Genomic DNA, 135,339 nt, shown 5'->3' with positions numbered 1-135,339 from the left:
TTTTTTCACCGGACCCCCAATTGAAGACTAACGCTTGCCTCCGCAATAAAAGAATACAAAAATACTCAAGTCAGCGAGTTTTCGTTTTCTTAGTCGTAAGAAACCTCCAACTAGAGAAATCGCAATACTGGTGGCCGCTACAACTCCTGCCCACGTATTCACATACACGCAGCGTGCTAGCTGGCGCTGACGTCAGCTAATTCCGGGCATGACCTTGAGTTCTGGCAAGACCGTTCTCCTTTCACCTACCTCGTGCCTGCCAAAGCTGTAGCTGCTGCCGATCAGATTATGACCGGTTTTCGTTCACACCTGGATGTAAACCGGCTCCGGCTACGACTTTAGAGTTCGGAATCATCCAGCAGCAGAAGAGATGTGCTGGATCAGGATCGGGAGCGTCTGGCGAAGGAGTAAGGACATCGTAGCCATGGAGAAGAACGAACCCTAGCTAGCGCCTCGATATCGGCGACGTGTCCCCGCCCGCCATTGACGACGAACCGGAGCACTGGGGGATGCAGACTTTTTGTAAATCCGCTGAAGAATAAATCTGATCCGCTGAAGAATAAATCTGGAGCGAAATCACGGTCCAAACATGCTCCGAGACTGATGAAGACTTGTGCGTAGTCTTCATGAGTGGCGCCGCCAACAAGGCGACACGCGGCCCACAGCCCGGCGTAACGGCCGCCCGGCCGGCCGGAGGAGCAAGTGCAAGTGCCCGCGTTGAACTCATGACGACGGGCGCTGGCAGGAAGCCGGAGCAGGCCACCATTTTCTTTTTCTCACTGGGGGATCATCAGACCGTGCCGGCCACCCCCCACGCCTCGTCGACCACGGCCGGCCGGCCGGCCGATGCCGTTCGGTTACGACGCGCAGCATGCGCGCGGCGCGCACGCCGCCGTCACACCAACCACGCGCGCGGCGCGTCCCCTGCCGCGTGATCTCCCGTGTCGCCGCGGCGGCACCGGCCGTTGCGTTGCGCGGCCGCATCTCTCGTGAGGGGATCCAGCGGCCCCCCCATGCCATCCTCCATCCCCTCCTCCTCGGCTCCTTTGCCGTGTCTCACGTCGCGACAAAAGCAAAAACAGAGGCCTATCGAGGCCAAAAAAAATGATTTGAGGGAAAAAAGAACTTCAACTTTTTATTTTTGAAATTAAAAGAAATCAATGAAAACCATAGATAGTACAGTACTGTACCTCAGGATTTCTGCAGTTAAGCTGAAATAGTCCGTCACGCAGGACCGGGTCGTCCGAACCTGATGGCCACAGGCCAAACCGATTTGATCCACCCATCTCAAGGACAAGGAGTCAAGGAAGTTCTTCTCTCTAGTGCCATATTCCTCTGCAAGTGCAGTATATGATCACAGCCACTAACCCAGCCGGCAGCCAGTGAGTGAAGCCCATGGCCATGGTTCTTCCAAAGGCTCTTCAGTGGTCCTGGACAAGTCAAGCCCCAAAAGGCGGTGAAAATCCTTCTCAGCACATATTTCCTGTCGAAAGGGAAAAAAAGTCGCGATAAGATCGCGGTGCGGCACACAAATGGAGAGATGCCATCCCACAGATCTATCCAGTCTAAGAAGTAAACAGGAACTCTCCTTGCAAGACCTCATAATGATGAATGACAATAATAATGGGGGAATTTATGCCCCGCTGCTCTAGCTCTACCACTACCCGAGCTGAAAGTGACCTGGAAATGGGCGTGACAGCAACATCAGAAAGCTCATCCCCATACCTCCCCCCTCCCATCTGCACTGCCTAACACCCCAATTCCAGTCACTTTTAACCTAAACCAATCAATCAGCTCGCGCCAGGCGGGCGCCCGGAGAACGATCTTTCATCGCATATTCCGGGTTAAAACGATGCTCAAGATCTCACCATAGGATATTGGCTGGCTACCATCAGCCCATCGCACCATAAGGGTGGAGCTTCCAGGTCAAGAGCTGCGTGCCATTACCTCTCCCCCATGCTGCTGGCTGCATCGGTGAAAAGCAGCTCGAATTGACTGGTGACCTCGTCGCCCACCTCCAAGTGTGCAAATCTGGATAAGGGCTCGAGGATGGAAGGAAGGGCCGCGACGGCTCTGATGAGTGTCCACCTTGACACTGATCCATCATCGGAAGTACAGGCACTGTCACCCTCATGACAATGGCTGGACAAATTCTGCAAAAAAAAAAAAAGAGGACAAAAGAAGAGGGCACATTACATAGCTCTCTCACCTTCAAGATCACGTACAATCCAGGTAAGGAAAGTTTCGTTTGACACATGGAAGTAAAATCAGCCAATTATTGTGTGGTCATACAGCCAAAAAGGATGAACATACCAGGATTCTGACAGCAGGCCAATGCAAGGATACAGCTTGAGTTGGTCAAACTGCATTGTAAAACCACATCCGCCAAATGACATGGCAGCTTTGTTGCTCTTGAGCTACCATGATGAGAGAAGCTTCAGTACAGATCTTATACATCTACCAGTGGCCCAGGGATTATTTTGCCTTTACACCAAGAACCTCTGCTGGTTGCATCAATTTCCTATGACCATCAAACAACAAGTGGTGAATAAAACTGAATAAATGACTGGTCAACATGGAAGTGTTTTTTTGGGGTAGCAATTAACCAAGCCCTTTTTTTAAGTTGTCAAGCCTGCAGCAGAAGAGTAGAAAAAAAAACTAAAGATTGCAGGGTGGGGTACAAACAATTCAAGGAGTTAACCGAAAACACATTAAATAAATGCTTATATATGATAAGAACAGTAGGTCAAATCACCAAAGGACTAAAAAATCTATACACGCCAGACACATCACACATGCACACATGGATAAGCAACGACAAACCTGAAACCACAAACATACTGATGGAACCATGTGGGTAGCACATGTTCAATAAAACGCAAGTCAACCTCTTCTGCTAGTCGTCTTTCAGCCTACCCATGTTGGTGGCATCACATCAGAGATCCTACAGGATTTGATTTTTTATGACAAGCCACAGTAGATTGCAGATAAATAGTCAATGTGGTTAGGCAACTTACTTGAATAAATGATAGTTTGCCCCTCTATCTCGACCCTGTTGAACTGACTCCAAATCATTGGTTCTCATGATCAGACATAACATTACCAATTGCATCAGGATACGCAGGCAGGCAAAATCCTAGAAATATCTGAAGAAAAATCCTATCTGTGTTTCTGTTGTCCGAATGCCATTTTCTTTCAGACGGATATAACAACAATGAGTGATGACATGTACACAAGTTCTTGCATAGAACACATAAACACATATTGAAGGAAGGATAATGTTCCATAGCAACTTGTTTCTTGATCACTTTAGAAAAACGAGCAAGCGAGCAAGCACTCTGGCCATGGAATCGATGTAGATGTTGACCTAGAATTTATTTAATGGATAAAGGCACACTCTTCGAGGGCAGTATCTTGCACATTCCTGCAACTAGATTTGCAAGATATTGCCTGATGGAGTTTTTCTTTCTTACCTGCCAGAAATACTGAGGGCTAGATGGCCTGCCACATTCTCGCAAAATCTGAACACAAGCAGCAAGATACACTCTGGGAGAAGCTAGGATGCAACAAAGAAGCAACTCGAGTATATATAGACAGTCTCATAATCCATTGCTATCATAATTTCAAAGCTAAGACTATCTTCAGTGTTTGTTTTATACGCCAAGACAACAAATACAATATTGTATCTAAATATATAATGAACGAACAAGTTCTGCCACAAGAATCTGTCTGTTATACTTTTGTACCAACACAACATCTCATCAACCTACATATTCCGGCATCAGAAGATTTACCATCTCATGCTTCTGAAGAATTTGCAGATAACTTCCAAGCAATTATGGCCATGTTCCTTGGAGACATAGTAGGATCAAATAGAGGAAACAACAATGCTTCGACTAGGTTGCTTTGCTCTTGAAGAAATAATAACCGATCAAGTAAAATATATGTTTCAACCAGTGGACCTAAAGCAGCCCGAAGGCACCAAAAGGGACCTATATATTCCTGCAAGAATAAAAAAAAAACCAGATTAGAAGTTTGTGATGCAGAGTGTTTCTTTTGGTGCTCAAAAAAATCAGGGGGGAAACCACAATCATATCCCAACTACTATGCTTTTATGAATATGAAGCAGTTGGAAAGGCATCTAGACCGACATACTGTTGAGCAGATTAATATAGTTTTTTATGATATAAGCAACAAACACTGTCAGTCTGCCTTATAGTGTCTTCACTCAGCATAAACACATACTAATTTACTATGCTTTGCATAACTCTTTTGATACATGTTCCACCAACCCACCTACCAGAAACACAGTGATTTAATCCCAATTTAAAGAACTGTTGAAGAAATTAATAGCCATGATAGGCCTTTGCGAGGATTTCCACACATGCGTTAGAAATGCAATGACCTCAGCAAGCATACTTATCAATGTTTACCAAGGACTTGCTTACCTAATGCATGTCTAAGACAGTGACAGAATAAAATTATTTTCACTTCTATTGAGGATGAACAAATAAGTGAAAATAATCAGTGCATTTAACTTCTTGGAATTAATACCGTATAAGACGGCATAATTAAAAAGGGTGTTTTGACAAAACCTACAGAGAAGGGTTGCACATCCTTCCATATTTCAAGCAGACTCGTGTCTTCCACTGAACCACAGCCAAGGCGACCTAATCCTGATAGTGTAAAATCTTTGAAAAGGGAAAACTTTCGACATTCATCATGATGGATGTCATCTGGTCCTGTGTCAACTCCATATATGACTGAATCAACATCATCTGTGTTTGTGTTTTGTTCCTTTAAAGTTGAACAGGAGAAATCATCAATTTTCTCTGTAGCCATTTGTGATTCCACAACTTTCCGAAGCCTCTGACGCCGAAGAGCTTTTCCTTGCCTTCCAATTGATGGACTCAACCTTGACACTTCTGGAAAATATTTCTCAAGTACCTAAAGCAAGAACATATTAGTTGAGAGAATCCAAAAGTTTGAATTATCAAATTACTAACTAGTTAAACAGAGAAGCTCCTAGATTATAGCGTTGTAGAATCTAAATCAATCCATATCTTCTTTCATGAACAATAATCATCGCAGGGAAGTTCCAATAAAAATTATAATCGAAATACTCACAAACATTGATCCACTTCCATATTCACAGGGAAAGGCATGAATATATGTAATCTAAACATGAAACAGAAAGCAATGTACTTAATTGTTTGGCACTGACATCATACAAGAAACAACAATTGAGATGCAGAGTGGCTAGCATATCATCATGTGTATAGGCAGTTGGTCTTTCCTAGGAAGCCACTGCAACAGATTTCTAGCAAAATACCCAAGGTAAATTGGGAATGTCACAAAAGCTGCCGCCGGTGACCACCCTATAATCCAGCTTACAACATCATGCGCATCAAGCTAGCTGAATATTATATTGAAACTGTTGCTTAAGCACAGAAAAAGAAGGCATAGCATAAAATCTGAATTTATATGAGTGAATTACTGACGCAATGCAACTAGGTAAACAAGAACACATACTCATCAGAAAGTACATGTTCAAGACCTTTCTTTAGAATCATATTGACCATGAGGATGAATGAAGAGTGACCAAACATAAAGCATAGAGTGAAATATCCAGAGTATAAATGAAACGATTGAAAAGACAATAAATTTGTTTTAAAATAACGGAACGTTTACCATTTGAAATGCAGCTCGGAAGGCATGTACATCAAAATTTTGCAGCGCAATGTCCATGGTGAGACTTCTCCATCTCTCTGCACTCTAAAAGGAATAAAAATATCAATACATAAAGAGTTGCAGCCAAAATATCAATAAATCATTTTGATAATTCCAAAGTGTGCATCCTCAATAATGTGCAGACTAAAAATTTATATGACTATCATGCTTGCAATCAGTTTAACTAGAGATATAGTGACGGGTCTAGGGACCCGGGGTCCCCAGCAGGCCCACTTCCATCGACTGGTCCAAGGCCTCACCTGGGACAGAAGCCCATCCGTACGAAGCAAATAAATTCATTTGGGCTAATCTCAGCCCAAAACCCCGACTGGCTGCCCAGTCAAGGTGGCGAAGGCCTCTGTCCCTGACCGGCTACTCAGTCGGGGAGACCAGGGCTCGTGTCCCCGACTGGTTGCTCAGTCGGGGTGACCAAGGCTCGTCTCCCCGACTGTAAAGCAGTCTAACGGGTCCAGGGACCCGGGGGTCCCAGTGGGACCACTTCTCGCTGGACAGCCCAAGGCCGCGCGTAGAATGAGCGCCAGACTACATCTACGACTACTTCGACCACATCTATGACTACTTCGACTACCTCTACGACTACTTCGACTACATCTACGACTACTTCCTGGTGACTACATCGACTGCACCTTGATCGGCTACATCAAACAGGCTCGACTAGCAAAGTCGAGTAGATCCGCCTCTTGCGACAACTTCATCTGGGCCGCCTCGGTCCGCAACCCCGACTACTCGGTCGGGGTGACCAAGGCCCGTGTTCTCGACTGCAAAGCAGCCAAAGGCCGGATCCGTACCTAGGCTCCGACTGGGGGTTCCGATTGAGTTCCGCCCAACACATGCCCGCCTCCTCGACTGGTAGGGCAGTCGAAAGGCCGGACTCAGCTTGCCAGCAGGCCCCAGGAGTAAATGCGAAAGATAAGGATGGGCTTTGGGGTCAACTTATCGTACACGGCCAACCACCCCCTCCACGGGGGTTACAGTCCTCTCTGCTGTGGCAACAGGACGCCACTATTTTACCTACCCGTACTTGCAAAGGGATGGGCAGAGCGTCATCGTGATGCGGCCGGAACACCCCCGTCACGACGAAGTGACCGGGAGAGGCGCCAAGGACGGGGCGTGATAGCCGTACCGTACCTATCAACGCCCACACGACCTCCGATCGATGAAGCATAACGCACAGGGACAAGACGAGACGGCCGTCCCACGACGCATAAATTGGACGATGGTCGTCGCAGGGCTCCGAAATTGACAGGGTTGGCGGCCGCGACTGGTGAAGCGAGGAACTCTCTCTCTCTACCTCATTTCTTCTACCTTAGCACCCCTGTACAGGAGACCTCCCTTGGACTACAAAAGGGGAGGGTCACCCGCCTAGGAAGGGGATTGAAAAATCCAATCTCCCAGTCTCACGACTTCCACTCTAAAGCTTGTAACTCCCCAACTCTCACGAGCACCTGGGCTCAAGCAATACATCCGACTGACCCCCGACTGGACATAGGGCATTCTGCCCGAACTAGTATAAATATTGAGTCATTGTGTGCTAGGCCACATCCGATCACGACGCGCGATACACATCTTCGAGTAGTTTTAGCTGTCGTCCATTTCCGGAACCGACATATAGTCACAGTGCACTAATTACCTAACACACATGTTATGTCAATAAAAGCAACCAATACTGTTATTAGGTCAAGTAACAGTTAACTCTACAATGCAACAGTAATACATTCCACTAACATAGAACAGATGAACATAAAAACTTGCAGAGGCGATGATAAGTATCCTTTTAATTTGGCAAATAATGCTTTAGACCATGAAATTGCAGACCACACAAGTGTGCACAGAGGAAACACAAAGCTTCAATAAGCTTGTGAGCATTTGTTCTTAATTTCTTAGTCCACTGACCAAATAACTAACTCTTGTCAGGATATACTGTCTATGCTGAGTGCCTTCAAAAGCAAGTTGCAACAAGAGATATTTCAAAAAAAAATAGCAGGCAACACTAAGATCATGAATTACATCGTACCTGACAAGCAAGATCACGGATGCTTTTCCCAAGCACTAGTTCAGATAGTTTGGCAGCTTTGCTCATAGGAAAACCAGGACAGGTGTTCGTGCCCTCATAAGAATCCTCAGAAAGCAAGTTGTAACAGCAGCCAACGCTTACCAATGCTTTTACTTGTTCGCAGGACACAAAAACTCTGTCCAACAAAGATAGCCATACTTTAAAAGACTTCCATCAAGGTGGGAAACTTTAATTCAAGACTCAGCATTTAGCAAGTTTGGACAAAGGACCACACAATGACGGAGTTCTCATACTTTGTAAAGACCAACCTTAGCATGTTAACAGAAAGATCACCACAAGCATGAAGACCAGCAAGGATTAATGGTGGGCTGCTCTGAGTTGGTTCCTGGATTTGAGGGCTTTTCTCAGTACAGGCCTTAGTTTCTCTTAAATGTTCACCATGGTCATCCTTACATGCATCCAACGTGACAGCTGCCAATGTGTCACTAGAAAGAACATGACAGGTGACAGTCCTAGGTACTTTGAGAAATTGCTTCTCCACACTGCAAAAAAATAATAGGCAGCAATTTATAGCAGCAGGTACCAACCCAAAGGTAGTAGAACTGAAATTGAACTTGGCGAAGGTTGCACCATTTAGCAGCATAGTGCTTCTTTATTCTCTCTGCACGAGCAACTGTAACTGATGCATGATGTGACGAAGCATCTATTGCTACAACAGGGAGTTGGTACTCAAAAGATAAAGCTTGTGCAAGATAGCCCTGATAATATCAAATAAGATGAGCAAAAAATAAATACATGACATAACATGCTGCTGATGGATTATGTTAAAGTAAAGCATTTCTTTCACTCCCAGAAAATAGCAACACAAAACCAAGGCCATGCAAAGTCTACAGGAAAAAACATCCGATTTCAGGTGCTAAAAAACGACTGACTTCAAATTTGCAAACAAGTCTAACAAATTAAAGAGCAGCTTAAATTTAAGATGTTCATGTAGGACTGATTCTTTCAGTTTTGCTATTGGGAAAGAAAGACAGATAGAATTTTAAGCTCTTCATGTAAGATTGAGCAATTGCATCCTGACTTCCAAAAGTATCAAGCAATCAAGTCATAGCTTATCAAAGAAACGAAGATAGAAATGGGTGAAGAAAATATGGATATAGAGAAAGTGAGCATAATAACAACTGAGAGCAATGAATACATAAAGCTAATTCTTAAGATGGCATAATCACAACTGAGAGCAATGAAGAAAGATGCCAACTGTCCAAGTATTAGAAAGATAGTTGTGTCCACTTGAAACCTAGTTACAATTGCGCAGCTGCTTGCATGCAGATGACATACCTGGCCAGAACCTACATCAACCACTGTCTTCGCACCACAACTCTTAGCAATCGCATGAACCACCGCAGCTAGATTTTCAATCTGCATGAAGCAGTTTCTCCAGGCATGAGAGTGAAAATAACACCATACTCCGTACATGCAAATAAATAAGCACGCATAGCAATTTCAAGAATCAGCACAAAGCAAGATTACCTACTTCGTGCTTCTTCTTTGAGTTCATGCCTTGAGCGAGAACAGTGCCAACTGGAGCTACATGAATATCAGGTGCAAGCTGCACATATCCAAGAAAAAAATGTCAAGATTAAAGCAGATCACAGAAAATAGACAATCTCTTAACTAAATGACTAGAAATGACAGCAAGGTGAATTGAGTATGTAATGGAAACAGCTATTAAGAGAAAAGTAATCTCATGTATCGTAAACTAGTTTGTTCGTTGAAACCAAGCAACACGACTGCATGTGGAGCGTGCGCAGAAAACTTGGATATAAAGTATGCACTAACTCAAATGCTTCCGAACCATGTGTGCTTCCCTCAGAAAAAGAAATTCATGCTACTACCAACAAACTGTACCCAGCTAATCCGATAAATTCAGGAAACCCACCGACTGCGGAGCCTTCTGCTCCCGTGGAATAACAAGCGACCTAGCAGTAAGCACAAACTCTCGCAGCGTAGTGGGCCAGTGCTCCTGCAAAGCAGCAGAGACTTGGATCCATCAAACTCCATAGGGCGTGAAGTAGCAACGCTGTCGTGCACGCAGAGCGATGCATACCTGGACGCATCCAGATGGCAGCTTGAGCAAGCTCTCCACGGGCTCCCGCCGGAGGCAGTCCATCCACTCGGCGTCCACCAGCTCCCACATCCTGTCCTGCGCGAACCAAACCACAGCGGACGGAAACACTCAGCGAACGAACAGAATCCTCCAATCCGTCACGGGTCCTCCGGAATTCGCGGGGGGGAAACGAGGAGGACCTTGAAGAAGTTGACGACGTGGGCCTCAAGCAGCGGGCGGTGGCGGCCGAGGAAGGCGGCGAGGGCCTCCATCCACTCGCGGGTCCGCGCCGCCGTCTCGCAGGAGTACGCGCCGCCGCCGCCCCTCGCCGGAGTCGCCGCCATTGCGCGGGGAGGAGAGAGGAGGAACTGAGCCCGAATTCGAATGTGAGGTCCGGTCCAGTCAGCGAGTCGGGCTACTTTTGCTGGGCTGTTGGGCCGTGTTGGGCTTATGGATTACCTGAAAAGGAGTACTACGTTTCAAGGGCCGGCCCGTTCGTCGAAATCGGAACAGATTTGCTCTTCCATTTACACGCTCTTTAATTTTACTGTACGAGCCTCGCTCCTATATTTATTTCTTCTTGTACTGCCCCATTTGCTCCGTTTACTGGTTCACGGCTGGTTCTATGTGCAGTTTACTGACAGGGCCTTACTTCCATACTACGGGTCTCGCTCCCATAATTTCAGTACAACTTCATTTACTGGTTCATAACCGGTATTACGTGCAAGTTTATTGAAGGGGTCTCGCTCGTATACTTCCAATAACCCGAGTCTTACCGTCATCCGCCTTCCTCAAACCCCGGCGCCTCTTTCCAACCCTTTGAACACGTTCCTTCCTCACTCTCTTTCTCCCAAGGCAAACCCGAGTCGAAGCCGTAACCGGAGTCGCGTTTACGCGATTTTCGACGAGCCGCCGCCGCCCGCCACCGCAAGACCTCACCGCCAGCGTCCAGCGCCGCGTCCCGCAGCCGCCAGCCATTCCCCGCCGTCCGATCCAGATCCGACGGTCCAAATTAAATTGAGACCGGAGTCAAATAACCTGATACCGGTCAACCCTAGGGTATTTTGCGCTTTAGCCCCTGAGTTCTATCGAAATAAACCCGCAGTCCACGGCAGTTCAAAAGTATTTACGTATAGATCCTTTTTCTTCTGTTCAAGCCCCTGTACTTTTCTAAAATAGAACCCGCTGTCCCTAGCCCCTCTGTTTTTCAATCTAACCCCTAGATTTAAGGTTTAATTATATTTTAGCCCTTGATTTCTTTACCCAGAGCCTTTCTAATTTCAAATCTTCCATAAATAAGCCTCTGGAATCCTGTTTTAGCCATAACTTCTCCGTTTTAACTCCATTTTCATCGATTCTTGCGCTCACGCGACCCTTGCGACGTATACAGTAGCTTTATAATGATATTTTGCTCTATTTATACTATTTGGTGTATTGTTTCTTATTTGTTTTATTTATTTATTTGTATGTATTTGTGTGTTACGATAGACAGTGCGCAGTTCGAAGGTCCGCAAGAGTAAGGCTGTGAAGACGTTTCTGAGCAGCAGCAGTTCTTTGATGAAGGCAAGTGGTTCTTGATTATATTCCAGTCCTAATAACTTTCTAAATACACACTTTACTTAATATGCATGCATGAGTCTATAATATGATGGATTCCAAACTAAGGATGTGACTAGTTTCTTTTGAACTTTCTTGATTAAATCTAGATTGTTATATTTATGTTATAGCCACGCTAGTTTCTTTTACTTAGACTTTGATTGGATAACTTGAAAATCACGCTACACTTGTTTAACTTCATATTCTGGAATACTTTATTGGTAATAACTTCAAGATCATTGCATTAATTGGAATATGGAGAACCACCCAGGAAAACAGTGCAACCACAGTACTATATAGCTCTGGTCTTGCCTAATTAATTAGAAACTTTATCTTGTAGTTTTCTTACCGAAAAGGCAAGAGGGGAGTGCGTGGACGGGGTATAGCTCGGTCCTTTTGGAGGCTTTGTTTATTGTCCTTGGCTAAGGCACCGCCTCATTAGGGAGGGTTATGACCACTACGGCCTGAAACCTTAGCGGACCGTTATGAAATCTTTGTAAAGGCCTCGAAGTGAATCCCTGCCACTCACCTTGGAAGTGTTTAAAGCCCTTGCAAGATATATCAACCGTGCTCACGGTTAAGAGCGGCTTGGACCCTCACATGATAATTGAACTCAAAGAGAATCTAAATTGATGTTCTTTATTTAATGTTGTTATCTTATCTCTTTTATTTATTTAAAGATTGATATATACTTACATTTGGTTAATACTTGCTAAATAAAATTTGATCAACTAAAAATGCTTATCGCAGTCAAATCATGTCAGCTTTTCCTCAATTTTGGCCTTGCATATCATATATTTTACTCCACTTGTTGAGTACCAACCATAAGTGTACTCACGCTTGCTTTATTAAAACCAATGTTGCTCAGAACAAGATAATTGTTTGGAGTTCCCTGAAGATTTTGAAGAGTACTAGGCGTATATCTCCCAGTCATCTGCCTGTGAAGTTGAAGTCCGCTGCTAGTTATAAACATTTATCTATTCGCTTAAGATTAAGACTTTCGGTTACGTAATAAAGTACTATGATACTCTCTTTCGTTATAACATTATTTCGGATATACACTTGTATTGTTTATCATATGTGTGGAACTTGATCCTAGTGCACATATGAGATGTATTCGGTTTTCTTTCTAAAATCGGGTGTGACACAGAGTTAGATCTAGTTCATTCTATGTGTGAGAAGTAGTCGCCCGATTCATCCTCCTCCCCAAGAACCCTGCTCCGCAGCGTCTCCCATTGTAACCCCCGAACGCATGGGAGCGAAGCACCTCGTGACCATAAGGATGGCCGGCAACAAGCGAGGGGCCTCCAAGGGAAAAGAGAAAGAGTTGAAGGCCGTCACCATCGTCGGAGACGGATGGAGACCAAGTAAGTGCTCCGAAGCTGATCTCTAGGTCCTCATTGATGAGGGTCTTCTTCAGAGCAAAGAAGTTATCCAATGGCGCCCTGCCACTAGCAATAAGAGGCCATATGAGGAAGTAGATGAGGTTGTGCTCTTTCAATACTTTGTCGAGCGAGGATTAGCCCTCCCGACTTCTGATTTTTTCCGTGGTCTCCTCTTCTACTACGGAATCCAATTGCATCATCTCAATCCCAACTCCATCCTTCACATTTCCACTTTTATTTAGTTCTGTGAAGTATTCTTAGGGATAGAACCACACTTCGATCTGTTCACCTATCTCTTCCACCTTAAAGCCCAATCCAACGATAAGGATCTGTATGAGGTCAGAGGTACTGGACTGCAACTGAGGCAGGGGATGGAGAAAAATTATTTTTCCTACAAATTCCTGAGTAGTCTACCAGGGTGGAGAGAGAAATGGTTTTATATCAGAAATCATGCACCTTCCCTGCCAGAGAGGACCACAGGAGCTCTCAAGATCACAAGTGAGTGGTCCAAGCCTTGCGTTGATGAGAGCCAGATCCCCGAGTTGCTTAGTAAGATCAAAAAGCAGAGGGATGCGGGCGTTACTGGAGTAGTGGTGATGTACTCATGGGTTGGCAGGCGGATCTAGCCACTGCAGAAACGGGCGAGATTTGGCTTCGAGTACCTTGGAGTCTCTGTTAGAGAAATAGGCAATTTTTGGGTTATTTTAATTCCAAAATTACACATACAAATTATTAATAATTTCATGACTATGATGAGTGAAACAAGGCATGTGGCACGTGTTCAAAGTTAACATGAATTTAACGATGAATCCAATAAAATAGAGGAGTATCAGACTATACCCTGAGGTGGGTCCAGTGCTGGAGGCACCGGATGCACCATTACCGGCTGGAGCAGACATGCTCGACTGGCCTGCTTGAAGTAGTCGAGTGAATTCGGTGCAATGCAGATGGACTTCAGGAAGTAGTCGATCCAGGCACCGAGTAGTTGCACCTGTTGAAGAAGTAGTCGCACAGCTTCAGGAAGTAGTCGATCGAGGCACCGAGTAGTCGCACTTGTTGAGGAAGTAACCGTACAGCTTCAGGAAGTAGTCGTACGAAGGCGACGAAAAGGTACGGGTGGTGATGTCGACGGACAGAGTTGGTGCACAGGGATGGATGGTGAATAGTATGCAGGTGAAGACGTCACGGTTCTGGGCGAGCAGTCGCGTGAAGACGCTCCCCAAAAATCTGATTGCCCCACTATCCTGTGTTGGACCTTCAGCGGGCAATGGTTCTGGAGGCACCTGCTCTCACCGGAGATGTGCGTGTAGCGCCGGCGATGGGAATGCAAAAGAGCAGCAGAGGGAGGAAGAGAGGTGCTTTTGCGTACGGTACAGAGGAAGAGAAGAAGACACCTGGTGATATATATGAGAGTTTGGGGATGGGAGGATGCATTTGGATGTCATCAATGCCATCAAACAGCGTAATGGCGATTAACTCGCGCAGAATCAATATCTAGACTAGATCACCATGAATGAATCATGGTCATAATTTCCATTACTTGTGTGGCCGAATCGCCTGAATTAATCCGGCTTAAGTGCGCTAACTGTCACCATAGAGGCAATCCGGGCTAACACGCACTTAAAATGGAGTAAAACGACAGTCTGTCGGGTAACATCTCGATGCAACCACTGGAATTTTGATCGAAACAATGCATACATACAACCCACACGAAGGTGAGCCCAGAAATTACAACAATCCATAAATTTTACATCACAGAGTTCAATAGGAACTATTATTACAAACCAAGTTCGAGAATATTCATAGACAAGTACTTTCAGAGTTTAATAGTGCAGCGGAAAATAAACGATAGTTCTAACAACGATACAAGATATCATGATGAAGCCCGTACATGACATCATTCAGCGTTATCATCGTTGGTCGGGGGCGCATCCCATTCCACCGACCAACCAGGAGGAAGAGTACACGACCAAGTCAAACTAGGTCGCGCGGGGTACCAAATGTTTCCCGCCGGACCGTGAAGTGTTCATGATTCACGCCAACGAAGATGGTGAAGGCCTAGAGCGGGTCCAGCTAGACGACTACAACGACGACTACATCTCTGACCTTCTCGATCAAGGCATGGATGTGACCATGAGTTTCGATTTTCCAAACACCATGAAAATAGAAGATGCAGATGATGTCCAGAAGGAACGCTGCAAAATCATCAACGCAAAGCGCGTTGAATGCAAGCACGGCATGGTCGAGATGCACCAACCGAGGCAAAGCAACCTCTTCAACTGCTCCACGGGCGACCTCCGCGCCGTCATCAACGTTGGCCAGAACGCCCGCAACGTCATCATTGCCAGGCGGTAGGAGCACGAAAAGGTCGAAGCCTACAGCCCCACCAACTATCAAATCCCCCTCGATTACTTGGACACAACTCGGAAGCACAAGCAAGAACTCAAGGAACAACCAACTCGAAGAAAGAAAACCCTCAGCTCAAAGGAACGCTTCTAGGAATCTCTCCACAAGCGATGCCCATGGCACCCGAAGAGCAAGCATTCCACCTTCGAATGCCAAACCCTTCGGAGGCCCTGGGGGCTCCACTGCTCAACGTAGACTATGAAGAAAAGCGACGGGACTGCCTGTAACGCCCTGAAAATTCATCAAACTAAATCACGCGCTAGAATGCCTCATTTAAAAGTCATTCGTCGTCAAAACCCTAACCCTAACCCTTCCTGATCAACAGCAGACTTGACCGCCGTTCCATCCCGCACTGCTCGCGCGCGACCGCCTTTCCCGCAATCGGTGCCGGCGCGATGCTGTTCTTCTCGTGCAGCGTGCGGACGATGCACGCGCGTGGCCGACCGACCGCGGTCGCCGCCGCGATCGGCGCCGACGCGCCCCTCCCTTTTTCCCTCTCTCCCCTTTCTCTTTTCTCCTTTTCTCCCCCCTATTTCTTTTCTCTTCTTTCCCTTTTCTCTCTCTTTCTTTCTCCCTTCCTTTCTTCTTTTCCCTCCTCTCTTCTCCTCCTTCCCCTCTCCCCTGCCCCGAGCACTGCTCAGCCCGCGCCGTCCCCCCCTTGCTTGGCCCCTGAGCCACGGCCTCCTCCCACCCTCACACGCGCGCACCTGCTCCCGGCCAAACACGCCCGTGCCGCGCACGCGCACACGCCCGAGCACTCCCGCCGCTCGAGCTCTGCCCCTGCCCCGGCCGTGCCGCGACGCGTGCGCACGCGAACCGCGTGGCCGCGCGCCGCGCCGTGCCGGCCACCGCTCGCGCTCTGCCCCTGGCCCGAGCCACGCCGCACGCACATGAGCGCTTCCCCGCGCGTGCCGCGCCGCCCGTCGCCAACGCCCCGCCTCGCCGCGCGCGCCGTCGTCCCCTTGCTCCTGTACCGGCACAGCCCCACGTACGGCACCTCGGCGCCCTCGCCGCACGCCGTGTCGCGACGTAAGCAAATGGCCGAGCGCCATTAATGGCGCTCCGTGCCGCTCGCCGACCCCCCTCACCGGTCACCGCCGCCCACCACCCCGGCCGCCTATAAAAGGGGCCGAGGGGCACCCCCAGCTCCCCACGAACGCCGCTGCACGCCTGGCCCCTTCCCTCCTAGCCTTCACCGCCGCCACGCCGAGCCGCCTTGCGCCGCCGCCTCCGCTCCCGTGGGCGCGCCTCCTCGCTCCACCTCAGCCCGAGGTGAGGCCGGGGAACAGTTCCCCTTGCTCCCCTGCCCCTTTTTCCCTCCTGCCCCGGGCCACCCTTGGGCCCTGGCCGGCCGGCGCCGCCCGCCGCCGCCGCCCCTGCCCCTCCTCTGTTTCGGTCACAGGGGAGGAGAGGAGGAAGAGGGGGCAGTTTTGCCCATAACCCCCCCCTTTCCCTGTATATTTCTCAAAAGAAACCCCCCCACTTACTCCCCTTTGCAGAAAAGGCCCTGCTCTTTCCGTTATTTCAAAATAAACCCTTCATTACACGAACCTAATTATACTCGACATCCTTTAGCGTGCCCTGCGTATTTCTAGAAATTGCAAATAGGCCCTTGCCCCCTCCAGATACTTACGAATAAATCCCTGGAGCCCTGTTTAACCACCCGAACCCTCTTTAGCTCGTCATTTTATGTGCGAAACGACCTCCGATCAATCCGAAACTTTACCACGCCCTTTCTAGTATAGTTTTAGCCATGCCATTAAGAAACCACCCAAAGATATCACCCCTAACTCTGTAACTAAATTATTTCCGATTCAAGCCCAACGATAAAAGCTTTTAGTTCTATCGCTTGATTGTGTGTCTGTTTGTTTGCGTCGTAGGACACGGAGTGAACGAAGGAGTTCCCGACTGCGACCAAGCAACCGAGGACCAGTTCTGCGACCCCGAACCCGAGGGACAGTGCTTCGATCAGGACCTCCCGCAAGGGTTTGACGATGGCAAGTTCAATTCCGCCCTTTGATGCATGTTTTTGTCCTAGTTTTTATAAACACAACCCGACGGCCTGTTTTATAAAATTGCATGGTTTTGCGTGCCGTAACCATGGTAGGATAGCCACCCTTGTTGTGACAACCATACCTTAACCACCTGATTTTATAAAGAAAATGCGTGTGTGTGGGAAAGGGTAAAATGTGGATTTGAGAAACGAGTCGGACGGGATGGATGACATTTCTGTGTGAAATGCCGTTGGTGTGCTCGTACCTGTGTGGTTGAGCGTGGAGGGGAGATATCCATCTTGTCACCCCTAAGGACCGAGTTGATGTGTCGTCTCACCTAGTGAAGCGTCCCCCCATCAGGGAAGACTTAAAAGTGTCGAGTTATCAGTCCCAGGAGGCTGATAACACTTTTATTACATCAGATGGTACATCACCGTACAACTCTGCGCGGTAATGGGCAGTGAAGCGCCACTATCGCGAGGATTACAACCAAAACCCACACAACTACACTAGCTACGAACAAAGGATCATCAGAGTCTTGCGCCATGCGGAATCCAACGGTGGCCTCAACCACAGGCAAGACTGGGTGCAGGACGAAACCCTACTCGTTGTCTTCGGGGGCGTAGTCTGGGTCTTCCACTGTAAAAGTAGGAGTGGGGTGAGTACAAACGTACTCAGCAAGTCCAATCACACCCACGGAGGGGTATAACAGAAATTAATGCACCGGACAATCCAAGGATAAGGTTACGGTTCATTTGCGGAAAACTCTACTGTATGCAGGGGTTTGTTTTAAAAGCATTTTTCAAACAGTTTTTCTTGTATCAAAGAGCACACGGTGTTGATCCACACAGGATCCAAGTTTTAAACTGCTACCGGACTCCCCGTCCGCCGTAGCTCACGGCACAACTGCCGGACACTTTCCAAACAACTCACACCAGCCCATCCATTCCCAGAGAGAAACACTAGTTATGTGACCACACCGTAACTTGCCCAGTACCGTGGGCACGGCTATTCGAATAGATTTTAACTCTGCAGAGGTGTGCAACTTTACCCACAGGTGGGGTACCACAGCACGAACACCTTAGTGCCGGTGCAGATCCCAACAAAGCCATTACCCACCTTAGCTAGACCTGACCAGCCACCACGGGATCCATCAAGGGGTCATTCGACCTATCTCCGAGGTTTAACCGGGGCATAAGTCACACAGAGCTTATCCCTTCTCCTTGATCACCCGTTGCTCTCAGCTCTCCTGGTGGCTATCAGACCAACTAGTGGGATTTATGCTAAGCCGTTGCCCATACAACGGTCAAGTGGTTCGCACGACAAGAAGCTAGGTGAGATGTCACATCAACTCGGTCCTTAGGGGTGACAAGATGGATATCTCCCTTCCTCGCTCAACCACACAGGTACGAGCACACCAACGGCAATTCACACAGAAATGCCATCCATCCCGTCCGACTCGTTTCTCAAATCCACACTTTACCCTTTCCCACACACACGCATTTTTCTTTATAAAATCAGGTATTCAAGGTATGGCTATCACGGCAAGGGTGGCTATCCTACCATGTTTTCAACACGCAAAACAATGCAATTTTATAAAACAGGCCACTGGGTTGTGTTTATAAAAACTAGGACAGAAACATGCATCAAAGGGCGGAATTGAACTTGCCATCGTCAAACCCTTGCGGAAAGTCCTGATCGAAGCACTGTCCTTCGGGTTCGGGGTCGCAGAACTGATCCTCAGTTGCTCGGTCGCAGTCGGGAACCTCGTCGTTCACTCCGTGTCCTACGACGCAAACAAACAGACACACGATCAAGCGAAGGAACTAAAAGCTTTTATCGTTGAGCTTGAATCGGAAATAATTTAGTTACGGAGTTAGGGATAATATTTTTGGGTGATTTTTGTATGGCGTGCTTAGAACTATGCTAGAAAGGGCGTGGTAAAATTTTGGGTCGATCGGAGGTCGTTTCGCACATAAAATGACGAGGTAAAGGAAGGTCTATGGGCTAAACAGGGTTACCGGGGCTTATTCGTAAGTATCTGGAGGGAACAAGGGCCTATCTGCAATTTCTAAAAATACGCAGGACACGTTAAAAGATGTCGAGTGTAATTAGGTTTACGTGGTGGAGGGACTTGGTTTGGAATAATAAAAAGAGTGAGGTTTTATTAGCAAAAGGAGTAGTTAAAGGAGGGGGGGGGTCCTTTGGATAAAACAAGAAAGGGGAGGGGGCTATGGGTAAAGATCACCCCTTCTTCTCCCTCCCCTCACCCGTGAAACAGAGGAGGGAGGGGGAAGCTCGGGCCGGCCCCTAATCCCGGCGTCCGGGGCTCGGGACGGCACGGGGCTGAGGGGGAAAAGGGGAAGGGGGAGGAGGGGAGCCGATTCCCCCACGCACCTTGGGCCGGGATGGCGTGTGCGGGCGGGGCGACGGAGGCCGGTGGGCGGCGGCCGTGCGAGGCGTGGCGGCGGCGCTAGGCTCGGGGAGGCGAGGGTTGGGTGGTGGTGGAAGGTTGTGGGGGAGGTGGGCTGCGCGAAGGGCCACTTTATAGCCGGGAGGAGGCGGTGGAGGGGTGGTCGCGGCGGCGGCCGGTGCGGGGCGCCATTAATGGCGCCTCGGCCGCTTGCCGTCGTCGCGACGCGGCGGGGTGCAGGTGCCGAGGGCACGTGGGGGGGGGGGGGCGCTGTGCGAGCACAGGGCGGCGCGCGCGCGGGGTGCGGCAGAGGGCAGCGGCGGGCGGCGCGGCCGACGACGGGCGGCGCGCGCGCGTGCGCGGGCGGCGCGGCGTGGCGCGGGCCAGGGGCGAGGGCGCGGGCGACGGGCGCCGCGGCGCGCGGCGCGTGGGCACGCGGGGCACGCGGGGCGCGCGGGCGGGCGCGTGCGCGTGCACGCGGCACGGCCGGGGGTAGCGCGGGCGCGGCGCACAGGGCCGGCGCACGGCTGTGCCGTGCTCGGGAGCAGGGGGGGGAAAAGGGGAAACAGGAAGGAAGGGAGGAGAAAGAAAAGGGAGGAAAGGGAGAAAAGAAAGAAAAGAAAAGGGGAGAAAAGGAAAAAGGAAAGGGGAAAAGAGAGAAAAGAAAAAGAGGGAGGGAGAAGGGCCGGCGCCGGTCGCGGCGGTGACCGCGGCCGGTCGGCCACGCGGGGAAGCGCGCGGTGCGAGGGGAAACAGCGAGGGAAAAGAAACACGCGTCGGCGCCAATCGCGGCGGCGGCCGCGGCTGGTCGGCCACGCGTGTGCGGCATTCGTGCGCCGAATCGTGCCGACGCTAACCGAGGAAAGCGGTCGCGCACGTCGACAAGCTACCGAGCGGTGGAGGACCTGGTTAGGGTTAGGGTTTCGACGTCGGGTGGTCTCTGAACGAAGCACCCTAGCGCGTGTTTTAATTTGGTGGATTTTCAGGGCGTTACAAACCTACCCCACTTAAATGAATCTCGTCCTCGAGATTCGGCTGGTTTCTAAACAAATGGGGAAATTCCTTCTTCAGAGCCTCCTCGCGTTCCCAGGTTGCTTCCTCTTCTCCATGTCTGCTCCATTGAACCCTGCATATCCGTACTTCGGAGTTTCTTGTCCTTCTTGTGACAGTGTCTAGAATCTTGACCGGTACTTCTTGGTATCACAAATCCGGCTGCAGATCTATTGTTTCCGCCAGCACGTGTTCTCCCTCGGGTACTCTCAAACACCTTCGTAATTGCGATACATGGAATACTGGGTGTATATCTGACATTTCTCTTGGCAACTCCAGTTGGTATGCTACGGCTCCGACTTTCTTCCGAATTTGATACGGTCCAATGTATCGGGGGGCCAATTTTCCTTGTACTTGAAACCTTCGCGTTCCTCGAATGGGTGAGACTTTGAGATAAACAAAATCTCCTGGGTGGAAACTTATCTCTCGCCTTTTTCTGTCTGCGTAACTCTTTTGTCGGGACTGAGCTGCTTTCAATTTCTCGCGGATCTCCGCTACTTTTTCTTCTGCCTCTTTTATAAAGTCGGGTCCCTCTAGGGCACGTTCTCCGACTTCCGACCACATTAAGGGAGTTTTGCACTTTCTTCCGTAGAGGGCTTCGAATGGCGACATACCCAGGCTGGCTTGGTAACTATTATTGTACGAGAATTCCGCGTAGGGCAGACTCTGTTCCCAATCATTCCCATAGGTTAGTACACATGCTCTTAGCATATCTTCCATGATCTGATTTACCCTTTCGGTTTGACCATCCGTCTGTGGGTGGTATGCGGAGCTAAAATCTAACTTCGTGCCCAAGGTTTTGTGCAGGCTTTTCCAAAACCTAGATGTAAATTGGGTCCCTCTATCCGAGACAATTCTGCTGGGCACTCCATGTAACTTTACGATATTTTCCACGTAAAGTTTTGCCAGCTTTTCTCCACCATAAGTGGTTCTTACGGGTATGAAATGTGCCGATTTAGTGAGTCGATCCACTATTACCCATATGGAATCGTGTCCTTTCTGTGTTTTGGGCAGTCCCACTACAAAGTCCATGCCTATCTCATCCCATTTCCATACCGGAATAGGCAAGGGTTGCAATAATCCCGCCGGTTTCTGATGCTCGGCCTTGATCCTTTGGCAGGTATCACAATGAGCCACGAATCTCGCAATATCCGCCTTCATTCCGTTCCACCAATATTTTTGCTTTATGTCCATATACATTTTGGTGGATCCTGGGTGGATAGAGTAGGCCGAGTTATGGGCTTCGTCCATGATCAATTGCCGGAAATCTCCATTCTGGGGCACACAAATCCTATCCTCGTACCATAATGTTCCCTTATCGTCCACTCTAAAACCTGGCGCTTTGTTTTCTCCAGTTTGCTTGCAGGTCTTTACTAACTCCTGATCCGAGCTTTGAGCCTCTCTAATTCTATCCTCTAGGGTTGATTGGACGCTTAACACATGGCTGGCACCTCGAGGAACAATGTGCACATTTAATCGTGCCATTTCCTCGCGCAGGTTGTCATCCTTGGGTCCATAGGATTTCCGGCTTAAGGCGTCGGCTACCACATTTGCTTTCCCGGGGTGATAATGGATTTCCAGATTATAGTCCTTAACTAGCTCTAACCATCTCCTTTGTCTTAAGTTTAAATCTGGCTGGGTGAAGATGTATTTCAAACTCTTATGGTCAGTGTAAATCTCACACTTATTCCCAATCAGGTAATGCCTCCAAATCTTGAGAGCATGTACTACGGCCGCTAATTCCAAGTCATGGGTCGGGTAATTCTGCTCATGAGTCCTGAGTTGGCGGGAAGCATACGCAACGACTTTCCCATCTTGCATCAGCACACACCCTAATCCTTGTCGGGATGCGTCACAATAAATGACAAAATCCCGATGAATGTCCGGTAGGGTTAACACTGGGGCGGTCGTCAACCTTCTTTTCAACTCTTGAAAGCTTCTTTCACAACTTTCCGACCAGGCGAACTTCTTCTCCTTCTTAAGAAGTTCCGTCATGGGTCGGGCTATCCTGGAGAATCCCTCGATAAATCTCCGGTAGTACCCAGCTAGTCCAAGAAAACTCCTGATTTCACTAACATTAGTCGGTTGCTGCCAATTGGATACTGCCTCGACCTTTTCTGGGTCCACTGCTACTCCTTCCGCGGTTAGAATGTGACCAAGAAAAGCTACTCTCTCCAGCCAGAATTCGCACTTGCTGAACTTGGCATATAACCTATGTGCCCTCAGCTTTTCCAATACTACCCGCAGGTGTTGCTCATGCTCCTGAATACTCTTGGAGTAGATAAGTATGTCGTCGATAAAGACTACGACAAACTTATCTAGCTCATCCATAAATACCTTGTTCATGAGGTTCATAAAATAGGCAGGGGCATTGGTTAGTCCGAAGGACATTACGGTGAACTCAAACTGTCCGTAACGGGTGACAAAAGCTGTCTTAGGGATGTCACTTTCTCTAATTTTGAGCTGGAAATATCCCGACCTTAGGTCGATCTTGGAAAAATACTTGGCTCCTTTTAGCTGATCGAACAGGTCATCAATCCTGGGAAGGGGGTACTTATTCTTAATGGTGACCTCGTTCAGTGCTCGGTAGTCTACACACAACCTCATGCTTCCATCTTTCTTCTTGACAAACAGCACTGGGGCTCCCCACGGCGACGAGCTTGGTCTAATGAAGCCAATTCGTTGCAGTTCTTCTAGTTGCTTCTTTAACTCCGTCAATTCCGAGGCTGCCATCCTATAGGGTCTCTTGGCTATAGGGGAGGTTCCGGGGATAAGGTCGATGACGAATTCTATATCCCTGTCTGGTGGCATACCGGGGAGTTCCTCGGGAAAAACATCTGGGTATTCGTTCACTACCGGGACTCCTCCTAAGGGCTGGGCTTCCATGCTAAACACCATTGGGTCAAATTTACTATCCCGGGTATGGCAGATCACTTGTACTCCTTCAGGGTTTGTTAGGTGTACCACTTTGTCAGTGCAGCCTATGAGACCATGGTGTCGGCTTAACCAATTCATTCCAAGGATTACGTCTATTCCCCCAGACTTGAGTACTACCAAGTCTGCTAGAAATTCTACCCCACTTAAATTGATCCTTACCCGTAGACAGCCTAATTGACAATTTATGTCGCCCCCAGGCGTCCGGGTTAATAGGGGTGTTTTTAGTAGTACTGTGGGTATTTTGTGTTTTTCCACAAAGCTTGAGGATATGAACGAGTGCGATGCTCCAGAATCAAATAGTACTATTGCCAGAGCTGAGTTGACTAGATACTCACCGAGCACTACTCCCTGAGCTTCTTGAGCCTCCTGCGCGTCGATGTGATTGACGCGGGCTCGTCCAAATGATTGCTGGGTTTGCTTCGTCTGCTGACTGTTGTCATTGTTGCGGACGGGCACTCGGTTGGCACCGGTCAGGGCTGGTCTGGGTCCATTCACCGAGTTGGAGAAGGCTGATGTGGCCGGCTTATTCTTGGTATAAGGGCAATTGGCAATGTAATGCCCTATTTCGTGGCAGTTGAGGCAGGCCCTAACATTGTTGTTGTCGGGGGTGACTTGGCTTGTATTGCTCTGCGGGGTCCTCGTGGTATTCTGGCTCCTGGGCAGGGCCTGTGGTCCTGTCACCTGCGACTGAGTTCTATACTGCATCGGAGCCTGAGATCTTGGTGCAGTGTAGTTGGAGTTCCTCGGCTTTTGGAAGCGGTCCTGCTGGCGGGCCTTGCTTTCCAGGAATTTGCGTTTGTTGTCCTTTCTTTCTTCAGCCTTGGCCCTTTCCGTAAGGATGGCCTTGTTCATCAGAGTGTTGAAGTCAGGGTAGATCTGAGGGGTTACGTTTATGTGATGTTTAAGTTGTTTAATTCGTATATATATAAGGCAGAATCTACCTCCTGCCGGTACTCATATAAATAATCGGCACACAACAAACCAGCACACAACATCACAAACAACAAGCACAAACCATTTTATTACTGCAAGGGGGTGCAACTTAGGCTAAGGCTAGGTCTCGTACTACTCGTCTGGGATCAGGTACCACAACAAAAGTGGCTAGGGACACATTACTAGGGTGGCGCCGGTCATTTTACTCGCGGGGCAGGCCTTCTTCTGGGGCAGAGAGCGCGAGTGATCCTTTCTCGCCGTCCTCTGGGTCTCCATTGGTCGAGGGTTGCGCTGCAGCATCCCTTTCGACGGTGGCAGCAGAGCTTTCAGGGTTCCCGGGTGGGGCTTGTGTGTTTCCAAAAAGGGGTCCCCACCCTATGACGGGTGTCCCGAGTAAAACATGGTCTTCCCCTATCGCCGGGACTGGTGTCCCGCTTTGGGTCCAATCTTGCATACGTCGGTCTCGGGCCTGCCTGAGGCTCTCTTGGGCGACTGCTTCGCTACTGACTGCGGCTGCGGCTCTCGCCTCGGCATGGGCGGCTCGGATCTGCTGTATCCTCACCGCGAGCTCTGCTTGCTCGGCTCGACGGGTCTGCTCCCTCAGAAGGTTGGCTTGCTCATCAAAGAGTTGGTCCAGGGCGGCTAGGTAAGTAGCCACTTGGTACAGGGGTCCTTCTTCGTGGCGGCGTCGTTCCAGGTTTCTCATGCGTGCTTCCCAGACTGGGGTCCTGATGGCCGGCGGGAAGAACTTCGCTGGCGTGGGGGCGAGGTGTTCTTCAAAAATCCGGCACAAATAACGGAGTGCTTTTCTGATGGCCAGGGGGTAGGTATCTTGGTGTCTAAATCCTGTGGCGGTCGCTCGCCAAGGCTGAATGTCGGGGTAGCGGTTGCTCCTGGCGATGACCAGGATCACCCTGCAGCGGAGGGTACCATGGTGCTCGTACTCTCGGCTGTAGTACCTTGGGTGCTCCGCAACGCCAAGGTCTTCCAGGGTGTTGATCAAAAGGCTGGGGAATCCAGGTGCAGCTTGGCAGTCGCCCTGGGTCCATCCTTCCTCAGCCATCTGAAACAGAAACAGGGTAAACAATCTGGTACAGGTGTAAAAGGGAGTAGATGATCTTTATTATTACAACAAGGGTGGTACAGTTTTCATGGATACGTGGTCATTAGGGTAGGGTTCTAGCTCGGGGTGCTAATCCTATCATGGGGATTCTTCCTCGGTCCTGATAGAGCGCTTCTTTATTGGAAGGAACCGATCCATCTCGTTTTCGGTCTGCGTACCCTTATCCCAATGGGTCTCCATGGGCTCTTCTTCTTCTTGTCCAAGCCCCCTCATTCGGGCAATCCAGGTGCGTCCTCGTCCCTCAGCGGGTGGGAAAAATCCCATAGGAGTCCGCTGAAGGTGGTGCCTGTAGAGCACACGCAGTCGTCGCAGGGTTTTACGAGCGGCCTTTCGATAGGTGTCGGGGAAGCGGAAACCAGTGGTGGAGATGAACCAAGGGTCCACATCAGGGTAGCGGGTGCTTTTCTCCACAAAAACCATCATGTCGCACCGAAGGGTGCTTCTGGCGATGTACTCGCGGTAGGCATACTCCGGTGGTTCCATAACCCCGACGCGTTCCAGGCTGAGCAATAGCAACTTAGGGAGGCCGGGCTCTGCGTGGCAGATTCCGCTAACCCATCCATTGCCAGCCATCTGGAACAAGGCAAAAGACCAGTGGTGAGTGTTTGTGCAGAAAGTTTCCAAATCGGGACAAATTCTAGGGCCTGAAAAGGGGTCTCGCTCCTAGGGTCACGTCCTACGGCCAGCCTACGGCTCTGATACCACCTGAAGCGTCCCCCCATCAGGGAAGACTTAAAAGTGTCGAGTTATCAGTCCCAGGAGGCTGATAACACTTTTATTACATCAGATGGTACATCACCGTACAACTCTGCGCGGTAATGGGCAGTGAAGCGCCACTATCGCGAGGATTACAACCAAAACCCACACAACTACACTAGCTACGAACAAAGGATCATCAGAGTCTTGCGCCATGCGGAATCCAACGGTGGCCTCAACCACAGGCAAGACTGGGTGCAGGACGAAACCCTACTCGTTGTCTTCGGGGGCGTAGTCTGGGTCTTCCACTGTAAAAGTAGGAGTGGGGTGAGTACAAACGTACTCAGCAAGTCCAATCACACCCACGGAGGGGTATAACAGAAATTAATGCACCGGACAATCCAAGGATAAGGTTACGGTTCATTTGCGGAAAACTCTACTGTATGCAGGGGTTTGTTTTAAAAGCATTTTTCAAACAGTTTTTCTTGTATCAAAGAGCACACGGTGTTGATCCACACAGGATCCAAGTTTTAAACTGCTACCGGACTCCCCGTCCGCCGTAGCTCACGGCACAACTGCCGGACACTTTCCAAACAACTCACACCAGCCCATCCATTCCCAGAGAGAAACACTAGTTATGTGACCACACCGTAACTTGCCCAGTACCGTGGGCACGGCTATTCGAATAGATTTTAACTCTGCAGAGGTGTGCAACTTTACCCACAGGTGGGGTACCACAGCACGAACACCTTAGTGCCGGTGCAGATCCCAACAAAGCCATTACCCACCTTAGCTAGACCTGACCAGCCACCACGGGATCCATCAAGGGGTCATTCGACCTATCTCCGAGGTTTAACCGGGGCATAAGTCACACAGAGCTTATCCCTTCTCCTTGATCACCCGTTGCTCTCAGCTCTCCTGGTGGCTATCAGACCAACTAGTGGGATTTATGCTAAGCCGTTGCCCATACAACGGTCAAGTGGTTCGCACGACAAGAAGCTAGGTGAGATGTCACATCAACTCGGTCCTTAGGGGTGACAAGATGGATATCTCCCTTCCTCGCTCAACCACACAGGTACGAGCACACCAACGGCAATTCACACAGAAATGCCATCCATCCCGTCCGACTCGTTTCTCAAATCCACACTTTACCCTTTCCCACACACACGCATTTTTCTTTATAAAATCAGGTATTCAAGGTATGGCTATCACGGCAAGGGTGGCTATCCTACCATGTTTTCAACACGCAAAACAATGCAATTTTATAAAACAGGCCACTGGGTTGTGTTTATAAAAACTAGGACAGAAACATGCATCAAAGGGCGGAATTGAACTTGCCATCGTCAAACCCTTGCGGAAAGTCCTGATCGAAGCACTGTCCTTCGGGTTCGGGGTCGCAGAACTGATCCTCAGTTGCTCGGTCGCAGTCGGGAACCTCGTCGTTCACTCCGTGTCCTACGACGCAAACAAACAGACACACGATCAAGCGAAGGAACTAAAAGCTTTTATCGTTGAGCTTGAATCGGAAATAATTTAGTTACGGAGTTAGGGATAATATTTTTGGGTGATTTTTGTATGGCGTGCTTAGAACTATGCTAGAAAGGGCGTGGTAAAATTTTGGGTCGATCGGAGGTCGTTTCGCACATAAAATGACGAGGTAAAGGAAGGTCTATGGGCTAAACAGGGTTACCGGGGCTTATTCGTAAGTATCTGGAGGGAACAAGGGCCTATCTGCAATTTCTAAAAATACGCAGGACACGTTAAAAGATGTCGAGTGTAATTAGGTTTACGTGGTGGAGGGACTTGGTTTGGAATAATAAAAAGAGTGAGGTTTTATTAGCAAAAGGAGTAGTTAAAGGAGGGGGGGGGTCCTTTGGATAAAACAAGAAAGGGGAGGGGGCTATGGGTAAAGATCACCCCTTCTTCTCCCTCCCCTCACCCGTGAAACAGAGGAGGGAGGGGGAAGCTCGGGCCGGCCCCTAATCCCGGCGTCCGGGGCTCGGGACGGCACGGGGCTGAGGGGGAAAAGGGGAAGGGGGAGGAGGGGAGCCGATTCCCCCACGCACCTTGGGCCGGGATGGCGTGTGCGGGCGGGGCGACGGAGGCCGGTGGGCGGCGGCCGTGCGAGGCGTGGCGGCGGCGCTAGGCTCGGGGAGGCGAGGGTTGGGTGGTGGTGGAAGGTTGTGGGGGAGGTGGGCTGCGCGAAGGGCCACTTTATAGCCGGGAGGAGGCGGTGGAGGGGTGGTCGCGGCGGCGGCCGGTGCGGGGCGCCATTAATGGCGCCTCGGCCGCTTGCCGTCGTCGCGACGCGGCGGGGTGCAGGTGCCGAGGGCACGTGGGGGGGGGGGCGCTGTGCGAGCACAGGGCGGCGCGCGCGCGGGGTGCGGCAGAGGGCAGCGGCGGGCGGCGCGGCCGACGACGGGCGGCGCGCGCGCGTGCGCGGGCGGCGCGGCGTGGCGCGGGCCAGGGGCGAGGGCGCGGGCGACGGGCGCCGCGGCGCGCGGCGCGTGGGCACGCGGGGCACGCGGGGCGCGCGGGCGGGCGCGTGCGCGTGCACGCGGCACGGCCGGGGGTAGCGCGGGCGCGGCGCACAGGGCCGGCGCACGGCTGTGCCGTGCTCGGGAGCAGGGGGGGGAAAAGGGGAAACAGGAAGGAAGGGAGGAGAAAGAAAAGGGAGGAAAGGGAGAAAAGAAAGAAAAGAAAAGGGGAGAAAAGGAAAAAGGAAAGGGGAAAAGAGAGAAAAGAAAAAGAGGGAGGGAGAAGGGCCGGCGCCGGTCGCGGCGGTGACCGCGGCCGGTCGGCCACGCGGGGAAGCGCGCGGTGCGAGGGGAAACAGCGAGGGAAAAGAAACACGCGTCGGCGCCAATCGCGGCGGCGGCCGCGGCTGGTCGGCCACGCGTGTGCGGCATTCGTGCGCCGAATCGTGCCGACGCTAACCGAGGAAAGCGGTCGCGCACGTCGACAAGCTACCGAGCGGTGGAGGACCTGGTTAGGGTTAGGGTTTCGACGTCGGGTGGTCTCTGAACGAAGCACCCTAGCGCGTGTTTTAATTTGGTGGATTTTCAGGGCGTTACACCTAGCTTCCTGTCGTGCAAACCACTTGACCGTTGTATGGGCAACGGCTTGGCCTAACCCCACTAGTTATTCTGATAGCCATCAGGAGGGCTGAGAGCAACGGGTGATCAAGGAGAAGGGATAAGCTCTGTGTGACTTATGCCCCGGTTAAACCTCGAAGATAGGTCGAATGACCCCTTGATGGATCCCGTGGTGGCTAGTCAGGCCTAGCTAGGTGGGTAATGGCTTTGATGGGATCTGCACCGGCACTAAGGTGCTCGCGCTGTGGTACCCCACCTGTGGGTAAAGTTGCACACCTCTGCAGAGTTAAAATCTATTCGAATAGCCGTGCCCACGGTATTGGGCAAGTTATGGTGTGGTCACATAACTAGTGTTTCTCTCTGGGAATGGTTGAGCTGGTGTGAGTCGTTTGGAAAGTGTCCGGCAGTTGTGCCGTGTGCTATGGCGGACGGGGAGTCCGGTAGCAGTTTAAAACTTGGATCCATGTGGATCAACATCGTGTGCCCCTTGGTACTGGAAAACTTGTTTTGAAAAGTGCTTTTAAAACGAACCCCTGCATGTAACTATATTTTCCGCAAATGAACCGTAACCCTATCCTTGGATTATCCTGTGCATTAAATTCTATTATACCCCCCCTCCGTGGGTGTGATTGGACTTGCTGAGTACGTTTGTGCTCACCCCTTTCTTACTTTTACAGTGGAAGACCCAGACTACGTCCCCGAAGACAACGAGTAGGGTTTCGTCCTGCACCCAGTCTTGCCTGTGGTTGAGGCCACCGTTGGATTCCGCATGGCGCAAGACTCTGATGATTCCCTTTTCGTAACTAGCGTAGTGGTGTGGGTTTTAGTTGTAATCCTCGCGATAGTGGCGCTTCACTGCCCATTACCGCGAAGAGTTGTACGGTGATGTACCATCTGTTGTAATAAAAATGTTATCAGCCTCCTGGGACTGATTAATTAACACTTTTAAGTCTCCCCTGATAGGGGGGACGCTTCAGGTGGTATCAGAGCCATCCGATAAAATAGGAACGAGACCCCTTTTCAGACCCTAGAACTTGTCCCGGATTAGAAACTTTCTGCACAAACACTCACCACTGGTCTTTGCCTTGTTCCAGATGGCTGGCAATGGATGGGTTAACGGAATCTGCCACGCAGAGCCCGGCCTCCCCAAGTTACTATTGCTCAGCCTGGAACGCGTTGGGATTATGGAACCACCGGAGTATGCCTACCGTGAGTACATCGCCGGAGGCACCCTTCGGTGCGACATGATGGTTTTTGTGGAGAGAAGCACCCGCTACCCTGAGGTGGACCCTTGGTTCATCTCCACCGCCGGCTTCCGTTTCCCCGACACTTATCGAAAGGCCGCCCGTAAAGCCCTGCGACGGCTGCGTGTGCTCTACAGGCGCCACCTTCAGCAGACTCCTATGGGATTTTTCCCACCCGCTGAGGGAAGAGGACGCACTTGTATTGCCCGGATGAGAGGACTTGGACGAGAAGAATAAGACCTAGAAGATACGGTCTCCCACCTGTCCATCTACCTCACTGGCTTGGATGCACTCTACCGCGAACAGGCGGCGCAACTGAAGCAGCTGATCCATGGGATTGAAAGGATAACCCAGGAGCTGGAGGAACAACGAACAAGAGCCGCAAGCGCCGAGTATTCCTTAGCCGCCCTCCAAGCCCAGATGCAAGAATACGAGAACCACAACGGAATAGGTGGATGGATAGAGGAAGAAGAAGAAGAAGAACCCATGGAAACCCATTGGGATAAGGGTACTCAGACCGAAAATGAGATGGATCGGTTCCTTCCAATAAAGAAGCGCCCAATCAGGACCGAGGAGGAATCCCCGTGATAGGATTAGCACTCTGAACTAGAACTCTACCCTAATAAGCCACGTAGCCCCAGAAACTGTACCCCCCATGTTGCAATAATAAATATTATCTACTCCCTCGTTGTACCTGTGCAAAATTGTTTACCCTGTTCATGTTTCAGATGGCTGAGGAAGGATGGACCCAGGGCGATTGCCAAGCAGCACCTGGCTTTCCCGGCCTTTTAATCAACACCCTGGAGGACCTTGGCCTTACGGAACGCCCAAGGTACTACAGCCGAGAGTACGAGCACCATGGTACCCTCCGCTGCAGGGTGATCCTGGTCATCGCCAGGAGCAACCGCTACCCCGACATTCAGCCTTGGCGAGCGACCGCCACAGGATTTAGACACCAAGATACCTACCCCTTGGCCATCAGGAAAGCACTCCGTTATTTGTGCCGGATTTTCGAAGAACACCTCGCCCCCACACCAGCGAAGTTCTTTCCGCCGGCCATCAGAACCCCAGTCTGGGAAGCACGCATGAGAAACCTGGAGCGACGTCGCCATGAGGAAGGCCCCCTGTACCAAGTGGCTACTTACCTAGCCGCCCTGGACCAACTCTTTGATGAGCAAGCCAACCTTCTAAGGGAGCAGACCCATCGAGCCGAGCAAGCAGAGCTCGCAGTGAGGATACAGCAGATCCGAGCCGCCCATGCCGAGGCAAGAGCCGCAGCCGCGGTCAGTAGCGAAGCTGTCGCCCAAGAGAGCCTTAGGCAAGCACGAGACCGGCGTATGCAAGATTGGACCCGAAGCGGAACACCAGTCCCGGCAATTGGAGAAGACCATGTTTTACTCGGGACACCCATCATAGGGTGGGGGACACTCTTAAGAAACACACAAGCCCCACCCGAGAACCCTGGAAGTTCCGCTGCCGCCGCCGAAGGAGATGCTGCAGCGCAACCCTCGACCAATGGAAATCCAGAGGACGGCGAGCAAGGATCACTCGCGCTTCCCGCCCCAGAAGGAGGCCTGCCCCGCGAGTAAAATGACCGACGCCATCCTAGTGATGTGTCCCCAGCCGCTTTTGTTTAAATTGTACCTGATCCCGGACGAGTAGTACGAGACCTAGCCTTACCCCAAGCTGTACCCCCCTTGCAATAATAAAAAGGGTTGTGTTTGTTGTTTGTGATTGTGTGCTAACTTGTTGTGTGCTGCTTGCTTATATGAATACAGGCAGAAGGTAGATTCTGCCCTATATACGAATTAAACAACTTAAACATCACATAGTCGTAACCCTAATTTACCCAATCAATAGGTGACCCCCCGGAACGTTGCGAGGGCCTCCCGTGGCCGGAACCCAGTAGTCGCTAGTGCCGGAGCACAGCCCGTTGAACAAGATCTTCCCCAAGGAGAACAAGAAGTAAGCCAGAACCGAGGAGGAAGTCAAGAAGGAGAGCAACTACCACCACCCCTGCCCCTCGGAGACTTGGCGCAGATAATCCATAACCAGACCCTCATTCTGGAGACACTGGCGAATGCCCTCATTAACCGGCAGCCACGAGGGCAGAATATGAACGACAAGCTGACGGCCTTTCTAAGGACCAAGCCACCTACCTTCGCCGGATCCTGCAACCCGTTGGATGCTGACGACTGGTTGCGAGTAATTCAGAGGAAGCTCGAACCATTCGAATGCCAGGACCGGAATAAAGTCCTTCTGGCAGCCCACCAGCTCACCGGAACAGCATTATCCTGGTGGGAAAACTATTGTGCCGCAGCCGAAGATGCCTCTACCATCACCTGGGGAGAATTCGTAAGGGAGTTCCGCCGCTACCACATCCCTTCGGCCACTATGAAGCGCAAGGCGGATGAATTCCGCGCACTACAACAAGGAAGCATGTCGGTGGAAGAGTACACCCACCGGTTCATAGAATTGGCCCGGTACGCGCCGGAAGAAGTGAACGACGATGATAAGAAGCAAGACATGTTCAAGAAGGGATTAAGCCCAGAACTCCGGACCTTGCTTACTCCCCAGATCTATCCGGACTTCAACACCCTGATGAACAAGGCTATCCTCACAGAAAGGGCCAAAGCTGAAGAGAGAAAGGATAATAAACGCAAATTCCTGGAAAGTAAGGCCCGCCAACAGGACCGCTTCCAAAAGCCGAGGAACTCCAACTACACTGCACCAAGATCCCAGGCCCCAATGCAGTATAGGACTCAATCCCAAGTGACAGGATCACGAGCCCCTGAAGCACAGCTTAAGAGTCAGAATACCATGAGGGCCCCGCAGGGCAACACAAGCCTGGTCGCCTCCGACAACAACAATGTTAGGGCCTGTTTCAACTGCCGTGAGACAGGGCACTTCATCGCCAATTGCCCTTATGCCAAGAGCAAGCCGGCTACATCGGCCTTCTCCAACACGGTGAATGGGCCCAGACCAGCCCTCACCGGTGCTAACCGAGTGCCCGTCCGCAACAACGACAACAGCCAGCAGGTGAAGCAGCAATCATTTGGACGGGCCCGCGTCAATCACATCGACGCGCAGGAGGCTCAAGAGGCCCAAGGCGTAGTGCTCGGTGAGTACCTAGTCAACTCGGCTCTGGCGATAGTATTATTTGATTCTGGAGCATCACACTCGTTTATATCCTCGAGCTATGTGGAGAAACACAAAATACCTACAGTACTACTAAAAACACCCTTATTAACCCGGACGCCTGGAGGCGACATCAATTGTCAATTGGGTTGTCCACGGGTAAGGATCAATTTAAGTGGGGTAGACTTTCTAACAGATTTGGTAGTACTTAAGTCTGGGAGAATAGACGTGATCCTTGGGATGGACTGGTTAAGTCGGCACAATGGTCTCATAGGCTGTACCGACAAAGTGGTACACCTAACAAACCACGAAGGAGTACAAGTGATCTGCCGTACCCGGGATAGTAAGTTTGACCCAATGGTATTTAGCATGGAAGCCAGGCCCTTAGAAGGAGTCCCGGTAGTAAATAAATACCCAGATGTTTTTCCCGAAGAACTTCCCGGTATGCCACCAGACAGGGATATAGAATTCGTCATAGACCTTATCCCCGGAACCTCTCCGATAGCCAAGAGACCCTATAGGATGGCGGCTTCTGAGTTAACAGAATTAAAGAAACAACTAGAAGAACTGCAGCGAATTGGCTTCATTAGACCAAGCTCGTCGCCATGGGGAGCCCCAGTGCTGTTTGTCAAGAAGAAAGATGGGAGTATGAGGTTGTGTGTAGATTACCGGGCATTGAATGAAGTTACCATTAAGAATAAGTACCCCCTCCCCAGGATTGATGACCTGTTCGATCAGCTAAAAGGAGCCAAGTACTTTTCCAAGATCGACCTAAGGTCGGGATACTTTCAGCTCAAAATTAGAGAAAGTGACATCCCTAAGACAGCTTTTGTCACCCGCTACGGGCAGTTTGAGTTCACCGTAATGTCCTTCGGACTAACCAATGCCCCCGCCTATTTTATGAACCTCATGAATAAGGTATTCATGGACGAGCTAGATAAGTTTGTCGTAGTCTTTATTGATGACATACTTATCTACTCCAAGAGTGTTCAGGAACATGAGCAACATCTGCGGGTAGTGTTGGAAAAGCTAAGGAAGCATAAACTATATGCTAAATTTAGCAAATGTGAATTCTGGCTGGAGAAAGTAGCTTTCCTTGGTCACATTCTGACCGCGGAAGGCGTAGCAGTGGACCCAGAGAAGGTCGAAGCCGTGTCCAATTGGCAGCAACCGACCAACGTTAGTGAAATCAGGAGTTTCCTTGGATTAGCCGGATACTATCGGAGATTTATTGAGGGATTCTCTAAGATAGCCCGACCCATGATGGAACTTCTTAAGAAGGAGAAGAAGTTCGTCTGGACGGAAAATTGTGAAAGAAGTTTTCAAGAATTGAAGCAAAGATTGACAACCGCCCCAGTGCTGACCCTACCGGACATTCATCGGGACTTTGTCATTTATTGTGACGCATCCCGACAAGGATTAGGGTGTGTACTGATGCAAGACGGAAAAGTCGTTGCATATGCTTCCCGCCAACTCAGGACTCATGAGCAGAATTATCCGACCCATGATTTGGAATTAGCAGCCGTAGTGCATGCCCTTAAGATTTGGAGACATTATTTGATTGGAAATAAGTGTGAGATTTACACCGACCATAAGAGTTTGAAATATATCTTCACCCAACCGGATTTGAACCTATGGCAGAGGAGATGGTTGGAGTTGGTTAAGGACTACAATTTAGAGATCCATTACCACCCTGGAAAGGCAAATGTGGTGGCCGACGCCTTAAACCGGAAATCCTATGGACCTAAGGATGACAATCTGCGCGAGGAAATGGCACGATTAAATGTGCACATTGTTCCTCGAGGATCCAGCCAGGTGCTAAGCGTCCAATCAACGCTAGAGGATAGAATTAGAGAGGCTCAAAGCTCGGATCAGGAGTTAATGAAGATCTGCGAACAAACTGGAGAAAACAAAGCGCCGGGTTTCCGAGTGGATGATAAAGGAACGTTATGGTATGAGAATAGAATTTGTGTACCCCAAGATGGAGACTTCCGGCAAATAATCATGGACGAAGCCCATAACTCAGCCTACTCCATCCACCCAGGATCCACCAAAATGTATATGGACATAAGGCAGAAATATTGGTGGAATGGAATGAAGGCGGATATTGCAAGATTTGTGGCTCATTGTGATACTTGCCAAAGGATCAAGGCCGAACATCAGAGACCGGCAGGATTATTGCAGCCCTTGCCTATTCCGGTGTGGAAACGGGATGAAATAGGAATGGATTTTGTAGTGGGACTACCCCGAACACAGAAGGGACACGATTCCATATGGGTAATAGTGGATCGACTCACTAAATCGGCTCATTTTATACCTGTACGAACCACTTATGGTGGAGAAAAGCTGGCAAAGCTTTATGTAGAAAACATAGTAAAGTTATATGGAGTACCTAGCCGAATTGTCTCAGATAGAGGAACCCAATTCACCTCTAGGTTTTGGAGGAGCTTGCATCAAGCCATGGGCACCAAGTTAGATTTTAGCTCCGCATATCACCCACAGACGGATGGTCAAACCGAAAGGGTGAATCAGATTGTGGAAGATATGTTGAGAGCATGTGTCCTGACCTACGGGAATGACTGGGAGCAGAGTCTGCCTTATGCAGAATTCTCGTACAACAATAGTTACCAAGCCAGCTTGGGCATGTCGCCATTCGAGGCCCTCTATGGGAGAAAGTGCAAAACTCCCTTGATGTGGTCGGAAGTTGGAGAACGTGCACTAGTGGGGCCCGCACTTATAAAGGAAGCAGAAGAAAAAGTAGCGGAGATCCGCGAAAAGCTGAAAGCGGCTCAATCCCGACAGAAGAGCTACGCAGACAAGAAGAGGCGGGAAATAAGTTTCAATCCGGGAGATTTTGTTTATCTCAAGGTCTCACCCATTCGAGGAACGCGAAGGTTTCAAGTGCAAGGAAAATTGGCCCCTCAATACATTGGACCGTATCGAGTTCTGAAGAGGGTCGGAGCAGTGGCATACCGACTGGAGTTACCGGAAGAAATGTCAGATATACACCCAGTATTTCATGTCTCGCAATTAAGGAGATGTTTAAGAGTACCCGAGGGAGAACATGTGCCTGCGGAAATAATAGATCTACAGCCGGATCTGCGATACCAGGAAATACCGATCAAGATTCTGGACACTGTCACTAGGAGGACAAGAAACTCCAAAGTACGGATCTGCAGAGTTCAATGGAGCAGACATGGAGTAGAAGAAGCGACATGGGAACGCGAAGAGGCCCTAAAGAAGGAATTTCCCCATCTGTTTAGTAGCCAGCCGAATCTCGAGGACGAGATTCATTTAAGTGGGGTAGGTTTGTAACGCTCTGAAAATTCATCAAACTAAATCACGCGCTAGAATGCCTCATTTAAAAGTCATTCGTCGTCAAAACCCTAACCCTAACCCTTCCTGATCAACAGCAGACTTGACCGCCGTTCCATCCCGCACTGCTCGCGCGTGACCGCCTTTCCCGCAATCGGTGCCGGCGCGATGCTGTTCTTCTCGTGCAGCGTGTGGACGATGCACGCGCGTGGCCGACCGACCGCGGTCGCCGCCGCGATCGGCGCCGACGCGCCCCTCCCTTTTTCCCTCTCTCCCCTTTCTCTTTTCTCCTTTTCTCCCCCTATTTCTTTTCTCTTCTTTCCCTTTTCTCTCACTTTCTTTCTCCCTTCCTTTCTTCTTTTCCCTCCTCTCTTCTCCTCCTTCCCCTCTCCCCTGCCCCGAGCACTGCTCAGCCCGCGCCGCCCCCCTGCTTGGCCCCTGAGCCACGGCCTCCTCCCACCCTCACACGCGCGCACCTGCTCCCGGCCAAACGCGCCCGTGCCGCGCACGCGCACACGCCCGAGCACTCCCGCCGCTCGCGCTCTGCCCCTGCCCCGGCCGTGCCGCGACACGTGCGCACGCGCACCGCGTGGCCGCGCGCCGCGCCGTGCTGGCCGCCGCTCGCGCTCTGCCCCTGGCCCGAGCCACGCCGCACGCACATGAGCGCTTCCCCGCGCGTGCCGCGCCGCCCGTCGCCAACGCCCCGCCCCGCCGCGCGCGCCGTCGTCCCCTTGCTCCTGTACCGGCACAGCCCCACGTACGGCACCTCGGCGCCCTCGCCGCACGCCGCGTCGCGACGTAAGCAAATGGCCAAGCGCCATTAATGGCGCTCCGCGCCGCTCGCCGGCCCCCCTCACCGGTCACCGCCGCCCACCACCCTGGCCGCCTATAAAAGGGGCCGAGGGGCACCCCCAGCTCCCCACGAACGCCGCTGCACGCCTGGCCCCTTCCCTCCTAGCCTTCACCGCCGCCACGCCGAGCCGCCTTGCGCCGCCGCCTCCGCTCCCGTGGGCGCGCCTCCTCGCTCCACCTCAGCCCGAGGTGAGGCCGGGGAACAGTTCCCCTTGCTCCCTTGCCCCTTTTTCCCTCCTGCCCCGGGCCACCCTTGGGCCCTGGCCGGCCGGCGCCGCCCGCCGCCGCCGCCCCTGCCCCTCCTCTGTTTCGGTCACAGGGGAGGAGAGGAGGAAGAGGGGGCAGTTTTGCCCATAACCCCCCCCCCTTTCCCTGTATATTTCTCAAAAGAAACCCCCCCACTTACTCCCCTTTGCAGAAAAGGCCCTGCTCTTTCCGTTATTTCAAAATAAACCCTTCATTACACGAACCTAATTATACTCGACATCCTTTAGCGTGCCCTGCGTATTTCTAGAAATTGCAAATAGGCCCTTGCCCCCTCCAGATACTTACGAATAAATCCCTGGAGCCCTGTTTAACCACCCGAACCCTCTTTAGCTCGTCATTTTATGTGCGAAACGACCTCCGATCAATCCAAAACTTTACCACGCCCTTTCTAGTATAGTTTTAGCCATGCCATTAAGAAACCACCCAAAGATATCACCCCTAACTCTGTAACTAAATTATTTCCGATTCAAGCCCAACGATAAAAGCTTTTAGTTCTATCGCTTGATTGTGTGTCTGTTTGTTTGCGTCGTAGGACACGGAGTGAACGAAGGAGTTCCCGACTGCGACCAAGCAACCGAGGACCAGTTCTGCGACCCCGAACCCGAGGGACAGTGCTTCGATCAGGACCTCCCGCAAGGGTTTGACGATGGCAAGTTCAATTCCGCCCTTTGATGCATGTTTTTGTCCTAGTTTTTATAAACACAACCCAACGGCCTGTTTTATAAAATTGCATGGTTTTGCGTGCCATAACCATGGTAGGATAGCCACCCTTGTTGTGACAACCATACCTTAACCACCTGATTTTATAAAGAAAATGCGTGTGTGTGGGAAAGGGTAAAATGTGGATTTGAGAAACGAGTCGGACGGGATGGATGACATTTCTGTGTGAAATGCCGTTGGTGTGCTCGTACCTGTGTGGTTGAGCGTGGAGGGGAGATATCCATCTTGTCACCCCTAAGGACCGAGTTGATGTGTCGTCTCACCTAGCTTCCTGTCGTGCAAACCACTTGACCGTTGTATGGGCAACGGCTTGGCCTAACCCCACTAGTTATTCTGATAGCCATCAGGAGGGCTGAGAGCAACGGGTGATCAAGGAGAAGGGATAAGCTCTGTGTGACTTATGCCCCGGTTAAACCTCGAAGATAGGTCGAATGACCCCTTGATGGATCCCGTGGTGGCTAGTCAGGCCTAGCTAGGTGGGTAATGGCTTTGATGGGATCTGCACCGGCACTAAGGTGCTCGCGCTGTGGTACCCCACCTGTGGGTAAAGTTGCACACCTCTGCAGAGTTAAAATCTATTCGAATAGCCGTGCCCACGGTATTGGGCAAGTTATGGTGTGGTCACATAACTAGTGTTTCTCTCTGGGAATGGTTGAGCTGGTGTGAGTCGTTTGGAAAGTGTCCGGCAGTTGTGCCGTGTGCTATGGCGGACGGGGAGTCCGGTAGCAGTTTAAAACTTGGATCCATGTGGATCAACATCGTGTGCCCCTTGCTACTGGAAAACTTGTTTTGAAAAGTGCTTTTAAAACGAACCCCTGCATGTAACTATATTTTCCGCAAATGAACCGTAACCCTATCCTTGGATTATCCTGTGCATTAAATTCTATTATACCCCCCCCTCCGTGGGTGTGATTGGACTTGCTGAGTACGTTTGTGCTCACCCCTTTCTTACTTTTACAGTGGAAGACCCAGACTACGTCCCCGAAGACAACGAGTAGGGTTTCGTCCTGCACCCAGTCTTGCCTGTGGTTGAGGCCACCGTTGGATTCCGCATGGCGCAAGACTCTGATGATTCCCTTTTCGTAACTAGCGTAGTGGTGTGGGTTTTAGTTGTAATCCTCGCGATAGTGGCGCTTCACTGCCCATTACCGCGAAGAGTTGTACGGTGATGTACCATCTGTTGTAATAAAAGTGTTATCAGCCTCCTGGGACTGATAAATTAACACTTTTAAGTCTCCCCTGATAGGGGGGACGCTTCACTGCCCAAACAATAATTTATTCATAAATTAGTACCTGATTCAAGGAGGTTTTCTGAGGGTCTTTTGGATGTTAAGTTTAACAATTGCTTTGGGATTAAATATCAAAATAAGGGGTTCTGTAAACCTAAAAGCACCCCTTTTGTATCACTTACTCAGGGTCGCCATTTATATTTTTCATTATCCATTAGGCTAATTATCACTTTCTCGCTTTATTTGCCTAATGAATTTTTGATCTACTTAATACAATCTTTTTCCAATTGATCTCTTGCCATCTATTCCTCACGCCACGAGCCTTTTTCACCAACGCTCAGGGGGTTAAGGATAGGGGCGATGGGGGTGGGCTTGGGAACGAAGATCCGATCCAACTTTTTCAAGGCTACTCTCAGGGAACCATGTCACAGTCCATGTTCATTAACGCTCAGATTACTAGTTTCCGACTTGTATTCAAGGTTACTGAAGGGGCCTCGTTCTCATATTTCCAGTAACACTCCGTTTACTAGTTCTCGACTATTACTACATGTAGTTTACTGAAGGGGCCTCGCTCCCATACTTCTAATAACACTCAGATTACTAGTTCCTGACTAGTATTCTATATTACTGAAGGGGTCTTGCTTCCATACTTCCAGTAACATTTAGATTACTTTTTCCCCGACTAGTATTCTGTATTACTGGAAGGGGCCTCGCTCCCGTACTTCCAATAATGCTTAGATTGCTAATTCTTGACTAGTATTCTAGTTTATTGAAGAGGACACATTCCCATACTTCCAGTAACACTCTGTTTACTAGTTCTCAACTAGTACTACAGGTAGTTTACTGAAGGGGTCTCGCTCCTACACTTCCAGTAACGCTCATATTGCTAGTTCCCAACTAGTATTCTAGATTACTGAAAGGGCCTCATTCCCATACTTCTAGTAACACTCTTTTTACTAGTTCTCAATTAGTACTACGTCTAGTTTATTGAAGGGGCCTCGCTCCTACACTTCCAATTCTCATATTGCTATTTCCTGACTAGTATTCTAAGTTACTGAAGTGGTCTCGTTTCCATACTTTCAGTAACACTCAGTTTACTAGTTCTCGACTAGTACTACGCGTAGTTTACTGAAGGGGCCTCGCTCCCAAACTTCCAGTAACGCTCAGATTGCTAGTTCCCGACTAGTATTCTAGGTTACTGAAGGGACCTTGTTCCCATACTTTTAGTAATACTCTGTTTACTAGTTCTCGACTAGTACTACGCGTAGTTTACTGAAGGGGCTTCACTCCCATACTTCCAATAACGCTCGGATTGCTAGTTCCCAACTAGAATTCTGGGTTACTGAAGGGACCTCGCTCTCATACTTCTCGTAACGTTCAGATTGCTAGTTCCTAACTAGTATTCTATGTTACTGAAGGAGCTTCATTCCCATACTTCCAGTAACACTCCGTTTGCTAGTTTTCGACTAGTACTACGCGTAGTTTACTGAAGGGACCTCGCTCCCATACTTCCAGTAATACCCCTTTTTCTAGTTCCCAACTAGTATTACGCGTAGTTCATACCGCACTTTAGCATTTTCTGCTGGTTGTGTTTCAATCTCTTGCTCTCTGGCCTGCAACTGCTCAAATTTGATCTCCATGGCTCACAATTTGTTTGACTTAGTGCGGGATCGATTAGCCATGGTCTGTTTGACAGTGAAAAGCAGTTTGAGAGGAAGTACCATTCGATAACAGCAAAAATGGACAGTTCTGGGCACTAACCGTGGTAAACCAGAATATATCCCAGAATGAGTCTTGAATTCCTTCACATTTTCGTCTTCAAGCTGTGGGTCATCGATGATCTCCAATTGGATGCCACTTTCCCAAAATGACGGCTGCACTGGAGCCATCCCTGAGGAACAACCCGCAGTGACTTGCTCGATAGGCTCATGCTGTTGCGGCTGTGGGCTCCCTGTTACATGGTTACTCGATAAGCAATGATACAAGCAACAAAGAACTCGGGTGAAATGCATATCAACGCAACTTACCTATGGGATTTTCATGAGTTTGCTCTATGTTCGCTGATTCTGGTTCAGCCTCTGTGGGCACGGAGACACGGACTTCTGGCGGCTGTGACAGCTCAATGACCTCCATGGACGCTGGTGTCACACCAGTCACCTTATCTGACTCGGGGGCTCGGGCATCTACGGCATCGCCAAGCTGCTCTAAGCCCAGAGCACAGAACGGTCTGCATATGGTCACAACATTATGAGTTGTTACCAGACAAATAAAGACCTACAATACACAAGGAAAAAGTACTCGGATACTTACAAAGTTACAATGCAGACTTCTTTATAGTTAATACTTTCTTCCAGAGTACTCGGGGCACTGGTTTAGTACCCAGAGTACTCGTTGTCGCAGGTTTGCCAGTCGAGGGTGGCGTTGACCTCGGGTGAGCCACTGAAACGTACTTGACCAAAAAAATGAAAGTTGAGGGTGTTGGTGTTTTACCGCCACGCCCACCGAGGGATATCCCCGAGGTGGTGAGTTTGTAGGTAGGGTATCATCGAGATCACGAACTCAAAGGTGCAAAGGAACACAAGGTTTAGACAGTTTGGGCCGCTGACAGCGTAATACCCTACGTCCTGTGTGGTTTGTATTGCCTTTGAATGTGATTGTCTCCGAGGGGGTCCCTGTCCGCCCTTATATAGTCTTGGGGATAGGTTTATATGGAAGTTCTAGTTGGGTACAAGTCCAGGAGTCCTACCCGAGTACTTCTCGGGTAGTTTCCTACCGTGTCCGACTAGTTTCACTACTGTACGAGTAATCCTACTGCACTATGAGTAGTTACAACAGATGTAGTAGGGCATGGGTCATGTCCCATCCCGTATCTTAGGAGAAATATGCCATGTGGACTGTCCCGTGTGCCCGGGTCTGACAGAGGGACTAAGATTGGTCGATAGTTTAGGGACGAACTTGACCCACGGGGTAAAGTTGACGAGGAACTAAAATACCTATTTCACCAAATCTAAACATGTAGGACATGTGGGATGGAGTGTATGTGTATGGCTATTCTGTAACTTAACTTGTTAACATGTGGACATGGAGTGTATGTGTATGGGTATTCGGTGATTTAACTTGTAGAACGTGTGGGCATGGAAGCTCTGGATCTTTGGTTGGAACCCTGGTATGTGTCTGGTGGAAATGGTGTACAAATTCGTACGCTTATATGTTTTTTTGCCATTTGGGTCCCTTGAAAAATGCAAGTCGAATAACGCGTCTGCAAAAAAGAATAGTTTAATGTATTCCTTATGTGGTAAAACATTGGGGAGATAATTTTGGGAAGCTCTGGGTACCAAAATATTGCAAAAACATGCCCCGTGGAATGATTTCGTATGACCATATGAATTCAAGAAAATTGACTAGAATCCCGGGTGTATTACACTTGACAAGTGACTCCGTAGGGTGGCATGGAACTGTTAAATTGATACTTTTCCTTGTGCTCTCTATTCACCCAGTGCTTTATTGTAGACACTAGGCAAGGTTGCCCCACAAGCTAGAATTTTTGACGGTTCCAAACGCCATGCCTAGCCTAGCAAAGGTTAGAAATTTTCTTTGCCGAGCATCCAAACGCGCACAGTTTGGCATAATTGAGGGGCCTGCCTGGGCATGCATAATGGCGCTGGGAATTAGCCAAAATTTTCGCTGCTAACGTTTAGCTAGAACTATTTTCTTTCTTCATCGCTCTGGAAGTAACTTTTGGACACAAGACATAACTACAACGTAGAGTGTATACTGGTTCTCAAAAAATTCTTACAGATCCTGACAGGGAACTACAAGAATTTTTGTTATCTTTTTTTTCTCCCTTGATGAGAATTTATAATTAAGAATTCTGGCCTAGCATGCCTTGAGCAACAAGGTGTCCGCGTATAAGCCATTCAGCACCCCTTGGGCGATGATGCTGTATGCCTTCTCCGTCATGTGGATGCCATCCTAGCTGGCGAAGTAGCCCGGGTTGCCCCCAGATCTTGGCCGCCTTGCCGTAGCCTTTGCCCGTGTGGTACTGGCCGTCACCGCCGCAGCACGAGACCAGAGGATTGTCGATGCCTGCCACGCCCCAAAAGAGCAGATTCACCTTAGTCATTAGCTCGATCTGTTCCATGACACGATGGCAGCATTAGGATCATCAACGACGACTTACCGTAGCTTCGGGGGTTCTGGACGAACTGCATGGCGGCACCAAAGTAGTCGGCGTAGATGATCTTGACGCCGGGGTTCTGCGACCGGAGCCGGGCGACCTCCTGCTGCAGCAGCTGGTTGTGCTTCTTGGAGAAATTGTTGAACCACACGAGGCAGCCATGCTCGTCGTAGTCCAAGATGCTGGTGCTCTGGAACATGCTCGGGTACTGCGGCACACAGCCGATCGGGAAGTTCCCCGGGACGAGCACCGCCTTGGCGCCGAGGCTGATCACCTCCTGCACGGCGGCGCCGATGTGGCCGACCACGATCAGCATGTACTGGTTCGGCGTCTCCCTGGGATTACCGGGCTTGAAGAACCAGAAGTTGTAGTCGTTGCTGCCGATCTCGTCCATCACCACAAGGGAGTCGCCGAGGCTCTTCGCGGCAGCTGCGGCATGAATGCCAAACGGTTGATCGCCACAACAACACTCATCAGCAGCCATGTCAATTTATATATGTAAAAACAGAGAAAAATTCTTGACCGAATAGCGCGCGAGTACACAACGCATGCTGTATGCTAGCTATAGGTAGCTTAATTATTACCGTCTCCTGGCGCGATCCTGGCGAGCACCTTCTTGAACGACTCGAGCTGCAGGTACAGGTGGGACGGTGCCGGCATGGCGAAGTTGAACTAACCAGACACTTCGATGCCACATCGTCATGTGCCCCTTCTAATTCTTGGTTGTTTGATACAGCCACGTCCACTTTGAATGCCACTGGGAATATACCACCTTCACCAACCTTAGTTAGCTCAGATTCCTCAAACTGAGAGACATCGATTCCTGTTGCACGTGGTTGCTTGAACTCCTGATTATGACCTTTGTTGAAAGCTGTTGTCACAGGTTTGAGCAAGTTTTCCTTTGTAGCCTTCAAGATAAGCTCTTCATCTTTGTGTGCAAAGAAGTAGACAGTTATGCTGTTCGCAGGATGAACAATCAAGAATCAGTCCCGTAGTTACAGATGACATGGAAGTCTTACTAATAGTAGCTGGTAACATAACCAGGCGTCTCTGAAAGGATACAAAGAAATGTAGAAATAATGCCTAACCTCAAAAAAGAAGACAGGAATCTGATAGGTAGAATAACTGTATGTTTTGACAAGGCAACTCTACCAACAAAAGCGCATGGCCAACAATCACCGAGAGTACTACAGCTTAACTGAGACTAGCACATTGTAAGCTCAACCTTGATACCTAATGCGAATCAGTAACCTTGATATATGACTTTAAAAATCCAAATTGCCCTCTTGTTACTTTGTTCAACTTTCTTTTTAATCACCCAACAGTCAACACCAAGCTGCTATTGACCCAACATTAATTAAAATATATTCAAGAAGGAACATGTGTTCAACATTAATTTGATCATTTTCGAAGTAACCACATCCTGTTGTTCAATCGAGATGCACAATTTCTTCAATTAAAAAGGAGCACATGATCGGAAGAGCCATGGTTCTAATCAATGTTCAGAATTCCGAGATAAAGAACCAAAGGACTGGCCAACGCAACGCCATTTCTATAATTTGAACTAATCAAGAAACTAAAATTCCAACAACTAGGATCGGATAGACCAAGGCGGGGAAAGGGGGAAAGAAAAGAAGTAGAGGGACCTTCCGGGGGCGTCGGCGTCGAAGGAGAAGGCGAGTAGGAGGCCACGGCCATCATCATCGGGCTCCAGTCGTAGGGAGTCCCCCTTAATGTTGACACCTGCGAGAACCGCGACGGTCTTGTGCCGCTCCACCGACGCTGGCACCCCCAAAGACGGCGGCACCAGAGCGGTGCCCGAGGGCCAATCGGGGTACCGGTGGTGGTACGGAGGGCGCACCCCCTGTAGATGGGCTTGAAGAGCGGGCGGCGGTGGCGGTGGAGGAGCAGCGCCGCCTCTGCTCCCGAAGTTGCCCATCGTCGTCTCCTTGCTGCGGGTTTCTTGATTTAGGTTTCCCCTACCGGTGTGATTGGCAAGTGTCGAATATTGAAATTTCTCGATTGGTGGCGAATCGGAGAGAGTTTATGTTGACTTTAACTTTGACCGCAGCAACCTTGCAAAAACACACACACTAACAGCTGCCCATACTTCTGTCCAGTGGCGGAGGACGCGACAAAATCAAGGTATTGCCGAGACAACGAGCTAAGAAAATATCATTTCATTGTTACTGCCTTTTTGTCAAACACCACAATTCCTTTTGCTAATATGTAGCCAAATGCACAATTGGTCCTCGAAGTTCAGATCCAATGATTCCATTTGAAATTTGGATATAACCGGAAAAATCAAACTATCGTTTCATTCTTTAAAACAATGCCTGTATAAGTCTAAGTACCTTATTTAATAAACTTTATGATGTTGGGGGGATAAAAGCTTGAGAATAAATTATATCTTCTCAAGCAAAACTTAATTTTTAACTGATCCAAGGAAAAAGACTATATTCTCAGTTTTTGGGAGCACTTACGTATTGCATAGACAGGCAGATGCACTTCATAAACAAATGTAAAGATCTTAGTTGGAAGCACAATGCGGCATCACACACACCTGCAGCCACCGCCGCCTCTGCGAGTCTGCGTGCAGCCGCTCGTCCAGCAGCCCGTCAAGCGCCTCCCCTTGGCTGACCTTCCTCGCGGGTCGCGGCCACCAGCGGGAACTGGAAGTACCCCGACAGCGACGGCTCCTGCTCGGTGTCCGGCCAGCACCGCGCGTTCCGCCGGCCGGAAACAATCTCCAGAGTCCGGGTCGGCGGGTCCTCGAGGTCCACGGGCGCGGGCGTGCCACCGGGCACCGGCGGGCGGCGGCGTCGTAGGCCCGGCCTCCGCCGGCGGCGTTGCTCCGGAGCCTCCGCGCCTCCGCCGGTCCTTGATCGCCTTGTAGACAGCGCCGGCGGCGGCGTGCGAGCCTGCGAGGTCGGGACGGGAGCACTGGAGCAGGGAGTCACGGTGGGGATTGGGGAATTGGATAGGGTTACTTTTTTTTTAGTTGGGCTGGGCCGAGCCGAGGTATTGCCCGGGCAATACCGGGCCCTCCGCCACTGCTTCTGTCCCTGCGCGCCGCCGCCCGCGCCTCCCTCCCCCGCAGCCGCCCGTGCCTCCCTCCCTCACCCGGCTACTCATTCATGGCGACCAGCGGTATCGCCGGTGAGGGGCGGCGGCGGCGGATGCACGGCGACGAGCGGTGGCGCAAGTGAGGACGGCGGCGGATGTCGAGTACCGCTGTCCAGTGCTTCTTTGCTCCCGCCAACGCCATGGCAGGCGCGACGCCGCCCGCGCTGCGCATGTCGCACACGCAATTCATTGAGCACCTCCGCCGTGCGGCCGCATCCGCCCGCTCCCCGCGCGCCGGCGAGGCCCTCCATGGCTGGGCAATCAAGTCCGGCGCTGCCTCCCACGCACCCGTCTCCAACTCCCTAATCACCTTCTACTGCTCCCTCTCGCGGCCGCTCCTCGCTGCCGCCTTCGCCGTCTTCGAGGATATCCCCGCTGCCATGCGCGACGTGGCCTCGTGGAACTCCCTCCTCAACCCGCTCTCCCGTCATCACCCCCTCGCTGCGCTCTCCCACTTCCGCTTGATGCTTTCCTCCTACGATCGCATCGTCCTCCCGTCGCCCCACTCCTTTGCTGCTGCGTTCACCGCCGCCGCCCGCGCGCCGTCCGCGTCCGCCGGCGCCGCAGCCCACGCGCTCGCGTGCAAGTTTCCCTCCTCCTCCGCCGGCTCTGACAATGTGTTCGTCTCCACTGCCCTGCTCAATATGTATTGCAAACTGGGTATTACTTCCGATGCCCGCAGGGTGTTTGACGAAATGCCCAATCGGAATGCGGTGTCTTGGACTGCTATGGTGTCTGGGTATGCTGTGGGGAAGTGCTTTGAGGAGGCGTTTGAGATCTTCCGGTTGATGCTTCAGGAGTGCCCCTCTGAGAAAAATGAATTTTTCACCACGGCAGTTCTTAGCGCAGTTAGCATGCCATCAGGTTTGCTTATGGGGGTACAGGTGCATGGGTTGGTTGTGAAGGATGGGTTGGTGGGATTTGTGTCTGTGGAGAATTCACTTGTCACGTTGTACGCAAAGGCTGAGTGTATGGAAGCAGCTCTGCAGGTGTTTGGGTCATCAAAGGAGAGGAATTCAATAACATGGTCAGCGATGATCACCGGGTATGCTCAGAATGGGGAGGCAGATAGTGCAACTAGGATGTTCTTACAGATGCATGCTGCAGGATTCTCACCAACAGAATTCACCCTTGTTGGGGTACTGAACGCATGCAGTGACATGGGAGCGTTGTCTGTTGGGAAGCAGGCTCATGGTTTGATGGTGAAGCTGGGGTTTGAGATGCAGGTTTATGTGAAGAGCGCATTGGTTGACATGTATGCCAAGTGTGGTAGTATTGGTGATGCAAAAGGTGGGTTTCAGCAGTTGTATGATGTTGATGATGTTGTCCTTTGGACAGCGATGATTGCTGGGCATGTGCAGAATGGGGAACTTGAGGAAGCCCTGGTGTTGTATGCCAAGATGAACAAAGAGGGCATCATGTCCAGTAATTTGACTATAACTAGTGTTCTTAGAGCATGTGCATGCCTCGCGGCATTGGAGCCAGGGAAGCAACTACATGCACAAATAATGAAGTGCGGGTTTGGTTTGGGTGGTTCTGTTGGAAGTGCTCTGTCTACAATGTATTCAAAGTGTGGGAACCTTGAAGATGGCTTGGCTGTCTTCAGAAGCATGCCTGATAGGGATGTTATTGCATGGAACTCAATCATTTCTGGTTTTTCACAAAACGGATGTGGCAATGGTGCACTTGACTTGTTTGAGGAGATGAAGCTAGAGGGCACTGCACCTGATCATATAACATTCATTAATGTATTTTGTGCTTGTAGCCACATGGGCTTAGTTGACAGAGGTTGGTTCTATTTTAGGGCGATGACCAAGGATTATGGTTTAATTCCTAGGCTTGATCACTATGCTTGCATGGTTGATATTCTTAGCCGAGCAGGGCAGTTAAAAGAAGCAAAGGACTTCATAGAATCAATAACTGTTGACCATGGAACATGCCTATGGCGTATAGTCCTTGGAGCATGTCGCAATTTACGGGATTTTGACGTTGGGGCATATGCAGGTGAAGAACTGATGCGGCTAGGTACTGAGGATTCCTCTGCTTATATATTGTTGTCAAACATCTATGCTTCCCAGAGGAAGTGGAATGATGTTGAGCGGGTGAGACGTTTGATGAGACTCCGAGGAGTTAGCAAGGATCTAGGGTGTAGCTGGGTTGAGCTTAATAGCCGAGTTCATGTGTTCGTTGTTGGGGAACAGCAACATCCTGAAGCGGCAAATATAAATGCGGAGTTGATAAGGCTAGCCAAACACATGAAGGATGAAGGCTATCGTCAAACTTGCAAATTCCCATTTGATGAAGAACTGGATGCACCTGGAGAATCTCATGGGGAGAATCAACTAGAATTGATGTCAGCAGCTTATAGCTGATTTCCCAAGAGATAAGGATGGTTCGTACTGTGATTATTTCAACCAGAAGCAAGGAATAAAAGGAAAACTATAAAAATGTTAGGTAGGATCATTAGGTACTTAATGTGTTCCGAGTGGTTTCTTCGAAACAAGGGAGTTGTTTCGAAGAAACAAAGATGTTATCCTGCAGAACATCTTTCAGGAGTACACCTATATGAGTCTTGCTATTGGTTATAGTCTATGAGATTAACAATATGGCAAAAGTCCATTTTTAGCCATCAAACCATCGCCTGAGTTTGGTTTTGGCCATCCAACTCCAAAATTAGAAATTTTTGACCATGCAACTATCAAAACTGTTCACATCCCTTTAGCTGTTTTGAAAGGTAGGATCCACATGTCAGCTCTTTTTTTCTCTCCTCTCTCCTTTTTGTTTCTTCCCTTCCCCGTCACCTCTCTCTCCCGTATCCCGCCATCTCTCTCTCCCGTATTCCCTCCACAAGGGTGGCGGAGCCGCGGGAGAAGAAGATTGCCGCTGTCGTCATCATCGCCGCCTGTCGGGTGGTCTGCACCACATGGGGAGGTGGGGCACCACCGCGCCATGGGCTCTCCTGCCGGCACCCTCTCCACCTAGGTCTTGTGGTCCTTATCCACCCCTGTCGCCCTCCTCAACTCTGCTTGGCCGTCTCCGTGCCCCAGCATCACAGCCCCCTGCTCAACGCGCCTCGCCTCCCAAGCTCAAGCTACATTTGCTGACAGTAGCGCCTTGCCTCCATCGGGCGAGCTCGATTCGCCGGCGGCCACACCGCGCTTGCCTCGAGGGAGGTCGATTCGCGAGCGGTCAAGCTCGATTCGCCGGCGGACGCACCTTGCCTCCCGCGGGCATGCTCGATGTGCGGGCGGGCAAGCTCGATTTGCTAGATGCTGAACTTGATTCACGGTAGCACTAGAGATCGCCGCATCCCCTTCTCCATTTTCGTCCCCACATAAGCCGGCGATGATTGGGTCCGCTAGGAGAAAGAGAAGGAGAAGAAAGAGAGAGAATAGAAAAAGTAGCTGACATGTGGCCCCACTTACATGTGTAGTCCACATCAGCAAAACCACCCTCCGACGCAGCTAAATGGTCAAATGTGAACGGTTTCGATAGTTGGATGGTCAAAGATTCTTGATTTTGGAGTTGGATAGCTAAAATTAAACATACGTGATAGTTTGACGGTCAAAATGGACTTTTTCCGCCTTCCGGATGTACCGGGATTACATTGGCAAATCTCCATAAGAAAAATATAACATCTACCTTTTCTCCATAAGAAAACAGGCAATTTAGAAGCCATGTCACGCCTCCGTAAGACCAACTCCAGCAGATCCCCCATCCACCAGTTTATCCCAAATTATAGGAGATTTCTTACTGTTCTGTCCTCCACCGGATCTCCGATCGTCTCCCCCAAAAACCGCATTCCCCCCCCCCCCCGCGGCCCCCCTTTTCTACGAGCTTTTCTCTCTGCCCCATCCTCTCCGCTCGCCAACGGTCTCGCTCGTTCTTCCCTGGTACGCTTCTCTCTCTCGTCTTCCTCGCGTCTCGCTCGAGCTCCCCCCTCGCCTGTCCCTCCTCTTCCCCCACGGCAACCTCTTCCTGCTTCCTCCGCACTCGCGCCGTCCCTATTCTACCGCGCCGCCTTCTCTGAAACAGCCGCGCGCGGGCTGGATCGGCGTGTGCGCGAGCCAGATTGGAATCCTTCTGGGTTTCGGCTCCTGATGGCGATGGATTGATCTTACCCTGGCACTTCGTTAGTTTGTTTCCGTGTTTTGGTGAGGCCGGCTTAAATCCAAACCGAACCCCACGAGCACACGCCCCCTCCCGAATCCGCACGAGTCCCGTGCTCACTGCTCAAAACCCTCCCCCTCCTCCTCCCCCTCCGGCGGCGGCGGGGCTTCTTCTCCGGCGAGGCCTCCTCCTCTACACCTCAGGGTACGCTCCCACTCCTATCTCCCCTACTCCCGCCCCCTTTTCGTCCGTACGGCGTCGCGTGCTCGCGCGGCAGCCGTAGCGAGCGCAGGCGAACAGCTTCGCGGGCGGCGGCTAGGGTTCCAGTGCGCGGGGTGCACCCTTGTGCTCATGTGCATAGGCCGCTCTGCTTCGATGGGCGCGACTGCTTCCGTGCATTGGGCTCGATTTGATGTGCCGGGTTGGGGTACTATGGCGTGAGCTCACAGCTCAGCTGTTGATTAGGGTTTACTGTCTGAGCTTTTTCCCGTATGCTACTTGCCGAATCGTTGGGGGTTTGTGGCGTTTTGAGTTTTGGATTTGGTGGATCTGCGGGGAAAATGGGTTTCGTGGTGTGCAGGCTGCAGGTGGACGGGCTCGAGTGAACTAGGATATTAATTGTGTGGTTGGTAGTTCAGCTGGTTTTGTGCAGTGTAGGCACTGCCTTACTTATTTCAGTTATATACATATGATTCGTCGACGTACCCGTTCGCGTCCTAGGTTTTGGTGGATTCATCGGCCAGGAGGTCGACGGGAGGAGGCTGGTGCCAAGCGCCGGAGGCCAACCCCTACTCTTCGTCGGGTCCGGAAGCAGCCGCACCCTGGTATGCATGCCCACTGCTCTGCCCTTTCCCCCGAAAAAATAGTGATTTTCCTCTCAGATCTAGGTGATTTCCCTGGTTGTATACATGATTATGTTGTGGTAGTGCCTTTTGTAGAATCGTCATGGATCAATTCTCGAGCCAATTTAGTTCTCAGGGCCAGTTCAATGGTGAAGTGAATTACACGCCCACCATTGACCTCACTGCTATGAATGGCACCCCTCCGGATGTGACTGTGAATGTTGAACAGCAGGATGCCCAAGTATGTATATATGTAGTTCTCATTGTTGGTTTGAAATATTCATATATGTGCATTGATCGATGGTCCTCTATTTCAGTCAGGAGAGGCCGCAAGTATGGCGGCTACTGGAGGAAAAAAGAAAGGTACTGCGTCGAGGTCCAAGAATTTTGCTCAAGATGAAGATGAGGCACTGTGCTCTGCCTACCTGAATGTGTCAAAGGATGCTGCAGTTGGGGTCAATCAGACGTACAAGTCATATTGGACTAGAATTTCTGATTATTACAATGAAGTTAGTCGGAATCCCACTGTGAGGTCTCTCAGTTCTCTGCAACATAGGTGGGGAGACATCCAGAAAGACACTGCCCGCTTTTGTGGCTTCTATAGTGAGATTGTTAGGCGCAATCAAAGTGGGCAAAGTGAAGATGACAAGGTAATTCTTTCATAGTTTCTGTAGTTCATAGTTCATAGATCATAGTTTCTGCAGTGAGATTCTTAACCTTATATTATATATGCGTAGGTGAAGGATGCTCTGCAAATGTATGCCGGTATCGCTGGAAGCCCATTCAAGCTGATCCATTGTTGGTTAATTCTTCACCATTCAGCCAAATGGAATGATTGGTTAGCGAAGGAGTGGAACAAAGGCACCAAGGACAAGGCTTCTGTCCAAGATGTGACTCAGGATTCACCAGGGGCTAGTGGCCAAGAGGGGACTGGGGGTTCCAATGTTCCTACCCGGCCCATTGGAAGAGACAAGGCAAAAAGGCTGCGCACTAGCCCTGCTGGCTCTTCTTCTAGTAGCTCAGCATACATAGACGTGCTGCAAAAGATCCATGAAGATAGGTCCAAGTATGATGCACGAGTAGAGGCTGCAACCATTGAGGAAGCCCAGGCGATTGCTACACGTGCTGAGAGGAAGCTTGCCCTGCAGGAGAAACATGTTTCGATTCAGGGAAAACAACTTGAGATAGCAACTGAGTTGTTGAACCTGCAAAAGGAAGACCGAGAAGATAAGGTCATGAGTCTTGATGTTGAGAAGATGTCACCATGGGTCAGGGATTACTACATTAGGAAGCAGAAGGAGATTGCTGCGAGGGCCGCAAGTCGCGCGGGTTCGTCTGATCTTAGTTAAGTCAGGGCTGCTTGACAGCCATGTAGTTAAGCGAGGGCTGCTTGGCAGCCTTGTATCTTTGTATCAAATCTACTGTATGTTTCTTATACATTGCTTGTTTTCCATTTGTTGATTCCTGTGAGAACAATGTTTCATCATTTCTTGTCGTAAACTTAATATAATTGAAGTGTAGTTCATTTTCCTGCTATTCTGAAAAGCAGATATGATTAACTGTATTTTTTATATCTATCTGTTGAGGCATTAAATTGTCTTCTTGAATTCCTCTTCTATCATCTATATTCACAAGTGTATTAAATTCCTTATTACTCATTTTGTACTGTTCTTGTCCAGGGCATCTCATTCTCAGATCTAATGTATGTCACCAAGCGCAACATGGCAAATGCTGTTTCAAGTATGACTAAACATTTGGAGCAAGTGCAGAGCTCCCTTGCTGTAAGTACTTTTATAGTTCTTTCCTAGTTGCTTATCACAGAAACAGTGCCTTCTCCTTCTTTCTGAAAATGAAATATTGATTCAAGCTAATATAGATGTTAGGGATGGATGAATTAATCACAATCAGGTATAGCTTTTACATCTAAACTCTAGTGAGAAGCAAACTCTATTGTAAAATGCTGTGCCATTTCTGGTACTTTCAGTTGCAACTCTTTTTGTTTCAACATCAACTTAAAGAAATGACAGCTTCCTGTTCATTTTGGTGGGCAACAATCAAATATGCCATTACGAAGCACATTGTTCCTTAGATCTTGAGCTTTGCAAAATGTAATGATGGATCAAATTGGGACTTACCAACATATTTTTAATACTATCTTTTGATTTCTGCTTATTTAATACTTGACAGGGTCTCACCCTTTGCTCAACCACAGTTGATGGAGAAAAATTTCTAATCGCCTTTGGTGGTTACAATGGGAAATATAGCAACGAGGTACTGAATTTAGGGGAATAATCCCCCCCCCCCCCAACCCCACCCACCCACCCAAAAGCTTGTCTTCATATCTGTTGGTGACTAGTGCCTAAGTTTCTTTCAGCTGTTGATTCCTGACATTCTTATCTATCTGACTAAAATGAGGATTTGCTGCAGATCTTTGTTTTGAAACTCAAAGCAAGAAATTTAGTTCAACCTCGTCTTCTCCAGTCACCAGCTGCAGCCGCTGCCGCAGCTTCTGTAACAGCTGCATATGCTGTAATTACTGCTACAGATGAGAAAACCAGAGATATTGTTGCTACAGATGATTTTGACATCAAGAAAGCTCAACCTGCAAGTTCTTCAAAAAAGTTTGTCGCTGAAATTGATTTGGTTAATGGAGAGAAAGATAAACTAGAGTCTAGATTGGCAGAAGTTCGTTATGAGAACTCAAAACTAAAGGATAAACTAGACCTGGCAAACTTGTCATACGGTGAACTAGCAAAGGTAAAGCCCTCTGTAGATTACGTTCTGCAATAGGAAATTCTTAATTCTCTTTGACAATCTCTGATTTTTCTTTCCCCTTTTAAAGGAACTTGAATCAGTTCAAAATCAACTAGCAGCAGAGGGTTCAAGATGTCAGAAACTTGAGGTTCTAAACTTACACACAAAATTGATTCTCTGAACCTGAACATACTTATTTTCAGCTTTCCTTCTTATACTCCTTATTGCTTGGCTTTTTCCTGAATCCCTCAACTTAGTCCCAAATTGCTGCTGCACGTAAGAGATTGGAATCTGCTGGTTCTTTGGAGAATGAGCTGGAAGTACTGCGGCAACAAATATCTCAGGTGGAACAAACCATGGCAAGTACTCAGAGACAAAAATCTGGGGGCGTTTGGAAGTGGGTGGCAGGAAGTGCAGAGGTCTCTGATGATGAATAGTAAGTCCTATGTGCAGCATGCTTGGATGGAATAATGTTCATGCGTTCAGCTATGGCTGTACTTTATGGCTTTCATTTTGCTCACCTTTTTTTTTGTTAGAAACTTGTTTAAATAGAGTTCTAACTCATGAATCCTTGAGGGTACACTGCATCACGGCGTTGCTAAATCGTATTATTTAACTCTGAAGAAAATTATCGATTACCTAACCTCTAGTATTTCTGGAGGTCTTTTGAATTTGGATTTTTATCTGTTCATATTTATGGAACCAAAAACTGCAAAAGTTGTCACTTGAAATTTTGGAGGTCGGCAATTGTAACTTTTTAAAGTGCATAATAAACTCTGCAACTTTTTCCCTTACATATCATAAACTTTGGACTGCTTACATACAATAGTAACAGTAGAGCCCATACAAATTGATTGGAACTTTAAATTATAGAGGTATCAACAAAGTATTGGAATTACTTTTATCTATTTAAACCAAGGAAATTTGGATAGTTGTCTGACAAGTATCCAAGCATAGGGTATCGGTGTCAGGCAAGCACTAGAGTATTGTTATTTGATACGTTAGTGTTCCGAAGTATCTAAGCATTATAACTTTCCACTTATGACCTGAGCTCATTGTAGTTCCTCTACTGCATTCCTACACTTATGACCTGAGCGGGACTCTCTCTGTTTTATATCTATGTCATTGCAAGCTTCCAGGTTGTTTCTTCATTTCATTTAACATGTTTTATTAAATTGCTACAGGAGGGCCCAAAAGTGTCTACGAAGCGTTTTGGAGGTCAAAAATTCTTACAGGTTAGCCGCTACATATTTTAAGAGGTCATAGCATTTAGTTTGGTTTGCAAATGTTTTGAGTACCAACACAGAAATTTGGTGGCGAAATATCTTTGGAATGGTTATGCAAATGCTAAAAGTTGGTTGTTATGAAAAATGATCGAGTGAAATATCTTTATCATGGTGCCCCGCTTATCTTTACACTGATGAAAGTTAACAGCAAAGAATGCGGGTAGTTTGATGGAATCTGCACAGCCAAATGTTTCTGATACTGGTGCCTATTAATTACCAGTCTGCAGCAATCAACCTGGTATAGTTCAAACTAACTATTCTGGTGTGCACTTTTGCAGGTCGGCCTCCATCAAATCTGTCAGCTAATTATTCCCCGGTTGACACCAAGGGTAAAACATCTATCAAGATTTCATGGCCCGCGGACTTATTGTAAAGGGTATTCATTACAAGTGAACATGTAAAGAGCTGCAGCCTTTTCTAAAGTTTATTTGCTTGCAGGAAGTGCTGTTTGTCTAATCTGCAAGCTTTGTGCAAATGGTAGTAGTTGCTTCTTAGGAAATTAGGCCATGCTTAAATTTTGTGGCTTTGCATTGTGATATGAGAATTTGAGGCAGCACTTTGCCGTAAATAAATGGACTACACTCTGGTTGGCTTCTGACTGGACTTGTAACTTCGAAATTTGATGTGCCCGCTAATTCTGCTGGAGTTGGTCCGCAGATGAGGGGGGCGTGGGTCTCTGGACCTCGGGCCACCTTGCGGAGGAAATTAATTTATTGGCTACTGAGAAACGTCGAAAAGCAAACACAGTTGTGAAATGCGACATGACTTCCTGTTTCATACAGGAATTGACACAAAATTTCAGAAGTTAAACTAATTGTGAAGAGAGTAGCACACATAAACCCATACAGGAATCCTTTACAAAAATAGATACATTAATCCATTTGTAAGCTAAACTAATTGTTGGCCTCATCTCCATACTTGCTCCAAATATGCTCGATCAGATCAAGCTTCAATTGTTCATTTCCTTGTCGGCTCTGGATCCTACGATGATTCTCCATCAACAATGCTAGGGCCTTGTTTAGATTCCAAGTTTTTTGCAACAGTACTACTGTAGCACTTTCGTTTGTATTTGACAAATTTTATCTAATCATGGACTAATTAGGCTCAAAAGATTCATCTCGTGATGTACAATTAAACTGTGCAATTAGTTATTTTTTTTACATACATTTACTGTTCCATGCATATGTCCCAAAATTGATGTGGTGGAGAGAGAGTGTAAAAAGTTGAAATTTGGAGGTGATCTAAACAGGGCCTAGCTCCGGCACGTTTGTATTGTCATCGCCCAATCTGGGATCCATCGCACCTTCATAGTCCGTTGCCTGCAGCTGAGGCAATCCTCTCTCGTACTCGATACCCATGTTGTGTAGTATGACGATACAATCAACAATGTACTTTAGGTCGACCTGATCCCATAGCCTCGCTGGCCCTTTGATGATTCCATATTGTTCTTGCAAAATACCGAAAGTCCGTTCCACATCTTTACGAAATTCAGCTCGCCTTTTCGCAAATTCCTTGTGCTTGTTAGTTCCAGGCTGTTGAATACCACTGATCAAAGTAGCCCATGGGGGATATATACCATCTGCCAGATAGTAGCCCATGTTATACTCCCTACCGTTCACATTGAATTGAACCTTGTCAGACCCGGGGCCACCGGGCTGGGCACGTTATATAGTCTAAGAGATTAAGCTCGTCTTATCTCTTATTCATCTGGTTTATCTCTTGTTTATCCCGTTTAAATAGGAGATAGAGCTAACCAATACGGAGGGGATCTACTCGAGATATGTTCTGGTATGATCTCTCAGCGGAGGTTGGTTAGCACCTTTGTAACTCTGGCCTCTCGGATATATAAGGGAGGTCAGGGACCCCTCTCAAAACAGAAGATCATTAGGTCATTCTACACCAAAGGGAATACAAACCACCATACAGGACGTAGGGTGTTACGCTCCGTGCGGCCCGAACCTGTCTAAAGTCTTGCGTTCCTTGCACCTTCGAGTTCCTGATCTCGGCGTCTCCTCACCCAAAACTTACCACCTTGGGTATATCCCTCGGTGGGCAGCCGGTTAAACACCAACAAACCTCTGGAGCATTACCCGCTGCAAGATTGTCAAACACTGGTGAACGATGCAGCACATTGATGTCGTTCAATGATCCCGAAAGTTCAAAGAAAGCATGCCATATCCATATATCATAGCTAGCAACTGCCTCGAGAATAAGAGTAGGTTTTTTAAAGTGACCTCTATATTGACCATGCCAAGCGGTAGGGCAATTTTCCCACTCCCAATGCATACAATCAATCGAACCCAACATCCCTGGAAATCCACGTGCTTCAGCAACTTGCAATAATATTTGTATTTCATCTCTTGTTGGCTGCCTTAAGTACCTAGGACCGTATAGATCAACAATGGTCCGTGTAAACTGGTTGACACTCTCAATTATGGTGCTTTCTCCCATCCGAAGGTGTATCTAGGCTATAAGCTGGATCCTCCGTATGCAAGCATGCGCAAAGCAGCAGTAACCTTTTGTACCGGAGCCAAGCCCCAAACTCCCGCAACATTTTGTCTCCATTTAAAGTATACGTTTGCTTGCTCACATGCGTCCTTGATATCTTCAAACATATTCTTTGTCATTCGGAACCTGTGAAGACAATGAAACCATAATAAGATAAGGATGGAGAGAAGGTAAACAAATAGTTGGACACTAACCGGCGGCGAAACAAGTTTTCACCATAGACCGAGTTGGAAACAAAATAGTCCTCCATCAAACGGCAATACCCACTGTATCTATCTCGTGCAATTGTCCGGCGTCCTACAATTGAACCCCGACGTGGGTTAGGTTTGTTTTCTTCTTCCTCTGTGCCGATACGAGCAATGGTGGTCGCCACCAATATGTCGTCGTACACACTGCAACTCCCTTGCCTGCGTTCACGCCGAAGCTTTCGAAGCCATGCCATCGTAAACCTAAATCGAAACATACACATGAGCTATCATTTCAGACTGTACTGTCAAGATTTCAGTACAAAATTATTCCTTTATGAAGTCAGTGGATGTGCATCTATACTGTCAAGATTTCAGTACACATAATGAAATGGCAACGATTGCAGAAAGTATTTAGTTAACATTGGCACTCAACCAAGCTACATTTACATCTGGCTGAACTAAAATCTGGTCGTCTTCCATCAACGAGCACACCCACTAGCTGAAGACTATGTCTCCTTGAATCATACAAAACTCACAGATAACTTAATAGCAACAAAGGTAAATTTTACCTCTAGCTGCAAAAACATTGACCTGCACAGCATTGTCACAAGCAATTTGTCATTAAAGTAACAAAAGGTATATTTCATTCCATACAGGGGCAAGTGGTTTATGGCTACTGAGAATTCCGCAGGGTACAAACACTAGATTAATAGCCTGCCTCTGCAGTTTGTTACTACTCCCTCCGTTTTTAAACATATGACACTTAGGGCAAGCTAATTGGTGTGAACCAATTATCTTGCCATATGCATCATATATTTAAAAATGGAAGTAGTAAATCAGTTTTGGCCATCTGCTTTGATTCATACTGTATAAATGTATAAATTATATCTATATCCTAACTCAATGCCCTAGTTTTTAGTGTTCAGTATGTAACATCATCAGGTTCATAATGGATTTGGGGGCAAAACCTCCTGCAATAAAAAAAAGAAAAAGAGAGAGAAAGAAAAAGAAACCCTCTGCAACCTCACAACTCCAGGGACCCTAACAGCTAACTTGAGCTGTAAGCAGCCTAAAATACAATGTTTTTGCTTTTTCAGGGAAGTACAACATTCTATTCTCTAACCTTAGAATAAGGGTTTTCAATGTTTCATTAAAAAAAATGACTTGGTAGTTCGCTATCCTTTGGTAAGGCACATTGTCTGCCGATGATATCTTTAGCTCCACCGTCACAGTTAGTAGACAACTGGACAGGTCATCCCATATATTTACCAAATAGCCTGAGTTGAATTATATTTGCAATAGTGAACACTAACAATTTCCTGGTGAGTGAAGCCACATTGTCCACTTAACCCAGTGAACAAAATTTCAGCTCGATTGGGTGACCATGGCTTGTTTCCCTCAAAAATCCCAACTTTAGCAAAATAGCACGGAAATGTTCCACTACAATTTAATAGCACCCAAAGTTTCTACTGTTCTGATTTGTAGCACTCTTTGCCCTCAAGGCTAGTCCTTGGACTATATTCCTCCCAGGTGGCAGGTAGACTAAATTGCAATTTGCATACTAATGCAAACACTATTTGACATCATCCATGCATAGCTCGTATCCATATCAAAGTTGCACATTATCATATAATTTGAGCACAATATCTATACGAAAGGAGACTAAGGGGTGAGACAACACGCAAATAAGACGGCACAGCCAAAAGAGTGGGCACGTAAAAATGGCATGCAAGTGTAGTGTTAATCAGTGAATATTATCCTACTAGCCTCCTATTGATGCTCTCTGGTGAAAGCGAGCACTAGCCATGCTCCTAGATGTAGGGCTTCTTGATTTTGCCCCCAAATTTTAGGGTTGAACATCAAATCCCACAAAATTGAGAGGTGTCAACGAAGGGGATTGCTTACCTTTTGTTGTCTGGGGTTCGCAGGCGGAGGAGAGAGGATCAGCAAGGCAGGCAGTGCGACCTGCTCCGCGGGCGGATAAGCGGGCGATGCGGCTTGTGGCCTAGCGACGCAGCCTGCGGGCGGGCAGCGCGGCCTGGCACAGGCAGATCTCTGCTTCACGCTAGTCCAGAAGAGGACAGCAGGATGAGGAACGAGTAGAGAGGACGAATTCCTCCGAAGTGGATGGAGTGCTTCGCTTCGGTGGAAGGAGGTGCGGAGGAGTGCTAGTGGACGGCGGAGAGGGGCCGCTAGTGGACGGCGTGATACTTCCTTCGATACGGTCAGGACGCGAGGGTCGGGGGGGGAGTAGGAAGACGGCGTCGGTCGGTCGGTGGCGTCGCCGCGCCGCCGCGCCGGGAGATGGGGAAGACGATGAATGTGGGTGAGAGAGACATACCTTCGGCCGTGAGCTTCGGCCGTGGGCACGTCGAGGCGTCGAGATCAGGCCGTGGCCGCGTCGAGGCGTGGCCGTGGCCGCGTCGAGGCGTGGCCGTGGCCGTGGCCGCCTCGTGAGCTTCCGCCTTCTTCCGCCCGCCTGCCCGCGCGCGGGAACCAGCCGCCGCCAGCCGGATGGGGAGGCCCGCCTTCTTCCGCCCGCCTGCCCGCGCGCGGGAACCAGCCGCCGCCAGCCGGATGGGGAGGCCCGCCTTCTTCCGCCCGCCCGCCCGCGCGCGGGAACCAGCCGCCGCGAGCGCCGCCAGCCGGATGGGGAGGCCGAAGCGAGACACTGCTGGAAACGGAGGACGGAGCGAGTTGGGATAAATGGTGGGTCCCACAGGATTTTCCCCAATATGGGTTAGGAGATGGGTAATGTTGCTGGAGATGATCTAAAATAGCTAGCCTGACGAACATCACGATTGTGAGTTGTCGGCTGGTCGCAAAACAAGCAAAGATGTCCTATCAGTAGTCATTTAGAGGAGGAAGATTGGGATGGTTTGGGAGAGGTTAATATCAGGGATTTTACCATTTTGCTCAGTAATTGAACACGGGAAAGATTTAATTTTGGCTGCTACTAGCTAGAACCTGACTTTTTGCACGATATTGTTAGGAAAAGGCAAGATAGGCGTACAATTTGATACGAGGATCAATTTCATCCCTTAATATTTAAATTGGCTAATATAGTCCTTCAACTTTCATTTTTAGTCAAACTCATCCTCATGATGATATTATACTTTATAATAATATAATTATACTCCATAATAATTTGAGATTTATGGAAAAAGTACTATTTACCCTTGGCTCCTTCCCCTTTAAATTCTGCAACAGTTTATTTTTTACTAAAAAATATTTAACCAATGCAAGTCACACAGTGTGGTGGCATATATGCATTTAGAAGCTGAACATTAAGTGTTTAATTTGGTACATAGAAATTTCCTTACCCATGCATCGCATTTTATTACGAGCGTATGGAGAGTAAAATTAGACCTACTTGTACCATCATATAAAATATTTACCCACGTATCGCATTGTATTGTGGACGCATATTGCATAACTGTACCATCATATAAAATGTTGCGGAAAGTTGAGCGAACATGATACAAATATTGGAAAGTGAGGAGGGGGGGAATGAGTCAAGGGTAAAATAGACTATTTTATTTATCTCATATTATTATGGAGTATAATATCAGTATAAGGATGAGTTTGGCCATAAAATGAAAGTTGAGGGACTATTTTGGCCACTTTAAAAGTTGAGGGACGAAGTTGACCTCAGATTAAAGTTGAGGGACCAGAGTGGCTATTTTGCTCTGGAAGGCTATGGCCAGAGACTTTTCAACTGTTATGCCCACCCTACAAAGTGCCCCCAGAGCCAGGGCTAAAATTTTTCGCAGAAGAATGAAGCGAATTGGGTATGTTGGTGAAATCACAGCAGTGTGTTGGCGGAATGGCGAGCATTTTTTTTTTCTTTGAGGGAACTTGCTCATTCTTTTATTCACTGAACACTGGATCGGCCAGGTCCCGATCCAACAAAGTGCATACAAAACTTGGGAGGGGATCACACCAAATTATCGGTTGATCCGGGTCCCGAATTAAGCTAACTCATGAGCACAACGATTACAAGAACGTGGTACATAAACAATGGTGAGCATATTCAAATTTCACCCCGGTTGCTGCAACGAGGAGTGCACGGTGAACATGACGGAGGAAGAAGAACCCTGGCAGTCTGGCACTGGCACGCAGCACAAGCACGTATCGGTCGCGGGGTCGCAGCGACACCGTCACGTCGGCGAGCCAGGTCGCGGGCCCGCGCCACCTCGTCCTGCCGGCCTGCCTCCCGGTCAACGTCAGAGGACGGGAAGCGGGGCCGCGCTGGCTTGTCCGGGCGCCGGGGGTGCTCCCGTGCAGACCGGTGGGCCCCGCGACGCGACACGGCGAGAAGCTGCCACTGCTTCCGTTACTGCTGCGCGTACCGTAATCTCTAGCGGCTGTACACGAGAGCAAAAAAAATGAAAATCCGAGAAAAGGTAGGAGCAGAAACGAATAAAAACACAGAGAGCCTTCCCATCACGCGATCGCATCACCGTCAAATCTCGCCGACGAGCTTCCTTTCACAACCGCCCGTTTGGATGCATTCTGCCACCACCATTTCTTTTCAGCTGGAGCTTTTTGTTTTGGTCCTCGAATTCGGATCATGTTTTGATTTTGTTTATGATGGGGGGTTTGGCGTGATGAACTGATGTTCCATTAATCTAATGGGCTTAGCCTATGGGTGCTGCCTGGTGACCGGCGACGGGAGCTTGGTGGGCGGCGAAAGGGGGATCGGCCAGGAGATTCGTGCCATCATCCAACCGCCAAGCAACGAGAGCAGAGAAATTGGAAGATCATGGAAAGGCCAAGGACGGCGCGTGGAGCAAAGGTCAGCTTGGCCATGCTGAAATGAAACAAAAAAAATGATGGAACATGTGCGTATCATATCGGAAGATCGGGTAAAGCAGATAGCCAAGGAAGGATAGGTGCTCGATGACGGATGGAAGAACGAGCTGCTTGGCCAAGCTAACACAAAAGCTTATTTGCGCCAAACAAACAATTAGTTCATCATATCCAGTATTATTCAGCTCGTTCCAAACATTTTTTATTTAAAATATGATGGTACTTAATCTTCGTAGGCCAACAAAAAATTAGCAGCTCAAGAAGCTGATAAAAAATTGCCCCTTTTAATACGGAATAAATAATTACCTTGCTTGGAGGACACTGAAGGCGAGGTCTTTTTTTGTTCCTAAAACAGGTGGCAGGTTCTGCTTCTACCGCGACGAGAAAACTCGAAGAACTTATCAAAGTTCTTACGACCAATATCGAAAGCAGTTAACAACTTAACAGCATAGCACCAGTCTGCTTTGAAAATATTATTCTGGTGACAAGGAAACATGATGATCCACAAATGCTGCCCAAACGGTAGAGAGAAAACCCACTCCAACGAGATGGAAGTACTCTAGCAGTACCATCAAAATAAAATCACCGACCAGCGGTGCGCAACCCAACCCAGCGCCTGTTTAGATTGCAAGCAACTTGCAATAGTGCTACTGTAGTACTTTCGTTTGTATTTGATAAATTTTATCTAATTATAGATTAACTAGGCTTAAAAGATTCGTCTCGTGATGTACAATTAAACTATGCAATTAGTTATTTTTTTACATACATTTACTGCTCCATGCATATGTTCCAAAATTAATGTGACGAAGAGATTGTGTAAAAAATTGGAATTTTGAGCGCATCTAAACAAAGCCCCAACCCGAGACGCCGTCACCGCACGCACGCCGCTATTCTCCCCCTAGTCCTAGCCCATCCGCCACCCTCCGCACCAGACCACCACCACCTTTCCAAGTTCCAACCCTTCTCCTTCCCTCGTCTGTCTTGTTCGTTTCCGCCAAGGAGGGGGAAGGAAGGAGCCGTACCGACGCGCGCGCGCGACTCTCGAGATGGCTTCAGCCGCGGCCGCGTCGCGCCCGCCCGCCCCGCCACCGCCCCCGCCTCCGCAGCCGGCTGCGGCGGTGCAGTGGCTGGGGCCGCGGGTGTCGTTCAGCCTCGAGGACGCGGGCGGAGGAGGAGGGGGGAGGGAGGCGGCGCTGGCGGTGGCGGGTGGGAAGGCCGGGCCCAGCGCCGGAGCCGACTTCGAGTTCCTCCTCGGCGGGTGCGCGGCCGCGTCCATGCTCCCCGCCGACGAGCTCTTCTCCGGGGGCAAGCTCGTGCCGCTCCGCATCCCCGCGCCGTCGGCGGAGGAGGAAGCGGTGGGGGCGACGGCGGCGCAGTCGACGCTGCCGCCGAAGCACGCACGTGCGCCGGTGGCGGCGCAGCAGCGGGAGACGCCCCGGACGGAGGAGGCGAAGGGCGTGGCGGTGGTCGGCGGCGAGGAGCCCAAGATCCCGGCGCGGAGGTGGCGGGATCTCCTCCGGCTGCGGAAGCAGCAGGCGTCGTCGGGGTCCGGCTCCGCTGCGGCGATTGGTGCGTCGTCGGAGCCGAGGCCGCTGCGCCGGCTGCTCCGCCGCGGTACGAAGCCGCCGGAGCCGGAGCCGTCCCTGAGCCTGCCGCTCCTCCGCGAGGTCGGCCCCGACGAGCAAGACAAGCCCGCCGAGAAGCCAACGCCAGCCCCCGCGCCGGCGCCGATCTCGACAACCCCAACGCCGCCGGCACCACCACCGTCCCAGCAGCACCAGAACCTGCCTCCGAAGATCCGGCTCTCCCCATCTCAGCAGGCGTCGGCCCCGCCCCCGCCGCCCCCACCGCCTCCCCCTCCGGCCGCCGTCGCGGCCGACAGCCCGCGCCTGAACGCGGCCGGCAAGGTGGTGTTCAACGGTCTGGGGCGGAGCTCCAGCAGCCCGAGCAGCCTCGCCGGCGGGCGGCGCGGCCACCGCGCGGGGGGCGCCATGGAGCGGTCCTACTCAGCGCACGTCCGCGTGGCGCCCGTGCTGAACGTGCCCGTCTGCTCCCTCCGCGGCTCCCGCAAGTCCGTCTCCGTGTTCGGCATCGACCGCCTCTTCTCCCCGTCCGCCGCGGCCGCCGCCGCCTCCTCCTCCGGCGGGGCCAAGAAGAACAAGGCCGCGAAGAAGGACGTGACCGCCACCGCCGCCGCTCCTCAGTAACTTCTTGTTACCACTTACCAGCGCCATTGACGAGCTCGCTCTTCCTTTCAAATCAAACTTGTGCTTCATTTAGCGACGCGTGATCAGGGGTTAGCGAGTGTTTCTTGCGGGCAAACCGGATGGTTAATCTGGCATGTAAATACAGGCGAGGGAGTTGAATCGGATGAATGAGTTGAGTGAATGGGCAAATGAGTTTTTGCCGGATTTTACAGTGTTATCTTTGGCTGCTTGCATTGCTGTCAGTGGTATAGCAGCAGTGCATACCAGCTACTACTAGGTCTGATGATGAACTCACTGCATCGGAATTCGTGAGCCTTTTTGTGGTGCGCTCGTGCTGAGAAAAGCCGGGGGTGGAGATGAGGAAACTCCACGTAGCGTCAGAATTGTCCGTATTATCTTGCTTTCTTGAAAAGTACGCCGTGTCAGACGGTTGGAGAATGGAGATTAGTACGTTGTACGTAGTGTGAATTTTGCAAGAACAGATGAACATTTGTATCTCACCGTACGGGTCTGGTAAGTGATGAATCTTGTTGCAGAGTTACCATGACTCCATGAGTTCCCCATGCTGTTGAGAGAGAGAGAGAGAGAGAGAGAGAGAGAGAGAGAGTAAAAAGAAAAGGGGAACTGCCGTGGATGGATCATATGGATGGCTGAGCGGAGGAAGACAGGTCGGGACGGCAGGCGCACCAGCGTGCATGCCCGGATCGGGGGCAGGCGAGGCGATGTGGCCGCCCCCCGGAGACCCCATCGCGGCGGTGGTCCACCGGGTCGGCGGCAGCCGCAACTGCGTCCGCAAAACTGCATTGACCACTCGTCGCCACCATTCATCGGCCGCGCTGGAAGCATGTGCCCCGGACTGACTGCCCGACCTCACCCGATTCGCCATGATTAAAGCTGCTCGCCGGCGAAGGACCTTCCCCGCAGGACGCCGGAACGGCATTGCCATTGCCAAAAAGGAGAAGAAGAAGAAGGAAAAAAAATGTATATACACAAAGATCATTCACTTCCGTCACATGCCTCCCTGGCTTCCGGCTTGTTTACCACACGTCCTCTGGGAAGGTGGAGCAACGTGAGCGACTACGTGAGGGCACGCCCCCCGGAGACAGCCGGCCACATGGGGTGTGACGAAGCGAGGTGCGAGTCAGACGCCCGCGGAGGAAGGGAGACGACAGGCACGCCATGTGTGCCTGCCGCTAGCGCCAGATCGATCTGGCAACAGTCCACCGCCCGTCGGCGGCCACGCGACATGGGTCGGGTGTGCCACACGCGATTCGCCGCTGCCGCGCCCCGCGGTGCGTGCGCCGTCGCCGACTCGCCGGCCGGCCGGCCTCTCCTCGTCTCCTCCCTCTGATTCCGCCGGAATCGCCATTGCTCGGGAGAAGAGATCGGTGGCTCGTGCACCGGGCGTGCGTACGTACCGTGCGAAGGTGGCCAGAAGTAGAGCGGCAAGCACTCTTGCCGTCCCGTTGAACCGTGCACAGTGGGGGGTGCCCGAGCGAAGGACACTGGCCGGGCACGACAGGTGAACCCGACCGGGCTAGCTCACGTGCGGCGCAACGCACCGCCCGTGTCTCGGGCTCTCGGCATTCCTTCCGGCTCCGGCCGTCAGCAGTTGCCTCCCTAACTCCCCTTCTTCAACCTCGAGCGAGCCATGCCCCGCCGGCGAGCTCATTCCCGGATGGGCAGTCGACGGCGATCCCAAGGACGCCGGGCGCCCACGAACTCGCCACACAAGTGGCTGCTAGCTGAATAATTGAGACCTTGAGCCTTGAGGCCCTCTCATTGCTCATGGCTGCTAGCTAGCACTGGCGATCGACAGTCAATGGCGCTACTGTTCCCCGCTGACAGCTGCGGATCTGGCCACTCATGGCGGCGGGCTCGCGGGCCCGCCTGCCAGGGGGCCCGTCAGCGTTACTGTCCAGCTATTTTGGTTGGCAGGCCCCCCCCCCCACCCCCGGGTGGCGGGCTGCACACAGCACTGTGGTCTGGTGGGCTACGGAGGGCTACTGCGTCGACAGGAGGAGCGCCCACTCGGCCACTCCCCACTCGTTGCACTTGCCTTCTCAAAAAAAAAAAAACTCGTTGCACTTGCAGAGCAGAAAAGTAAAAAAAAAAGGAAAGGAAAAAAGTTTTCAGTCTTGAGTGGTGGTCGTCTTGGTGATTATTGCTGCTATGTAGGGGGTCCAATCATTAGAGAGATGTAGAACCATATCAACTGCTCTATCCTATGATCCCATCGCCTAAAGAAAATCTGATGAATCTTTTTTTAAAAAAAATCTGATGAGCATCTCCTATCAGTGCTGCTGGTTTGGGATAAGCTGGATCATTGCATCATCGACTTCTGCAAGGGTACAGGTCTCTTTTTCATCTGTGCCTTTTATTTAAAAAAAAATGAAGCTGTTCTTCCCAGCACAAATCCATGGGTGCGGTCGTCATCAGAGTGATCCTGCAATAATTCCTTGGAGGCCCACGATTACGGCAGGGGACCCACGAGAGGCCCGAGGCCGCTCCCCCCACCAACCAGTCATCGTCGGCAAACTAGATTTCCTTTCACGTAAGCCCATGGTCTTCACAAGGCCCATAGCGCTCAATCAGCCCATTATTAAATACCTCTTTCTGTCTCCTTTCCCTTTTTTTAGCTCTTCAATAATCTTTTTTTTTCTTTCTTCCAGGAATGGTCAGATTTGAGAGACACTAGTTGTCTCTCTCAATCCATCTCAAAAAAAGAAGCTGTCTCTTTAAAAAAAAAAAGTGATATGCGATTCTAATAACCAAAAAAGAAGAAGAGAGGAGATGGTCATCCGAGCCGGCCAAAGGCGCCGTCGGCCGTTCCGATCTGCAAATTCCATGGTACAGTGAACCTGGGAGGCCAAGCTAGGCCCTCCATCTGCCTGGTCCATTGCACATCCCGTTGAAACCCTGATGCTTGGCATGGATACGGCGCTGGTCCAGACTCCTCCAGCAGCAGCCATTGATGCCTCCGTCGCTGTTGCCGCTTACCAGCCGCTGCCGATCCCCATCCGTCTCGACCCTTATCGCAACAAGCAATCGCAATTACACCCAGACACAGACAAAAAAAAAGTCAACTGATCATGCAACAAGAACAAGTCGTTAACACTCTTCAGCAGATGGGGTTGGGGTTGGGGAGAGGATGACTGCAGCCGCTTTGGGGAGATGCATGCATCCTTTGGCTTGCTGCCTTTTTTGTTTTCCTGACTGAGGGGTTGCTCGGGAGGATCAGTCTAGAGCTCGAGTTTCCCTGTCTGCGAGATGCTGACAGGTAGACTGGTAGACTCCTCGCAGCGCGGTAATGTTGTGTCGACGGGTGAGTGGGACCATGCCATCAGCAGATCCTGCTTTCTGGTCAGGTTAGGAACATGAAGCACCAACTGGTCAGTTCGTCAGGTCAGGCAACTATTTTGCTTCAGTCATGAACCATCCAATCAATGGTTTCTAGGTACAGTGTAACGAGTGCCAGCAATCAAAAGGGGGAAGAAAATGGAGGAGGAATAATCTTCAGGATAAAAAGGCTCAGGCCAGATGATCAGGGCGAGGCACGTCCATGATTTGTGCCGCAAGAATGGAATGAATACGGCGATAGAGAGATGATGAACAGTCTCCTGGATAAGGTGAAGATGGTTGAACTAAGAACAAATCTGGGAAGCTGTGTGCAAAGTTCGGAGCTTAGATTTGGCGGGGCAGGGGGGACTCTATGTGATAGTGATCCCAACCACACTTTCCTTTTTCCCCCAAAACGAAATACAAGCACACTTTACTTCTTTGTTGTTATTATTATTTGTTTTTTTGGTGAAAGGAAATACTCGTTAACTGCCTAGTTGATCTAATAGAATATGAATTTTTTTTTCAAACCTCTTGGAACTTTTAAAAGAGTAAATCACCTAAGTTATCTTTCTCAGGGATTGAAGGAGTGGTAGTTTGAGTGTTTGACAGAGCAGGATTACTGCCTGTGATCTGCAAGCTAGACACTGGTAAGAAATAGAGCCATGACTCCGGCACTGTTCACATGTGGTGATTAGGATCAGTAGAGCGCATTAGCTCAACTGTGATCACCATTCCTGTCACTCACCAGAAGGCAGGATACAGGAATGCCCCATCCATCTGATGATCTGAGTGGCCCATGATATCAGCACAAGGCTATACTAGATGTTGAGTGTCCCGTACGAGTAATATACCGGCAAATATATTTTTTCCAAAAAGAAGAAAAGGTGATACTGGAAGGATGATGATGACCTCAGAGCCATGATTGGCAAGCAAGGCTCCTCTCTTCTTGGAAACTGGAAAAGACATGGTATATCATCCATGTCCAACCACTTTTCTTGAAATAAATAAAAAAACAAACTGATTTAGGAGTGTGAGGTTCAGGTTTAGTATTGCTATAAGCATCGGTCTTAGATAAACCTGGGTTACGGTAAAAGAACTAGTTTTCAGCATAGGCATCCTGGCCAACCTTTCTACACCAGCTTCAAAATGTTTTCTTTGGCGAACTAGTTACAGTGTCTGAATCCAAACTTAATTTTCCCAAATGATCTATGAAACAGTTTGGGTAAACAATCTAATCATAGAGTAGTCATGACATGGTCAACCAGTAGTGGAACACAACACCTTTCAGTACATATCCACATTTTGCTGGAGATTCAGGTTCTCTTCAAAAGACAAAATGCATATATAGCGATAAAGAATCTCAATCACCGATCAAATTACTACACTGCCTATAAACGGAAAAAAGAGTGACTTAATCAGTCAAGGGATTGAACAAATCTCAAATTTCCCTATGATTAATTAGATATCGACCTCGGTCAAGTCTTAACCTTACAGCATCAGTACTATTACTAGCTACAGAAACATGTAGAACCCCCATCAGCTGGTGATACCCTGGATCTCAGGCATGCCACAACTTTCTGAAAAAATCAAGTAAAAAGGACAGGAAAAGTTAGTCAGTGATGAATAACTGTATTGTTTCAGATGATGAATAAGTGCATGGAAGAGGAAGAAACTCAGAGCTCTGTTACAGAGCTATCCAAGGATCTGCAAGAGATACATGGCCGGCGAGCTTTTGAGTCTGACACGGATCGATGCAATGCATGTGGTTGAGTGTGAGCAGGAAACTGTTTTCGAGCATAAAGGAGCCTCCCGACGGCGACAGATTTTCACACTAGCAAGATCACACTCTCTTGAATACCGTATTTGCTTTTTATGCAATGATGCGTACCGTATTTTTTGTGCAGGGGGCCGTCGGGAGGCGACGTCCGTGAAGTCGCCGCCGGCAGGCTGCCGGCCGGCACGGCGGGTGGTGGCGGCGCCGAGCTCTGCTGCTGCTGGTAGAAGCCCATCCCCTGCAGGTAATGCTGATGAATCTCTCAGGAAACAGCAGAGGCATACGTGTATGCATCGAGGGGAAAGTTCAGCTGCGAATGGGTGGTACCATGGGGGCCGGCGGTGGTGGCGGCGGCTGCAGGTGGTCGACGGCGAGGTAGCGCGCGTAGGGGTCGGCCCCCGGCGGGCTCTGCACGGCCGGCGGCGCCATGAACGGCATCCTGGGCATGGACGCCACGTGGGAAGGGGCCACCATCCGCTGCATGTACTGGTGCACCCCCGCCGGGAACATCACCGGCGCCGCCGCCGCTGCCATCCCGCCGCCCATCTACACCGCGACAGTGCACACGTCACACATCGAGGTCTCATCTTGGGTAATTAAGAACATCTTAAGAGGGGTACTCACCTGCAGCTGGAGCTGCAGAGACTTGAGGTACTCGATCGCCTCGTCCAGCATCGACGCCTTGTCCGTCTGAAGTGTATTCGACGCAAGAATACAAGAGGGTATGAGATGAGATCGCCAAGGAGATGAGATATACGAACAGGATTGCAAATCTTCGTGTGATTACTTTGTTGCAGTGAGGAATGAGCTCCTGCAGGGTCTTCATCTTCTCGTTGATCCTGTCCCTTCTTCTCTGCACCGGGTTCAGATCACAGTTAGCAATGGCGGGAACTGTCACAGGCGAACGAAATGGAAGTTCTTGGAAGGGACCCAGCTTACCCGCTCCGAGAGGTTGTGGACTTCGGCAGCTCGCCGCCGCTTGGCCGTCGTCAGCTTCTGCGCCGGCTCGCACGTCGCGTCGGCGGACTCGAACTCCGCGTCCTGAATTTTTGGCCGTGTCAATGTCATCGATTGATCCGGTACACAAGGTGGATTGATCGCAATCGGCGGCACGCGTACCTCGGTCTCCGTGGCATCGCTCGGCCTCCGCTTGCCGCTCCGGTGGGCGGTAGCGCTGGGCTGCCCGGCCTTGGTGGTGCAGGACCTCGGCCGCATCGACGACGAGGTCACCGTCGCCGCGTCGCGGGCGCTGCCACCGGCCTTCCCCGCGGCCCCCGGCGCCGCCGCGCCGCCGCATGTGGCGCGGGCGCGCGGCGTCTGCACGTGGTTGCTCCCGCAGAAGCTCGACCCGACCGTCAGCATGGACGACTCGCCGGCCTCCGTCGCCGTCGCCGTGCACTCGCCGCCGGCGGCCACGTCGCCGAGCTCCCCCGGGCACTCCTTCTCCCACGGCGGCGGCATCAGCCCGCTCCGGCGGGCCGCGGCCTCGCCCCCGCACTCCGCCTCCTCCTTGCACGCCCTGCCGCTGCCGGCGTCGGCCGCCTGCGCCTCCCCGAAGAGCTCCGTGAATAGGTCCCTCTCCAGCGCGTCCTCCGCAGGGTACTGGAACCACGCCGCCGCCTCGTCGTCCTGCGCCGCCGCCGCCGCCGCCGCCGCCGCAACCTTCTCGGGCCTCGTCGGCTTCCTCGGCGCCTGGCTCTGCATGACCACGTGGCCGTTGCACCAGAGCAGCTCCATGAGCCCGTCGTCGTCGCCGCCGCTGCAACCACACGTTCCACAAAAACCACCGCATCAGCCACGAACGGAGCAGCATGCGAGGAACGAAGAAGGGATGGACGATCAAAACGCACTTCAATGTCGCGAAGGCGTCCCCCATGCTGCTGCTCCAGTCAGGGACGTACTGGTTCATGGCTCAGACCACCGCCGCCGCGAGCATCCCACGGAACACGCAGCACGCCCGGCTCGATCGCTGCAAGGAGGAGAACAAGAACACTGCCTTACTTCCATCGGTCGAGTGATCGAACATGCAAACAAGGGTGATCTTCCATCTCCTTTCGACTGATCACACAGGGTGAATTGGATTTCAAATATCAAAGGAATTGGATTTTGAAAATCAAAGGCCATGACCCATAACTCCATGAGTGCAGTACTAGTATACACTAATCTACAAAGCGTATTGCTCCGCAGTACCTGAAGCTCTGACTGAATCTGCAGAGCGAGGCAGCAGGAGATGATGAGCATGGAACTAACAGAGGAGCAAGGAGAAGCCATGAGCAGCAGTAAAAATGTGTGGACGAGAGGGGGAGAGAGCTCTCCGGTACGGATAGAGTAGCATATCCGTTTTGACTCGTGCAGATAGAAGGACGTACAGGAAACCAAAAAGACAAGGGAAAAGAAAAGGAAAGGAGAACTGGAGATGGACAGAGAAAGTACAGAAGAAACAAGAACCTGACTGTTCGTTCTGCCCGCTTCTGAACTGAATTTCGCCGCGGACTGAAATAAATCTGCAGAGCCTCCTTCACCTTCTTCCCTCTCTCTCCTCTTTCCCTCTCTGTGGTGTTTGTGTGAGCTGATGATCGGTGGAAGAAGCAGGTGAGGAGGAAGGGTGAGTGGGGGAAGAAGGGAGCTGGGACTGGGAGGTTGCTGGCAAGCAGGGGAAGAACGCGCGCGGCGGCCTTTAAAACGAGGGCAAGTTGGTGCAGGAACAGTGCGTGGCGCGGCGACTGAAGGAGCGAACTGGATTCGGCCGGGGGCGCTAGGGTAGACCGGAGAGCGACCGGGAATGGTTATCGCGTAGCCATTGTACATGCACAGCCCCCAGCTTTGCCGCCACCGAAATCAGACTCCTAGCTAGAGGAAACATACCACTAGTCATCTGAATCTAGTCATCTTAACCATTTTTTTCTGGGAAAAAAACATGTACACTCGCGCGCGAAAAAGTACAAGCGCGTGCTCCCTCCGTCTCTAAAAGAATACAATTCTAGTTTTGTCCTAAGTAAAATTATTATAAGTTTGACCATATTTTTAGATAAGAGTACACCAAATAAGAATCATTAGATTCATCGTGACATATATTTTATAGTACACCTATTAGATATTACTGATGTTGATCATATTCTCTATAATTTTTAACAAACTTTCTTAAGTTCGTCCACTCTACTTTACGAATAGAATTGCTTCTTCTTTTTTTCCAGGACGGAGGGACTACCGCACAGCACACTGTTAGAATCTCACTTGGACTGAATATCGGTCAGTTTAGAATTGAGTTGACAAAGGCTATTCCTTCACCACTTCACCATCACACTGTAATGCAGAGGTTTCTGATCCACTACACTTTGTGAGTAGCCGCAGATCACACTTGCGCGTCGCGGTTGCGAAGATCTGATAGGATCCTGCCACCTCTCGGCCTCATCGCTGTCGGCCCTGTCGGCCTGACTGCGCGTGTGGCACCATATCCCTAAAAGAGATTAGCGTCACGTCCATCTCACTCCAACTCACTCACACGCACTCCTCACACACACACGCTTGAAGAACCAGTCATCAGTTGCGTCCATGCAGTTTTAACAGGTTCCACTCCTGTGGCGAGCCCAGTATTCCCACCCGGATAAGAACCACGCGTGATCTGAGCATCAGATCTCAGAGCGATCGATGTGCCCTGTTCTACTCTACTGTGCTGCAGCAGAAGCTTAACGAAGATCCGATCAAATTGCGGCCTGGACCCACGAAAGGAGGAGCACGGAATTCTGCTCCTCCTCGGTGTTTTATCCACTGCGAATTAGGAGCACTCGATTTGCAGGATGTGATATGACCTCCGTGGTGTTCAGAACTTCAGATCATGGGCGCAGGCAGGGCTTGCACTTTGCAGTCTTGTCTTGTTTTTATTTTGGATAGTCCTTTTCTTTTTATATTCTGCATGTACATAACTACATGAGTATGTGGTTTTCAGGTCTGTCAGATTCTCGAATTATGAGGTGTGATCTTCAAGCAATGCCTGTTTTCTCTTTTCCTCTTTCCTCTTTCGAGAAGAATTAATAACCGCTCTTGTTTTTGTTTTCATTGGAGCTTTTCGCAGTTCGAAAAGAAAGAAGAACTAATAACCAATCAGCCTCTTTTATTTCGAAGTTCTCAAAGTACTGCCCTGCGATGCGTGCGCGACAAAAATGTCACAATATTTGAAGTCACGGAAACTTTAAGAAACTATCTGATATCATGTATGTACCATCGATTCGTCGGCGAGACATGAACCCTAGAATTTTATTTTTCGACACAACCCAACCAGGACTCACACAAAAAGAAAAAGTCAATGAATACTCCAAGAAAGTGAAAAGGAATATTTTATTCCAAGAAAGCAAGCCCAAAAGGAAGAAGAAAAGAAAAGGCTGGCAAGGGATCTCATGCCATCTTCCATCAATTCAGAACAGCCGTGGCCTCAAAACAGATCCTCGGGATCCCTGGCCACATATTTTATTCTCCATCTGGGGCCTCTCCCTGCACCAGAGAACCGAGCGAGCTCCATTCCATGGCCTCAGAGTGTTCTCTCAGCCCATCAGATGAGAGCCAGGGAGCGCAGCAGCAGGAGCTCTCCTGAGGCTCAGGGTCGCCTTTGCTCTGAGGGCTACAGCCTTCTTGTGGCTCACATCCCTCCCCTGGCTAACCACCATTCCTGATCTCCCAGCATCATTGGCTACCTCACTTAACTCTTGTACACTGACAGAAAGGTGCCAGCGGTTTCTACATCAGAATCATGCGTGACAAGCTTGCTGGATGGATGACGCATTAATTTGATGGAAAATGATTTTCATCATGTTATGTTATTAGTTTTATTAGAGATTGGAAACTGATTGATATTATGAAGAAAATTTTGTGCCGAAGAATCTTCATACGCCTAGGATGACCATGTATGAGGTTAAAGGCTTGTGCTAGTAGAAAATGTTGATGCGCCTAATTGTGATTCAGTTAGGGCATGATCAGTGCTGGTTGCTTTTGCTAGTCTTCAAGATTCTTTGGAAAGCTTCTGGGCAGTGTCGTTTCAGAGAATAAGGTGAGCAAACAAGCTGGGGTGGTTGACAGAAACAGGTAGATGGCTTCCCTGAGAGGAAGTAATTCCCTGTTCAGTCCATCATACCTCGTCCAAGCAGAGATGGAGCAGCTGATGATGTCTAACTAGTCTTTTGCTGCTGAATTTCTTGGAAAGCACCGCCGACCAGATGTTCTTGGCAGCCATCGCATCTCGGCCATTGGAGGCAGCCTTCGCGAGCGCGGAGGTCGCCGCCGCGTGACGGCGGCGGCGGCGGCGGCGGCAGACGAAGCCGGGGACCGCCACGTGGGATGGGCCATTGACCTGGGACCTCGGTCAAACGAGCAGGGTCTTCTCTGACGGTGCGATCGGAACGTGCGGCCCAGGTTGATCCCCGCGCGGCAGCGGAGGGACGTTTTGCGGTTGGGACCCTGAATCGCGGGGAATTTCCAGTTACGAAACCCCTCAGATTGAATCGCGATCCAACCCCGGGCCTCAATTGACCGTCAGATCCCACATGGGCGGCTCAGATCGCGCTCGGCGAATGGCCGGGGGGACTTTTTCCGGAAGGGACCTCAGGCTAAGATGAATTACGTTCAAACTCCCCGGGAGATTTGGATCCGCGATCCGGCGTCCCGGCGTGGGGGCGGGCGTGAGGCGTCTCCGGCGAGCGAACGCCGACGTCGCCGTCGACGATCCCTGGACGCTACGGAGTGGTCCACTGCCTCCAAGAAAATCCAATTCCCACCGCCGGCCGATGCATGCGGAGACCGTGAGTGGCTGAGCGCCGCCCGTCGTCATGGACGTGTATGTCGTCGTCGGCCTCGTTATGTCCGGAGAGATTGACGGCCGGCCGGCTGGACGGACATGACCGGAAACCGTCGCCGTACAGAGCTTCTACCTATGGCGTAAGAAATGCCAAGTTTTTTTTTTGGGACTGCCATGGGGTATTGTTGTTGCCCTCCTTTTTTTTTGCAGGAAAAGAAATCACACTTCTGGCTGCTCCTGAAACTGTATGCACTGAAACTGAGATGGAAACACGTCGCCATAGTTCGTAGAAAAAAATCTGCATGAGACTGACACTGAATTGAATACACATATCGAGTTAAAGAACATTACGGAAACGAATAGACAACAAACTTCTCTAACTCTTGGCTGCTCCTTGATACAAACACTTTTGCTCAAACTGAAAAAAGTTTAGTATGTTACTAACATTTTCCTTGCTTTTTTTTTCAAAAGTCTACCATTTTTCATCTACTAAGCTAATCGGCTTATTTCGCCAGATGACTAGCCATGAGCTAGCTAGTTGCGACGATCGATGTTGCCCAAGAAGACGCCCCACTTGGGCTCGGCGACCTGCGCGGCGGCGGCGGCGGGCACGTCCATGGTCTCCCCCTCGGCGGCCTTCCCGCCGCTGGCGATGGCCGGGACGCCGCCGCGCTCGACGGACCCCGCCGCCGCCGTCTCGCCGCCGAGGGCGCCCGGCAGCCGCGGCCTGACCTGGAACGGGTTGAACAGCGACGCCCACAGGCTGAGCTGCTCCTGCCGCGTGGCGCCCACGTACGGCGGCACGAGCGCCGGCATCCCGGCAAACGCGGGCGGCGCGCCGGAGAGCCACGGCATGGACGCGCCGGCCAGCGGGAACGACACCGGTGGGAACCGCAGCCCGCCAGCCAGCGCGCTCGCCGCCGGCATGGACATCGGCATCGGCATGGGCAGCGGCAGCCACTTCCCCGCGCCGAGATCGTCCTGGCTCCCCTCGCTCCCGGCGGCTCTGGACCACCTCGCGGCTTCCGGCGCCTCCGCCACCGTCACGTCGAGCACCGCCTCCGACGCCGCGGACTCCGTGCTCCCCTCCACCGCATGCAGGCGCCTCAGCGGCCTCGCCGCGGCGCCGCACCTCCCGCCAAGCGCGAGGACGAGGCAGAGCGTCGCTGCGACGGTCGCGGCGGGGCGGCTGCGACGACGACGGTGGTGGTCCATTGCCAGACTGTCTCTGTGGGTTGGTTTCTTGGCACGGCGTGGTGGTCCACGGCGGCGAGGCCGTATGTATAGGACGCCGTGGCGAGGTTTTAGGTAGGGGTTTGTAGGGGACCTGTCAGGAGAAGGGCATGCTCCAGTGCGGCCTCCTACTCGCCTCCTAGCTGCTGCTCGTTGCAGGCAGCTGGTTGACAGTTGAACACGGTTGATCCATCTGGTTGATAGTTCAGTTAGGCCATGCAATGTTCGTGTCCACTTATACAACAGAAACTTTTGCAACTTTAATGTTCAAGTGGCCTTTTTTTGGACCATGAACACATTGCCAAAAATAAGCTGCTTCGTGGGCTGCGCTACGCTACCACAGTAAGAAGACATGGAACAAGCTAGCAAAGACATGGAACAAGCTGCAGACATCATATCACACCAAAATTTGCCAGTTCGGTTGTCTGGATTACATGTGGAGCTGTCAAGGAAACAAAACTGCTACGATCAGTAGGTTGCCGATCACTTGGTACCACTACAAAACGGGCTTGGCTTCAACCGATGCCCGTGCTCACGGATCAACAGCACCACCCAGAATCTCCAAATGAGTAGCTTCTGCATTCCAGCATGGACCAATCACCTTTGTTGCGTCGAGTCAGTGGAGTTCTTTCTGCATTGCCATTTTGCAATGGGTATGATGGGACAAAACTTTGGGGCGTCTCACTCATTTGCGACTGGTCTCTTCTCGAGCAATGATGACAAGAAAGCTGAACATAGTTTTGTGAGGGGCGGAAGAACATGTGATGAGCCACTGAATATGGTCTCCCAAGGCCTGTCTGAAGGGATAAATGGAACATCCGAAACCTCTTTCTTTGACTCCAGTTTTGGAAGCTCTCCGTAAATAGATGCGTATCCGACTGGTGCTGAAACAACAGACAAGAGGGTCAGTGCTTTTACACAATGTTTTGAAGTTGAAAGGAAATGGGATAAAGCATCCATTTTTTGCAAGCAAGGATTGTAGAGAAGAGGTGAATACGTAGCAGTACAGTATAAAAGAATGCGTCCAGGAACAATGTAACAACCCATGCAACACACTCACCAAGTTCCTCAGCTTGAATCTTCTTGTCTATGTTCCTGCTAACGACCAACTCCTCTCTCTTCAGGGGATCAAAGATGACATATTCATGAGAACCATTTACATATACCAGCAACATTGTCTCTTTGTCTTTCGAAGATACGTCACCCTTCACAAAAGAAATGTTGCCACCCCTTGCCTGGAAAAAATGAGATCAACCAAGTTGTGTGTTATTATGGTTCCTCAGTTCATTGTGTGCTATCTAACAATACATGCAGAAGGAAACGAAGCAACAGAAATTTTATTGGAGAACTAAAGGAATAGGCAACTAAGCACACTGCTATACAACAATACAAGTATAAACATGAGAATATTAAAAAAAGAACAAATATCAGTTCTTTAAAGTATATCCAATGGAGCGATACTCCAAAACAAAAACAATTGATACAAGAAGTCAATAAGTCAAATGGACATACCTTCTTTACCGACCAGGAGGCAACAGTGTTCGGGCTTTCTGCATTAAAAAGTAGAATCGCTCCATTTTGCTCTGTCGATGTTCCTCCATCAGGACAGCTCAGAAGAGTAAGAACCGCAAATTCATTCCCATCCGGCGAACAGCATGCAGCTGTAAAAATAAAATACCAATATGAGAACAAGATCAAATGTGCTTGCTGATTGACCAGAAATTAGTTTTCACAACCCCAACTGTCAGACAACATTTGATAATGTTAATAAAGAGGACCCACACAGAGATAAAGTACTACTGTGGTAACATCATTCAAATGTGATAGCAGTGGAAATGAGCTACTACAATGTAATATGCAGCCTTTAAGCTGGCCAGATTCACCATGATGATCATGCTGGAACTTAATTAGACAATAAAAGAGAAACAAGTAATGTAACAAGGCTGTCAGATTCATCTTATGTGCCTCTGCAATCATGACTAGGGATTTTGATCCATATCCAAGCACCAGAACTACAAATTGTATTTTCCCAATACGACAAAGCAAAATGCACAGTAAGAAGTAGAGCATGCATACCATTTATGCCTTGCTAAGTCTAAATAGCACAAATTGTGTTGCTAACGTAGTTTGTACCTTCTGCATAAATGCTGTAAGCCCACTGCATGGAAAGATTTGAAACATTCCATACAGTAACCTCTGGTTTTGAACTCTGACACAGAGACATCAAATACACCGATGTCCCAACAAAAGAAAGATTTGTAATTGGCTGCAAATACAATAAGTGACACACGTCAAACTGCTATTGTAAAGCAGAGGCAAAACATAACAATGCAAGTCAAGGTCTAATCAGATACCGATAGTGTTTCTGCAATTACACCAACAAGTGCATTGTTATCAGGATCCCACAATGTGATGACACTCTCAGCTGCAACTGCAAGAACAGATCCATCAGCTGAGAAGGCTGCTGCTGTCATAGGTTTCTTCCTGCAAAATTTCAATTGCTCAGAATATTATCTGCCTCACATACTAATAAAAAAAATGGAATGCTGGCAGACTAATTGTGTGGTTATGTAAAAGGTTTACAAATATGCTTAAGATTAATTTTTAACCATATTAATAGGTAGTGCTCAAAGGTAAACAGAGTAACTCACTTGTAAGAGCCAACTGATTGGCATCTCCAACCAGCATAATTTCTTTCATTGCTTGATTGTGAAGAAAAACTCTGGACCCAAACCTACATAACCGAACAATAAAACTTATGAAATAAGGAAACAGGGCATACTCTCAAAGATCACAGACATGCACACCTTGAAGTTACCACCAAAAGAAGAGCTCACAGCCATATTTCTTCCTGGACGGAAAACAACAGCAGAAACCCCAGCATCACTGCATGAAGATTAAATATAAAAGTTAGAGAAAATAGTTTCATACATTCATTTTGTATTTATCAGCAACCTTATAAACATGAACCAACCTGTGAGGTTCATAAATGACAGTGGACAAAAAATAATTTCCTGCACTAGACCCATTCCAGAACTTCAGTGTAACAAGACCACCTAATTCTTCTTCAGGAAGCTTGACGTCCACAGTGCACATCAAACTGCCATCTATTGACAATGAAACTAAGGAAATGTACATCTGTAGCCAAGAAAAAAAATGGAACATGTCAAAAACTAAGGTTAAATTCTGAATACCAAACAAGAACAACAAATTATTCAAGCATCAATGGTAACTAGTTTTTTTATCACGAAAATGCAAACGAAAGATATTCAGGACAGTTAAGATTGTAGAAAGTGTATCAAATACATCTAGCATAAAGCTAAGTAACAGAAAAAAATTGTAAAGCAGCATATAGTAGTGTGAAAAGTTTGGCACATAATAAACAGATAACAGAAACAAAGAAAAGAAAAAGGGGAAATAAATAGAAGGTAAAGTGAGTACATGGTACACGACTAGAAATATACAGAAAGGTACATGGCATCTTACCGTGATATCATCAACAGGCTGAAAATTCCTCTCACATACTTGCAACTGAAAAGGTTAACAATACTAGGATTAGTTTCACTATAAAATGTCCATCGTGCTAACCACCCATCAATTGATACACTGCCCAAAGGAGGACTGAGTAAACAATTGAACTTCCTCTGTTAGGTTGATTGCTTACCTCTGAAACCTCAGTGTTCTCGAACAAATTGTAGAACTGTATGCAGTAATCTTCTGTCGGTATAGCAACAAGGTTATTAGTATAGTCAAATCCATACACAACCCGATCAGATCCACCCAAGCTCGGGGAAGCAGTTGGCAGCTAGAGAGATGAATATAGAAAAGGATAATCGTGAGATCATGACCATACAATTAAATTAGCATACGTCAGAAATATGGAAAGTTGGAAACCAGAACTAGCAATGCTATTTAATTGCATAAATTCTTGAAGGAAAAAGCTGCACATTTTTCAAGTTACAAACCTTAATTCCAGCAATAGATCTCATGACCTCCATATTAGGCATTTTTAGGAGATACACTTGGTTATTTGTACATGACACCTGGAAAGCGAACCACATCAGCCATCATTCAAACAGCGGACAGGGACATCCAACAGAGCATATCAAAGATGTAGCTTGAAACATTCATGAGTGACTTAACCAGTCCTACGCCAGCCAACCTTTATGAATCCTCCTCGTGCTAGGACAATTACAAATCAAAAGCAGGACTGTAGTTTACCTCACTGTCAGCTCTAACAACATTACGTAACCAATTCTTTATACTAAGGCATACCACCTCCTTTATGTTATGTCACTGCATAGTTAGCACTAGCTTACACTGTCATACGGATACACACACAAACAACTTTCTTTGTTAGATAGGTTTCCTCATATGATGAAGCCAGCAGCAGGCAGACTTAAATCAGTCATTATGCCCATGTTTGTACAACAAAAGAAAAGTAGGGAGTATCAAATGATTATTTGAACTAGCACCATAATTGCAGAGAAAAATTCCCCAGTGATCAAAGCATAGATAAAGGTTTAACTAGAATATTGTCTTGGGGGCAAACTCAGGGACTAAAGTGGAGGGAACTTGATTTTATGTTTCTATACTATAACATGTAAAAAACAAGGAGTGATAACAGTATGAGATCCACGCATGACCATAGAACAAACTTGTTGATGTATTTCCATCTAGACTGGGAGATGTGCAGGTCTCAAAATTTGAATTATTATTTTGATTTTAATCGATTAGTGACATAATTTCTGCGCAAGAATGAAACATGATTCACTAAACTTCCGTTTGCAAACACAGTATACTGAATTGTAACATGCTGGAATACAGATCCTAAAACTTAATAAATCAACAATATAATTTGCTCCGCAGAGAAAAGGCATTGGGTACAGGAAGCAAATGGAAGGAAGGACACTTACACAGGAAATGGAAGAATCTGGAGAATCTACAAAGAACAAAAGAGGAGACCCCAGACGTGGTTTATATCTTCTCTTTCCAGTATCCAATTGCCATACAACAATAACTCCCTCCAAACCACCTACAAAACAGAAATTTTGTCTGAGAGTTATAAAGACAAAAAAAAAATTAGGCCATCATTACAGATGTTCCAGGAAAGACCGAATTAAACTGATGTAGATAGAGGGTAAATAAATCAGTAAGCCAAACCTGAGAACAAGTACGCTCCGTCAGAGGAAAATTTGAGAAACCTCACTCTGCTTGAATGCCAATGCCATGTCGTGCAAGTGTCTGCATCATCATTGCCCCTAACACCATCCCTTCCTTCATCCACTTTCGACTTCGCACTACTTTCAGAGAACTTTGCATTTCCAAAACCTCTCCAAATCAAGATCCTCCCAGTTACATCACCAGCAGCCACAATTCCCTCGCTTGGATGGAAAGCCAGAGTGGTCAGGTTTTTGGTGTGCCGGAGCTTTATCTTCCTAATCTTATCATGCTTGAAATCTTTCGTTGGTATTCTCCAGATATGGAGCTTTCTTTTATTTGTAATGCCCAAGAATTCCCCAGAACTACTTGCAACAATCTTTTCTGGTTTACTTGTCTGTTTAAATAAGAGTAAATAGTGCATAGAAGTAAGTTTGGAACACTGAAAAAAAATTCAACAGCAACACATCTTCAACAAAATTCTGTACTGATTAAAAAACAAAATTATGTACTTTCCAATTGAAAATTTTAATCATTTCCAATTTACATACCAAGATTACAGGCATATTTCATAGCCATGCCAGCGAATTACTATTCCTAGCATAACTGTCCACATAAAGTACATTAAAATTCTAATAGTTATTCATGTGGAAAGTGGTCAGAAAATTAACAATGATAAGAAAAGGTATAAAGCTGAAAAACCTCACCTCAGCCAGGAGATAACCCACTTTACGGCCCTTCGTCAGGTCATAAATTCTCAACTGCCCACGCAGAGCTTTTGCTTCATTAACTGGCTTACTCGTATCTTCAACAGAGATAAATGCAAAGGGAGTCGACACCTCAGCTCCTTTTGAGGTCCTACATATGTTAGGAATCACCTGTGCACACAGAATCAAAGCATAAGCATGCACATTGGCATATTTAATCTCAAATTCACTCAGCTCGGCATACAGACCAATAATAACCAGAGCAACGAAATTGAGGAGGCAGCAGCTTGAGCTTACCATGGAGTGGACGGGGAGTCCGACCTGGACCTTCCGCACGGCCTCCGCTGCCACGAAGTCCCAGTATATGAGCACGCCGTCGAGCCCCGCGGTCCAGCAGTTGCTCGCGAGCTTGGCCGCCGGGGTCGCAGTCGCACCAGCCGGCGGCGGCACCACCACCACGGCGGTGACGTCCCCCTCGTGCCCCTCCAGCTCCGACACCTGCGACATGGAAACCACACGGTCGTGGTGAGGCAACGGTCACAACCCCCAACCACCAACTCGTTAAGCGGATGCAGGCGGCGGCCGCGCGGGGCGGGGCTTTTACCAGCATGGCGGTGGCGGTGCTGAAGACGGAGACGGTGCGGCCGGAGCAGACGAGGAGGAGGCGGCCGTCGGCCGAGAAGGCCGGCGGCGCGGAGACGACGCTCTGGCCGCCGGTGATCATGGCGGCGGCGGCGAGGGGGTCTAGGGTTTTGGGGCTCGGAGTGGGAATGAGGAGGCGGCGCTGGCTGGACGAAGGGTTTTGGGCTTTTCCCGGCGGTTCGAACGGGTTGGCGGATCGACGGCAGCGTAACCGGGTCTAGACCCGCTTTGAATTTGGGCTTTAGGTTGATGGATTGGGCCGAGCTCTGTCTCCGTAGGTGGGTCGGGCCGGACCGGATTAGTATAACACGTATATCATCCTCTCCAAAACCGAGAGGCAAGCTGTAACAATCCTTACTCGACCACTCCCAGCTCAAAAAAAGGAAAAAAAAACAATCCTCTACTCCAACGCCATACAGTCCATGACATTCTTCTCAGAGGAAAAAAACAAAAAAATCATGACATGGCTCAGAACTCAGAAGCAAAATCGAAATAATTCAAGGAAAGGCTATACAGGCGTGTACAGAAAGTCGTGTTGGAAAAGGCGTTTACAGAAGCAAAGCACCAGGATAGTGAGCATATGCATGCCAATGTGAAATGTTCATGGCAAATAGCAGCAATACTTCTTTAGAGGGTGTGTTTTTGGGGGTGATCTTCATTCTGTTTTTGGCTGCTCTTAGCCAGGGTGCTTCATGTGTGAAGCTTCTTTTGTACTCACTGTCTGTAAGCGCTGGTAACCCCCAGCCTGAAACACTTTCTATGCTTTCAATACAAAGCAGGCCGAAAAGGTCTGTGATCTAAAAAAAAATAGCAGCAGTACTAGGCTGAATATGAAGCTGTAAGCGTTAACTCAAGCTGCTTAGCCCGCTGTTTGTGCATACTTTCTGTTTCGGAGGAGTGATCCAGTGTTTCAGGAGATATGAGAAGACTCACAATGTATGATCAGGTGCTTTTCAGGTTTCAGATTTCAGTATTGGGTTAGCCTTCGGACCTCGGCTCAGAGGACACAGAAAACACTGCTGTCATCACTCCTCACCTGTGCGACGTCCTCAATGGCATCAGAAGTCCAACCAGCAACCAGGTGTAAAAACGCAAGAGTCTGGCTCAGACAACAGCCCTAAATTTCCTATCTGTATGCTCAAGTTCAACAATGAGTGAAAGCCTACACTGAGTCACTGAAATCGCTAGCACAAAATCATTGAATGAGAAGGTCTATGTGGATCCAGCTAAACCAGGTGGCTTATGCACTCCCTTTTCTTTAATTGAAGCCCTCGCCTTTTCAGCTTCATCCCACTTGCCTGCCTCAGCACTGATGTTTGACAGCAGCACATAATTTGAGGTCTTGTGAGGTTCCAATTCGAACAACTTCTCAGCAGCCAATTGTGCAAGCTCATCGTTTTTGTACAGCCGGCATGCTCCAAGCAAGGCACCCCACATGCCAGCGTTGGGTTTGATCTGCATTCCTTGCACGAGTTCAAATGCCTCGTTCAGCCTCCCAGCTCTTCCAAGCAGGTCCGCCATGCAAGCATAGTGCTCAGCCACAGGCTTCAGTGAGTACTCCTTTTCCATTGAGTTGAAAAACTTCAATCCTTCATCAATCAATCCAGCATGACTGCAAGCCGACAATATACCAACAAACGTGACCTCATCAGGTCTGATCTTCTTGGCTTCCATTTCTCGGAATACTGAGATTGCCTCAGTCCCATGACCGTTAGAAGCATAACCATCAATTAACGCATTCCATGAAACAATATCCTTGCCTACCATCTCATCAAAGATTTGTTTTGCTTCCAAAATCCTTCCACACTTTGCATATGTGGAAATCAAGGCATTTCCAGCAAATGAATCATTGATATGCCCACTCCTAACAAGAAGACTGTGGAATTGCCTCCCAACTTGCAAAGCAGCTAGGTTTGCACATGCGCTGAGACAGCTTGCATAGGTAGACCAGTCAGCCCTCGTCGTGTTCCTTCTCATGAGCATGAAATGGTGGAGTGCATCAACAAAAAGGCCATTCTGAACAAATCCAGAGATAACTGAATTCCAAGATACGGTATTTCTCCTATTCATCCTCCTGAAAATACCGACTGCCTTGCGCATTTGACCACCCTGAGCATAGCCAGCAATCATGGTGTTCCAAGAAACTGTATCCTTATTCGGCATTTGCTGGAACAACAACATGGCCTCTTCAAGCATTCCACACTGGACATAACCAGATATCATCGTATTCCAGCACACTGCGTCGCGCACCTCAATTCCATCAAAAATCTGACGAGCATCACCAATCATCTTGCTTTGTAAATAGCCATGCATCAGTGCAGTCTTCGCTGCGACACAGTTGAAAGGCATCTTGTCGAGAAGATCCTTTGCTTCTTGGAGTTTCCCAGCACGTGTTAATCCACTTATTATAGTTGTCCATGAGATTGAGTTCTTATCTGGCATCTCCTCGAACAGCTTACAGGCCTCCTTGATCCGAGCAAGCCTCACATACCCTTCTAGCATCACGTTCCAAGCCACAATGTTTCGCTCAGGCATTCTGTCAAACAGTTCTCTCGCATCACTGATACTCCCTGCCCGGCAATACCCATTGAGTAAGGTCACCCAAGAAATGACATTAGGTGATTCAATCCTTGCAAAGAAGGTAGAGGCCCCATCTAAATCCCCAGCTCGCACAAACCCCTCCAGCATCAAGTTCCAGGACACCTTGTCCTTCTCCACCATTTCGTCAAAGAATTGCACGGCGCGGACCATTTCTCCACTCTGAGTGAGACCCGCCAGCACCGAGTTCCAAGAAACCAGGTCCGGGGCCGGCATCTCCTTCAGCAGCTTCACCGCATCGTCGAACCTGCTGTTCTTGGCGTACCCGGAGATCATGGCGTTGTAGCACGCCGTGCACTTGCCGCCAGGCATGCGGTCGAGCACGTCTCGGGCCAGATCGAGCTCCCCCGCGCGCGCGTAGCAGGAGACCATGAGCGTCCAGGAGAAGTCGTCCCGGCCGGGCATCGCGTCGAACAGGCTCCGGGCGTCCGCGACGCGGCCGTGGTCCGAGCAAGCCGCGATCATCGCGTTCCATGAGACGGCGTTCCTGCTGGGCATCCCGTCGAAGAGGGCCCGGGCCTCGTCGATCCGCCCGTGGCGCGCCAGCGCGGAGAGCATGGCGTTGTAGGTGACGGTGTTGCGGCGGGGCATGGAGTCGAACAGGCGGCGCGCCGCCGCCAGCTGCCCCGACCGCGCGAGGCGGGTGAGCTCCTGGTTGCTCCGGAACACCGCGGGGGCCGCGGCCGCCGCCGTGGCCTTGGCGGCGCCCGCGGCGGCCATGAGGCGGGAGCGAGCGCTCGTTCGCGTCAGTCGTCGTCGGCGAGCGGGGGGCACCGATCGCCAGCACGCAGCTCTTTGCTCGGTTCGGCCACGGTCACTTTGGAAAGTGGATCTCGTGTTGTGCTCGGCCCACTTGGAAATTGCAGATCGCCTGGAAAATAGAATGGACTGGGCTTAATCTTGGGAGGCATGGGCGGTCTAGGAAAAGGTGGGAGGTTTTGCATTTTGGTCACTGTGTTTGAGGCTTATGCGGGAAGCAATGAGTGTGTTCAAATTTAACTCCGTGACCGTGAACACATGAAGGGAGGATTTGATTTAAAATGCCAGGGATCATGGAATCCTATCTTTTTCATGCTGACCCCCTTTCTGTCCAAAGTGAAGTTTGAATTGTGTCATCAAAATGCAGTGTAGAAATGGATTGAAAAGAGCTAGGCCGAATATCTTCTTGTTATCCAAAAGCCTAGCTGCCTAGCCATAAATGGATAGCGAAGCATGCAAACATGATAAAGTCATAGAGAGTGTTATTTTCCATGGGCTCTACAACAAATTAGTTTACATATGAGATGAAAATACTTCATTGTTCAAGTAAGTTGTTGGATTAATGAAACCAACATGCTCGTTGAGCTACTTAATTAATCAGATTTTGCTCTACTTGCGACTAGGATTTACTTCCATTTAGATCACCGTCAACGGTAGGTAAATCGCGCTAGTATGGATTTTTCTAAACACATGTGTTATTAATTGATACCACGTGCAATCAAATCCGGTGCAGCGTGGTAATTTTCTGAAAATGTTGGTCCTCGCGGCCGCGGAAGCAGGGGCAAAGGTGCTTTGCAAATTGCACTGCGCCGAAGTAGGTGTGTTTGTCCAAAGCAGCTGCGGACGCACCTCTTTGATCAGTGTTGAGCTTTTTTAACAGCAAAAGCCAGTTGCGGAAGTCCAACAAAGCCTTACTTTTATCATGGAGATTCATAAAGCTCCAAAAATACTTCACTATGAAGATTTTATTCCATCACGGTATAAAGAAAAGAAACATAGCCGCGGGGGGCTAAGCACGAAAAACACGCGCCTCTTTCTTTCAATTTTCGAATGCTACGATAACGAGACAGAGCGGCACGTCGTAATAATTGGGCGGCCCGGTCCCTCTCCGCCAACGTGGCCGCCGCGTACTCCCTGCTGCCGCCGCCGCCGCCGCTGCCGCTGCCACTGCCTCCTGCCGCAGCAGCCGCGAACCGAAGCATCAGCAGCAGCCAGGCAGCTGCCACCACCACCGCCAGCAGCGGCGCGCCCACTTGCCTCCCCCGGGCGCAAATTTTTATCCGGGCAACTCGCGGGGCGCTCGTGCCCGTGCCTCCCGCGCCGAACCCTAGCGCACCCACCAGATCCGGAGATCCCGCGGGGACGCGGGGGGCGCAGGCGGGACCCCGCACCCACTCACTAGCCGGCCCCGCCAATGGCGCCCCCTCCTTGGCGCTGATCCGATCCCGCCCCGCCGCCGACACAGCCCCCCCCCCCCCCCCCCCCCCCCCCCCGCCGCATGGATTCCGCCCGGAGCTGGCTCCAGAAGCTGCAGCCGCGGGACAAGGACAGGGACCGGGGCGGCAAGCCCGCGGCGTCGTCGCCCACCGGCGGCTCCGCGAGGATGGCCGGGGCCGGGGCGGGGGAGGAGGCGCTGTCCAGCGCCACCAAGCAGAAGGTGGCGGCGGCCAAGCAGTACATCGAGAACCACTACAAGGCGCAGATGAAGTCGCTCCAGGAGCGCAAGGAGAGGTCAGTCCACTCAGTCCAGTCCCCTTCCTGCCCTGCTCGCGGGTTCCGCGGCATGGGGATGTCAATGCGTGTCCCTGGGTGACTCGAGGGGTGTCGGTGCGGAGTTATCAGATCAGCGCGCGCGAATTTGTGCTCGATTTTGCTGGAACCGTGGATCTCTTAGATTTTTTTTGCCTTCGATCCTATGCCACTAGTGGTTTAAGCTGGCTGCATTGTTGCGGGAATGTACTGATATCATTTGCTCGATTTTGGTTGAATCCTTGAGCTCTTAGATTTTGTCTGTGATCACGTGCCAGTATCGGTTTAAGCTGTATGCATTGTTGTGGAAATTTACTCTTGTACTTGCCCATGAAGTACTCGCTTCTAGCTAGTGTCGACAATTGAGTGTTCATGCTTCTAGTGCATGTGCTTATTTTAGGATGCAGTTGTCTAATTTTGGATATGTTGGGCTAGATTGGTGCACCCATGGACAGATTTTGGAGGAAAGCTGAATCCTTAACACCTCTAACTTCTTTTGGTTTCGTGACTGTTTGTCTGCTTTGTTCTAAAATGCACAAGGCACCAAGTGCACAGAGCGCCATTGTTAGCTTAGGGGGCTAGCCTAGGTAAGCTATGTGTGATATAGAATTATTACTGTCTGTGAATTGAATTTTGGCGCGCTACAGCATGGTGGGCATATGTCATGAATAATGAATGCCTGTGGTGCTTTTAGGATCATGAAGAGTACAATGTGCATAGCATTAAATAAATTGCTGCTGTTTCTGTTGTGTGGTGGGAGCAAAATAGGGAGAGGATTTAAACAGCTGGGTCTTCAGTACAAATGTGGAAGGAGGTGAAGGGGCACGTCAGCTCCAGTTGTGTATCCTAGAACGCCAAATATCGCTTAATTCCATTGCTTTGTCTAATAGTAGATGTTGCAGTACTTGAAAAGTACTATCAAGTTTTAATAGTCATTTTGTCACATTGACTTCACTGTAAGTGCTGGCAAATCGATCTAGTTGTGTAGTGGTGCAACCTGGAGTCGGCCTCGAGCTTCTATTAATTGCCAAGTGTTACTATTTTTAGGTTGTCTATACCCTTTTTAAGGAAAGATGGGGTTATGTAGACCTACTAATCTTTCATCTGCTTGCAAAAGCTTACAAATTGTAAATCTTCCCTTATACTGCAAAAAGAGATTAAGCAACTAAGTTAGAAGTTATCATGCATGTATATTAATGGGGATAAATACAGATGGGAAATAATGAGCAATTGAGGATAAAATCCACCCATGGAGAAGGAAATTTTAACCAGCTGGTAGCTGTGGCTTGCCCAAATTCCGTTCAGTATGCCCTTTAGTCTGCATGGGCACTGCTAAGACATAGCTTTCATTTGGGTTATGGGAGTACAACACTACAACCTGAAGTCTCCTTCCGAACTTTGATATGAAATCAAGATGTCCCATCTTCAAATGACCTTAGCTCTGAATTCTTGTAGGGGCAACTTTTCTTGGGTAGTTGGGTGTTTACATTTCTCTTTTTGCCATATTTTATGCTTGGCTTATCATTTTCTATAGGAATGCCACAAGCCTTACTAAACTGATACAAATTGTTTTCAGATCATGCTTCTAGCATGACTTATATTGTTGAGTACCTGCTATGCCTTACTACCAATTTGACATCAACCTATATTTTAGGCGTTGGATGTTGGAGAGGAAGCTAGCAGATGCCGATGTATCTGAAGAGGAGCAAAACCATATCATGAAAGATTTAGAAAAAAAGGAGACAGAATACATGCGCCTACGAAGGCATAAAATGGGTGTTGATGATTTTGAATTGCTGACCATCATTGGGAGAGGTGCATTTGGGGAGGTAACAAATATTTTGACTTGTCATTTTTGTAATAAACATCAGTTTACTCAATATCTTGAGAGTTCTGAGTTAGTACATGCAGGAAATTTCTCCATTGCCTTAGAGACCATAATGTTTTCTGTGTTCACCTTCTGCTTACCTCCAGTTTATACTCCACACTGGTATTTTGCAGGTGAGACTTTGTAGAGAAAAGGCTACATCCAATGTGTATGCAATGAAAAAGCTAAAGAAGTCTGAAATGTTACGAAGAGGCCAGGTACTCTGTGATGTTAAGCCTAGTAACTATTCCTGGTTATCCAGCAGCTTTTCTTTTTCTAATGCGTTATTTTTAGGTTGAGCATGTGAGAGCTGAAAGGAACCTCCTTGCAGAGGTCGATAGTGCTTATATTGTTAAGCTCTACTGCTCATTTCAAGATGATGAGTTTCTGTACCTCATTATGGAGTACCTTCCTGGTGGTGACATGATGACTTTACTCATGCGCAAGGACACACTGACAGAGGATGAATCTAGGTTCTATGTTGCAGAGACAATATTAGCAATTGAATCCATTCACAAGCACAGCTATATTCATAGGTAATATTCAATAAGAAGAATCACTGTATAGCAAATCATGATTTGTTATTCAATTGTTGTTGTACCTTTCCAGGGATATCAAGCCTGACAATTTGTTGCTAGATCGATGTGGACACTTGAAGCTTTCAGATTTCGGCTTATGTAAACCTCTAGACAGCAGTAGCTTCCCAAATCTTAGTGACCTTGACTATGCAGCGGGGAAGAGCACCAATCCATCATCAGATGGTGATATGCAATCAAGTAACTCTACTGGCCCCAGGCGGACACAACAGGAACAACTAATGCATTGGCAGAAGAATAGACGGATGTTGGTAGGTGCTTAGCTATAGAAGCATTTTACTCCTGTCATTTCATGGTAGATACAGCAACACGAATTTCGGCTGCCACTTTAATCTGCTTGTCAGCACAAATTTTGTTCTTATGTATATGTATGTGCATAGCTTATAGCAGGCAAGCTTCAGACTAAGACCTTACAGTGACCTTTCTTACAGGACTTAGCTATAAAGAGCACTAGTACAACAACAATGAAGCCTGTTGGGATAGGCTAGTAGTTATAAAGAGCACTAATGAACTAATTCGGCTATAAGATGTCAAATTCTAGGCATACTGACTATATTATATATGTGAAGCATGATTGTATTAGGGAAAGGTGAAAAAATTCAAGATGTTATTGTCTTCAAAAATTTGAGCAGGTTGCATAGAGACATGGAGAAATTGAAATCCCCCCAAAGATGAAATTTATTCGCCAGTAAATTACATATGGAATGACTCGGAGTGGTCATTTGCTTAAAGCTCATGCTTGGTTCTGTTTTATATTCTCGACTCTCTGTACTTATATACATGATTTTATGCAATTCACAGGCTTACTCTACTGTTGGTACGCCTGATTACATTGCACCTGAGGTACTTTTGAAGAAAGGATATGGGATGGAATGTGACTGGTTAGTTTTGATTTGAATTTGTGCATTGGCTTCCAATGGTGTCCATTCTTCTTACATGAACTTTCCGTAGGTGGTCACTTGGCGCCATAATGTATGAAATGCTAGTGGGATATCCTCCATTTTATTCTGAAGATCCAATGTCAACATGCAGGAAGGTAAGATTATGTGCTGTTTCTATGCCAATTATTTAAGTGTTGCATAGTGCTAAGTCATGTCCTTGCGAAATTGTGCTTTTGCTTTTGAGTTCTTCTTGGACACTGCATGAATGCAATTTTGCAGATAGTGAATTGGAGAAGTCATCTAAAATTCCCTGAAGAGGCCAGACTTTCACCAGAAGCTAAAGATCTCATCGGCAAGTTATTGTGCAATGTGGATCAGAGACTTGGCACAAAAGGTGCACATGAGATAAAGGTGAGCAATATTCAGATGATTTGTTGTTCTACATACTTTTGAATATTTCGCAGTCGATGGCAGTATGGCATAATGTGTTCATGCAGGCACATCCATGGTTTGGAAGTGTTGAGTGGGAGAAACTGTATCAAATGGAAGCAGCTTTCATTCCTGAGGTTAATGATGAATTGGACACACAAAACTTTGAAAAATTTGAAGAGGTGAGGTTCTATTCCTCTATTGTGTTCTGTCTGACACTGCAAAAGGTAAATCATTGAGCAATCCACAGAACGAAATGGCCTGGAAGTTTGCACATTTCCTTCTATCCTGAGCTATTCTTTATTTTGTACAGTTGAGCCTAATATAATTGCAATAGATCTTGTTCTGCATTCTGCTCGCTTAGATGATATTGTGGAGACAATGTACCGCATGACAGTGAAAAGTGGCAGCTAGGATGGCGTATAAAATATTTAGTTCTTGACCCCTTTTGTAGTCTTGTATCCAGTGGCTGTTGAGTACTTGCATTTATGCATTTGATATTTTTACAGACTGCTCCTCCAATGCAAACTTCATCAAAGGCGGGTCCCTGGAGAAAGGTAATGTTTTCAAGATTCTCGGAATACATTTCCTTATATTGTCAATCTTTCACGAAGACTACAACCTTTAGTTTTTTTTTCCTGGCCAAAGTAAAAAAAGCAATACGTTAAGGAACTGGGCAGTTCGATGTCAAGATTTTTTCCCCACTTTTGAGGCGATATCAAGATTTCAGTCTTAGGATTTTGCTTTCAAAGTCTGAAATAAATTGTTTTCATACTTTTTTTATATCACGAGAATCACAACTGCACCTAAAATTAAATGCTGGAGCCTTGCATCTTTGGAGTTTGGATATGGTGACTGATTGATTGTTCCTTTGTGCAGATGCTTTCTTCCAAGGATGTGAACTTTGTTGGATATACCTACAAGAACTTTGAAATAGTGAATGATCCTGAACTTCCAGGAATTGGTTGGAAATAGTTCCTATCTTTGCACCTTCACTTTGTTTTCCCAAGTTTGGGTGATATTTTTGCATTGCACATCCTTTTGAACTATTTTCTTTCTGACATTGCAGCTGAGCTAAAGAAAAAGAACAACAAGCCAAAGCGACCAACCATCAAATCATTATTTGGTAACTATCCTTAACACTCTCTTGAGTTTCTGTGGATATTTTTTTTCATAGCATTTACACTGCATTCACGAGTATCTGTGCAGAGACTGCTGATAGTGAAGACCAGACTTCTGAAGGCAGTTTCTTGAACATATTACCCACACAATTGGAGTTGCCGGAGAGCCTCGAGCCCTCACCTCACTCCAGCATATCTTCCGAGGATTCCCAAGCACGGCATAGGTAGCAGGTGCATGGTTTTTTTTTTGGCACCTGTCAGCTGTAAGCTGAGCCTGAGAAAAGCAAGACTCAAGAGGAACCTTGCACACGGTGATGGATGGCAATCTGCAAAATCAAGTTTGCCCTTGAACAGATTGTTCATCCTGTACATTGTTACTGTTTTTTAAGTTCCTTTGCCAACAACCCGAGCAGGTTGCTTGTCATAGAGAGGGAGGTATTTGTTCTCTCCTGTAAATTCTTGGATTCTGTGCGTTGCTGAGATTCATTCTTTCATGGGAGCATGCCATGGGGTGTGCTACCGTTTTCTTTTTTCTCAAGCGCGGAAATCTGCATTTCTACATCATTGCTGTAAGATTTATGACAATGTAAAGAAACTGTGAGTGATATACAAGCAAGTTGTATTGCAAATGAGAAAAATCTGTAAGGCTCCATTTGGATGTTGATATTGGAGGATGTGGCATAGAATTGGGTTCAATACCAAATCAGTCATGGTATTGAAATGGACCACAGTTTCAATTCTGTTGTTTGGATGACCTGAAATTGGCTTTTGGAATCTTAGGAAGCAGCTCAATTCAATTCTTGTTTGGATGACAAAAGCCTGGAACCGTGGTTCAATAACAGAATTGCTACTTCATCTTCTCTAGAGTTAATTGTTTTCTTTGATCTAGTGCTAGTTTTGGGGGAAAAAATTTCCGTATGTATGCCAATTAATTTTGTTAGCATTTGTGATCAGAGTGTAGTTTGAACAAATGTGAGACCATGTGCAAGAACTTTGTTATAAATGTATTCCTTTATGATTTATAGATTCCGGATCACCAGCGCTATAGTGATTCTACTTGACTGACTGCCTTCCCTTGCGGACGAAGAAAAGATTAGCCGTTTGTAGTGGTGGTTTACTCATTTTGAAAGTGCAGAGTGGAGGATAACATCGGCCCGGCGCCACCGACGAATGGACGAAGACGGCAGCTGTTCGTCGACCAGCGGCGATCTTCCCCTTCTCCCAGGTACGCGCTACGCCGCCACCCTCCTCCGAACCCTAGGTAGGCGGGGCTCACCGCTCTTCGCTTACAACCCTCCTCCTAACCCCACGGGAAGTTGTTTGAACCTAGCTCGTTGTTCGTAGGAGATGGGAATCACGCCAAATAGTAGCCGTATCTTCGATGCTTTGGAGAAATTTTGGGTGGGGAATTAGACAGGATACTCCGTGCAGATTTTGTTCATCACATGTTAAGCTTAGGAAGAGTTCAGTTGTAAATCACGTAAATTGCTTGCAGCTCACAACCCTTGAATGTTCCACTGAAGCACTTACCATAATAGGTTGGACCATGTCCATTAATGCTCCCAAGACCATAATAGGTTGGACCATGTCCATTAATGCTCCCAAGACATTAAAGTCTTGCAGCACATGAATATCTTCGCTATGGTGAGGATAGCACGCCTACAGTCATCATAATTCGTAGTTTTGAATTTGCAACAACATGCAGGTGTACTCTTAGTAGAGACCAATGTTCTAAATCTCCGGCTAAGAGCTTTAGCGGTTCAGTTTTTGAACAGCTACAACCAGCTATAGCTGGCTATAGCGGCAGCTAAGACTTTTAGCGGTTTTGTATAGAATAGAGTAAAAATTTTGATATAAATGATAAGCTAATCAGCTAATCAACCATGCAGCCTTGCCATATAGGTAACATAAAGTTTAAGTTCATACAAGACTAAATATCAAGCTTTAAGATCACAACTTCAGTACTTCACAGATTAAAAAATAATACAATACAGCTGATACAATTCTCAACATCTACTCATCAGTCATCACTCTCAGATTTTCAGTGCGCAGGCTTCTTTAGCGGCCGCTATTTCATGGCCCATTTAGCGGAAATCTCCAGCTAAGCTCAGCTATTAGCGCATTTCAAATCTTAGCGTTAAAAGTCTATTCTCCTAGCTGTGCTGCTTCCAAACAGCTAAATCCGGCTATAGCGGCAGCTATAGCCGGAGATTTAAAACATTGGTAGAGACTGAACAGGATGGATCCAAAAGAGGAGAACCATTACCATCGGAAGGTTAAAAATTTGTGATCAGATTTAGCCAATTCTAACGGATTTGATGGCTCCTGTTTACACTTATTCTTTTTTTTTACTCTGCATGCAGTCAACCATATTTGTGGAGGGTGTGAAGCAAGTTTTTGTTGAGAGAGAGACAGGAGATGGTGTGAATCTGAATAAGGGCAAATATGAAATTCATTCATGCACATTTGATGTCCTCATAGACAAAAGGGAGGGACTGAAGCTGGATAGCTTTGATCACCTAAGAAACTTTCGACATGACAATGCTGTGCCACTTTTGGACCTCTACATTCAAGGCAAAAAGATTGGCCGCGTTGTGATCCCAAAAGTCCAATCATCGTTTCAGTTCTGGTTTGACAATGGAGGAAAAACAAAGTTATTTGATGAAAGGGGGCACATGACTCCTATTTTCAAGAAGCTGATAATGTAAGCCATTTTCTTGCATCATGCATGTATTTGGTTTCTGTGCATTACATTTTCTTGAAAACTTAGATTTGCTTGTGTCATGTTTCAGAAGATGATAATGTGAATTGTGAACATTCTCCTTGCATCATGGAAATATTTGATTTCTATGCATTACATTTTCCTGAAAACTTATATTTGCTCATGTGTTTATATGCAGTGAGTATTGTGATCTGGTAGAGAGCTTGTTCAAACAGAAATTGATTCGTGAGAAATTCGACATAGACAAATTATGTTTGTGAATGTCTTTGATGAGGTGCCCACATTATGTGTCTTACTGACTGAAGGTATAACTTATTGGAAATACACATTTTTTTGAAAGAGTTATAATTTGCTGTAGACAGTAATCAGGAAAAAAAAAACTTAACGAAGCATATTTCTCCACACTTTTTGTTTTGTTGCAGTTACAAAGGTTCCATACGAGGGTGTAGTTCAACGCAAGCTTACTTGGGATTGCCCCCGTAAGTTCATATCATGGTGTGAGGATCAGTGCCATGTGACAAGGGATAATCTGACAGAAAGATTTTGTGCATTTCTTGGAGAAAGCAATTGTGATGTGGAAAAGCTGAGGAGATATCCACATAATTAGGATGATGCTATCAAAGGGGAATATCTCATGTCCCTAGTGGCTTCTGACCACAGTAACATGTGGCTTCTGCTGAGAGGTTCAGACCTGACTTGGCCTTTTGCTGAGAATTCGCCTCAGAGATCCTGTAATATACCAGAACTGCTGCAGTCAATTCTTGCTTGGGAAGCACACAGAGGAAGAAAGTATAACATCTTGGACTTCTTTAGCTGTATCATTCTTCTAAGGAATCTGTCGGTACATACGGATCGAATATGGTACCTCCTACTAGGGTGTTCAGCCCCTTAGCGTGTCACTGCCGCCTCACAGGTAAGGGCGCGATGGTGTCCGGTTCCGGCGTGTGCGCCAAGTGCATCATGGTGGACGCGTGCCACCACATGCTCGGCCGCCTATCCTCCATCGTTGTCAAGGGGCTGCTCAACGACTAGAAGGTCATAGAAGTCCGCTGTGAGACGACCTGCCTCTCCGCGAGCCCTGTCTGTTAGTAAGCTGTCTGGCAGAGCCTCCAACCAGATGAGCGTAAGGCTATCCGTGTCCTCACCTTAGTCCTTTCGGTGACAGGGCATACGGCCGGGACCTGACAGCTGGGATCATGGTCTCCGGACCTCCCTTCCGTGCACACGTAGGTCCGGTGCCACCACGTGCCCACGAGGACAGGGTGCTCGGGAATGACCTCCACATGCCCGGACCCCCCAGGGGGTCCGGCGCCGCCACGTGTGGGAGCTAGACCCCTCTGGGGCCTGTCTATCTGGACTGGCCTCGGGGGCCCGGACCTCCCTTTCCCCTAGGAAGGGGTCCGGTGCCACCACGTGTCGCCTCAAGCTGCCAGGGAGGTGGCTACTGGGCCAACCCTGCCACGTGCCCGTGGCAGAAGACCTCCCGTGGGGTGTCAGCCCAACTACCGCATTAAATGCGGGTAGGTGGGCTGTGCGTGCCCAAGTCAAAGTATGGCCTGCTCACTGACACACGGGGCAGGTATGCTGACACCACGGTAAGCCCGCATGTTTCCAAGGTGGCGCGTCGTATCATCGTGTACTGTGTGCAAGTGGCGTACAGTCTACTCACGGCACCGCGCGCGTGGGTAATGATGGTCTTGCAGGAGAGCCGAGACGTGTGCTGCCACAGTGCGCGCGGAGGCGACGGCGTAGCGGGTCAGCGCAGCTCCTACGCCTGTCAGAGGGTTCTAGCCCAACAGTGACAGCACGTCTTCCACTGTGCGTAACACTAACAGCAGGCACTGTGCCGGTAAGGCAGCACAAGACCATATCCTGGCTGTAGATACGCATATCAACTTCCCGATTGAGAGGACTACAGAGAGGAGCTGGAGAGAAAGATCTCCATATCTCTCATATAACAGGCTCCTGTTGGTCGGACCCACCTGTCGGGGCCCCGCACAGTGTAAGCACTCCCCTTGGTCTATAAAAGGAAGAGTGCACCCGTTAAAACACATGTTTTTTCCGGACTCTCACAAGGTCTAGACCCACAAGTTGTCCACAAGCGCACTCAAGCAATACAACACTCAAGTGGACGTAGGGTATTACGCTCCGGCAGCCCGAACCACTCTAAATTCTCGCGTCTTTCCCATGTTCATCCACCCTTTGATTAAGCGCTCCTAGATTTCCCCCAAACTCTTCCTAAACTAGGATTAGGCGGGTGCGTTCCGCCACCCGGCTGGAGATTTCCTCCGACAAAACTGCTACAAACACCGCGAGGATCTACCCCCAGGACATTAAGATAACTAACATAACACAAGTTCCGCTTTTCCATAGATGTATAACAGCACTAACATCTTCTTTTATAGGATGTATTCATCGATTGCAGGGCTTTAATTGCACATTTTGAGGTCCGGACACCGGATTTTTGGATAAGAGTATATGAGAAACTAGGTAAACTAACTACCAAACCCTTCGGTTGTAAGCTTTGCATTTACATTTTCTGACTGCCGTCTTTAACTGGCAGGCTGGCCGTAAACATCTAACTTTCTCTAGCCATGTGCCCCTCATGGCTTGATATGTGAGTACCACATTATTCCCTTCCCTATTTGTGCATGCTTACCGCATTATTCCCTTCCCTATTTTGTGCATGCTTCCTTCTTAAGCACACTCTTAGTATTCATTGTTCTGGAACAATATGTGTGCTTTCATGTTCTTCGAGATGGAACTGATGCACTGGAAATAGCAGTGTCCAACCATGTATAGGGAATTAGGGATAGGATGGAACCCAGAGGGCACATCTTGCAAAACAGGACATGGGGAAAACAAGTAAAGATGAAGTAGCAAATCTAGTCAGCATGCTTGCAATGGGAAGGATTCATTTAGGCAGTTGAATACAATTTTAAGATGCCTGGTAGTTTTTTCCTTAAAATGTTGCATAGTGCCAAGTGTATGCTGTCAAATCCCAAAATCATGCATGCAATTTATATCCTAACTTTGATGCTCTCGGACCACCCGCTACATCTGCCTGGCCTCATCTTCTTCCTTTTCTTCCCCGTGGAGCCGCCTGCGCCATAGATCGCACCCACCCCGAGCCAGAGACAGAGCGGGAGCACCGACCTTCACAATCCAAGATCCTTACTTGACCCTTATATATTTGGTTCTTAGTTAAAAATTGTATAAATTGAAGCCTGATCCTACTAAAGCCCGGCTCTTAAATTATATTAAGCTAAATTTTAAGATCCTTTGGCACCACCACCACCCCTAGTGGTGGGGGCAGTGCATGCCCTCCCGACTGCCACAAGATAGTCACCGGGATGCATGTATAGAGATGATGGAACTTCGAGCTTTGCAAGCACTTCCGTTCTCATCAGATACTATCAAACTAACGAAGCTCAAGCCAAGACAATAAAATTACTGGCAACTCCCATGGGCACCGTATCTTTCCATGAACAACATCATAGAAGGCAAAACACACAGCAATCTTTTCCATTGCTTAGCGGAATACCAGAGCCAGGATAAGGAAAAGAGTAGAATCGATGACACTCACTCCTACCCTGGTTCAAGAAAGGAACGGATATACAAGAGGGTATTTCCTTAGACGCTTTGCCCACTCCCATGAATGCCGGTCACCTTGATCAGTCCTCCGGTGCAGGGTCAGCTGGTAACATCCTTGGCGGTGCTCTCTGTTGTTTGGCGAGAATCTAGCAATCAACAGAAAGAAGCATCCTGATCCCTTCAGTCACCTTGGCCGGAAACTCAGGTTTGTAGGTGTCTGGGTGCATCCTGCCTGGCCATGCGCAGGCTGGCCACCTGCTGGCAGAGAAGCATAACCAGCTGCCGCGGCGGATATCCTGGTGCTACTGGTGCCCACTGAGGACAGCCTTGTTGGGGGCCCATTGGTAGCTGGCCATAGTCCCCTGGTCCAGAAGGGTAGCTTGATGACACTCGCAACCTATTTCTTAAGACTAAATAAAGCCACAATTTCTTTCTGACAGCAGCATGCTTAAGTCATCCATTTCCGCCTTTTCTTTGCCATTGCCTCCCGAGCAACCCCTCGTCTCCTTCCTAAGTAAATAAAAATAGTAAGTAATTCAGAAAACTGCATACTTATTATCAATACATAAACCGTGTGTGCCTGTTGAAAGTCTGTATCTTGGGGAATCAAATCAATTTCTTTTGCAATATCCATCTTTCTCTTGGCATAATCGAAAAAGTACTTCGGTTTTGATGAATTCTGAAGATAAAATTTAGCCACCGCTTTAGCAAAATAAAGCCAATTTCCAGAGCATTAAAAGCTATAATCAACTAGTAAAAATCTTATAGCTACAATACAATTGCTTGCTATTGAAATCAATCAACTCACAATTTTTACAACAGCCTCTCTGATCAACTGGCGAGCTTTATCATCTGGAGTCTGCATAGACAGATGTACCATCAGCGTAAAAATGTATTTCCAGTATAGCACAGATCCATTTTTTTAAAAAAAAAGAGTATCGCAAGGATCCCATGCAGACCAGCTTACCATTTTGTCAATGCCAGCCACATGGGCATCATACTGGAGAAAGGAACAAACAAAATAAGTATCTAGATGAACAGGTAATGAAAAAAAGATCCACCAAAGAGTTAGGGAAAAGAACAAATAAGAGGAACTTACATGTTTTTTTAATGGGTACCTGTATGGAACGTTTTCAAGCTCATTCTTAATTTCAACTCTGCGCAACGGAATCATGTCTTTCTTATGTATTTCAAACAAAGCTTCTTTGAAACTCATCTGAAAGAAGTTGAGATAATGATATATGTCCCTTAGCAAGCAAGCACGAAGCACATATGTATGAGAATATAAAGGAAGTCGCAAAAAGAAAAGAAAAAAATGAGAGCAGCATAGGTTGCGTGCATAATGAGGTATTAGCTTTTCCTTTAGCAACCCGCTTCCAAATCTCAAAATAGAGATCATCCAATCATTTTTAAATAATTTGACTTTAAACAATTGCCTGTGGCACGTGCATATTCACTAGTTTTTTTTATAAAACTCTGAACAAGTCCACCAAAAAAAAACTCCGAACAAATGCTTAATGCCTGCTTGGTAAAGGGCAAATGTTTGTAATATGCTAATGTCCACAACCAAAAGCAAGAAACTAACGCAGCTGATGAGAAGCGAAAACTAAACAATATGCATAGCCCGTGTATAAAACGAATGTAACTAGCTGTTGATCTGCATGCATGAACATGCATTAGCAGATTATCATGCTATGGATCGAACCTGTATAAAAGAAGATCAAGATGACTTCATGCTTGATGTAGAAAACTAAGCAATGTGCTTGATGATTAATCCTTCCTCCAAATATTGCTCTCTTGGTCTCGCACTTTTTTTTATGGAATTTGATCTCGCACTTCAGCCAAAGTGGTTTATCGAGTCTCTCTCTATGTGTTCTCCATGGCCTCATCAAGTGTTTGTGAATTATTCATCTTCGTAAATTGCATATTACGGGAAATTAGGAGGTTGATGCCTCGGTGGGCATTTGTTATCTTTTACTACGATTCATGGACCAAAAGATGGCCGGTGAAGAAGGCCACATCGCCAGCTTTTCCCGGCCGGATGGTTCAGATCGTTGAAATCTCGGGTTTTTTAAAAGAAAGTCCTTCTATTTACTGAAAATCAACCCGCAGTCTAGGGTAGTTCATATCTTTTTCTTCACGAACCCCCTCGAGCTTCACTTAAATCAACCCGCAGTTTAAGGGCCCCTCTCAGTATTGTTTGCGGAAATCCCCTCAGATTTTTCTGAACCCACGGTCCGTTTTTAGTGATTTCAAGGAACCTCAAATTTCTACGAAATGAACCCGCAAACCACCCATTCCTTCGTTAATTTACAAAATAGACCACATTTACTCATAAAATGAATCCACAGTCCATTTTCTTCACTGTTTCACAAAAGTAATCTTATTTTTGCATAAAATCAACCAATGCTCCACCTCATGGCACGTTATTCTTTGAAAAGGAACATCCATATTTTATAGAACCAACCCACAGCAATTTGAGACTCTATTTAATTCTTGAATTTATAAGAAATCATTAAAAGGTACAACAGCACTAAAATTCAAAAAAGTAATTTTACATCACAACAGTTGGTAAATCAAAATATTTAATTTGTATTTTATTGTGGAACATGAATAAGTGAGTAAAGCTATGTGGGCTTTAGAAAACTATTGCGCGCACCTCTGCATCCCAATTAAAAATCATTTCCCAAAATATTAATATAGCCATGTACTCTTGAACCTGAACGAAAGTAGCTTCTTCCATGGATCAACAGTTTATAGACAACCTAAAATAGAGTTCCTATCGACTCCTTCATTGTATGGTTCATCGTTTCATTGTATTCGATAAATAAATCCATTTAAGCATCGATAAATCTAAGCGGTTAACAAATGCAAGCATGGGTATACAATAAAATTAAAATATTTGCGTTAGTTATCTAACTTCTAATCTTACTATGCCATATTTCTCAACTGAAACAAACTCCTAATGGTATCATTTTCTTTCACTGGTCCTACTGCTGGTGCGCCAAAGGCGCGCCTACTTTCTACTTGATGAGGGGTGAAAGTTGACCTGCATAGCGGCTTTGCAAAACATTGTGAGTTGGCTGGAGGTCTGAATGTGGAGAAAGTTTTCTTTTCAAATAAATTCTTATGAAACCTGAACTTTTGCATAGATCCCAGAATATGTGGTTCAGACACACTCTTCCACTTCCAGTGTAGAAGACACACTCTTCCTTGTAGAGAACTTAATATTTGACGTGCTTTTATTACATTAATTAACTTATTTCGCTAGCTTGGTTGTCATTTTACAGACTTATTGCACAGTTACAGACTGAACCCGGATTCAGAAGTGCAGCTGAGCTGGCACTTGGCAGGCACATCAGAGAGGCTTATTGTCCAGCCACCTTTCAGCCATAGCGAAGCATTCTTTGGGCCGATTCCCTGGAGCAGCATGGCGACCACCCTGCATAAACAAAAAAAAAGAATGTTACTAATACAACCCATATGTAAATCATCTGACTGATTTGACGAAGGTGAATACATCAAGAAAGGTCGAGATAGGCAAAAGAAAAAGACGAACCTTCACCGTCGCGAAAGTGAGATTGTTCCCATATTTGATTGTGAATCTGGCCAAAAAGAAAAAAACAAGTGCATTCTTCATCAGTTCAGTTCAAGCAAAACTGCAACAGGGGGACGAACAAAGGAGACTGCAAGTGTTCCATCCATAAAAACATGAATGGAAGATGATGGCGCCGCATGTTGATGAAGAGAGGAGCAAAGCGAGAACAGTAGAATTCAGAGGATTCAGGAGATGACTTAACCCTGCAGCCTGGCCGTCAAGGTGCCACGCCCTCCAGTCATCAACAATGGAGAAGTTGAAGGATCTTATCCATGCATGTGTACCCGAGAACGGTATACCTAGATCATGGTCTCCACTGCACTCACAGTACACCACTAAGCATGATCTTCATGGAGGAAGATTTCAAACAGCATATGTGAAGTGAAGAGATGGATGACCCTACTAAACATGATGCTTTCACCTGTATACCAGAGCGCGGTAACCCCTGGTGGTGAGGTTGAAGTGGTATCTTATGCTGCTTGGAACATCGTAGGTGTAGGGGAAACCTGAACGCTTGCACCTGACCCATTCAGTCACGGTTCCCTGTTCATCAGTGCTACCCTTTGGTCAGTTGAAACTCAGTCCCAAGAAATTCAGAAAAGAGTCATTAGCAGCAGCTAAAAAGTAAACAGAGTACTAGACTACTATGTAACTGGATTCCTTAGCGTTGCAGAGCGAACAAGCTCGTGTAGGCAATTTGTGTTCTGACGAGGAGTACAAGTTAAAAGCTTGGAACCAAAAGAAAAGGAAGTGTTTTACCTCCTTGACCCCAAGGGCAGCTCTAGTGGCATTGTCATTTGCCCAAAAGTAAGACAGGTAGTAGCGGTATTCCTGGGTTCCAAAGGAGCACTTTCAGGCAATATATGGTTTGTGATGAACAACAGTTCTAGATCAGTACTTTCATCACATCGATCTAGATCTGCATGAAGTTGACAATCCACATGTTGATGAATTAAAGGATGGAACTCACAAAACAACGAGACGAAGGTTCCACAGGCGGGTCGCTAATCCGGTAGTAGTGCTCCTCTGCTAGGTACCTCCTCGCTGAAGCATCTCTCCCTGGATTCGGTGAATCAAGGGGACATGTAGGTTGCAGTATGTCTTTGGTATCGACTTCTGACATGAGCTGTGAAGAGTGAAAACAACATGATAAGGAAATGAGAGCCCAATCGATGGTAGCCATTATTTTTTAAAATTGGCACAGTAGATGAACCTTACGTTCTTGATAGTTTGTAACACGTCGGCGCAGAGCTTGTTCGCCGGGCTCACGTAGTCGCCTTTGCAGTTTGCCATCGCAGCCTTTGGCAGATAAAAGCGAAGAAAAAGAATAGGCATGCTACACTTGTCGTCCAAGTAGGCAAGAAGATCTGAATGAACAAGAGTGCTACCTCGTACTGCTGGTCAGATATGATGCCGTGTGAATGAGCGTACGGAATCTGAGAGTTGCGGTCGATGTCGTCTCCGGTTACAGGGTTGCCGACTAGATAGCCCTGCATAACAGAAACAGTGAGTTAGGGACAACAACTTCTTCGACCAGTTGGATGTCGATTCGTGTGCTGGAAATCACTACATGCCTTGAGATTGATCAGTGGATGACGCATTGCTTCATTTCCTGGAGCACAGAACATTCATCAGCAGAAAAGAACAATTGCACGGATAAAAATTCAGACCAAGATCGAGTACTCTTCAGGACACAGAATCAGGTAGTAGGCATATGGCAGGTAGGGAAAAGAACAAGACAAGCGACTCTTTCTGATCAGCAATCAAGACTAGAATTACCTTCTGAGATGTATTGTGCAACAACGGGCGCCATCTTTCCTCCATACGAGTCGCCAGCGACGTAGAAAGGGTTTGACAGAAGCCATGGGTGAGCATCAAACCACTGCACAGACAGAACTAATAAGCTTTATTTTAACAGGCACATTTCTTTTGTTTTTTTTCAAATGATCCACTGTACACTAAGCCTCGCTGTGTGTGTGTGTGTGTTCCTTCCAGACCTTCCTCAGGAACGTCACGACCTGCCTAGACGACGAGACGTCCCCGACGTCGTAGCCGCGGGGGTCGCGCGCGTACGAGAAGCCTGAACCCACGGGCGAGTCCAGGAAGATGATGCTCGCCACCTGAGATCGATCGGGCAATTGGTCATCAGCGATTCATCACCAACTCGCAATTTCTTGCATGCATCGTCGCTGAAGAATGTGACAAGGTAACGGTAGAAACCAAGCATCGAATGCATCTCGTTCTGATGATCAGCTTCTCACCCGTGTCCAGGAATCCGGGCTGTAGACCAGCCTTGGCAGCGTGCCGTCGTAGGGTTCGAGGACGAACTTGACGGGGCCGATCTCGTAGGCGAGGCCGCTGAAGGCGGAGCACCGGGGCCCGCCGGTGAGCCACAGCAGCACGGGGTCGGTGCCGGGGCTCCGCTCCGACTCCACGAAGTAGTAGAAGAGCTCCGCCCCCGTCTCCTCCTCCACGTCCACGTACCTGCTCCACGCAACCAATGGCTATTGGCTACCTGGTATGTGAATCCAAGCAGAGAGCATGCATGGAGCCATGGAGCGTGGCGGTGGGTGTGTGGGTTTCACGGCCGGCTTACCCACCCTGTCTCCAGGTAGAACGGCAGGGGGCCGTGGAACCCCGGCAGGCGAGTGACCACCGTCGCCGCCCGGGAGAGCGGCAGCAGGAGGAGGAGAAGGCAGGCGAGGAGCCGAGTCAACGGCGGCGAGGAGAGACGACGATGGCGGAGCCGCATCCGGAGAAGAAGCTTCATCATCGAGGCCGATCTCGGGATCGGAACTCGGAAAAGGCCTCACCTACGACAGGCGCCGGAAGAAGGCAGCGAGGAGGTGGCGATGCCCGGCATGGTCTCATGGAGCAGCCGGCAGCGCAATGAAGAAGGCCATGGCGACGGACGGGGAGGGGCCCTCCGCCCTTGGACAGTATGGAGCAGAAGTAGTTGGCGCCAACTACCACGAGGCCCGCGGGAACAGGCCGCGCAGGCAGTGAACAGAGACGGCCACGGTGTCCTGCTCCCTGCCGACACGCGACGCGCCGCCAAATCCGGAAAATATGGGCCTCGTTTTTTCCAGAGTCTCGAGTATTTAATATCGTTCATGTAACATGCCTCTCCTATCTTAAATGACATAGTAGTGCTCCTGCAAATCTTTCCAAAAAAAAAAGAAAATATGGGCCTCGCGGGTCCGGAGAGGAAGCAGGCCCAGTCGCCAAGGCCTCTTTATTTTCTTTACCTTCTCTTGCCGGTTGGCCCAGTGGAAAGCAGGGACGGAGCTAACAACACGCACGGCCTTCCGTTCGATCAAGTGAAGAAGCTCTCCTGATTCTTCTATTTTTCTCCCCAAGCAAAGAAGCTTCGGATTCTTGTCTCTTGCGTTACTGAACTTGCCATTCCATCTGCGTGTTGTTTCTGTTGACGTCCTGCTTTTGCACCTCTCGCAGGAGACAGAGATTGAAGGGAAAGATGGTAGGTGTGACGGCCTGTGTGTACCCTTTGGTTCCGTAGATTCTAAGCTTAGGCTGATCGAGCGCCTTTGATCAACAGTAAGCACACACTGTAATCATCTCATGTCTGAACTCTGAAGCAACGCGGGCCTTACGATGCAAACCAAATGGACCCAACAATCAGCACGATCAAGGTTATTGCTGCCACCACACTTGTCGCTAATCCGGATCGCTTCTAATCCCAATCGCCATCATGAAATCTGAAGACAATGATATCGCACGTGGTCAAGGGTCGAGATACAGAGGCATCACTTCATACAGGGGACACGGATTTGGGTGAATCGACGGCGGACACTGCATATGCCGCGTCAAGATCCGTGCAGGGAGCGGCGGTTGTTTAAACGGCAGCGTCTTTGCAAAAGCAAGCGCGCGAGCTCCCCGCGCTTTTTGTGTTGGCTGATCAGTCTATTTTTGTGCTTCGGGTAGCGTCTGGTCCAAACGAATGTTACAGCAGTTGGCAAGTGCTCTCGTCGTTGGTCTCCAGTGAGGCTGTAAGCCTGTAACTGACAGACATTCAGGCAGACCTGAATCCTCTGCTACTGACAGACATTCAGGCTGTAAGTGTAACCGATCGAGACTTTGACAAACGAAGCATGCTCCTTGCAATTGCAAAGTCGCCCTCACGCAGATCCAGGCTTCCACTTGTCTCTCTATCAAGAAAAGCTTCCACGCGGTGATGCGAAACCCTAATCATGCATGGGATCGGACACACAATGACACAACAAAAGGGTTGCCACTGATGACCTGCACCAGAGCTGGCGACCGAGATGCGTCCATTGGCCATTGCCATGATCTTTGCTTTGCTCCATTCCATGCAAAGTCAAATCAGTATAGTGAGTGATCAGTAGCTACCCGACGCTGGGGATTTCTAATTAGCGAGCGCGCGTCAGGAGACTTCCCAGCGATCGATCTCTCGACAACACCGGACTTTCTTTTTTGGAAAGTTTTATTTTCCGCAATTTTCTACTTTTAGAAAGTTATAAAGTTGTATATATAACTTTTGTGCATAGTTTTCATGTCCAGACTTTTTTTAAATATCTTTTCAATGAATTTTTTGTCAGAAAAGTTTGGAGCAAAATTTTTAGGCATAACTTATCCTTATAATTTTTTAGAATAACTTCTTAGTGATAACCTTTGATCACAAGTTTACACGAGAATAGTGCCAATGAAGTTTATGAGTAAAATTATAATAAAAATTTCTCCGCATAACTTTTCTAACACAACTTTTATAAATAATTTATACAAGTAATTAACGTCATCACAAATTTATACACACAACTTATTCCGCACAACTTTATGCATAACTCTTTCTAGACAAACTTTTTAAACATATGAATTTGATTAGCCCTACAGCTAGTAGCTACCCACATGTTCCACATGTTAATCTAAGTAACATAAGGAAGAAACGAAAAAAATAAAAGAAAAGGAAAAAATGGAAGAAAGCATTTTATGTGCTAATGATCTGCCCGTGGTAATGATTGCAGCTACCCACATGTCGAGAAGTAAAAACAAATAGAAAATCAAAGGAAAAATAAACATTACGCACGCAGGCTAAAGTGGCCAGGTGGGAAGCCTTCTAAGGTGGACCCCGCGGAGCGGAGCGCGTCAGGCGCATGCGCATCGCCCGCCAGCAGCAGCGCTAGCGAGCGATGCCTGAGCCTGAATTGGATTTCGCCCCGACGCCCTCGCTTGCCAACAACCAACGACGACGTGCCACCCACATACGCGCGCACACGGCAGCCCGCGCATACATAATCCAAGCGCCCTGCGCATTTGCCGCACTTGATCTGCCATGTCGGCCGTGCCAAGTCTCAGCTCGCTCTCCATCCGTTCGAAACGCGGCCGGGACTCGTTCGCTGTCGCTGGTGCCCGGAACATATAGCCTCAGGTCGATGAACAGGTTCAGGAGCGCGGTGCTACGCAGGTGCAAGAGCCTGTCGCGCGTGGCCGTGGGGGCGCGCCCCAGCCCGGCGCCCTACAGCAACCTGCGCTCCATGTCCACCAGGGACGCCGCCGTCGATGCCGACGACGGCGGCGGTGCGGCGGCGTCAGGCGGCGCGGTGGTGTTGGTGGGCAGCTCGCGGCGGCGGTACGTGATCAGCGAGGAGCACCTGAGCCACCCGCTGATCGCCGCGCTCATCGGCGGCGACGAGGGGCGGCGGCGGAAGGGCGAGCCCGCCGCCGTCAACTGCGAGGTGGTGCTGTTCGACCACCTGCTGTGGATGCTGGACAACGCCGCGGACGACCTCCGCGGCGACGACGGCGCCGCCATGAGGGAGCTCGCGCAGCTCTACGCTTGCTGATCGATCGAGGGGCCGTCGTCGTTAATACAGAGACACACGGTTAATGGTTCTTTTGTCAGGTTATTATTAATTCCATTCGTTAAGCGGCATGCCTCGATTGATCTTAAATTCTTTTTTTTTTCGCTGTTCTTGCGCCGGATATCTAAGATTTTTTGGGCGCCACTGTTTGTAACTTCAAGTACAGAGATGGGTCTACACACATGATGATGCTAGTTGCTGTTGCCTGCTATATGGTTTCTTTGTATCGGCCACGCTTCTGATAGATTTTATTTGCTTTAGAGAGGCGGCATCATCATGTTGCTTAAGCTTGTCTGCATGATGATGTAGATGTTGTAAATTGGTTTTGTAATTGTTCGTGTGATTGAAGGTTTAGTTTGCTTAGCTTTACCGAAAACTAAGACAAATTACAGATGTACCGCAAATGCAAGACAAATTAAAGAAAGCCTGATTAGTTCAGCTATCACCAGCAACCAGGAATTGAAAAAGATTAAGAGAAAAGGAAAAGCTATTCTTTTTTTGAAGGAATCAAGTAAAGCTAATCTGATGCTGGTACAGCTAGTAGCTAGATAGACATATCAACCACTAGCAGCAGCCAGCAGGTAGTAATGCGTTTGGACAGGCAGGCAGGCAGATACCCAAGGGAGCTAGACAGGGCACCCTAATGCAGCTAGCAAGCACACCCCCAACGCACTCAGCTGCAGAGTCCCTGTCACATTAACAGACATGGTTCAATTCAGACACGGTCCAGCCAGTCTAGCTCTAACTGGACCTTGTCTGTTGGTTCCCCTGTCGCATGCAGCGCCCTGTTAGCTTGGTGATGAAAGCGGAGGATTGCTGGTTAGTTGGTGCGCTTGCTTTTGTCAGCAGCACATACAAGTTGAGTAATTTTCTGGCGAGGATGGTTGGGCAGTTGGTTGGATCATGAGGCTTTGACATAGCTTCTTCAGATTCTGGGAAATGGAGTACTGGCAACAAACGGGACAGGCACCCAAGTTTTCTTTGAAGATTTTTCGTGCTGATGAATGCAAATGAAAATGGCAGTTTCATCCTCAGATCTCAGGAGGCGAAGCATAGAGATTTGGTGCAAGGTAAAGCCCAGCTTCCTCTCACGGTATGGGTTGCCGGGCCAATTTCGAGTCTGCAGATGTGTCTTTGCAGAGCGAGGTATAATAGATGGCGCGACGAAGCTTTGGGCCTCAGAAGGCTCAGAACAGATGATGGACCCAGTTTGTACGCACAGGCCCAACCATCCTTTGGGCCTCACAAGGCTCGCGTTCCTCCTGGTTCTCTCTGCCGAGAGAGAGAGAGAGAGAGAGACGTGTCCCGCCGCTGTGCCATGAGAATCCCCGACCCGAGCACGGGCGCCACCATTACTGCGCAATACGAACGCAACCACCTCTTCAATCCTTTGCTGAATTGCGAGCGAGCTCGTGCCATGATCTACGACAGATCGTGAAGGAAGTAAAGGGGGGCGGGGCCGAATCCGCCGATGAGGGGAGGGGGAGCAGCGATGGCGAGGCTGGCGGTGACCGCGAGGGCCTTCTCCGCCTCGGCCTCCGCCGCCGGCGGCGTGGCCATGGTGCAGGGCGCGTCCCGGGGGATCGGCCTCGAGTTCGTGAGTCCTCCGCCTGCTCCTATCCACATCCCCGTTTCGCCTCATCCGCATTTCGCCCCCTCCGGTTCCCCCGTATTTGCGATTCGCTTCACCCGCTGCCGTGTCGATCTGGGGGGCAGGTGCGGCAGCTGCTGCGGAGGAGCGACGAGGGCCGCGTCGTCGCCACGTGCCGCGAGCCGGGAAACGCGGCGGAGCTACAGAAGCTCAAGGAGGAGCACGCACCGGGGCGCCTCGCCGTGCTGCCGCTCGACGTCACCGACGAGAGCACTATAGAGGTACAGGCGCAGCCGCCTCCGCCTAGTTTATTAATACATCAGTGGTAGTCACTTGGGAAATTTATCTGATTCAGTGCAGTGAGTATTCAGACGAAATGCTCCTAAGTAAACTGTTCTGTTTGTCAACAACCTGACGACTGAAGAGTTTTTACCGACATTGCCAACTGATTCTGCTTAGTTTTACTGTTCGCAGTGCTATTAAACGGCTGTCTAATGCGCAAATTTTGGTTCTTCCATTGCAGGCCGCCGCGGCCTCGATCCAAGAGACCCATGGTTCTCTTGACCTTCTGATCAACTCCACCGGCATCCTTTCCATCCCAAACGTGATACAACCAGGTGGATCCTCTGGCTCGATCACATCTGAGCACAATATTCAGAAGTCAGCTAGCATCAGTTCCCTAGTAACTTATCTGAAACTAGGTTCCTTCTGTTTCCTGTCACAGAGACTACACTGAGCAAAGTTCAGAAGTCATCCCTGCTGCTGGCCTATGAGGTGAATGCAGTCGGTCCAATCCTAGTGATCAAGGTGAAGCTCATTGCTCCATTTCAATTTTCATTTCTTGCTGTGGTGGTATCAAAATTCTGCTTGCCAGTCATTGTGACTCCAATAGCACTGGAGTCTGAAATGATCCTCTGTTGGTCAGCACATGTGGCCATTGCTGAAGGTTGGAGGTCGCTCCGAGACCGGGAGAGGATTCTCATTGGTTGCAAACATGAGCGCTAGAGTCAGTTCGATAGGTGATAATGGTCTGGGGGGCTGGCATTCATACAGAGCTTCTAAAACTGCACTGAATCAGTGTAAGTGAACACCAAGTTGTTGCATCCTGTTCTTGTCATCCTGCTCTGCACGGTAATCTTGCCATCATGATAGTTTTCGCTCATCCAACATCCCATGTACTTTTCTATTGTAAGTAACCTAGTGATTGTGTAGCTGTAATTTATGTCTCATGATTTGATTCCTGAAGTTATTTGCTCATGTCATGCAGTGACGAAGACAGTGTCAGTAGAGTTTGGCAGGAAGGACAACATTGCCTGCATCCTGCTACATCCAGGAACCGTGGACACCGACCTCTCACGGCCCTTCCAGAGAAACGTCCCCAAGGACAAGCTCTTCACGAGAGAATTCTCCGTGCAGAAGCTCCTCTCCATCATTGACAGCGTCAAGAAAAGCGACAACGGCAAGTTCTTCGCATGGGACGGCCAAGAAATCCCTTGGTGACTCGTGGTCACTGTTTCAGCCAGCAGCATACAGGTCAACAATGGGAACAAATTTTCTTTTTGCAAACTGTTGTCCTGTTATCGTTCCACGTTATCGCTCCGGATTTTCCACAAGTGGATGCGACCACATTAAGAAGTGAGCTGTGGAACAAGAAGAACCACATCAAAACATGGCGATTGGTTTCCATTCACTTTCCGGCTGCATAGGAAAGATGTGAATGTTTGCTGACGGGTGATGACGCAAATTTTATTTGAGTCCTTTTAATTCTGGGTGTTTTTCTCATTCATGATGATCCATCGATCTGCTCTTGACATGTGAAGGCCTCGAGAGAAGTCAATAGTATTATTTAGATGTTATCCACCTAATGCGCGTTTGACCAAAGGGAACTGGAGAAGAGAGGACGTTGGAGCCACAGCCACCAACGAAGACTGGTCATACTGTGCGCAATGGTCAGGGTAAAACTTTGATACATACTAATTACTTTTTTTGAAAAATTATAAATAATTACTCTACTAACATTTTATTCATCCTTGTATCTTCATAAGGATGTGTTTTTGAATTCGAATCTAATGACACCAACTTTGTGAACTATGCATTGATAAAGTAATTGTTTGTTAAAGACTTGTCTTGTAAGTTTAAATGGAGGAGTTTGAATTGTGCCTGTGATAATGGGACTAGAACGCGTGTTCGGTTTTAAAAAGTTGTGTTTTTTTTCTTCCAAGCTGTGAAAATACTGTTGGTGTATCTCTCTTCTTTGGCTCCTTGCCGTGTCAACAACATTCGTCTGACTGGATGATTGTGCAGCATAGACCTGCTGGTATTTATTGTACGGAACCAAACAGAACAGTCTGGTCTTCCATGTCGTTCTCCAGTTGATCCAGTAGCAGAACATGCGCTTCCTCGTCGTTCTCCTCTTGATTTCCGGTACATCCGCCGCCGCCGGTAGCGATGGCAGCGGCGGCTGCGACCGCCGGTGCGGTGGCACCGTCGTCCCCTACCCTTTCGGCTTCTCCGCCGGCTGCCCCGTCGTCCTGGCCTGCGACGCCTCCACCTCCACGGCCCTCCTCCCGCGTACCACCGCGGCGGCGCCGTACCCCGTCCTTTCGTTCCGCCGGCCCCCATTCTCCACCTTCCTGGTGTCCGTGGCGCCCTCGTGCAAACGCAGCGTCGGCGAAGCCAGGGTGTCGCTCAGCGGCGCCGGCTACGGCGTCTCCAACCGCACCGGGCTCTTCCTCAGCGGCGGCTGCCGCACGTCGGGGGCCTCCAACTGCTCCGTCTCCCCGAGCCTCGCGGCGTCGCTGCTCCGCACGGCGGAGTGCGGCAACGACACCACCTGGGCGTGCGTGGCCGAGGTGCCGTCGTACAGCTCCCCGCCGGCGAGGGGCCAGGGGTGGTTCTTCAACTGGGAGCACGCGGATGCTGCGGGGTGCAGGGACGTCCTGACGGCGACGGTGTACGGGGAGCCGACGGGGGCGTCCCTGTCCCTGGATTTCGGTGTCGTGGAGATGAACTGGTGGGTCAACGGGACGTGCGCGGACGCCGCCGCTGGCGCTGGCGCCGGCTGGTGCGCGGCGAACGCGGGGTGCGACGACGTGCTGGCGCCGAGTGGCGCGTGGGGCCACCAGTGCTACTGCTCGGATGGGATGTCCGGCGACGGGTTCGTCGCCGGCGAGGGGTGCCACTACGGTTCCCCCGCCCGCGGCAAGCTGTCGGCGGCGGCGATCGCCGGCATCGTCGTTTCTGCCGCTTCGTTTGCGTTCGCGCTCTCGATTTGTTTCTGGCTCCGGCGGCGGAAACGGATGAAGACGAAGACTGCCAAGCAAACACAGGTAAGAGTTGCGAGGCTTTTCCGCGGCAAACCAGTGGAAGACGACCTCGAGCTAGATGATGAGGTGGCCGGGCCCCAGCGGTTCTCCTACGACGAGCTCGCCGCAGCCACTGGAAACTTCTCCGACGACCGGAGGCTCGGGAGAGGAGGCTTCGGCTCCGTGTACAGCGGGGTCCTGGCCGACGGGAACCGCGACGTGGCCGTGAAGAGGGTGTCGGAGACCTCGCGGCAGGGCTGGAAGGAGTTCGCCTCCGAGGTGAGGATCATCAGCCGGCTCCGGCACCGCAACCTCGTGCAGCTCATCGGCTGGTGCCACGGCGTCGGCGGCGACGTGCTTCTCCTCGTCTACGAACTGATGCACAACGGCAGCCTCGACGCGCACCTCCACGACCCGGAACGCGTCCTGCCGTGGCCGGCCAGGTACGGCGTCGCGCTCGGCGTCGGCGCCGCGCTGCTGTACCTGCACGAGGACGCGGAGCGGCGCGTGGTGCACCGGGACGTGAAGCCGAGCAACGTGATGCTGGACGCGTCGTTCACCGCCAAGCTCGGCGACTTCGGGCTCGCGCGGCTCATCGACGACGGCCGCCGGTCGCACACGACGGGCTTCGCCGGCACGTGGGGGTACATGGACCCGGAGAGCGTTCTCGCCGGGAGGGCGAGCGTGGAGTCCGACGTGTACAGCTTCGGCGTTCTCCTCCTCGAGATCGCCTGCGGCCGGCGGCCGGCCGTGCCCGTGAGAGAGCAAGACGAGGACTTCATCCACCTGGTGCGGTGGGTCTGGGGCGCGTACGGCGGCGGGAGCATTCTCGACGCGGCCGACGCGCGGCTCGGCGGCGAGTTCGACGGGCGGGAGATGGCGGGCGCGCTGCTCGTCGGGCTCTGGTGCGCGCACCCGGACCGCAGCCTGCGCCCCACCATCAGGCAGGCCGTCAGCGTGCTGCGGTTCGAGGCGCCGCCGCCAAGCCTGCCCGCGAAGATGCCGGTGGCGACGTACGGGGCGCCGGCCGATCATCCTGACACCACGACGTCGTCTGCGATGTCCACGACAGTGAGCAGCGGCATTGGGCATTCCAGCACCACGCAGTCATCAGCTGAGTCCAGTCTGATGAAATGGCAGGCGAACAATACACCAGTATGATAATTTGTGTTTCAGGTCATCGCACAAGACTAGATTCCTTTTTCCAGCTCTGATAATCGCTATTTCTACTGTTCATAGCCCAGTTACTGAAACTGCTACAATTCCCAGTGCATGTGTACAGCTGAACACCTCAAGTCAAAGAATCAGGCATTTGATGGCCAGGTGTTTTTTTTTTTATTTTCTTTTCACCAGACCATAGCCCGCAGCATCCTGATTCCTGCTTCCTGCCATGGTGGCAGACTGGCAGTGTTTAGGCCTAGAATGCCCATGGAATCCCATGGTGATCAAAAGATGTTTCAGTCAATGCATTGCAGAGCAGTGTATTTGCAGCTGACACAATTTGCCTCACTCATGCAGTGTTTGGTCACACGTATCCATTTTCAAGAGAGGGCCGATCCTAGAGACGACGAGTTAAACTAGAAAGAATGGCGCGCTAATATGTGCCGATAGCCCGATACGCAGCGCAAGTGCAATCGTCCAATCGTGCATAAGAATACATGACACGGCGGCCGTTTAGAAAAGTTGTGGTTAACAACGCATCGAAACAATTACAAAGCAATGATCACATAAAACTGAACCGAAACAGCAGTGCAAACAGCATACTGATCTGCACGCCAAAAATTAAATTACAATATTGGTCTTGCAGAAGCAAAAAGAATTTTAGTCTTGTGCTTTGCAAACAGGTGGCTATAGAAAATCTCCATTCATGATACAGAATCAGGTGATATGACGTAAAATCATAGACCAAACATTACATATATATCAAAATTTTGCAAAATTGTGAAGACGAAAATACAATTACAATCCAAAAAGAATTCGACCGGATGGGGTATGACGACCCCAACCGTTTTTCATTAAGAGAAAGCAACCAGCTTTCTGGTCGAGAAAACCTCCTGAACCCTGGCCGCGCCAGCGAGGGGGATTTTTTTAACCTCAGCCTGAAATTCGTTCCTACAGGGAGTCGAAACAGAACCCGAGGAGTGCTACTGGAGCCATCTAACCAAGTTAGCAAGAGGGCCTGACGAGTGCTACTAGAGCCATTGTGAAAATACAATTACAATCCCACAGGCAGGTGGCCAGATGGGAAGATGGATGGCATGAACTGCACTAACTGAGAGGGATATGGATACCACATCCTAGGGAGTGGCTAGAGCAGTCAGCATGAACAGAGGAACACAATTTATGGAGGCTCAACATGAAAACATAAACAATTGATAGAAGATTCATCACTTCCGACGAAAACTCCACGAGCGCATGCCCATCAACATGGCAATCCAAGGATAGAAGCAAACGGATTATCTTTTTTTTTAAAAAAAGAAGCAAACAGATTGTGAGTTCACATGCATCCCACAGCAACCTCACCTTGAAAGCAGAAGCATGGATATGGACAGATTATTTGAGAACAATAAATAATTTTTTGAAAAGGAAAATTACGCAGCTAATACTATTTGGAAGAACTAATCAAATAACAAATGGGAAGAAGAAGATTAACCTGCAAGAACGGATAATACTGATGCTGCACATTACATACATCAAGATCTGTCATTTTGATTAAAAATGGGAAACCAGGTAGTGTCATCAACTTGCATTCAGGGAAAGGGAAACAACATTTAGAGCAAGAGGATGGATGATTAATGGCATCAATAGTACTTTAGCAGAATAGGTAGTAGAAGAATAGGAAAAGCTCAGTAAGATAGCCACATGAAAAATATGAAATCCAATCTCATAGGCTTCTACCTGAGAGCCGTAAGTGGGGTTCTACGTTCGGTGAGCCAATGCCAATCTTGAAACCTATTCCCCCTTGTGTTCATTCACCTGTGCAACCGAAGTGTGTGGTTTGCAAACTGTCAAGCATCAGAATCTGTATATTGATAGGAGAGCACAAACTTATAGCAATCTGAATGCAACGTTTGCAAACCCAAGTGTAAACTCGAGGAGTCAATGAGAAATTCTCTAAACCTGCAATTGAAACAACAGATTACAAATAATATAAAGAAATCTACAGATTCTGCATCATATGAACTCTAATCAAGCAAGGATCCCAAATAGGATTTCATGACAAGTTTAGGGACTCCTAGGCTCTCCATGTCCATGGTAAACAATCCTGTCACGCCCGGCTGGGAAGACAGGAGGTGGGATTTTGGGCAAAGCCGCTGCCGGACGTGACAAACCGAGGCAAGGAATCCCCGTGCTGGAAGTCTGTAGGTGCAGCCGGCTGGGAAGGGACGCCAGCCTTTGGAACTCCTAGCGGACGGCGCAGCGAGAGAGGACCTAGCGAGGAATAGCACCAGCAGCGAGAGGGGAGGCACAAGATGGCAGCGGCGACTCGTCGGAGTCAGCGAGGAAGAGGAACGGCACGGAGGAATAGGTGCTTGCCGATTTCATGGCGAGGCACCGATGACGCACACGACGGCCCAAGCCCAGCAGGCTGCAACGGCGTACGGCGGTGGCTGGGACCACGTGACCTGGGCCGAGGATGGTAAAAGTAGGGGATGGGCCCACAGCGGACACGCGTCGGCTGCCGATACGGTTAGAAGTGCAGAGTAGCTCTCGTCGCTGCCTTTTCTTCAGGCATAAGAGTTTACTTATAAACCACAAAAATCAAAGACAATGTTTGTTAAAATCTAGATAGTCCAACTTTTATTCAAATGTGGAAAGGAGATCAGTAAATTAACCATACCATCAAAATCTATGATGAAAGTGCTCGAATAAAGGGCTTCTTGGTTGGATATTAGAATTTGCCATGCTAAAATCAGGCCAAAACTTGAGCATAACATTTCTTGCCAAAATCTCGGAAAGAATTTTAGAATAACACTTAGTTGGTGTGGGCTATTTTTTAATTCCAATTAAATGAGTGCAAAAATTTATGAGCTCGTTCAAATTTTAGCTAGGCAAGTTTTGAAACTCAATCAAGGAGGCTCAAATTCTCCATCGAGACAACAGTAGCACACCTAATACCACATGGATAGAATTCTCCTAGTTGCTATTGAGAAAAAAAATTATTCGCGGTTGAAAGGTTTGAGGTTGCTTATTTGCCATTACCTCTCACTTGAAAACCTTACATGTAATTGATTTAAAAAAAACCTTACATGTATTTTTTTAATTGTGCATAGGGAATCATGTTTTTTTTCTTGATGATAAACAGGGTATTCTCTCTTTCTTTTATGGAAAATAGGGAATTCTATCTTTTTCGTGCATTCTCATATAGATAACTTTAATTTCTGTTATTCTTAAAGATAAAAAAAATAACCTAGGTGAAAAGAGGAAAATTATTTTATTCATAAAAAAATCGGAACAAATATTCAGCACCCAAGGTTTGCAAATCTGCCCACCGGCCGGAGTCGCGCCGCAACCGCCGCTGATTGACGACAATTCCACCACCTCACCGTCCACGTCAGCATCAAACCCACCCATCTGCCATCCCCTTCGTCCCCCCTCCCCCACCCACCACTCCACCATCCCCCTTCCGGAACCTTCTAGAACCCCGGCCAGAACCCTACCCATGGCGGCGTCCCTCCTCTCCCGCGCCGCCGCCGCCGCCGCCGCGGCGGCGCTCCGCGGCGCGGCGCGGCCCCACCACCTCCTCCGGCGGTCCTCCCTCCCCAAGGAAACCCTCCTTCCCCTGCTACTACTCCTACTCCTCAGCACCGCCACGTTCCCCGCGGTCGTAAATCCCGCCGCTCTACCGCCGTCTCGATCCTCCACAGTCTGACGTGGTCCTTTTGTCTTCGCGCGTGCAGGGTCGGGTCGGATGGGCGGCGCGCGCGGCGCAGGACGCCGGCGGGTACGGGTGCGGGGCGGCGCCGCTGACCGCGGGCGCGTTCGGGATCGCGGCGCGGTGCAACGCCACGTCGTCGTCCGCGGTGTCGGAGGCCGCCGGCGTGCACGCGCTCCCGCGGACCGAGCCCGTGGTGTCGGCCGAGTGGCTGCACGCTAACCTCAAGGACCCCGACGTCAAGGTGCGTTGCTCTCAGTCTCAGTACTGGGCTTCGGTGATCTGCAATTGGCCTGTGAATTATTGGTTGCGCAGCTTGTAAACTTGCACTTCGATGAGTGAAGCCTATAATTTCCGGATTAGTAGCTAGTGATTGCTATGATAGTGATCCTATTAGTTATATGAAGAGACTTATTTGGCTGACCGATAGTCTACTGCAATCGTTTCATCTGATGGAGCAAAGTTGTCTAGGCTATGAAAATAGGCAGTAGGCACATAAATTCTTGGATGAGTGGTTATACTACAGTTCAAACTGGAAAGCAGGGGCCTTTCACTCATTATTTGGTCTTCGCAATCAGTGCTGCTCAAAATATCATGTAAACTTGCTTCTAAGGGAAAAATTTTCATGCATGTTTGAGATTGTGGGATAAACTCAGCAGGATTATTGTAAAACATGTACTCGCAAAGATTCAGCTATAAAAATGAGATTTATTTACAATATACACTTTGTTCTGTCAATGTGTCTCTCTTCCAATGGTTCACTATGTTAACCACATACTTCTGTCTAGGTACTTGATGCCTCTTGGTATATGCCTGCAGAGCAAAGGAATCCACTACAAGAGTACCAGGTAATGATTCAATTTGTTTTCGAGGTTCTAAAATTTCCAATGTTCAAAAAGGCGACGCTAGGCGGCCGCCTAGGCGCAACTATGCACTAGGCGAGGGGGGTCCCGCCTGGCCTAGGGCATAGGCGGACCCCTAGGCGGCGCCAGCTCGTCGGCGCCGGCGAGGGAGGAGGGGTACCGTGGCGCCTTGGGTTGTAGGCGGCGACCCAGGGACGAGGCAGAGCAGAGAGCGCCGGCGGAGGTACGGGCAGGCGGCGGCGGAGGAGGAGGTAGGGGCGGGTGTACGGTGGAGGAGGAGGCAGGGGCAGGCACGGAGGAGGAGGAAGGGCGGCAGCAGAGGCGCGGAGGAGGCAGGGGCGGCGACGTCGGGAACGAGAGGAGGAGAGGGGAGGAGATAAGGTGGGAGGTGGGCTGTTGGGCTGCTTTGATGGGCTTATTTTTCAACTCAAGGCCTAGTGGTCCTCTGTTTTTCTTTTCTTAGAGGTATATGATGTGTATGGCAAGGTATATGTATGTATATGGCACCGCCTAGAAAAACGCCTTGAAATGCCTAGTCCTGCCTAGGCTCTAGGCGGTGGGTCACCGCCTAGATAGCGCTTAGCGCCTTTTTCAACATTGAAAATTTCAGAACTCTACTATGTCATTGCACCTACATAAATTGCTTTTACACACTTCTGTTCTTTTGGCACCAAAATGGTTATTTTGTTAGCCTAGTGGCTTAGGCATTCCCTACATGATAACATTTATCAGTAGGCATACCTAACCTGATACACTAAGAAATATGCTAGCAGGCGTACCGTAGCTGATACACAAAATTATATACTAGCAGGCATACCTAACTTGTCCATTATGGGAAATGCTAGGCCCATGATTTTGAAAGTATTATTCATATATTCTCATGCTTCTGTCTTCAATCTTGTTTCCAGGTGGCTCATATTCCTGGTGCCTTGTTCTTTGATGTTGATGGAATATCTGACAGAACATCTAGTGTAAGTTTTCAGCTCTGTTTTTTGTACATTTATTGTTAATGACTACAAAATCATACAAACTCCGTTTAAGTACATACCGTTGTTTATTTGCACTATTTTTATTGTTGATTCTCTTCTAGTTCCGCATTGACATTCCTTAGTCCTTTCTGTAGCTGGTCAAAAAGAAGTATGTGTGCTAAGCAATTGAGTTGTTACAAAAAATATTAGACTAAGCAGAGTTTTATAAGAACCCCACTGAATGGATTTTTCAGTACAGGGTGGCGACCCTTTTTCGTGAGTAGATGAAACATTCAGCTGGGCACATCATTCCATGTGCATACATAGTACTTCTTGATGTGACGCCTGCAGTGCCACTCTCTTACATATTAGACACAAGCATGCAATAAGCTAGCCAACATCTGAAAGTGAAAGTTGAAAAGAAGCAAATCAAAACAGGGAAATCCATATCTGAACACACATAGGTAGGCGGTAACTTACATCCTTAGGTTTGCGATCTGGCTACCGCATTTTGAGTTGCCCCATAGCTAATTACTCAAAGTGTTACGTAGTTGCTATAGATAGTGGTGGCAGTAGCGGTCAAGTTTCCTTTCCCATTCTTCTAGTCTATGTATTTAGTTTCTTTGACAACTTTCATGATATCATACTCTCTAGCGGCACAGATTCCATTTCTTGTATCATGCTAGTTGTGCTTGTAGTATGGAAGCTTGCTTACTAATTCCTCTGAACTCATCTTTTTCTTTGTCAAGGTGGTCATAATTATGTCGGTGTTATTATACGAGTATAACTTGCTGAACATGGCATTCCTACTTAGTACTTGCTTTCTTTGCGTTGGTTGTTTATAATAATAGTATCATTTAATCCGATTAGTTGCTTTTTTTTTGGTAAATACCTACATTTAAATTTGAGATCGATGGTTTCTTTTTCTTTTTGTCCAGTTACCGCACATGCTGCCATCTGAAGAGGCATTTTCGGCTGCTGTATCCGCTCTTGGCATCTATAACAAAGATGGGATAGTAGTTTATGATGGAAAGGGACTGTTCAGTGCTGCTCGTGTTTGGTGGTAAGCTTCTTTTAGTCACAAAAATATGTAAAAATTGTGATGGTTGAAGACCAAATGAGCAGTGGTCGAAACAAGATGCAAATCTTATTTTGTTCATTCATGATTACTAAGTTCTTGCCATGACCTTTGTGCAATTTTTTATATTGTAGTTTTGATATTTAATAGAGTTGTGCTATGCTTGCTACCTTGACAACAGGATGTTCCGTGTATTTGGACATGATAAGGTTTGGGTGCTAGATGGAGGTTTGCCCCAATGGCGTGCTTCTGGGTATGATGTTGAATCAAGCGCCTCCAGTGATGCCATCTTAAAGGCCAGTGCTGCTGGTGAAGCAATTGAGAAAGTTTACCAGGGTCAATCGGTAATTTATTTTTTCTCCTGTTTCTTTTGGCAGTAATTCAATTGTAAGTTGCAACCAGTAACCACACAGCAAGAGTCTCGCTACTTTATTGAGCTATTGGAGTCTTAATTCAGTACAGATATGATTAGCAGTTCTTCCAATATGTCCGTTTAATCCCAATTTTCAGTTATACATTAACTCCATATTTCTCCAGGTTGGTCCATTCACGTTTGAAGCAAAGTTGCAGCCCCATCTTATTTGGAGTCTTGATAAGGTCAGTACTCAAGAGTCGCAAACCTGCCTATTGTTTTTCTTTGTGACTCACTAAAATCTTTCTGCATATTTCACAGCAACTAATATATGATTTTCTCAGGTGAAAGAGAACATCAAGACCCAGACACATCAAGTTATAGATGCGCGATCAAAACCTAGGTATCTTACCTGTATTCTAATTCTGTAAAAGTCATAACTCATAAGTATATCATATGCATGCAGTATATAAACCCTTTTCATTTATCCATAAGGCTCTGCTTGGTATTGACGGTGGTTTTTTTTAAGGCACTTACATCGGCTAGTTCTGGTTACTGCTAGGAAGCATCTCCTCCTTCCCTCTCTCTCCCTCTTCCTGTAATGAACTAGTTACGCAGTGTGCAGCCAGTGGTGTGCATTCAGGTACAGGAAAATGATTCGCATAATCACAGTGAGGATAATATCCATAGCATTAATATTTTCTGAGCACTCAGTTTAGCTAATGATTTTGATACTCAAATGCCTTTTAACCAGTGCAGTATATGCAACTCTAATACAGTTACGTTATAGATTTGTTTTGGTAATTAAAATTTGACTTGCATCTTCAGGTTGACTAATATGAAACTTCTATTTCAGATTTGATGGTGCAGTTCCAGAGCCACGCAAGGGGATTAGAAGTGGTCATGTGCCTGGGAGCAAATGCGTTCCTTTCCCTCAGGTGGAAATTCTCCACTTTTCCATACTTTGCTGTTCAACATATGATACTTTGACTTCTTGCTCATTCAAACGTCATATTTTTCTTCATCCGTCCTACCGTTTTAATGAGGTGTAAATGTGTGTGCTTACTAGATACATTAGTGGTCAGCTCAGGTTGTACACCTGTGATGATATACTAGATTTGTTGATGAGATAATCACAGCATGTTGACATAGTAAGAGATCATGGTATTGTTGGTAGATACACTTGTAGTATTGGAGGCTATTATTCACTGAGACCTTGTTAACCATATTAGGATGGAGATTGGATAATCTTTGCTTGCACTTCTTTGTAGCTCGGCTATGTACACTGTAGCACTGGAACTTGGATTGGTGTTTCAACTAAAAGTCCATGTATCATCATCCTTTTCATGTCCATGCAGATTAGTGCCAAAGATGTTTTTCTATCTCTGGAAATGTTGTCTATGTTATTGCTTATTTTTACTTGACTTTCTTCAGGTGCTTGACAGCTCACAAAAGCTGTTGCCCCCAGATGAACTCCGGAAACGATTTGAGCAAGAAGGTAAATATTTCATCCATATAGGTTGCAAGTACTTCATTCCTGCTGATACAGCTCCAGTAGCCAGACTGTATTACGTTTTATCGGTTGCTTCATCCCTATTCTGAAAAATATTTTATTTTATGTATGTTTAGGAGTCATAATTTTTTTTGACACACCCCACTAAGCTAATCTGGCTGCTAGCATCCACCAAGAAGTTATATAAGACTTCACTGGCACTGTGCTAAGCCAGTAACTGTCGATCACTGCCACACTATTCCACATAATTAATACTTGGGACAATTGTATCCATGTATATCAGTATAGGACCCAAAATATATCATATTTGCTAGATTTAAGTATGGCTATATTTCTATTGGATTTGTTGAAGGAGTGACATCCACAGGGTTTGCATAACATTTTGTTCTATACTGGTATTAGTTAAAGTTGGGAGCTCGTTTTTATGCCACCTAATGTAGAACTGCGATAGCCGCCTGTTTTAACAGTAAAATCCACCATAGATAGGCAGTATTTATAATTATTCTGGTTTGATTCACTATCAGGAATATCACTTGATCAACCCCTTGTGACCTCTTGCGGCACTGGCGTGACAGCATGTGTATTAGCCTTGGTAAGATTGTCTTGGACTTGATCTCTTGATATTTACTTTCGAAATGGTAAATTGTGCCCCTATAACTTTTACTCTCATTTTAGGGCCTCCATCGCCTTGGTAAAACTGATGTCGCCGTATATGATGGATCATGGACCGAATGGGGAGCCCATCCTGACACTCCAGTTGCGACTGCCGTCTAGTCCCATATCCTGCGCATGGAGGCTCTTGATTGAACTTCCCTTGTGCCCTTGATCCCATGGGTAAAGGCGAAGGAAACTGAAGGTCTGGATGTGTGTAAGGTTAGGGAAGCAAAGCCTTTTGGTCATCACTGTAAATTCTTAAACAGAAAATGTCATACACACATACACTGGTGAATTATGAGGTCATATGTCCCTTGCCAAGGCCCCTTTTCTTGGTGGAACAATAATGATGAAATGGCAAAAAAGGAAAAACTGCTACTAAATTTAGTATCCCAAGCAGCCCTATCTCAATGGACGCCATGTGTCCCCATCTCTCCAATCTCAATCATCTGCTTGCTTTCAAACTCCTTTGCATGGAACACACAGCGTTCATCGGGGTGGGCCTACCTGGAAGCGTATTCTTCCTCCCTTTTTCCTACTGTACTATGTTCGTGAACATGACGAACATCAACCAGTACCCAAAATCTTCATTAGAAAAATCATTTTGGCACCAGTACAAGTTTCTCCGGTGCAGAAGCGGTTGTGCCGTTGCTGCTGCTGCCGCCTGTCGCAACTGAAGAAGATGTCGGCGCCACCATCTCCCGGGCGTCGAACTCCCCTGTCATCCGCACGTCGGCGGCGTCGAGGATGGCTCCCCTGCTGTAGAACTCCCACACTTATTGCACGAGGTGGATGACGTCGTCTTCCTCTTCCCCGTCGTCGTCCCCCACCACAGGCCGCCTCACGTCTTCGTCCATGTGGCGAGCCACGGGGGGCTGCCGCCCGCAGGCGATCTCTAGGAGGACGACACCGGAGCTGTAGACGTCCGACTCGGTGTCGGCCCGACCGGTGATCATGCACTCGGGGTCCATGTACCCCATGGTGCCGGCGACCGCCGTGGTGCGCGCGCGCCGGCCGTGGTCGACGAGCCTGGCGAGCCCGAAGTCGCCGAGCTTGGCGTGGAAGGAGGCGTCCAGCATCACGTTGCTCGGCTTGATGTCCCTGTGAAGAGCGCACTGCTCCCAGTCCTGATGCAGGTACAGCAGGGCCGATCCCAGCCCCAGCACGACGTCGTGCCGGACCGGCCATGGCAGCGCCACGTAGCTGTAGAGGTGCGTGTCGAGGCTGCCGTTGGGCATCAGCTCGTAGACGAGGAGGAGCTCGCCGCCGCCATGGCACCAGCCGATGAGCTGCACGAGGTTACGGTGCCGCAGCCGGCTGATGATGCTCACCTCCGAGGCGTACTCCTTCCTCCCCTGCTTTTGGAATCCTTGGACACCCTCTTGATGGCTACCTCAAGGCCCATCTCCTTGAGGAATCCTCTGTACACCGACCCAAACCGGCCTTCCCCGAGCTTCTGCTTGCCGGAGAAGTTGTCGGTGGCAATGGCGAGCTCGCGGTAGCGAAACTGCTTCGGCCCGGTCCCTTCCTCGAACTCCTCTTCCATCTCCCTCTCTTCCTGGAGGAGTTTAGCCTTGTTCTGCCGTCGCCGGAGGAGCCACATGAAGAAAACCAGGACGACTATCAAGAACAAGGTGGAACCGACGCACATGCCGATCACGATCCCGATCTTGGAAGACGATGAAGCTCCTGTCGACATGCAAAAGGTAGGACATAGGATAATTCCTCACCGCGTCAATGTTGTTGCCGCTGGGGGAAGGTGCAGCAAGGACATGTAGTTTACCTGGAGCTGGCGGCGCCGGCGGCAGGGTGATGTCGAGGAAGCCCACCTGGTAGCGCAGGCAGCAGCTGTACCCCTTGATGCCGCCTAAGGTGTAGTTGGGGAACAGCTTCCCCAGCCTGTCTGTGTAGATTGAGATACTGTTGGAGCACTCGCTGGCGTTGAGGTCCCTGGTGCACTGCGCCAGATCGTACATCCTCTGCGAGCCCGAGTACGGCGTGCGGCCGTTGGCGAGCTGCAGCGGCGAGGCGGCGACGCCACCGGTGAGCTTGCTCATCAGCGGCACCCAGGCTGCTCGCACGCTCTCCGACGTGATGGGCACGGTGTCGTACACTAAGTACAAGGAGTTGAGGTCCGCGGTGGCCGGGATCGGCGTGTCCGAGTACCGGAGGGTGCACGAGCCGTACATGGCGCGGACGCTCCGGCTGCCCAGGCACACCGTCGTGATCCCGGCGGGCGCCCGGGAGAGGCAGTCCAGGCACGCCGTCGCGTTGTAGTCGGCGTAGCACATGATGAGGCCGAACACCTCGTTGGCTCCCGCCCCGGCGCTGCCCTCGTAGAACCAGCCGTTGCCGCCGGCCGCCACCGGGAGCGCGGCGAGAAGGTGGTCCAGGTTCTTCTTGTACAGGCTGCCGGCCGTGTAGTTGTCCGCCACCGAGCAGTCAGGCGGCCACGGCTGCAGGATGCCGTCGTCCTTGCTAGTGGCCACGGCGCGGAGCACAGCGATGGCGGCGATCGCGGCATGGATCGGAGGAGGAGGAGGAGGAGGGTGTTAGTTTGATCTCCTAAACCCTCTCGGATTCCCAACGGATCCGAGAGGGCCTTGCCCTCTCACGCGCCCTGATCGGGGGCGTACCAGCACGATCTAGCTGGTGGGCCCCCGTCGCACTGCGCCATATAAAAGGAGGTGGGGGCCAGCGGCACACGGCACGAGAATCACCGGCGCCGCCGCCACCCCACCGACACAACCCCAACCCTAACCGATCTAGAGGAGAGGCGCAGCAGCGGCGGGAAGCTCCTCCGGCCATCGCCCGCGGGACCTCTGCCTCGACTCCGGACACGCGAAGTGTACACACCGTCGGCCACCGCGAGCTTGAACCTCTACGGCCGATCTGCTCCAAACCCCGCGCTACATCGCCATGGCGGGAACCTCTGCATCCGCCGCCGGTCTAGGGCACGAAGGTATAACCCCGTGCCCTTCCCTATTCTCTCTCTCTCTCAATCTCTCTGTGACCCGACTTTATCAGCACTAAAAGGAGATCTCCTAATCTAATTAACGCATTAGCCGATCCTAATTGTACAACATTGGTATCAGTCGCCTCTAGCTTCTCGCGTTGATTAGAATTTGGAAGATCAAGAAGAAAAGCACCCTAGAAAAGATCCCCGGAGAGAATCCCAGTGCAAAACCCGCGAAACCCGTGAATCCCTAACCCTAAACCTAACCCTAGCACACACACAGAAAAGGGGCGGCGGCACAGAAGGACTCACCTGGGTCTTCTTGCGTCGCCCACCGTCGGCCACCGTAGGCCGACCAGATCCAGCGAGTTTTTGGATCTCGCGTGGACAGAGGCCGCGCGAGCCGCCGTGGTGCTGCTCGCTGCGCCGTAGATCTAGGCGCCACGGAGATGCCGCTCGACGGCGGCGCGCTCACCCTGCGGTGGACGCGCGCGCCGGCGGGGGGCTCGCCGTGGCGCCGCCGCTCCGTCGCCTATCGCCGCCTCGCTCGCTCGGGTGCGGGAAGAAAGAGACGTCGGGGAGCAGAGTGTGGAATGAGCTAGGGTTTCGGGGGAGGAAACGGCGAAGGGTTTTTGTCCCGCCGAGACGCGCGCGCGTCCGTTGATCGTAATCGGACGGTCGACGACGATCCACGCGCTACCAGGCCTCTTTTGGCCCAGGCGGGTGAGCGGAATCGCGGCCCGGGCCCAGGTTGCCTTGGCCCGAGCGCGAGCACCCGCGCGGGGATGCACGGGGGGGGGGGGGGGGGGGGGGACGCGGGCCGGGCCCTTAGCAGGCCGAGCGCAAGTTTGCGCGCGCGCGATGAGCCCGGTTTTCCAGCTGGGCCGCGCGCAAGTGAGTGGGCCGGCTGAGCCGTTTTGCAAAGAGAACAACAGTGCGTTTTTTTTTTCAATTTCCAGAATCAGTTTTGCAATAGAATTTGATTGAATTTGATGCATTTCAAATTCAAACTTGAATGAACCTTGATGCACTGTTTATAAAAGATAAATTTAGACACTTTTTGATAGAATTACTGCTTTCCGCTGCAAAGATTAAATGTTTTTATATGCTTTTGATTACTTGCCTTGAGTTTTAAATTTGAACCAACGGAATAATTTAAATTCTTCGAGGCCAATAGATATTTTTCTGAGTCATAATATTGTTATCTTTTTGACCAACGTTAACAAGTGACAATATTGCAACTTTTACTGAATTATCCTTTATAGATATTTTTCATGTATTATTTCTATTTATGCCCAACGGTATTCTAGATTTAATACAAAAAGAGATTATGCCTTAATTTTAATAGATAATTTTTATGTATTAATTCTAATTCTGCCCAACGGTGTTTTAGTTTTAATACACAAGGTTATTGCATATTTTAATTTATGACCAACGTCGTATTTTACATATGCAGTAAATTTTATTTGATTTTAATTTAATGTTTTCACCACTCATGGATATTTTTCAGGAGGAGTATCAATGATGTTTTCCATCAATGATATTCCAATATTAAAGGGAGATAATTACAATGAATGGTACAGAAAGCTGGAACTCTATTTCATCATGGGTGAATTAGATTGGGTCCTAGCTACACCGACTCCTACAGAGCCTGTGCTTCTTGAAAGGGAGGACACAGACACAGATGCTTCTTGGAAGCAAACAGAGCTTGCTTACAAGAAAGCAAAAGCAGAATATGAGAGGATGTATGCAAAATGGTTCCCTGCCAACAAGAAATATTTGGCAGTGGTAAAGAATACGATTGAGCCTGCAATTATGGGCTCAATCCCAGATTGTGCCACTGTCATAGAATATCTTGAAAAATTAAAGAACCAATACACTGGTTCTTCAAAGACTTATGCAACCCAGTTAATCAAACAACTGGTTTCAGAAAGATACACTGGCGGTGGCATTAGAGAACACATTCATCGCATGGTCAATCAGAACAACAAGCTTAAGTCATTGGACCTTGCCTTTAAGGAGGATCACATTGTCCATCTGGTTTTTTGCTTCGTTGCCAAAAGAATTTGACACTTTTGTTGTCAATTACAACACCCAACCACAAACTTGGGACATTGAAAAGACCATTGCGATGTGTGTTCAGGAGGAGGAAAGGATAAGATCCACCACTGGAGGATCCTTAAACTATGTAAATAAGAAGAAAAATACCAACTTCAAGGGTAATTTTTCATCCTCCTGAAAAGGTAAAAGCTCTCAACAACACAGACCGCAGCAGGGACAGGCACTCGTAGATAAAGATCAATGTCTCTACTGCAAAGAGAGGGGTCACTACTAGAAAGACTGTTCCAAATATTTAAAGATGATCATGAGGAAAAGAGGTGAGAACGTTATTTCATTTGTAAATGAATCCTTGTACATAGAATATTCAAAATCTACTTGGTGGATTGATTCAGGAGCAACTGTTCATGTTGCAAATTCTTTACAGGGATTCCATTCGACGAGAACCACTCAAAGAAGCGAAAAGCAAGTTAGAGTGGCAAATGGAGATCAGGCAGACGTTGAAGCAGTAGGAGACGTTCATTTGGAACTCGACTCTGGCTTCGTTATAGTACTTAGAGATGTTTTATTTGTTCCTTCTCTACACAGAAACTTAATTAGTGTGTCTCGCCTGGATAAAGATGGTTATTCTTGTCTATTTGGAGATGGGAAATGCTTGATCGAATGTAATGATACAGTAATTTCCACTGCATTTAGAAAGAATGATCTTTATTTGATATCGTTACGCGAAAGTGTTAATTCCGTATGCGATAACAGTGCGAATGTATCCTCGCCTACACTCGCAAATAGAAAACGTAAGAGAACTCACGATACGTCGTCGAAATTATGGCACTGTCGTTTAGGCCATATTTCGAGGGGGAGAATAGAAAGATTAATTAAAAACGAAATTCTTCCTCCATTAGAGTTCTCTGACTTAGAACAATGCATTGAATGCATAAAAGGCAAATTCGTTAAGAAAATAAAGAAAAATGCTAAGAGGAGCACAGGTGTATTAGAAATAATTCACACAGATATCTGTGGTCCGTTTAATGTAAAGAGTGTGGATGGTTATGACTCGTTCATAACATTCACAGACGATTATTCCCGTTATGGATACATTTATCCAATTAAAGAAAAATCGGAGGTTTTGGATAAGTTTAAAATATTCAAGGCCGAAGTAGAAAATCAACACGATTTAAAGATTAAAGTCGTAAGATCCGATCGTGGAGGGGAATACTACGGTCGACATACCCAATATGGCCAAGTTCCAGGACCTTTTGCGAAGTTCCTGATGGAACAAGGCATAGTAGCCCAGTACTCGATGCCGGGCGAGCCTCAGCAGAACGGAGTGGCTGAAAGGCGCAATCGCACCCTAATGGACATGGTGCGAAGCATGATCAGTTACTCCACGTTGCCAGTGAGTTTATGGATGGAGGCACTGAAAACCGCCATTCACATTCTCAACAGAGTTCCAAGTAAATCGGTGCCGAAAACGCCGTACGAAATGTGGACAGGAAAAGAGCCCTCACTGAATCACCTGCGGGTGTGGGGGAGTCCTGCTGAGGCAAAAGTATTTAACCCGACCATTGCAAAATTAGATTCGAGAACGGTATCCTGCCATTTTATTGGCTATCCAAAAAGGTCAAAGGGTTTTCGTTTCTACTGCCCAGATAGATCGACGAAATTCGTAGAAACGAGGCATGCAGTTTTTCTTGAGGATCAAATGATCCGGGGGAGCGGCACAGCGAGGAAAATTGATCTTGAGGAGAAGAGGGTGTATACACCCAATCCCGTGATTCAGGAATCTTTTTTCTCGCTGCCCGTTGTGACTGCACCGCCAGTGCAAGTCACTGCGATGCCGATACCTGTAATGACTCCTTCTGTGGTGACGATGAATGAGGAAGAGGAACCCATTCATCAGGCTCCTGACGAGCAAGTTGCCGCACAAGAAGAGGAGCACCAGCAGCCACAAATAGATGAGGCACCGCAGGCTCAGGCTCACGGGAGACCTCAAAGAATAAGAAAACGCGCTATTTCTAATGACTATGAAGTCTATAATAGCGAAGAAATTCAAATGGAGGATGATCCCACTTCATTTGAAGAAGCCATGAGAAGTGAACATTCGTCGAAATGGCTTGACGCTATGGAAGACGAAATAAAATCGATGAGTACCAACAAAGTGTGGGACCTAGAGGAGATTCCTAAAGGAGCCAAAACAGTAGGCTGCAAATGGGTCTACAAAACCAAATATGACTCCCAAGGGAATATAGATAAGTTTAAAGCACGACTCGTGGCTAAAGGATACACACAAAGAGAAGGAATTGATTACAACGAGACGTTTTCCCCAGTCTCTTGTAAGGATTCTTTCAGAATCATAATGGCTCTTGTAGCTCATTACGATCTAGAATTACATCAGATGGATGTGAAGACAGCATTCCTTAACGGGAACTTAGATGAAACCGTCTACATGGCACAGCCGAAAGGTTTTGTCGTGGAAGGCAAAGAAAAATTGGGATGCCGTCTGAGGAAATCGATTTATGGGCTAAAGCAAGCTTCAAGACAGTGGTACTTGAAGTTTGATAAGACAATAAAAGAATTCGGGTTTAAAGAAAATGTCGAGGACAATTGCGTCTACGCAAAGTTCAAGAATGGGAAGTACGTCTTCCTAATTTTGTATGTGGACGACATTCTACTGGCAAGTAGTGATGTTAGTCTGCTGCTAGAAACGAAAAGGTTTTTATCCTCGCATTTCGAGATGAAAGACCTCGGTGAAGCGAGATTCGTTCTAGGAATCGAGATTCATCGAGACAGATTAAAAGGGGTATTAGGACTGTCTCAAAAGACATATATAGAAAAGGTCCTGAAGAAATTTAACATGCACAAATATAGTGCCTCACCTGCACCTATTGTTAAGGGCGACAGATATGGGGAATTCCAATGCCCCAAGACTCAATATGAGATCGATCAAATGAAAATGGTACCATATGCTTCCGCTGTGGGAAGATTACAATATGCACAAGTGTGCACACGCCCTGACACAGCTTACGTTACCGGGTTGCTTGGCAGATTCCAGAGTAATCCAGGACCAGAACACTGGAAATTGGTAAAGAAGGTTCTGCGCTATTTGCAAGGAACAAAAGGCCTCATGTTAACGTATAGGAAAACAGAATCTCTGCGTATCGTAGGATACTCAGATTCAGATTACGCAGGAGATGACAGAAAATCCACATCAGGATATGTGATCACCCTAGCCGGGGGACCAATATCGTGGAAAAGTTGCAAACAAACCGTCACTACATCGTCCACAATGTATGCCGAGTTTGTTGCGTGTTATGAGGCTACGGGGCAGGTGAACTGGCTAAAGAAGTTCGTACCCGGTCTGAGAATGGTTGATAATATATCTAAACCATTACAGTTGTACTGCGATAACGAGCCCGCAGTAATGTACGCTCACAACAACAAGACAAGTGGTGCTGCCAAACACATAGATATAAAGTATTATGTTGTGAAAGATAAAGTCCGAGATCAGATCGTAAATCTTGAACATATAAGCACAGTGAAAATGCTTGCGGATCCGCTAACGAAAGGCTTACCACCCAACGTGTTCAAGGATCACGTAGCCGGCATGGGGCTAAGGGATAGCCTGTGATCTTCGAACTACAAAGGGCCCAAAAAGGTTAAAGAATCGCTTTCTGAATAGAGGAGTATATTGTAGCTGTTGAATCTATCGGCGATTGACCGTGACGATAAAACATGCTCCATGTACAAATCCATGAAGAAGCGAGAAAAGTAAAGGAAAGAAAACACAGAGTGAGATCAAGGGGGAGACTGTTAGTTTGATCTCCTAAACCCTCTCGGATTCCCAACGGATCCGAGAGGGCCTTGCCCTCTCACGCGCCCTGATCGGGGGCGTACCAGCACGATCTAACTGGTGGGCCCCCGTCGCACTGCGCCATATAAAAGGAGGTGGGGGCCAGCGGCACACGGCATGAGAATCACCAGCGCCGCCGCCACCCCACCGACACAACCCCAACCCTAACCGATCTAGAGGAGAGGCGCAGCAGCGGCGGGAAGCTCCTCCGGCCATCGCCCGTGGGACCTCTGCCTCGACTCCGGACACGCGAAGTGTACACACCGTCGGCCACCGCGAGCTTGAACCTCTACGGCCGATCTGCTCCGAACCCCGCGCTACATCGCCATGGCGGGAACCTCTGCATCCGCCGCCGGTCTAGGGCATGAAGGTATAACCCCGTGCCCTTCCCTATTCTCTCTCTCTCTCAATCTCTCTGTGACCCGACTTTATCAGCACTAAAAGGAGATCTCCTAATCTAATTAACGCATTAGCCGATCCTAATTGTACAACAGAGGGAAGCCATGGCCGGGGACGCCTTTGCTTGCTGCTCGATGAGTGACTTCAAACAGGCTTTGCATTATTTGTGCATTATTTGAGGGACTTCAAACAGGCTGGGTTGGT

At 48.8% G+C, this 135,339-nt stretch overlaps 15 protein-coding genes, 1 long non-coding RNA gene and 2 pseudogenes across 30 annotated transcripts; 9 read left to right on the top strand and 9 right to left on the bottom strand.

Annotated features, from left to right (window-relative positions):
• Positions 1–3,571: 3,571 nt before the first annotated feature.
• On the bottom strand, positions 3,572–10,235 carry LOC112884639 (protein RRNAD1). The gene is made up of 11 exons (XM_025950094.1): positions 10,073–10,235; positions 9,873–9,968; positions 9,705–9,788; positions 9,300–9,374; positions 9,104–9,184; positions 8,396–8,523; positions 8,074–8,307; positions 7,766–7,940; positions 5,692–5,775; positions 4,600–4,947; positions 3,572–4,002 (listed from the first exon to the last, which is right to left on the bottom strand). The coding sequence occupies exons 1-11, from the start codon at positions 10,214–10,216 to the stop codon at positions 3,799–3,801; spliced, it is 1,653 nt and encodes a 550-aa protein (XP_025805879.1). The 5' UTR covers positions 10,217–10,235; the 3' UTR covers positions 3,572–3,798.
• A 33,756-nt stretch (positions 10,236–43,991) lies between these two features.
• Positions 43,992–47,399, bottom strand: LOC112884484 (sinapine esterase-like). 4 transcript variants are annotated; one of them, XM_025949887.1, is made up of 4 exons: positions 47,006–47,399; positions 46,089–46,517; positions 45,027–45,399; positions 44,693–44,871 (listed from the first exon to the last, which is right to left on the bottom strand). In XM_025949887.1, the coding sequence occupies exons 2-4, from the start codon at positions 46,379–46,381 to the stop codon at positions 44,836–44,838; spliced, it is 702 nt and encodes a 233-aa protein (XP_025805672.1). In that variant the 5' UTR covers positions 46,382–46,517; positions 47,006–47,399; the 3' UTR covers positions 44,693–44,835. The 4 variants fall into 4 exon arrangements, with proteins under 4 accessions (XP_025805670.1, XP_025805672.1, XP_025805673.1 ...); XM_025949888.1 differs by having other exon boundaries at positions 46,089–46,421; XM_025949885.1 differs by lacking the exons at positions 46,089–46,517; positions 47,006–47,399 and adding an exon at positions 43,992–44,351 and having other exon boundaries at positions 44,446–44,871; positions 45,027–45,247.
• An 82-nt stretch (positions 47,400–47,481) lies between these two features.
• LOC112884478 (pentatricopeptide repeat-containing protein At2g33680) lies at positions 47,482–50,146 on the top strand. The gene has a single exon (XM_025949873.1). The coding sequence runs from the start codon at positions 47,664–47,666 to the stop codon at positions 49,938–49,940; it is 2,277 nt and encodes a 758-aa protein (XP_025805658.1). The 5' UTR covers positions 47,482–47,663; the 3' UTR covers positions 49,941–50,146.
• Positions 50,147–50,294: 148 nt separating this feature from the next.
• LOC112884483 (acyl-CoA-binding domain-containing protein 4-like) lies at positions 50,295–57,154 on the top strand. 5 transcript variants are annotated; one of them, XM_025949882.1, is made up of 7 exons: positions 50,295–51,882; positions 52,399–52,502; positions 52,617–52,761; positions 52,838–53,170; positions 53,258–53,864; positions 54,200–54,301; positions 54,708–54,791. In XM_025949882.1, the coding sequence occupies exons 3-6, from the start codon at positions 52,624–52,626 to the stop codon at positions 54,268–54,270; spliced, it is 1,149 nt and encodes a 382-aa protein (XP_025805667.1). In that variant the 5' UTR covers positions 50,295–51,882; positions 52,399–52,502; positions 52,617–52,623; the 3' UTR covers positions 54,271–54,301; positions 54,708–54,791. The 5 variants fall into 5 exon arrangements, 4 of the variants coding, with proteins under 4 accessions (XP_025805667.1, XP_025805666.1, XP_025805668.1 ...); XR_003227124.1 differs by lacking the exons at positions 50,295–51,882; positions 52,399–52,502; positions 52,617–52,761; positions 52,838–53,170; positions 53,258–53,864 and adding exons at positions 54,948–55,277; positions 55,363–55,422; positions 55,532–55,710; positions 56,459–56,509; positions 56,839–57,154 and having other exon boundaries at positions 54,113–54,301; XM_025949881.1 differs by lacking the exon at positions 50,295–51,882 and having other exon boundaries at positions 51,893–52,502.
• Positions 57,155–59,085: 1,931 nt separating this feature from the next.
• LOC112884486 lies at positions 59,086–61,556 on the bottom strand. 3 transcript variants are annotated; one of them, XR_003227127.1, is made up of 4 exons: positions 61,162–61,556; positions 59,826–59,847; positions 59,263–59,517; positions 59,086–59,194 (listed from the first exon to the last, which is right to left on the bottom strand). It is a non-coding gene; the product is annotated as an uncharacterized LOC112884486 (long non-coding RNA). The 3 variants fall into 3 exon arrangements; XR_003227128.1 differs by lacking the exon at positions 59,826–59,847 and having other exon boundaries at positions 61,162–61,184; XR_003227126.1 differs by lacking the exon at positions 61,162–61,556 and having other exon boundaries at positions 59,826–60,368.
• Positions 61,557–64,953: 3,397 nt separating this feature from the next.
• LOC112884482 (wiskott-Aldrich syndrome protein homolog 1-like) lies at positions 64,954–66,565 on the top strand. Its single transcript, XM_025949879.1, has one exon. The coding sequence runs from the start codon at positions 65,115–65,117 to the stop codon at positions 66,273–66,275; it is 1,161 nt and encodes a 386-aa protein (XP_025805664.1). The 5' UTR covers positions 64,954–65,114; the 3' UTR covers positions 66,276–66,565.
• Positions 66,566–70,885: 4,320 nt separating this feature from the next.
• LOC112884480 (transcription factor PHYTOCHROME INTERACTING FACTOR-LIKE 13-like) lies at positions 70,886–74,183 on the bottom strand. 4 transcript variants are annotated; one of them, XM_025949876.1, is made up of 9 exons: positions 73,840–74,183; positions 73,582–73,636; positions 73,242–73,360; positions 72,331–73,150; positions 72,179–72,244; positions 72,016–72,081; positions 71,719–71,937; positions 71,506–71,641; positions 70,886–71,194 (listed from the first exon to the last, which is right to left on the bottom strand). In XM_025949876.1, the coding sequence occupies exons 3-9, from the start codon at positions 73,298–73,300 to the stop codon at positions 71,154–71,156; spliced, it is 1,407 nt and encodes a 468-aa protein (XP_025805661.1). In that variant the 5' UTR covers positions 73,301–73,360; positions 73,582–73,636; positions 73,840–74,183; the 3' UTR covers positions 70,886–71,153. The 4 variants fall into 4 exon arrangements, with proteins under 4 accessions (XP_025805661.1, XP_025805663.1, XP_025805662.1 ...); XM_025949878.1 differs by lacking the exon at positions 73,582–73,636 and having other exon boundaries at positions 72,331–72,432; positions 72,511–73,150; positions 73,840–74,172; XM_025949877.1 differs by lacking the exon at positions 73,582–73,636 and having other exon boundaries at positions 71,506–71,629; positions 73,840–74,178.
• Positions 74,184–77,491: 3,308 nt separating this feature from the next.
• Positions 77,492–78,641, bottom strand: LOC112884485. Its single transcript, XM_025949890.1, has one exon. It carries the CDS (start codon positions 78,389–78,391, stop codon positions 77,711–77,713), a length of 681 nt encoding a protein of 226 aa, XP_025805675.1. The 5' UTR covers positions 78,392–78,641; the 3' UTR covers positions 77,492–77,710.
• A 142-nt stretch (positions 78,642–78,783) lies between these two features.
• LOC112884477 (WD repeat-containing protein 75) lies at positions 78,784–85,234 on the bottom strand. The gene is made up of 16 exons (XM_025949872.1): positions 84,881–85,234; positions 84,574–84,774; positions 84,277–84,447; positions 83,573–83,966; positions 83,326–83,444; positions 82,375–82,452; positions 82,074–82,214; positions 81,896–81,940; positions 81,384–81,547; positions 81,217–81,295; positions 81,061–81,143; positions 80,764–80,893; positions 80,543–80,675; positions 79,922–80,070; positions 79,470–79,644; positions 78,784–79,293 (listed from the first exon to the last, which is right to left on the bottom strand). The coding sequence occupies exons 1-16, from the start codon at positions 84,998–85,000 to the stop codon at positions 79,091–79,093; spliced, it is 2,385 nt and encodes a 794-aa protein (XP_025805657.1). The 5' UTR covers positions 85,001–85,234; the 3' UTR covers positions 78,784–79,090.
• Positions 85,235–85,364: 130 nt separating this feature from the next.
• LOC112884479 (pentatricopeptide repeat-containing protein At4g02750-like) lies at positions 85,365–88,420 on the bottom strand. Its single transcript, XM_025949874.1, has one exon. It carries the CDS (start codon positions 88,234–88,236, stop codon positions 86,131–86,133), a length of 2,106 nt encoding a protein of 701 aa, XP_025805659.1. The 5' UTR covers positions 88,237–88,420; the 3' UTR covers positions 85,365–86,130.
• A 1,345-nt stretch (positions 88,421–89,765) lies between these two features.
• Positions 89,766–95,584, top strand: LOC112883837 (serine/threonine-protein kinase 38-like). Its single transcript, XM_025949082.1, has 13 exons — positions 89,766–90,006; positions 91,679–91,853; positions 92,026–92,109; positions 92,186–92,427; positions 92,501–92,738; positions 93,289–93,368; positions 93,439–93,523; positions 93,648–93,779; positions 93,866–93,979; positions 94,307–94,354; positions 94,677–94,761; positions 94,867–94,923; positions 95,007–95,584. Exons 1-13 carry the CDS (start codon positions 89,774–89,776, stop codon positions 95,144–95,146), a joined length of 1,713 nt encoding a protein of 570 aa, XP_025804867.1. The 5' UTR covers positions 89,766–89,773; the 3' UTR covers positions 95,147–95,584.
• A 480-nt stretch (positions 95,585–96,064) lies between these two features.
• LOC112885631 lies at positions 96,065–98,532 on the top strand (annotated as a pseudogene).
• Positions 98,533–104,358: 5,826 nt separating this feature from the next.
• LOC112883838 (serine carboxypeptidase-like 17) lies at positions 104,359–107,776 on the bottom strand. Its single transcript, XM_025949083.1, has 13 exons — positions 107,433–107,776; positions 107,094–107,316; positions 106,830–106,952; positions 106,612–106,714; positions 106,407–106,444; positions 106,221–106,322; positions 106,051–106,131; positions 105,803–105,958; positions 105,592–105,663; positions 105,254–105,375; positions 105,035–105,148; positions 104,794–104,839; positions 104,359–104,676 (listed from the first exon to the last, which is right to left on the bottom strand). Exons 1-13 carry the CDS (start codon positions 107,603–107,605, stop codon positions 104,593–104,595), a joined length of 1,437 nt encoding a protein of 478 aa, XP_025804868.1. The 5' UTR covers positions 107,606–107,776; the 3' UTR covers positions 104,359–104,592.
• Positions 107,777–110,144: 2,368 nt separating this feature from the next.
• Positions 110,145–110,991, top strand: LOC112883840 (auxin-responsive protein SAUR76-like). Its single transcript, XM_025949086.1, has one exon. The coding sequence runs from the start codon at positions 110,244–110,246 to the stop codon at positions 110,652–110,654; it is 411 nt and encodes a 136-aa protein (XP_025804871.1). The 5' UTR covers positions 110,145–110,243; the 3' UTR covers positions 110,655–110,991.
• A 964-nt stretch (positions 110,992–111,955) lies between these two features.
• LOC112883839 (C-factor) lies at positions 111,956–114,045 on the top strand. Of its 2 annotated transcripts, XM_025949085.1 has the most exons (7): positions 111,956–112,269; positions 112,389–112,544; positions 112,787–112,880; positions 112,988–113,070; positions 113,189–113,342; positions 113,531–113,796; positions 113,866–114,045. In XM_025949085.1, the coding sequence occupies exons 1-6, from the start codon at positions 112,144–112,146 to the stop codon at positions 113,761–113,763; spliced, it is 846 nt and encodes a 281-aa protein (XP_025804870.1). In that variant the 5' UTR covers positions 111,956–112,143; the 3' UTR covers positions 113,764–113,796; positions 113,866–114,045. The 2 variants fall into 2 exon arrangements, with proteins under 2 accessions (XP_025804870.1, XP_025804869.1); XM_025949084.1 differs by having other exon boundaries at positions 111,957–112,269; positions 113,531–114,045.
• A 457-nt stretch (positions 114,046–114,502) lies between these two features.
• LOC112883836 (L-type lectin-domain containing receptor kinase IX.1-like) lies at positions 114,503–116,906 on the top strand. Its single transcript, XM_025949081.1, has one exon. The coding sequence runs from the start codon at positions 114,654–114,656 to the stop codon at positions 116,727–116,729; it is 2,076 nt and encodes a 691-aa protein (XP_025804866.1). The 5' UTR covers positions 114,503–114,653; the 3' UTR covers positions 116,730–116,906.
• Positions 116,907–120,116: 3,210 nt separating this feature from the next.
• On the top strand, positions 120,117–126,262 carry LOC112886362 (thiosulfate/3-mercaptopyruvate sulfurtransferase 2-like). Of its 2 annotated transcripts, none has more exons than XM_025952247.1 (12): positions 120,117–120,393; positions 120,470–120,688; positions 121,233–121,292; positions 122,216–122,278; positions 123,214–123,338; positions 123,535–123,697; positions 123,891–123,950; positions 124,050–124,108; positions 124,562–124,643; positions 125,140–125,203; positions 125,743–125,810; positions 125,894–126,262. In XM_025952247.1, the coding sequence occupies exons 1-12, from the start codon at positions 120,232–120,234 to the stop codon at positions 125,990–125,992; spliced, it is 1,224 nt and encodes a 407-aa protein (XP_025808032.1). In that variant the 5' UTR covers positions 120,117–120,231; the 3' UTR covers positions 125,993–126,262. The 2 variants fall into 2 exon arrangements, with proteins under 2 accessions (XP_025808032.1, XP_025808033.1); XM_025952248.1 differs by having other exon boundaries at positions 120,118–120,336.
• Positions 126,263–126,471: 209 nt separating this feature from the next.
• LOC112885630 lies at positions 126,472–128,793 on the bottom strand (annotated as a pseudogene).
• Between the last annotated feature and the right edge of the window lie 6,546 nt (positions 128,794–135,339).

The sequence above is a fragment of the Panicum hallii genome, chromosome 3 (assembly GCF_002211085.1).
Source record: "Panicum hallii strain FIL2 chromosome 3, PHallii_v3.1, whole genome shotgun sequence".
Taxonomy (NCBI): domain Eukaryota; kingdom Viridiplantae; phylum Streptophyta; class Magnoliopsida; order Poales; family Poaceae; genus Panicum; species Panicum hallii.
This window is presented reverse-complemented; position numbering and strand designations above follow the sequence as displayed.

Coding starts and splice junctions, on each gene's coding strand:
- LOC112884484 (XM_025949885.1), bottom strand. CDS start 45,102: ATGCCGGCACCGTCCCACCTGTACCTGCAGCTCGAGTCGTTCAAGAAG. Junction 44,872..45,026: donor CAGGATCGCGCCAGGAGACG/GTAATAATTAAG, acceptor TTCATGCCGCAG/CTGCCGCGAAGAGCCTCGGC. Junction 44,352..44,445: donor CCAGAACCCCCGAAGCTACG/GTAAGTCGTCGT, acceptor GGGGCGTGGCAG/GCATCGACAATCCTCTGGTC.
- LOC112886362 (XM_025952247.1), top strand. CDS start 120,232: ATGGCGGCGTCCCTCCTCTCCCGCGCCGCCGCCGCCGCCGCCGCGGCG. Junction 124,644..125,139: donor AATGCGTTCCTTTCCCTCAG/GTGGAAATTCTC, acceptor GACTTTCTTCAG/GTGCTTGACAGCTCACAAAA. Junction 125,204..125,742: donor GAAACGATTTGAGCAAGAAG/GTAAATATTTCA, acceptor ATTCACTATCAG/GAATATCACTTGATCAACCC.
- LOC112884482 (XM_025949879.1), top strand. CDS start 65,115: ATGGCTTCAGCCGCGGCCGCGTCGCGCCCGCCCGCCCCGCCACCGCCC.
- LOC112883840 (XM_025949086.1), top strand. CDS start 110,244: ATGAACAGGTTCAGGAGCGCGGTGCTACGCAGGTGCAAGAGCCTGTCG.
- LOC112884483 (XM_025949882.1), top strand. CDS start 52,624: ATGGATCAATTCTCGAGCCAATTTAGTTCTCAGGGCCAGTTCAATGGT. Junction 52,762..52,837: donor TTGAACAGCAGGATGCCCAA/GTATGTATATAT, acceptor CCTCTATTTCAG/TCAGGAGAGGCCGCAAGTAT. Junction 53,171..53,257: donor GGCAAAGTGAAGATGACAAG/GTAATTCTTTCA, acceptor ATATATGCGTAG/GTGAAGGATGCTCTGCAAAT.
- LOC112883839 (XM_025949085.1), top strand. CDS start 112,144: ATGAGGGGAGGGGGAGCAGCGATGGCGAGGCTGGCGGTGACCGCGAGG. Junction 112,881..112,987: donor CCCAAACGTGATACAACCAG/GTGGATCCTCTG, acceptor TTCCTGTCACAG/AGACTACACTGAGCAAAGTT. Junction 113,071..113,188: donor GTCCAATCCTAGTGATCAAG/GTGAAGCTCATT, acceptor TCTGTTGGTCAG/CACATGTGGCCATTGCTGAA.
- LOC112883836 (XM_025949081.1), top strand. CDS start 114,654: ATGCGCTTCCTCGTCGTTCTCCTCTTGATTTCCGGTACATCCGCCGCC.
- LOC112884478 (XM_025949873.1), top strand. CDS start 47,664: ATGTCGAGTACCGCTGTCCAGTGCTTCTTTGCTCCCGCCAACGCCATG.
- LOC112884639 (XM_025950094.1), bottom strand. CDS start 10,216: ATGGCGGCGACTCCGGCGAGGGGCGGCGGCGGCGCGTACTCCTGCGAG. Junction 9,375..9,704: donor AGCAGAAGGCTCCGCAGTCG/GTGGGTTTCCTG, acceptor GGATATGTGCAG/CTTGCACCTGATATTCATGT. Junction 7,941..8,073: donor CTTTCTGTTAACATGCTAAG/GTTGGTCTTTAC, acceptor TTTGTTGGACAG/AGTTTTTGTGTCCTGCGAAC.
- LOC112884480 (XM_025949876.1), bottom strand. CDS start 73,300: ATGAACCAGTACGTCCCTGACTGGAGCAGCAGCATGGGGGACGCCTTC. Junction 72,082..72,178: donor TCATTCCTCACTGCAACAAA/GTAATCACACGA, acceptor AATACACTTCAG/ACGGACAAGGCGTCGATGCT. Junction 71,195..71,505: donor CCCCCTGCACAAAAAATACG/GTACGCATCATT, acceptor TGATTTTTTCAG/AAAGTTGTGGCATGCCTGAG.
- LOC112884479 (XM_025949874.1), bottom strand. CDS start 88,236: ATGGCCGCCGCGGGCGCCGCCAAGGCCACGGCGGCGGCCGCGGCCCCC.
- LOC112884477 (XM_025949872.1), bottom strand. CDS start 85,000: ATGATCACCGGCGGCCAGAGCGTCGTCTCCGCGCCGCCGGCCTTCTCG. Junction 84,448..84,573: donor GACTCCCCGTCCACTCCATG/GTAAGCTCAAGC, acceptor CTGTGTGCACAG/GTGATTCCTAACATATGTAG. Junction 81,941..82,073: donor AGAACACTGAGGTTTCAGAG/GTAAGCAATCAA, acceptor TAACCTTTTCAG/TTGCAAGTATGTGAGAGGAA.
- LOC112884485 (XM_025949890.1), bottom strand. CDS start 78,391: ATGGACCACCACCGTCGTCGTCGCAGCCGCCCCGCCGCGACCGTCGCA.
- LOC112883837 (XM_025949082.1), top strand. CDS start 89,774: ATGGATTCCGCCCGGAGCTGGCTCCAGAAGCTGCAGCCGCGGGACAAG. Junction 92,739..93,288: donor AGAAGAATAGACGGATGTTG/GTAGGTGCTTAG, acceptor TGCAATTCACAG/GCTTACTCTACTGTTGGTAC. Junction 94,924..95,006: donor AACCATCAAATCATTATTTG/GTAACTATCCTT, acceptor GTATCTGTGCAG/AGACTGCTGATAGTGAAGAC.
- LOC112883838 (XM_025949083.1), bottom strand. CDS start 107,605: ATGATGAAGCTTCTTCTCCGGATGCGGCTCCGCCATCGTCGTCTCTCC. Junction 106,445..106,611: donor TGCACAATACATCTCAGAAG/GTAATTCTAGTC, acceptor TCTGTGCTCCAG/GAAATGAAGCAATGCGTCAT. Junction 105,959..106,050: donor TGTTACAAACTATCAAGAAC/GTAAGGTTCATC, acceptor CACTCTTCACAG/CTCATGTCAGAAGTCGATAC.